At 39.1% G+C, this 144,179-nt stretch overlaps 3 protein-coding genes across 8 annotated transcripts; 2 read left to right on the top strand and 1 right to left on the bottom strand.

Moving 5' to 3' along the window:
- Positions 1–7,003: 7,003 nt before the first annotated feature.
- On the top strand, positions 7,004–10,249 carry cks2 (CDC28 protein kinase regulatory subunit 2). The gene is made up of 3 exons (NM_001016170.2): positions 7,004–7,090; positions 9,290–9,417; positions 9,936–10,249. The coding sequence occupies exons 1-3, from the start codon at positions 7,032–7,034 to the stop codon at positions 9,986–9,988; spliced, it is 240 nt and encodes a 79-aa protein (NP_001016170.1). The 5' UTR covers positions 7,004–7,031; the 3' UTR covers positions 9,989–10,249.
- Positions 10,250–11,993: 1,744 nt separating this feature from the next.
- secisbp2 (SECIS binding protein 2) lies at positions 11,994–30,489 on the top strand. 5 transcript variants are annotated; one of them, XM_031895029.1, is made up of 12 exons: positions 11,994–12,146; positions 14,030–14,184; positions 15,291–15,452; positions 16,801–16,899; positions 18,263–18,398; positions 20,126–20,289; positions 21,047–21,203; positions 21,787–21,931; positions 23,866–24,086; positions 25,002–25,156; positions 26,254–26,452; positions 27,841–30,489. In XM_031895029.1, exons 2-12 carry the CDS (start codon positions 14,041–14,043, stop codon positions 27,936–27,938), a joined length of 1,680 nt encoding a protein of 559 aa, XP_031750889.1. In that variant the 5' UTR covers positions 11,994–12,146; positions 14,030–14,040; the 3' UTR covers positions 27,939–30,489.
- A 436-nt stretch (positions 30,490–30,925) lies between these two features.
- On the bottom strand, positions 30,926–110,539 carry sema4d (semaphorin 4D). 2 transcript variants are annotated; one of them, NM_001167998.1, is given in 18 exon segments: positions 30,926–31,934; positions 33,093–33,187; positions 33,637–33,840; positions 39,499–39,705; positions 42,880–42,923; positions 43,445–43,617; positions 44,639–44,754; positions 44,970–45,192; positions 45,845–46,001; positions 47,324–47,499; positions 53,063–53,214; positions 54,176–54,289; positions 54,690–54,783; positions 56,779–56,877; positions 59,122–59,184; positions 59,890–60,035; positions 62,584–62,904; positions 73,903–73,975. In NM_001167998.1, coding segments are annotated over 17 exon segments (2,190 nt in total). In that variant the 5' UTR covers positions 62,687–62,904; positions 73,903–73,975; the 3' UTR covers positions 30,926–31,910.
- Between the last annotated feature and the right edge of the window lie 33,640 nt (positions 110,540–144,179).

Here is a 144,179-nt window from a genome sequence, read left to right on the forward strand (position 1 = left end):
TACACAATTTTATTTTAATGCTTAATTTATATAAAATGTGTAGGTGAGTCTGTTGGAGCCGTGAGTTAGCTGTATGGTTTATCTAGGGTTAAACTGCTGAGTCGTGACTGCTTGTAGCAGTCAAATTCTCTCCAAGGATAAATAATTAAAGCTTCAGGAAGAATAAGCACACAGGAAGCAGCAGAGATTGGATGTACGTAGGTGTTAAGGGCATTCATTTTTATCCAATCGCTGAATAAAGAGTGCAATATTCATGCAATCTTGTTCATTCACTAATACGTGACCTGCACCACAATAGGAGTCTGCAGTATACAGTTCTGCATTACAGGGAAAAAAGGCATTCACGCAGTATCAGTAGAATATTGGAAATGTCAAAAATACTGCTGTACTTCTAAATCCCAATATGTAACCAAAAGTTCTATGCATAGTTAATACATACATACATACACACCTTAAATAATACTTTTATTAACTTTGCAATGCATTAATTAATTAGGATATACTGTTATTTTTATGGATTTATTGAGCTCATCTGCAGAAAATTTGGATCAAATACAAAAACAACCCAAGAAACACATTATACTTTATATATACAGTATATATAATATATATATATTTATATAAAATAGGTACCAATCATTGAAGCCCCAGCTGTTACAGAGCCCCCCAAACTCTGAAGGCTATTGGTATTATTATTATTGACTGTATTAACAAAATTGTATGGAATATCAATTTCCAACCAAGTAACTGATCAATTAAAATAAGCACAGCAAACCAGGGGGTAATTATATGGTGAGAAGGCTACACGTTTACATTTTGTAGACAACATTTTAGATCACTGGCTTTTTACCTGTACCTGAGTTTGGTACAGTTCATTCAGATGAAGGTATGTTCATTTGAAATTAACTGCTACCATTTAAGCCTCTTGAACCCAGCAGTCAAGCTCCAGTTAAAGTACCTAAAGGTGGCCATACACCTTACATTTATGATCTTTCCTGCAACCATTGGTCGCAGGAAAGCTTGTTTCCACCCTCCACTGCTGTTCAGGCTGAATCGTCTGATATGGAGGTAGAAACTGTAGGGATTCTACCTCTACCAGACCATTCAGCCCTAAATGCATATTTTGCTTGGGCACCTTCAGCGGCATCCGTCTTTTGTACTGCCGATCGACAAGACGACCGATATCCAAAGCTTTTGCCATACACGAACAAAACCTTGTTTCATAAGATAATATCGGTATGTGTATGCAGGGCCAAATGGGTGCTCTAAGCAGATATTTACTTTTGTGCCCCCTCCCCCAAATATTACGGAAGTAAAAATAAAATAATTAAAAAAAACACCTACTATAGGGGCCCCACACACAGTGCCCCCAATAGCCCCCATAGTAAGTGCCCCCAATAGCCCCCATAGACAATGCCCCCATAGTAAGTGCCCCCAATTGCCCCCATAGACAGTAGCCCCATAAACAGTAGCCCCCATAAACAGTAGCCCCCCCTTACACAGTAACCCCCTCCATACACAGCCGCTCCTTCTTCTGCGGCTCTGCTCCTTTTGCGGCAGCAACAGGCCCCATGCGTATGACGTCACACATACCACGGGGCGCAAACTTATAAAAGGGCCTGTCAACGCCGCACAAGTTGCAGAGCAGCAGAAGAAGCCGATGGTAGGGCGAATCTCGCTGTGCTTGATAGTTCAATGAATGTCCCGGAAATGCGGGACATTGATTGAACTATCCAGGACAGCGGGATGTGTTATAAAAACCGGCAGGACAGTGTTGGTGCACTAATACCGATTACCTAAGTTAGTAAATGACACAGCAGGGCTAATTTACTAAGAAAATAAAGCAGCAGCAGCCTTGGCAGTAACAGGATCCTATGCTTCAAAGGTGAAATATTGACTGTGCAACACACTGCATATGTCAGGCAAACACGCTGTTTTTCAAGTGTACACCACCAAGTTCCTCTAGTAACTCTTTCTCCTATGGACTTTAATGAACCTATGAGTAAAGGAGAGGAGCTTTGCAAAATTGAAATGGCTTTATATACTAGTAAGGGAACTTGTGGTGTACATATGACAAAGGGCATGCTAGACCAAAACATGTAGTGTGGTGCACAGTAAATTAATTAACATGTGCAGTATAGTTCTGCTTCCTCTGCTTTATTTACTTTGACATTACAGCTTTGTAGTGCTAGGACAGGAGGACAGCTGTTACCATAGAGGACCCTGATACTGACAAGGCTGCTAGTGCTGATTACATCTTTGGTATGTTAGCAAATGAGCCCTGCTGTGCTTCACAGACTTTTGTAGATTAGGGCAGCGTTTTTCAACCACTGTTCCGCGGCACACTAGTGTGCCGCGAGATGTTGCCTGGTGTGCCGTAGGCAGGGCACCAATGTACTAGGGGGGCACTGCTCTTGGCACCAATGTACTAGGGGGGCACTGCTGCTGGGCACCAATGTACTAGGGGGGCACTGCTCTTGGCACCAATGTACTAGGGGGCACTGCTGCTGGGCACCAATGTACTAGGGAGGCACTGCTGCTGGGCACAGAGTTAAATTTTTTAACATTTTCTAATGGTGGTGTGCCTCGTGATTTTTTTCATGAAACAAGTGTGCCTTTGCCCAAAAAAGGTTGAAAAACACTGGATTAGGGGATGGTGCTTTGGCATAACTTACTAACTTAATTTTGTGAAAACCCTTCATGTAGAGAGACAATTTCTGATGTTTTTGAAAGAGTGAGCCCTAACACATCCTAGGCAAAAAGAGCACCCCCAAATGCTGTATTTTATCTGTCAATCAAAATCAGACATCTGGCACCAGAATGAAGAGAAAATGAATAGAGACAGATTACAGATGCAGAGAGGATATTAAAGAGTAACTTGATTATTTTAGAAACAGTACAACATTTTTAATTTTTAATTGTGTTTAATTTCTGTATGATAATACTATTAAATTTTCATTTTCACGTTGGTTTCCTTTTTAAACTTATGGCACACAGCATTCTATCACAGTCTGCTTGAAATAGCCTTATAAAAACCCCATGTATTGCTATATTGTATTAGGCTTTTGATATCTTATACTGTCTCTATAGATATCTCCCTGATACCTTTTTTTATGTTTTATTGATTGTATCACTCTTTCATGTGCCTTCACCAATTAGAATAAAAAACACACTGTAACAATAAATAAAAGGGACTGGAGGACAAATGCAGATTCACTGCTGTAGTGCAACTTTATTGCAATCCACATTTGTTTCAGGCATTACAGGCCCAAGTGTGGGAAAACAAAAAGAAAACACCCTGTATTGGTCATGCTTTTTGCAGTTCATGAAGAGTGAAAATTGATCTTATTCTATAGAAGGTTCCTTATAGCAAGTGTAAAACGTCATATTAGTTCTGTGAAGACCTGTCTTTGAGCCCAATCTGCTAAACAGGGTCCCCACATGCAAAGCTCCCAAGGTTCAAATCCTCATTGATTGTATTATCTGTGCAACAATCAGCATGACTTTGGCCAGATTCTAGCAGAAACAGATAAAAAATATCATGATAACTTTGGTTCCAGAAGGCAACCCTGTTGATTCACATGGCAATGCAAGTAAATTTTCTATTAGGTTAGTCAATCACAATAAACTTCACTTACGCTATATAAACTATTTAACTATCTTGTTTCCTTCAGTCTTGGAATTACATAACTACAGCAAGCAGGCAGGTGCCATTTCGTTCGTAAGGATCATCATGGCAAAATCTTGTTTATGTGCCAGAATGGTAGACCTAATGCCCATGCGCAGGATACACAATAAGATGGTGAGGAGGAAGGAGAAAAGTGAGGAGGGCAGTGATATCTACAAAGTTCTAAATGTAAATTGTCTGCCTCACCTCTATGCCTAAGGCATAGAGGTTGGGCAGGCAATATATGATTGACAGCTGTGATTTTTAAATGCCTTTATAATGGGTATGGATGTGTTAATAAAAAAGGATTTTGGATTTTTAATGTCTGTGTGACAGGTCCCCCTTAAAACTCTAAGGGGGTTTTGTAATAAAAGGCACTAAATTTAACTAGGAGCAGTTACCCATAGCAACCAATCAGCAAGTATCGTGTACTGGTCACCTCTTTAAAAAAAAGCAAACATCGTATTGGTTGCTATGGGTTACTGCTCCTTGACTTAGTGCCTTTAATTACATATGGGGGTTAGTAACTAAACTTACAGCTCTGTAGAGAGTCTTTACCTATTATTTTATTTTATATAACTGTAAATTTTAAGGAAGAATAAATGAAATGGCATTTAACTCATTACAACAGAATTGAAGTCAGATACAGATAAACCACTGATGCTTATTATTGAAAACTACCTAGTTGCATTGAAGTACAGAAAAATTCAGCTGCTAATTTTATAATTATGTATTATGTAAGTGTCAGCAAGCATAATTAACACAGAAAAACACACTCTGGGGCTTTTCAGAGAAACAAAAAGTGGTGGGAAGCCCAGAACCTCCAAGGAGGTAATTATACTGATAATCACTAGAATTACCTTATTGCGAGACGCTGTTATTGTGAGACAAAATGCAGTGTTCTTCCATTTTTACCTTTATTTGCTAAAAGAAAAGCCGCAGTGTGGTGCATCTACCTTTGCAAAGTTTTAGCTTGATTAACTTTCTTTCTACCATACTATGCAATTGAAAGTAGTTAAGTTTCCCTATTACAAAGACAGTTTTGGTTTTAAAAAGTGTCCCTGGTTTTTAAAACTGAACATCTGCGCAAAGTGATTTCAGTCATTTTATAGCCAAAAATCACTGTATTAAATGTAAACTTTTTAAAAAGTGTGGTGATGTTGAAGTTATTCTTTCTCTCTCACTCTCTCTGGCTAGACTTAATACTGAATATGTGAAACCCTCATTCTGTTGTACTTTTTAGGAGTCAGTTCAGATGTTACCTTAAAAATCAGCACAGTCTGCTCATTACTTATCTGCCATTCAAACTAGAAACCCATGAATTTTCATATCGTTGGTCTAGAAATGTTTTCTTTTTTCCTCAGAAATGGTCTGAACTTGAGTACAGACTGTTGGGATAAATGTGATCAATAACTGTACAGTAAAACATGCAGAAACAGCATGTACAATGATTCAATGTGTACTTGCCCAAACATATTATAATAATGCTTAATAATTAGCATCCTAGGAACCAATCAATTTTTTTGGAAACATTCAGCAAACATAAAAGTGTTATCTCATACAATGCTTACATAATGATTAAATCACATATGGTGATTGTTTTTTAATCGGTGTGTATTTTTATTACTTTTTGGCCTATGCTAAAATTAGGTTTCATTGTTTTCTATGTTGCCACTCACACTGACCTATCCACCCACACTGACCCACACTGATCTGTAGCTCATAGCAACTTTGTTTGCAAATGAAAGCAGTAGAATTTATTTCAGTCTTTTCTTAGCAATTATTCACAAAATATCTCTGTATAAATCATTTACATGTCGTCCTCGGGAAAACACTTAAAAGAAACTTACATTTTAAGAAAGCACCCATAATTACGACACAGAGATGCAAAAGTGAACATTAAGGGAGGTTTAGCCTACACAAAAAGATATTACCTTATACATTTTCATATAAAATTCCCAAATCTCCAGTAGGCTGCCACCTTTTCTGGAAAAAAATACCAGCCTTCCTATATTTGTTTCTTTTTTTCCCTATTAATAACATTGGCATCATCATCTTTGCCAGCCAGGCCGGTAAAATACCGGCCAGGTGGCAACCCTTATCTCCAGGGGATAAGCTGGTCACTAATGCTTTGCATAGTGTGAAAAATGTTCCATAAAAATCAAAAGATCTTTGCTTGGACCTGACTGGTAAGCATGACCCAAGATGTAACCAAGTACCATCTTTAGCGTTAATAATGCTGGCCATCCATACTAGCTGGTGCATATTGCAGTTATATCCACAATCATGTGTGAGCTGGAGTTCATGCAATTCTAGGTCAGCCAGTTTCTCTTTACAAAATCCAAAGGGGGACTATCAGATGGTCAAACTTGTTTTTCTCTTTTTGATAAACTACCTATTGTGAGCATTTGTTTATTTGTGTTCGGGGCCCACACACTAACAACCCCATCATAGCTGATATAAACGAATATATTATACAAAATAATTGTCTCCTGCACAGTAATAGTCAGAAGACATTCTGTGCATCCTGATATTAAAATATGTTACACCAGGTTCAGTCATGAGATAACACAGTGACCGCATGTTTTCTTGCTTTACTAATCTGATCAGTGAAACTGTTTGTACAACTATTTATTTCCCTTACAGAACCAGCTTTTTGAGTTGCCACTGGGCTGGTATTTTACCAGTCACGCAGGTAAAAATGGTGTTTTATGGCCTTGCTCTAATCTTATTAATAGGGAGATAAGATAAAAATAAAGAGAAGCCTTTATTTCATTTTTTAGAAACTGCGGCAAGCATGGGCAAAATATTTGTGCTTTCTGAGCAACAAAACTCTAAAATTCAAGTCTCCCTGGCAATAATAAATATGTATGCAAAACCTGTTAAACGTAAGAAAGACCCATATATGTTAGAATTGATTTTTTTCATTTACTTTATCATTGCATTAAAATTTGCGTAGAAAGTTTAATAAGCATTCTACAGCTACGTTATCACCTGTACTAGGCTACATTTTCCCTTAACCAAAATGGTGACTACGGCCAATCTAATTTATGCGAATTTAGCTCCGCCCTAGTGTCGTAGACGCCGCACGTCTTGGCTAAAGCCCTTTGGAAGCCCAGCAACTGGCCTTTGATTGGTTCATTTTATGATGCGCGCGCAGAAGATTAAAAACGTTCTTCTGATTGGACAAGAGCGGAACTTGTCGTAGCCAATTATCTGTAAGCGCAGCACAATTCAAAGCGCGACTTGCTAACTAGTGGCGGTTAGAGGGAGCAACCGATTCAGTAAAGCGTCACCTTTACCCGCCTGTAGTGGGGGATAGGAGAGCGAACTTGTCCGCGGCATAGCCGCTACTAACAGGAACATGTCATTCAAAAACATTTACTACTCGGACAAGTACTCGGATGAGAACTACGAGTACAGGTAAAACTTCGGTGGGATTTGTGACAGGAAGTCTCCTCATGCGGTCCTGCATGGGTTTGTGCTAAGCCTGGGCCAGCGTTGGCTGAAACGTAAAAAGAAACTGCGCCATTTTTGCTGGCATTAATTCTGCAGCAGCTGTGGAGTAGTGTGGGATGCCTAATTTTGCTTTACAGCCAGCTGTACGGGGCATTGGAGTTTAGCTATACATGGAGGGTAATTGGAGCCGAATGAAGTAAATCATAGTGTGTATTCATGTGTAGGGATCTGGCCATGTGTGCGGCACTGGGGCAAGAAGATTGCTATCATCTCTGCAAAGTGCTGCACAATGTCAGCGCTCATTAATACATTCTAATGTTTTTATGTATCTGTGGGCTATAATGCCACCTATTCGTGCCTAACATGGGGTTCTAGTTAAGAGCCACTTGTTTCTGTGTGAAAGACTGTAGCATTCTGCTGTAAATATTTCAACATGATTTAAGATGTGATGTTTTCAGGTGTAATTTCAGCCCAGTGTTTGCCTGCTAGAGAGTATGTGCTGGAAGTTGTACCAAGAGATCAAAGTCTTAAAGTGGCCACTGACTTTTGGATCATAGAAGCAATGTTTGGATTAGAGTTTTTCACAGAAAGGTGACTAGGCTTAAGGGTGAAGACACACAGAGCTACTTAGTAGCAGCTACTTTTTCATGGCTACTAAACTTCAGAAATTCTCCTGCCATAGACAATACGGAGAATTGTTCTGCTTAAACACATGTAGAGTTATCAGTAAATAATCGGCATTCGGTTTTTGTAGCTGCTACTAGTAGCTCTGTGTGTCTTCACCCTAACATGCCATAGAAGTTTCACTGCATGGCATTACTCAACCATCATACCCTTATGTGTACTACAGGAGAATATCTGCTAGTCTGTATTCATGGTATCTGTACCAGTTAAAAAAGAACCTAGGCAGCGGGCCTTGTTCATTTTATATCCATTACCAGGACCCCAGTGTCTTATACCCTGGACTCATCATGTAGCCCTCTGGACATCTCACAGGCTGATTGGTTAGGTTACTTGGAAGTTTGGCCTGTGCTTTTGTGTCCGTTGATGGCCTGATGTGGTCTTACAAGATTTCAATTGGCATTTAGTTGTCTTATGGGGCCACACAACATTTGCACATTATTTCCACTGTTTAGATATATGGACAAAATATGTAGTGTAAGCAGACTTAAAGGGATAGTGATGCTTAACCACATTTAATCCCCACAGTCCCATTTTCCAATTAACGTTTAGTATGTTGTAGTTTATTTTTCCAACTTTTTAATTGGTTTCTTTTTTGCCTCTTTCTATCTTTATTTCCAAACTATTGCCCTGTTTGACAACAGTTTTATTATTGTTACTTATCTTTCTTGCAAAAACAATTGTTTGAAATGTGTTACTTCAGTGGGTAAAAAATGTTATTCTGTTTGGGGATTAATTATGTATGCAAACTTTGAATACCTTGTTAAGCCACTTTTGCAGCAGTAACAGTTTTAATGCTTTTTATGGGTAAGCATGGGCCAGTATTACTCCCACATAACATGGGAGCTTGAGCATTCTTCTCTAAAGGTGTTTATGTTAAGCTGGCCATACAGCAACAAAGATATAATCATTTGGGGAGGTCACCTTGATATGGTCAAATCTTTTGCAAGTTAAAAGCAATTTGTGACTGATATCTAACACTGCTCACAACACAAAATATTTGCCATTTTACTAAACTATATCCTGCATTTATTATAAACCACTGAAACTGAAATAGGTTTTAATGTAACATTGGTTTATTAGTAGGAAAGGGAGAAAAGAGATGTTGATATCCAATCCCCATACATTTAGAAATAGTATGTATGTACCTGCACATGCCTAAACCATGAGCCATTCGATATTCATAGTACATTGACAAACGCCTAGTGAAAGTAATAAGTAACAAATGTAAGGGGATGCAGGCAGGGCACTCACCCCCCAGTGGAATAGACTTTGGTGATCTTTGCCATCACATGTAAAATCTATTTCACCGGGGGTGCCAAAATGTTAGATCACCAAACAAGTATATTTTTCAGTGCTTTGTAGTAACTGCCTGATTTAGATGTAAACGCCAATTTAGAGTAGTGTTTTTGGGTCACCAGTGTTTGCATTTTTACTAATTTTTTTTTACCTGTGGCTAAATGTATTTCGTTTTTAAAACAGGCATGTTATGTTACCTAAGGAGTTGGCCAAGCAAGTCCCAAAAACTCATTTAATGTCTGAAGAAGAGTGGCGAAGGCTTGGTGTCCAGCAAAGCCTTGGATGGGTCCATTATATGATACATGAACCTGGTAAGACTGCTTTTAAAATAATTCCAGTTCCATTCTTAATTCTTGTTCAGATACACTACAGGGGCAATTTATCTGTAATTGTGGTAAAAAATAAATTGCCACTGTCTCCCCCCCCCCCCCCCCCCCCCCCTTAAAGGGATCATATCTGTTCAGAATTGCTTCCCACTTGAGGTGGGGCTAACAGATCCCTCACTTCGGATGAGGGGAGGCTTTTCTGCCTGCAGTGGCAGGGGAGCCTCTCTTCAGATAGCAAGGATCTGGATGCAGGATACAACCTGTATTAGGGCTGTGACACATGGCTACAAAACGCCAGAAAATACCCTGTCGTAGATAATACTAAGAACTGTCTTTGCTAAAACAGACAATTATCAATATTGTGTATTTTGCAGTCTATGTGTAGTACTTCAACTACTGTAGTTGTGTTAGCCACTCTCTGTGTAGAAAAGAATCAAGAACTCATTTGATGTATAAATGCACCCTTGACTTTGTTAACAAGTGCATTGTTTTTGTTTTTACAGAGCCGCACATTCTACTTTTTAGAAGACCCCTTCCAAAAGAGCAACAGAAATGAAAAATGATTTGTGTTTATTCTTTTGGGACAATATGTACATATTGTAGTATTCAGTGAATACAAAGACTCTTGGTCATACAAGCACAACTGTGCAAGAGCTGTATAAACAGCAAAGAGCTCAGTTAGTGAACCTACAAATTGGAGCTGCTATTTTACGTTCTTTATGTGTATTTCCCCTCTTTTGTCATGGCTGTTGTAAATCACCACTTTTCTTGGTCTGTTTAATAAAGTTTACATGTTGCATGCATGTCTGATCTTAAATTTTGAGTTCTTGTATTTTGTCTGGATATATATAATATGGAAACATGGTGTGTACAACCCTTAGGTGCCTTTTGATCATCTATGTTGGCATAGTTTTCAGTTATCTGTATACAAGCAATAGACAAATAGGCTGAACCATAACATATCATGGTTAGGTGTGCTGTAATTGTTAATTTAAATTTGGGCAGCCAGACACGCAGGTCAATTTGACATATTAAAAAAAAAAAATAGAAATTTTTAGAACAAGCCAAATATTAAAAAAAAAAAAAAAACAACCTTCTCTTGAGTAGAAGATGCAGCTACTAAACACCCAAAACCTGGTCCAATGCACAAGGGGTATTACAGCTGACATTTTTGGGGCTGCACTGTAAGTACTTGGTCACTTTGGTCTAAGGCTCTTATTTGTGTGTGGTAGTTTAGGAGGATAATTCTAAGTACAATATATAAAATATATATATATGTGTGTGTGTGGTCAGCTGTAGATGTAAAGTTGAATTTATTTACAGGTAAGAGTTTAATTTTGAAGCTTAGGGGATAAGGGGAGTGGAATTCTGGCCTTGATAATCTCAGCAGGATTACCCTTGAATAGAAAGTCACATGAGCTATGACTTTATTTAAAAGTTAAAGTATGAGAGGAAAAGCAAGACTAGAAAGATAAACGTCTTTGTTAAGTGAAAAGGGGATGGTTAAAAGTTACACAGGTACAGAGAGAAAGTGCTAACACTGATCAATGGAACACGCAGATATGGAAAATTGTAAAAATCAAGTCTGATAACTTGAATAGCTCCATACAATGATCAGAGTAGCAGGAGTGTGCTAACTAGCTAAGAAGGCAGGCAATCTCATCCTATAATGCATTTATAATGTTTAACCTTTTTCTCAGGAGGCCCAAAATAAGTACATTTATCTGCTTTGCAATGCAAAATGGGTTTCAAACAAATCACACACATGCTAGCGTTTTGTCATAAATCGGGTGCAAGATTGTTTTTTTCGACTTTCCTCACTACATTCTACTACTGCAGAAGTGGTGCAGGTTTTGCACTCTATTTTTGGAGTTTATTGGTTGCATCATAGAGTGACCAGATCACTTGAAAATTAATGAATCGGAGCATTTCCTTTATTTGCTAGTTAAGCTGTGAATCTTCAATGTAAACACTAGGTGGCGCTATGTGCGTTACACCATGATTTTCATCCTTCCTGTTTCGTTTCCGGTTGGGACATTCAGGCGTGGGAGCGGAGAAAATTGCATCTTACGTCATAAATGCAGGTTAGGCTCCTTTCTACATGCGGTTTGTAATAAAGATGTCTGAGTCTGACAATAAACCTGTGCATTCATTCTCCCCATCTGCTTATTAATGAACGTGCATATTTGGACTTTCACCTTTAGCGCAATGATTTCAGCCTTCCGGCTCAGTATTGACCAATCGCCTTCCACCAAAACCCAAAACAATCGCGTCACAACCGTGGAATCTTGCCATATATGTTCCGTGAAATTACACAAATACTCTCCTCAATATAAAACACATTGAAACCAACAAACAAAAACCATAAAATGGAACGCAACGCGTGGAAATAAGGCAAAAGCTGTCCAACAGTAGCGTAAACATTAAATTCCCCTTACTGCAATACATTACATACAGTATACGCGTGATTGGTCGAAATGAAATAGCACAAGCAGCCCTCTATTGGCTGCCAGTCATTAGCCCGCCCTCTAGATAAAAATGATGGGTCGTTATGCTTGAAGCTAAGCAAAGATTGGTTAGTATGCTGTAGTGGGCGGGAAGAAATGAGGAAAAAGTTTGATCGTGTTGTAAGAAGAGTGAATATATACCTGTTTAATGGAGCACCGAGGAATCTGTCACTAGGCAGCAAAGGGGATGATAGACAGTGCTGAAAGGTACTTCTACATTATATTCGGGAGCTGGTGTTCTGAAAGCAGTGAGGCTATTGGAGCCTCAGCACTGATGCTGCACAGAGCAGGGAGTGGGATGGCATAGTGGGGATAAAGAGGGAGGAGAAAAATGCCAGCAGAACGGACAGGTGACATTAGAGAGGCAGGAAGATTTGAATATCTATGTATCACTTCCTGATCGCTGTGAGGAAAGAGAAGAGAAAACTTACAGGGGAGGACGCACGCCGCATATTCATATTGTGTGGAGGGATGTCCTAATTGGGACACCATAGCAATGGTTGTGTTTCCGGTTTCAGGAATGGCAGATGATGTGCTTCGTGTTCGTAGCTAATGTTATGAGCGGAGAAGGCTGGGAAGCTGGTTACTGAGACCTAACTGAGGCGCAGGCTTGTGCCTGTGGGGAGGTGCTCGGGGGGTAGGTGCTCGGGGGGTAGGTGCTCGGTGCCATTTGTGCTTTTGACAGGCGGCCGGTTCTTGAAGTTGCATGTAACTCTGGAGTGTTAGGGTGGGTATTAGACACTGTTTACTTCTAAGGCTCTTGTACAGTTCCCATATAATACACAAGAGACATGAAATTCTCTGATAAAAAAATAAATGTTACATGTACACATTGGCACTTCATGGGTTGTATAAAATCACTCTTAGGCCTTATGGTCATGGAACTCTTCAGTGTCCTCTGAATATTTGGCTATTTTACAGAATGTGTACATTATATTTTCTATATAAATACCACTACCTCTGTTGCTGCAAAGTTCTGGTAGTTGTTCTGTAGTTTATCACTGGGAGTAGCTTGATGCCTTTTGCAGGGTTTAAAGGAGAAATACCATATACAAATTAAGAATGTACCAAGATATAGAAGGATTGTGCTTAAAAAGTTGTTTTGGACTGATTTATTGAGAAATTCCACCAAAACCCCATTAGCCTCCCCATCTGTTCCACTTCCTGCTGGCTGAATTCTCTGCATGTGCAGGGGAGCCCTTGGCTCTCAGTAGAGGCACTGTAGGATAAGAACCAATCAGAAGCTTGGCTGACCTGATAGGGAACTGAAGCATGTCTTTGCTTGTGTCACTGCCAGGCTGTCATTGGCCATTCCTCTTTTACTGTGCTTCTGGCAGGGACCATTAGCACACACCCACCCTTCATTTCAAACAGGGACAGAGAAGTGATAGGATCTATAGGGAGCTACAATAAAGGGGCCATTTTTACAGATAGGATTCATTTTTAGCCCAAAGTGAGAAACCAGCACCATATATTATTCATAATTGCCTACAAAATTAGTTTTTTTTTTCAATTTATCCAATATGTCTCATTTAAGCATAGGAATGGCACTGGGGGCCAGAGTAAAGAAAAAGGGTTCACTCCCCTCCTGTAATCTCCACCTATTTTGCTGCAGTGCATAATTAGCATGTAATTGTTATTTTGGCCTCAACACTTTTCTTACATGGGAATATCCCAGTGTTTTCAAAAATGGCTACACAAACTGCACAGAAAGATTTTAGTGTTCCATTGACCAGAAAGTAGTTTACAATGCCTGCTCACAGATGCAACAGAGACATGCTTACATGTAGTAATAATTATTGGTATTGAAATAATACACAGTGGGTTATTTACAGTGTCCCTTCTAGAGTACATCATACATGTAGAAAATCATTGCTGGAATTCTTTTTTATTTAAAAAATGGTGTAGCTCAGGAGAAGCAACTTTTGGTATAAGCACCTAAGCTAACCTAACCTAACGCCTCTTATGGTATGTGACATTATATGTGATATTTTCTTATCCATTAGAGCATCTGTTCTTAATATAATATTAATGATAATGAGATTTCAGCTTTAAGAAGATTCTTAACATAATGATGTTTTTACTTCCAGGTTTGGTAGTCATGGAGTCTGCTGCAAACCCTGTAACATGGGTCAGCAAAGTGAAACAACCCCCTAAAAATGTGATGCTTTCATCTACCTCAGTATCTGTTCCAGGTGGTTTAACCCCTACTAACAAGGACATGACACATTGGGCTCAACGAATGGTAAGACTGTACAGGCAAGGTCATGTATATATGCAGTTATTACTTGTTAACTGCATTAGGATTGCTATTAACCTCCGTTGTTTGTGGGGTCTACTGTATGGTAGTTACACCACTACGTCCAGTCACAGGAAACAGGCAATACATCTATAGAACTGTCAGCTGACACCAATTTTCCCTGCAGCAAGAGTGCACCAATGAATGACATTTGGCTCTTGTTTATATTATTTGTAAGAACTAAAACCATTGTATTATACACAGTTTATCTGCTGTGTAAACATGATTTTTTTTGTCCTATTCAACCTGAGTGGCTGCCCCCATGGCTACAGAGTAGTTTAACTATAGTAGTGTTTCTGAAACATGCAATTTTTACCAGCGCATGGAATCTATAAATTATTACATTCATAAAAATCGCTTACGTTTTTTTTTGTGTTACTTTAAGATGTGTCAGATATATGATGGCAATGTATGTAATAAAATATCTTTGCGACACAATGTTACAAAATCCTAACAAGTGCTGATATTTAAAAGCAGCAAACAATCTATTTGTTAACATTGTTGACTCACGTAGCCTTTTCATTTACATGTGCTAGGCTTGTGTCTCAATATCTATTACCCATATGTCTGAGCATTGAATAGGACAAGTTAAGAGGGGCTATTTATACCTTACTGAAATTTTTTTTTTCTTTTACTTACCGGTAAGTCCATAATAAAGTTACACTTTATCTATTGTACATAATTCTCATGTCTTAAAACGGAAGGTGCAGTAAATGCTTTTAGGGGATTTTTTAGGGTTTTCTTCTGTGTATCCTTGCCCCCATGCCAATGTATTAATGCCAGCCTATTGCACTTTGTGAGTTAATTTTATCAAAATCCAACGTGGAAAAGTGCCTTGTTCTTTATATTACCCTCAGAGCTGATGGTAGGTACACACATTTCCAGCACTCTGATTTATCACTACACTTTTGTATTTCTAAGTTGCAAAATGCTCCAGGGTGCAAACTGAACTCCATGTTGGCTTCGCCAAAACAGTTGCAAAAAAAATCACTGAAGGGAGAAACACTCACATTGCAATCAAATATTAAATGTCTAACTTTCCTTCTCCACAGCCACATATGGCAGTAAATATACCTGCCAAGGCAGAGCCTGAACATCTGGTAGAGAAAAAAAAGAAAAAGAGAAAGAAGAAAAAAACAAGCCCAAATTCTGATGTGGGTACTGAAAATTCTCAGCACAAGAACATTGTTGTTCAGGAACCACCCAAATTTCAGGTTTGTTTTTGACTATATACATAACATAAAGCAGTGAAAAGTCATATTTTGTTTTATCAAACCATCTTTTGGTAGTATTAGAATATTTACTGCTTCTTCTCTGAAAGACAATTTACTAAGGGCCTGTAGTACTAATCCATTTCCAGTATCAAGAAAGGCTTTTGAAAAAATCAGTGATTGGATACTTTGAGTTACTGCCCATTTTTGATAAATGAGCCCTATAATGTTTTTTCCTTATTTAGTTAGAGCTTTTTTGCATGATTGGAAGCAAGTTTTTATTTAAGCCGTTTTACCCAGGTAATTACTAAAAAAACATTTACACATAACATTTGATTACAATTTGATCTATAAACATGTAAGGGTGGCCATACATGGGCAGATTTAAGCTGCTGATTTGGGTCCTTTAGACCGATTCAGCAGCTTATCTGCCTGTGTATGGGCATTCCTGATGGGGCTACCCGACCAAGATCTGGCAGGTTTGATTTTCCATCAGATTGGTGACCACATTGGATCGTTAATGCAGTCCTCGGTCTGGTGGTGCATATGCTTTAATTGGATCGTTTGGCCCTAGGGTGGGCATATTGGGTCTTCTCTGGACAAAAAGCTATATAACTGAAAAACCATAAAAAACGAAGACCAATTGCAAATTGTCTCAATGTTAATGTCTTCATCATACTAAAAGCTAATTTAAAGGGGAACTACCCCTTTAAGGGGGTCTCAGTTGAAATTCAAGGCATGGGTCAGGGCAGAGAGCAGTCGGAGTAGTCAGAATCAGACAGGAGGGTCAGGAACCTGAAAATTAACTAATATCAATTTAGAATGCACCCAGGTACTTCCAAGAAAATTCCAATAATTGGGCATTGAACCCATGTCCTTGGTGTCCTTTTATTTTGAATTTGGTGCTAAACTGTGCACCACATCAGCGCCACATCTCACAAGGCAAGCATTGGCACCACCATCTTGGATAATTAAATATTTTAAAATAAAGTTATCTTGTACAGACATTTAGTATCAAGTATATCATTATGTACTAGTGATGTGCAGGTCGAGTTTTACTCTACATGCACCCGACTATAACCTGCCCACTTCCAGCCTGGACCCTACCTGACTTGTTTATAGACCCTCACCTGACCTGCCCACCGATGACATATCAAAGGGGCGGGGGCAGGCATGCGCCTATAAATAAGAGAGCCGGAAAACTGGGGAGAGCAGGCAGAAGAGCGCAACCCGAAAATGTTGTGCAGAGGTTTGCCCAAACCCGCCCGAGTCATTTCGAAGTTTGTATGTGACAGAGCTTTCTCCATCCAACCATGAATGGTTTATGTATTGATTACATCTTTATTTTTAGGATGATGAAGAATTTCCTGATCTGTCGGCCGCTGTAAGTGGCTCTGGGAAAGGTTTCCGAAAGAGCGACAGCTATGTTCAGGGCCCTAGAGCTGAAAAGGTAAAAAAAAAAAAATTCCAGTTTTAAACTACTGCTTCAATTTAATAAAAAACTGACTGGTACAAAATGAAAATATACTTATATATGTATGGCTGGCAAGACATATATATGGTAGAATTTTGCCACAGGCAGAAGTTTAGCTTGTGCTGATCTGCTTTGCTCTGCGAAATGTGAGCAAGCTTTGCATACTTTAAACCCAGATGGTCTCCTTTTATTCCTTATCCCATTTTTCTAACCAGCATTTATAGAATCACCAGTTTCACTATCCTCCTTGCTGTCTAATTATTTTACATTTTATTGACCTACTTCAGATATTTTTTAGGTTTATGCCTCATATCAATAACACCAATGGCGTTCTCTGTGCCATATTTGGCTCTAAACTCTCTCTCTTTGCACCCCATACTCAATAACTGATTTGCTGTATATCTACAACATATTTAGAATTCAGCTGATAAAGTTCTAGCATGCATTCTACATACTGGTTAGTACATTTATATAAAATATCTTGTAAAAATATTTTTTGATAGGATAGTCAAGTAAATTTCAGCATCCACCAGGTCCGCTTTGGAAAAGCTGTTTTGAAGGAATTAAATACCGCAAAATAGGGGAATTAAACATTTTAGAACTAATATAAAGTTTTAAGAAGTTTTGTTTAAAATTTTATATTTAAATAGTATTATTTTATATATTTTAATCGACCCATAGGTGGAACATGTAGTGAAAAAAATATTGAGAAGTAGGTAAAACATTTTAGTATGCAGGCTTTTGTGCTTTAAGCAAGCTTTTTTTCTGGTTGTCACTTTTCTGAATGTAACTGATACAAAGGCTTCAGATATCAATAAAACCCAGCTTTACAAACATCTACATAGGTGTTTTTTTTTTGTTTTTTTTTTAAAAGCTGAATAAGTCAAGAGAAGGAGAATATACATAGAGAGTCCTAAATACTTTATGTACATACAGCTAGGCTACAGAAATGTTGTGGGCCACTGATGCCAGAGGCCATCAACAATACAACAGATAAAGTTCTAGATTCTTTGGTTTTACATTCACAGGGTTGCTATTTATGTGGTCTGGGCTGTAAGTTATATTTATAGACTTCAGTTTTACGGAAAAACAGGAGCACCAGTTGCTCTATATTTTTGGTTATCCATGAAATTTCAGTAGTCTGTTATCAAAAACTCTTAGTGATATCCATGATTTATTCATTTACTACTGCCACCTTTTGTACATAATGCTGAACATACAGCACAATGCTCTTTAGCAAACCTGTATGTATTTGAAAGAGCATAAAGTCATGTAGAGCTTTCTGTCCTTATTTATTGTTGTTTTTATTCAATATTTTGTTTCTTTTTGTCTTGGAAAGGCTGTCAATGCCAAGAGCACTGGAAAGAAGAGTAAAGCACTTGTTCAGCTGGATTTGGGTGGCATGCTGGCAGTATTGGAGGGGAAGCAGCATACAGACAAAACAAAGCAGAATACCAAGCCACTGGTATTGTCTGGTAATATCAATGTCTTAGTTTCTGTTAATGTTGAGTTCAGTAAATATCACTATCCTTGGTATACAAACTAAACTGCCAAAGGTATGCATCAGTGTAAATCAGTCCAAGACATACATCTCAGCTGACAGTTACCAGCAGCACAAAATTTTAATTAATGTGCCCCCATGTAGCTTCTTTGTGGACCTGAGAATTTATGTGCATTTTGTTTGCTTAAAAGAGAAAGAAAGGTAAAGACACTTGGGGGTGCCAAAATATTAGGCACCCCCAAGTGACTTTAATTGCTTACCCTGTACCCCGGGCTGGTGCCCCTGTACGGAGAAAACCGCACCAGCCCGGGGTAGCAGCGATCGCTTCCTCCTTCCGGGTTCCCTGCATGCGCAGTAGAGTGAAAAGCCGAACTTTTAACAGAAAAGTCGGCTTTTAACTCTACTGCGCATGCGCCAACCGCTGGCATTTTCAGAAAGGAAGGAGGGAGCGCTGCGCTCCAGGTACCCTGGGCTGATGCTGTTTACTCTGTACAGGGGCACCAGCCCGGGGTACAAGGTAAGCGATTAAAGTCACTTGGGGGTGCCTAACATTTTTGCACCCCCAAGTGACTTTGCCTTTCCTTCTCCTTTAAGGGGAAATCTGACACTCAACAAGAACTGTGACAAGCCTGATATAATCTAAAACTACTAATGCAGGTATGGATCCATCATCTGAATACCCATTATCCAGAAAGCCATCTCCCATAGACTCCATTTTAATAAAGTAATTCATTTTTTTAATCTATTTCCATTTTATGACCCCAGAACTACTCCCTTTTCAAATTTAGATAATAAAGAGAGACTAGTTTGTATTCCATGCGTGTTCAAACATTTGAAACCTTTAATAATTTTACTGAAACACAAAGGATCTTTTCAAAATTCTCTTGACAGATGAGTATGCAAAAAAATGAGTTTAGTGAAATCTTAAAAATCTTAAATGAGAACTAAAACTTTAAAATTATAAAAATACAGCTGTAACTGCTGTATTTTAAATCAAACTTACTGTATCTGTTGAGAGGGTAAGCAGCCCTGTATCAGTTATGATCCATTTCTATGAAAGTTGTCCACAGCTCTCCGTTTTGGATCTTGTTAGATCATCTTTTGGGTGTCCGTGACACTCACATGCTCAGTATGCTTTGGGCTGCTGTTAATAAACTAAGCTGGGGTTTGTTTAAATAATCAAGCAGAAAATAAGGCTCATCTGTGATAAAAGTGGAACCCCTGTGGGTTCCATTGATTCCATTACCACTCAGCTGCAATATGAATATGCCAGTGTAACTGCCCACATATCAGATTTTGTGGTGGTAGCATCATGCTGTGTGGCTGCTTTTTATTAACATGGAGTGGACATCTTGCTAAAACAAAAGGAAGAATGCATGGTGCAGAATACAGAGAGATAATGTTGTAGAACCCGTTTCAATCACAAGCCACTGGAGTTTCTCAAGAACAGAATGTTGAGCTGAATGTCCTACAGTGGCCCAGTCACAGCCCTCATCTTAGTAGTAATGCAGACGGCACATTTCTGTTCTTTTTCTTAATTTTTTTTATTCTCTTTTATTATATTTTCCCTCTTAGATGCTATGGAGCCTTTTGGATGGGTGGTGGGGAAACAATTGGAATCAATTCAGAATTTTTATGAAGTATGTTATAAATGATTTTGTGATGGCACCCCTTCAATATTCTTTTTTTTCTGTACATTAGTTGGCAGTGGTGCCCCTGTGCTAGCCAGAGAACCTGTTCCTGTATTAAAACAACCAAAACAAGGCCCAGCACCACACAACCCACTGGATTCTAGTGCCCCTCTTGTAAAAAAAGGAAAGCAGAGAGAGGTCCCCAAGGCCAAGAAACCAACCTCACTTAAAAAGGTAAATGTTCAGAATCATAATTGCCTAACAAAGAACATTTTTTTTAAAATATGTTATTAACGTGGACATAATTCTTTTCAAAAGTATGTAGGAAGTTATGTGCTATGTATTGACTACAAGAAAATGGACATTATGGCACAGCATAGCAAACAATATATAAAGTTGTTTGTGATACTTTGTAGCGAATGTTAACTAATTAACAGACCTATAAAGAAGGCATTGTGGGTATTGTAATATTTGCTGAAAGATAACTGATTGCAAATTATAAAGCAGAAAATGAGGGTTGTCTGTCCTATAAGCTGATGCTACAGGGCTGATTATTCAATCCTGCAAATGCCCTGGTTTTAGATCTGTTCAGTTCAATAACTGACAGCAGCACAGAGCATGTGTAGGGAAGGAGCAGAAAAGAAGATGGGGAGTTACTGGGGGCATATTTGGAGGCACAGATCTTTTGTGCTACAGGGCTGTGGTTGCCTTGGGCTGGTACAGAAACCCAAAACATAATGCACAACATTTTTGCCCTACTTCGTTAGTTAGGCTTTAGTTCTCCTTTAAAATACAATTATGAAAAATTTAATAACACAATTACAGGTTCTGTCCTTTCTCTTGCTTCTTTCTAATAGCTGGGAGACACATTTATATAGTATGAAAATTACGTGTTTTTAGATTTGTTAAGGCAATTTTCAATTGTTTTTGCCTTTATAGTCTTTATATGTGAGTGTGTGTATTTTTATTCATTTGTTTATTTTAATGAAAGATTATTTTGAAAGAAAGAGAAGAACGAAAACAGCGTCTTACTTCAGCGACACAAGAATTAACTCCGCAGGGCAGTCATATACTGTCAGATGGCGCAGGTCCTCCAGTACAGAGCATAAGTCCTTCTGAAGGGGATTGCCTTGGTCCCCTGGAAACAGGTATGTTTATCTGCAGCCCCTCTTACCTGCACATCTATTGGTGCCCTATTCATCTGTCAGAAAAGGTCATCTCAAATTAAAGATGAATAGTTATACTTATAGGAATGCATGAGTCACTGCATAACAAATATAAATCTAATATTTAGTGATGCACACCTTCACTAGAACAATCAATATGGTGGGTGCTCACTGCAGGTGTGTCCCCCCCCCCCCCAAGAGAAAATAAGGGTACTCCTAAGCAGTATAAATTCCCTTTGTGGAGTTGCATAAAGGCACAAACACTCGTTCCCCAATGCAAATAGGCGGAAGTGACATTATTATTAGGGAAGATATTGTTACTCACATGATACTGCACTGTGTGAGGTGTAATCCTCTAGATTCACTCTCAGTTTAGCCTATATAATATTGCTGTTGAGTTGATTCTAGTATACACATTTTATCTTGTGGACTTCTAGCTGTGTTTGCTATACAGTAGCCAGCAAGGGTGTTTTATTGGTAAAGTTACACTTCTGAAGGACTGCAGGTTTGGGTCAGCCTGATCTTTATTTTATCCTTAAAAATGCACTTTTTGTTTCAGCCTTAGCAGAAATACAAGAAGACTCTGTTGAAGACCTCATATTGGGAAACTCTGAAATATCAGCCATTCAGCCTGTCACTGAAAGCACTGTTAGTCTGCCTCAACAATCTACCTCTAATCTCCCGAAAATTCACAGCAGGCGATTTCGAGAGTATGTTACAGAATGTTTGGTTATATTTAATGAGTTGAGGGTGTCTGAGAGATTTATATAAAGCACCTAGGTGCTTATAGATTTGTATTAAATCCCTTTTTCAAATGTTGTATTCTCAGATTTTTTATCTAGCCATGGTAGCCAAAAAATTGGATTTCTGGGCCTGCCCAGATTACTTAATTCCTTGACCCTTGGTAACTGCATGGCTCTGTTTCTTTTTTTTTAATATGTATGTTTTTAAATGCAACCAAAACAATATATTTAGTACATAATTCTGATTTTGTTATCTATCTACTGTTTTATTATTCCAAGTTGCTGGGTGCTCCCTTACACTTCTTAAGAAAAAAAAACAAAGGACACTCTGCCAAGCCAGAGAAATGTGTTGTTATACATGAAGCATGAAAAAAAAGAGCTTGCATTGAGTCAGAGGTTCTTTTCCCAGTTAATACCATATTTGTGGTAGTTATGCTGTTTCGTCTTGTGCTGCCAAACATGCTTCATGTATAACAACACATTTCTCTGGCTTGGCAGAGTGTCCTTTGTTTTTTTTTCTTAAGAAGTGTAAGGGAGCACCCAGCAACTTGGAATAATAAAACAGTAGATAGATAACAAAATCAGAATTATGTACTAATTTGTAATGTGCCCATTATGGGCAGTAAACAAGAACTGAGGGATCATATATTTAAAAATGGCCATATTTAAGTTTACATAGCTTAGTGTTTAACACCGGTACCTTTAGGTTACTGGGCACTCCCAAAAGATGTGAAAAAAAAAAACTTCCATGCACTAGCATTTTGGAAACTGGAGTTATGTATTGTCATATAGCTTTGCCAAACAATTTGTATCCTTCTTTAAGAGGAGTGCTTATACTATTTATGAATACTACAAACCCCTAACCTGATTTTAACAACTCTCTGTCTGGCTTAAAGGGACAGTTGACCGTCACAAAACTTCCCATTGCTTTTTATTCTTTCATCTAAAGGAAACTAAACACCTCACCCCCAAAATAATGTAAAAAAACTCATTGCACTCTTCTGAGCGCTTGTGCAACTTACATTAAAGTTTTGCATTGTCATGATATTGGTGTGATATTGCTTTCTGATCTAGAATGTCAGAGGTCTAACTTTTTGAGCTGCTACTTGGAAATAAAAGAACAGGGAAGTTAATCTAATTTGTAAAATGGAATTTCTAGTATAATAGTAGAAAAATAAATAGTTATTACTTGTAATTAAACTGTCCCTTTAATGCTTAAAGGAGAACTCCACCCCCCTCCAAGCTGCCTTCTGTTCAGAAGTCTCCTTGCGTGCTAACCTGCCATAAATCTACAGAGTTCTACCCTGAGTTTAACAGCACCATCTTCTGATCCTCTTCTTGGTTGTCAGTATGGATCTTGCAGGATCATGCGCAGTAGAAGCTGATTTAGGACAATGCTTGAACTGCATATTCTCCTCCAAGATTCATGTCAGTGCTCTAACAGAAGAGGATCAGAAGACAGGAAAGATAGTCCTTTTGAACTCTGCTGCGCAAGTCTGCATATTTTTTTTTTTCTATGGAGTTACAATCTTATGTAAAGTCCTTTTTAATGAAATCAATGGTATAACAGACAACAGAATTATTATTCATTAAATTCTTAAGGACATAGTTAATGTGCTCATTAAGCAAAGAAATCAATGTAAAAAGAATCAGGCAAAGCTTTGGGTTTTTAAAAGGAGGCGGTAGAGAGTGGGGTTAGATATTGCATGGAAAAGAGATAGGGATTCTGGGAATTAAAGGAGGCTGGCTGCAGGGAAGGCGGGGAGCTAACATAATTTTTAGACTATCTCTAGCTGACTTTAATATGTGAATCCGATGTTGTGGATACACAAACACTATATATGTTCATAGTTCTACTATCCAGAAAAATAACCCTATTTATATGCCCTAACTTTTTATAGGTATTGCAGCCAGGTGCTGAGTAAAGATGTTGATAACTGTGTGATGGAACTTCTTAAGGAACTAGTTCGTTTTCAAGATCGACTGTTCCTGAAGGAACCAGCAAAAGCCAAGTCCAAGAGGCGCCTGGTGATGGGACTAAGAGAGGTTCTAAAACACCTAAAACTACAGAAACTGAAATGTATTATTATTTCCCCAAACTGTGAAAAGATCCAGTCAAAAGGTAATCATTTTCTATAGTGAAACTGTTTATTTTTGTTTGTCTTTTAAGGGATACTGATACATTCCTATAACTGTAAGGAACTTGTCAGTATTACTAATAATGCAGCTCTACCCCGGTGCTTCTGTTAAAGATTTACCATACGTCTCCCCCATCCTAGCTGCACTTACCCCAGGCGGAAGTGTGCCGGCTGCCTGGAGAGAAAGGCTTCCTGTAGACACACTGGGCGGTGGGTGGTGCGATTGTTTCATAGGTTGGAGTACAAATGTAAACTGTACTCCAGCCCATAGAATGATCATGTGGCTACCAGCGCTGTGTGGCTGACAGGCAACTCTAGTGTACAGGAAACATTTGGGCAGGGTTAAGCTTAGAGGAGGTATTTTACAAAATCAGTGGTGCAGTGATGCATTATTAGAAAATACTCACAACGTTCCCTTAACAGTTATAGGAACACATCGATATCCCTTGAAGCAGTTTAGGTGTTAAATAGTTACAACGTTAAGTTGGGTTGAAAAAAAACTAAAGTCCATAAATTTAAACCCCTCCAATCAAACTATATATACATACACATATATGTGCACTGTGGTTTGGTTGGAGGGGTTGAAATTTATGGACTTTGGTCTTTTTTCAGCCCAACTTAACTCTACAGAGTTAATACACATACTGAAATATCTATACACTCACATACATAAACCATAAATACCAACATCAATACTAACTGTAGATTGGTATCACAATAGCCTTGGATAATATCCTTGTTCAAGAAATCATCCAGGCCCCTCTTATAGGCAATAACAGACTATGCCATTACAACATCACTAGGAAAGGCATTCCCCAACCTCACTGCCCTCACCCTGAAAATCCACCTATGCCTTTGCAGCCTGCTAATGCTTTGGATTATATTTTTTCCCCTGCCAGGTGGCTTGGATGATACCCTCCAAACAATTATCAGCCATGCTTGTGAGCAGAATGTTCCGTTTGTGTTTGCACTGAATCGCAAAGCTCTAGGCCGCTGTCTAAATAAAGCTGTTCCGGTTAGCGTAGTTGGAGTTTTCAGCTATGACGGAGCCCAGGTAAGCAGATTTGCTATTTGTTTTAATGACTTCAAGCCTTACTATGCTATCCTATCACCGCTACTGAGTTTCCTATGCAAATAGCGCTTGGTGTAGAGTTTGTTGTTCTCTGGTTTCTCCTGGTGCTCTAGTTACCTTCTGTAGTCAGAAAGCATATTGCTTAAAATTAGAATGCCCCATTTCTCATAGCTTTAATGGGGTAGTTCACCTTTAAATTAAATTTTAGTATGATATTTTTTGAATATTTTAGTTATTTAGCTTTTTGGCTGCCGGGGTCAGTGACCCTAATTTTAATGCTGGAAAGAGGCAGAAGAATAAAGTAAATAATTCAAAAACTATAAAAAAGAAATAATGAAGACCAATTGAAAAGTTGCTAGGAATAGGGCATCCTATAACATACTAAAAGTTAATTAATTTAATTTGAGGGGAAGTTCACCTTTCAAATAGATTTTAATATGATGTAGACCAGTGATCCCCAACTAGTGGCACATGTTTGGCAACATGTTGCTCCCCAACGCCTTGGATGTGGCCCTCAGTGCCCCCAAACCAGGTGGTTATTTTTGAATTCCTGACTTGGTGGTAAGGTTTGGTTGCATAAAAACAAGTTTACTGCCAAATAAAGTTTATTCAAAAAATTTATCATAGCAACCAGCCATTAGTTTGAATGAGAGACTAGAAGAAGAAAGGGCCTGGATAACAAGATCATAAAAATAAACAATAAAATTGGATAGATTTTTGGTTGCGGGGGCTTTATAATAAAATGGCAAGTAAGATAAAGACCAGTTGAATTATTGCTGGGAATAGGACATTGTATAACATTTTTAAAGTGAACTTAAAGTGTACTACTCCTTTATGTACTTAAACAGGAAATGGGAACATGTGTTACGCATTTAAATGAGCTCCGCTGTGTTGTTTATGATTGTTGCATCTCTCCTCACATTACATATACTGTAATGACATGGCTTAAATGCCAGTGTTACTGCAAGTGAGTGTGTCATCTGTGGCAAGCACTAAGTCTGCTCAAGGTATACACTAACTTTAAGACAAAAGCAAGAGGAACCCTCTAACCAGATAACTTGGCATTTCTTACCGTGCAGGACCATTTTCACAAACTGTGTGAACTGACAGTGCAAGCTCGGCAGGCTTATAAGGATATGATTGCAGCAGCACAAGAACAGCAGTCCGAGACTGAGGCTGGCAAGAATGAAGAAGAGCCAGTGGCAGTAAATGGCCAAAATAAATCTGATGATATGAGGGAAGAGTCCAAAGCAGAGGAACCTGATGAACCGAACTACAGTGAGTACAATAGGTTATAAAGGATGTTTAAAATATTGTAACACTTAGCAGCATTCTGTTTTAAATATGACATTTGAATGGTTTTAGCAAAATCTAGGGACGGGGTGCATTGGAGCTTTTATTCTTCCAGAATGGAACATTCTTCCAGTGGTGGGTGCCTGCTCATTATTTATATTAACATTTATTTATAAAGCGCCAACATATTCCGCAGCGCTGTACAATAAGTGGGTTTCATACATTGGACATACAGAGTAACATATAAAGCAATCAATAACTGATACAAGAGGTGAAGAGGGCCCTGCCCAAAAGAGCTTACAATCTACAAGGAGAAAGGGTTGAGACACAAGGGGGCTGATTTACTAAGACACGAATTCGAATCCGAATTGGAAAAATTCCGATTGGAAAACGAACATTTTGCGTCTTTTTCGTATTTTTTGCGATTTTTTTCGGCGCCTTTACGACTTTTCGGAAATTGTCGCGACTTTTTCGTTACCAATACGGTTTCTGCGAAAAACACGAGTTTTTCGTAGCCATTACGATTAGCTCGTATCTTGTCGCGACTTTTTCGTATTGAGCACTTGTAAGCGGCGGGCGAAACTTTCAGACTTAGCATGATTTTGGAAGCCTCCCATAGGACTCAATGGCACCCTGCAGCTCCAACCTGGCCCAAGAAAAGTCACCATACTGAAGCTTGAATGAATCCGAACGCTACGAAAAAAATTGCAACATTTTGCGCAACTTTCGGAATGGCTACGAAAAAGGCGCGACTTTTCGCGCAAATTTTAACGCTACGAAAAAATCACCAGATTTTACGCAACATTTGGATGGCAACGAAAAAGTCGTGACAATTTTCCGAAAAAATCGCCAAATACCGATCATTACGAAAAAAACGCAATCGGACACATTCGGCCGGTTCGTGAGTAAGTAAATGGGCCCCAAGGTGTGGGAATCAGCAAGATCAGAGTTGTGAGAGGTGTGGCACAGGGTAATGCTTTTAGCAATAGAGGTTATGTTAAACTAAATGAGGGTAAGCTTCTCTAAATAAATGTGGTTTTAGAGATCTTTTGAAGGCAGAGAGATTGGGAGAAAGTCTGATATAGCAGCACTTTATTCTCTGTGTCTTGTTAAATAACATAAAGTGGAAAAACACATGATTGTTTTGTTTTTTTTTTTCCATTGGCTCTTTAGTAAATTTACACTGCATTCTGGTAACATATAATTTTTTTATGCACATAACATATTTGAGGGTGTGCTGCCATTTGCTAGGTTAGGGTATCCTCCGTTGACTACAAAAGTCCTGTAGTACTGTGTCGACTCAATTTCTAGGTGACAGATGTTGAAATCATTAATTCCAAAATGCATGCTTATTGGCTGGTATTCTGTTTCAGTTAAAGTGTGGAGAAAGATGCTGGAAGAAGACTATACTCCATACGCCTTGAGCCTGGAAGGAAAGGTTACAACAGATATGTTAAATCTGCAGTTATGATTGGAATGCCTTCTAATGGATAACTACAGAGCTCAGCAGCTCAGGGAATGGAATGCTTTGTGGGGAAATATCCTAGGTGGATCTGTGTCCTGAATGATTTGGAGGCTGAAGTTGCGTAGAGAAGGAAGGTTCCCATGCAAAGGAGCCCTGTTGTATATAGCCTTTATGGAAATAATTAACAATAAATCTTTAGCATAGCAAACTAAAACCACAAGAACAAATGATCTTTTTGACAGATGGAAGAAGAAGAAACCTCCAAACTGTTGTGTTCCCTGGACATATGTGACTGGGCTGCCCTCAGAACATGGACCTGCAGTTTAATTATAGACATTTTGTACTTTTCAGTGCCTTTACATTACAGACAACATCATACAAAGAGTTGTTGATCTTGAGTCACACAGTGATACAAAAATGTACAATCAACGAATCTAAGTGTCATCAGGGCTCACTACAGAAAATATATGGGACTTTTAGAAGTGTATCTATAAAAGGGTGAATTCTAATGTTCACCCATTGATAAACGCGCTTCTAAAAATCCCATAGGAATGAATAGAACGTTGGTGAGTTTTTCTGTGGTGAGCTCTAATTTACACTTAAATCTGCCTCTATATCTGTACACATATACATATTAGTTATTGTGTAGTGTTCCCATATCTTCTCTGTAAGGTCTTGGTCAGACATGGGGCAGAGGATCCTGTGGCTCGAGCTTTTCTGCTGGACAGACACCCCTTGCAAAGGAACACAACAGCACCCACTAGCATCTTGGAGAACAATGTGCCTCAACATCTAACGCAGTCATAGCCAGTATTAGACATCAATACAATTATAGACATCTATAAAATTAATTCAGCTAGCCTTATCTGTTGTTGTTGTTTTAGTTGCATTCTTAATTATTTGATTATATAAATGGTACAGAATAACTCTGTGTACAATAGTGTAATCTCAGTACGGGCACACTGAACATTGATGGAACAGCAGATGTAATTTATTGTAGTGTAGGCGACATCTTAGCTTGTTACAATAAATGATCACTGCTGCTGTTGCATCATTATCTGTCCAGTGTTTCCCTTATCCTGATATTTACTGTTTATCTGCTCTTTCAGCCGGTGTCCTGTATGATGCACCTTGCTTCCCTATCTTTATTAGTAGGCGATAGAATTGCGTAGCCTGACTGCACTGGGCTCATGTTATTTGTAACAAAGTTCTACCCATTAAAGGAGAAGGAAAGTTTCAATCAATGAAGGGGTGCCGAATGTTACCTGATACCCCAGGCTGGGGGTCCTGTTGGCAAAAACTGTACCTGCTGGGGTACGTACGATCGAGCGATCCTCTTCCTTCTTCTCACCACTTGTGCATGCGTGAAATGCTAAACATTAGCAAAAAGCTGACTTTTTCACTCTGCGCATGTAGCGCCCCCCTGATTTTGAAGAAAGAAGGGAAGAACAGCATTGCTTAATCGCAGGTACCCCAGGCTGGTGCAGTTTTCTGCTAACAGGAGCACCAACACGGGGTATCCGGTAAGTGATTACAATCACTGGTTAGGCACTCACCCCTCCCCTTTGATTTCCTCTAACAATTAAACACTACTAGGCAGGAGAACTGAATAGAAATGTCATGTTGCCTTATATAAAGGACTTAATAAGGGGCCAGTTTCAGCTACATGTTGTTAAGGGTATACTTGGCATAATGTCCATAGCTAGGGTGCACTTAAATTAATCATGCTCATACACTAGATACACAGAAATATCATTCCTACAAATACAAAATATATTATTTTACTGATATTCTACAGACACATATCTTGTAACATTTTCTTTGCAGATTATAATGTAGAAACATGGCTGAATGTTTTCACTATGAATGAGTTAAAGGGTTGGTTCACTTTAAGTTAACTTTTAGTATGTTATAGAATGTGCTATTCCTAAAAATTGTTTTATTATTTATTTATCACTGACCCCAGCAGCCAAAACAGTGCGCTGCGAGGCTACAATTTTATTGTTATTGTCACTTTATATTCCTTATCTTTTTATGCAGTCCCTCTCATATTCATATTCCAGTCTCTCATTCAAACCACTGCCAGGTTGCTAGAGTAAATAAAACCTTAGCAACCAGATATAGCTGCTGAAATTCCAATTTGGAGAGATGCTAAACAAAAAGCTAAAACATGAAGACCAATTGCAAATTGTCTAAGAATATGAATGTCTACACCATACTAAAACTTAACGGTGAACTATACATTTAAATAACAGCAGCTCGAGGAAAACTCAGGCCCTTGTTGAGAAGGACTTCATGTATCTGTGGTAATGTTTTTTTAGTATTGTTTTTAGCTGGTTAACCTCAGTAATGTTTTTCCAGTCCTGCATTTACACACCTTATACAGTGTATAGAATAAGCTGCTTTATATTATAATGCACATCCATTTGTATGTATATAAGCAAAGTGCTCAATGTACAGGAATAATGTGAAGAATAATCATTTTAAGTCTTTCCTTCTGAGAGTATTTTATTTGTCTTTTATTATTTCCATTGTTGTGTGTGTGGATCTGTATTCCGTATTGGTATCTAAGTATTTTGTTTGGAAGGCTGTGCCCAGACAGGAAGGCACAAAACCCTCCCAAGAAACGCATTCTTCAGTTGTGTAAGTTTTCATATAGGCTTATGCAGAATGCATTACTCCAAGATGAGAATTTCTAGGTGGTCCCGATTGAATTTCTCATAAAACCTGGTGTGCCCATTGGGTAGAATGGCTTTCGTCACCTCTGAGCTCCAGAGATTTGAAAACAGAAGTGAAACAATGCGAGAGGTGAGAATTCCCAGAATCCCTGCCTTTGCTAAATCTGCCTCTATGTACCAACCACACCAGAAATGGGGTATGTATGGGCCAATCATATACGCACCAAAGAAACACTATTTATGGCATTTAGTAAGGGTGTATAATATAGTATGTTCCCAATTAGTATAAATAAATGTCACAGTGTACCTTAAAAATGCAGTTAAATATCTTTAATTCATATATAAAATACCCTTTTAAATATTCACACAGACAGTATTACAATGGCTAAATATACTGCTTTTGTTTGATGAGATCCCGTCTCGTCCCTTGGGTCACCGTGGCTGTGCCGCAAGTAGGTTTGCTTTTTGATGTGACCTGTTCGTTGTATGTTGGCATTTCCTGCTAAGTTCCTTTCTTTGAAAATGAGAAATCTTTTGGTTTCACCCCAGTTTTCTTCTTCTCTCCCCAGCTTATTCCAGTGAAGGCTGAGGATGTGCTGCTGTTGGTACCAATATAATGTTGGTGTCTCTGAACCTCAAACTTTATGTAATGACTGTGCAATGCATTAACATTTCTTTCTTCTCATCCCTACTGTTATATTGGGCCAATGGGCTTGATAATCAATTTTCGAGTCTATAAATTTGAGTTTGATTTTCTAAATCGAATAAACTCGCATATTGAATGCTCGCTTATTTATCAATGTGGGAAACTTGTGCAGTTAAAAAAAATACCTAGAACTTTCGAGTTTACAAACTCGAAATCACAACTTGAATATATGGCTGGACTTTGCCTAGGACAACTCCCATTGACTGCTATAGAACTCGCAAGCTTTTAGATGGCAAAGTTTTACATTAGAGTTTTTGGGTTTTTCCTACTTAATAAATACCAGACATTGTGCAAGTTTTAGTGCTTAAGAACTCGTGAAAAAAAAACCTCATGTTGATCAGTCTCCCCCTTAATGTAGTAAAGCAGTTTGGGGTTGTTTGAGTGCGTGCATTGGAACTTCTGCAGCGTGAGCGTTAATAGCCACGTTGGCAGCAGTGCGTCTGTAGAAGGGAAAGTAATAAGTGCTCCATCCTTTGAGCTATAACAGTGAGTAGTATTTGAGGAACAGTTGATTTCAATGGTGGTGCTCATTCCCCAGTCTGATGGAGGCGTATCTTCCTTAAGACTAACAAGTTTTATTCCGTCTTCTCTCATTCAAGACTTTTTGTTGCAGCTCTCCTAAAACAGTTCAAAACAATTAGTTATTTTCATTTAAGTAAAAGCATGCCATCCTACTACTTGTACAAGCACACTACATCAACCAATGTGCCATTAGTCATGTGATCATGGGCACCTGGAAAAACTGAACCCTGTTTTTAATTAAATGAAAGGACTCTCGGCTTCTGGCCAGAAAGTGAATTAAAGACTCGGGCATATGTATTAACACTGTAGACAAACATCACCGTTGATGTTGCTCATGGCAACCAATTAGATCCTTGCTTTTCTTTTCTTGTAGGTGACTGTTCAAATCTAATTGCTGATTGGTTACAATGGGCAACGTTACTGGTGATAATATGGGCATATACATTAGCATTACTAAACCCCCGTTCCTGCTCCACACCAGGGCTTGTACATGTAACCAATGTGCCTTTGTAAAAGAATTATGGTTTTCTTGCAAAGTGGTTATTGGAAGATATATATTTCGCCTTGTAGTTTGTTTTTATGTAAAAAAGATAGGAAGGCCAGTCAGATATAAGTGCTGTAGGCTCAGCAAATGCTGATGTACCATGGTTTGTGCTGATGAACAGAACTGCCCATGGAAATATGAGATCTGCTCTGCCTGGGAATAAAATTACTCTCATAGAATAGATGATAATAACAGAGGCAAGGGAGGTGGAGAGATGAAAGGGGAAAGAGGATGACAACTGGGACAAGAAAGTCAAACAGCTGCCAATAGAGAAAAAGATGCTCTTCCAGGAACCAGGCAACATCAAGGTTATGTAAACTGTCCGGCATAAGATAACTTTCCAGGAGTCCATCAAGACATTAAAGTTAACTCATTCTATTAATGCTCCTGTTTTTTTCTGAGGGTTTGAGTCCCCCTATTGGTTACAGAGGTAAGTTATATTTAATGATCAGAAGTGCTTGAAATTGGCCATTTATTACTAAGGGAATTGCCTGGACCTGTAGGGGGCAATCTTGGAACAGGCAGTGATTATATTATAGGATATTAGAGAATGATATTGTTGACAAAAGAGCATAAGCCTTCTGCCATATAAACAGTTCCTTCCCCTTGATTTACTGTGCGAGAGTGGAAGTGAGTCACCAGCAATGTCACCTGAACTGTCGCCCCTTTACTTAGGTTCCCCATTACTTAGTGTAAAGCAGTCACTGTACCCATGTTTTCTTCCAGCCCTCCATTATGCTGCTGTGTTCACTAACTGCAGCTTTCCATTTTGCAAGCTCAGGGGTCCATCTTTGGCCTGATCCACCTATAATATTAAAACCACATGTTATAATTGTGCATAGAAGCATGTAGATGAAGCAATGTTATACACATGAGCTGTTTTATGATTATATATGATAATATACCCCTACTGTAAATTATAAAGATATTATAAGTCACCAATGATTGTATATGACATGTAGGCCATGGTATTCACCTGCCTCTATTTTGTTTTCCGCCTCTGCCCCTTCTCCTGACTCTATTCTGTACTTCTCAGATGACGCAGTTTATAAGGATATCATTTACAGTCAAATGGACAAACTGTAGATTATACCTTTATAGATATGCCTTTGGCCTTGTATCTTTATATGGTCATGGAACTCCTTGGCGACTTATACAGTAATATCCTTATATTCTTACATCATGGAAGCTTTTTTTTTTTTTGAGTGAATGACATATAGCCATAATGTGTCAATGTGTTTTCTAGTGTCTTACCTGCCACTTTAATAAAACCCTTTGATACTTTGAATCCCCGCTTTGATTTGACTGTACAAAAGTACTCTGCATCATGGGTGGCAATGTCTTTCACCCAGCTGAGGATATGCACAGTGCCATCAGCCAGTCCATGCTGCTCCTCCTTCCAACATCCTTCCATTATAACTCCATCTTTTTCCCAGGTAAAGTGGGCATCTTCGGGACCTAAATGCAATGTTAGTTAAAAAGCCTATAACGCTGTGATATTTAGAATAATTACCCATAATAATCCCCACTTACATACACACACATACGCACACACATACGCACACACACTGAAATTATTCATCCCCTTGGTTGATCCTCTCATTTTAATAAATATAAATCTAACACTAACATTGTGTATCTGATATTTGTATTTAGTGAGATATGTTAAGGTGACAGTTTCATGTTAGAAAAAAAAAAATGTATACAAGGTGTTTCCAAAACTATTCAACCCCCCACAGATTAATATTTTTAGAACCACCCTTACAGAAATAACTGTTTTAAGCACCTCCACATTTCATTGCAGCTAGAGGTTTGGTCAATGGTACAGTGTTACGCAGAACTGATGAGTATGGCAGTGGTAGGATGCTGCTGTGGGGCTGCTTTTCACTGGAAGAGATGGGGCATCATGTTAATATTTAAGGTAGAACGAATGGTCCCAAACACAAGGCTAAAGTAACATCAGAGGCTTAAGAACAAAAAGGTGAATCCTACCATGGCCCAGTCATTGGCCAGATCTCAGTCCATAAAATCTGTGGAATACTGAGGTGCACCTAGCTAACCTGAATGGTAGTCAAATACAACGCATTTCAGGCCATGTTTTGTGAGATGTGCAATTATACTTAGTCAATTTGTTTGCCAATGGCATCACTTCAAGGAGTAGGTGTTACAGAGTACCCTGGAAATAAGAAACTTCTCAGGATAAGTTTGAATTCAGGCGATACCCTGCATCTATGTGAAGAAAGGCTGGCCAAGTTGGGTCTGTTTACACTGGAGAAGAGGCGCTTAAGAGGTGACATGATAACTATGTATAAATAGATAAGGGGATCATATAATAACCTTTCTAATGTTTTATTTACCAGTAGGTCCTTCCAACGGACACGAGGGCACCCACTTCCTTCGGAAAGGATTTTTGTAGAGCTGTGAAGTTGTGGAATTCCCTCCCCGAATCAGTCGTGCTGGCTGATACATTATATAACTTTAAGAAGGGGTTGGATGGATTCTTAGCAAGTGAGGGAATACAGGGTTATGGGAGATAGCTCTCAGTACAAGTGAAGGAATACCGGGGTATGGGAGATAGCTCTTAGTACAAGTTGATCCAGGGACTGGTCCGATTGCCATCTTGGAAGTCAGGAAGGAATTTTTTCCCCTCTGAGGCAAATTAGAGAGGCTTCAGATGGGGTTTTTAAAAAATAGAAGCCTGTCCAACTATTTGTGGAGGGTGAAAACATAACTGCTGGAGCTTAGCGTTGCTCAGTCTTTCCTGCCCACTAATCAGGTGCTGCTGCACCTATTGATCCAAGAACCCTGGAGCTACCTCCACCTCTACACCAGATAACTGCAGGGTTTCCTTACTGCCCTGCGCTAAGAATGAGGCACATGTGTCACTTGAAAATATTCTGCAAAACTGCACTCAGTTTGAGATAAAGCACAAATATTATTGCATTAACTGCGCTTTAAACTGCACTTTGCTCACTGCACTTGCAGACATAAATGAGCCCTTTAGTCTTGCCTAGTGTGTGAATATCCTCATGACTTAACCTTGCAAGTGCAATGTGGAGTAACTTTTCAGTTAAAAGTCCTATCATTCTCACACTCCCCACAGTGTGTATTATGGAATCAGGAGCACTCGCATACCACTGTCACACTTTTCTTGTGTTCAGCCTTAAGCCAAATGTGCTACTTACCCAGGGCAGGCCAATATCGAAAGCTTGGATTATTGAAACGAAAGACAAATTCATTATCAATGAGAAATGTTAATTAAGTATCACTTCCAACAGATTGGAGCCTGGTTTAGCAAGATAACTGAAATTGTCCAGAATTATGTTAAAAGGGCAATTTGTACCAGAACATAGTTACCTGCGCCAAATGGAAACCAAGCAAAGAATATGCCCCCCCCCCCCCCCCATTTGCATGTTTGTGGGCAATTGGATTGGTACAGCCTTTATATGTGTGTTGCACAATTGTTCAAGTCATTATGGCTATGCCAGAAGTTGCCCTGTGTGTACAGCTTCCGCTGCTCAAAGAAAATGGATAATGTATAATTTGCCCAGAAACAGAAAAGCCAATCAGGACTAATCTGATCATTTGGTAACACAGCTGGAAGGTCTGACACCATTAAAAGACATTAATGAACCAGGTTTTCTGTCAATACTGGTCAACTGTAACCTGTAAACCCATCTGCCTACCAAGGGGTTCATTTGAGTATGAATGGTAAAGCAGTAAGGCTGAAATAAGCCAGTCTGCCTGACCAAATTGCTCCAGGCTTGTCTAATTTAAGGTGGCTATAGCAGGGATCCGAGTGATCAACCCACGGACTGGACAGACGGATACTGTACAAGTGGCCAGTGAAATTCTGTGAGGCCTTTGCAAGAAAATGATTGTACAAAAAAATACAATCAACATACCGGCAGATTTCATAATCATTTGCTGCTTTTGTCAAAATGTCCTTGTCTGTTGGGCACCAGGGGGCAGTGCAGGCCTACATTAAAATAGTCTTACTTGCTTCTTTTGAAAAAAAATAATTGCCCTTTACAAAAAACTTGTTTAAAAACATAAGCATAAACTTATCTAGAAAATCTAGATTTATACTTTATATTTTATACATTTTAGATGGTAATTATCCTGTCTCCCATGACACTCCCTTAATCCATCTTTTTGTCCCTGGATTTCAAGTGACAAAAAGCAGAGGAAAAACAAATAAAGAGCAATAACAGAGTCTTTGTGTTGTCTGTGTGTAATCTCTGCCATTGCTGCCATTGACTAAGTGCAGGAGTGTATATGAATTCATATATTACATTACAGGCTCGTCCAGCTGAATTGTAGCAAAGTGCAAAGACACGGAGGGCCATATACTACTGCACGTAGTGGGTACCTTTTTTGGGTACCAATACCCTCTTTTTATGTACCATCTGAGTTTGTTTTGAATCCCAGTATTCAGTATATTAGTATCTACAGCAGGCCCCCTCCATTTTGATGGCACAGTTTAAATTGTCACCCCACTTCTTTCTCCCATTCCACTTTCATCTGTTTTTCTAGTGCCTCCCACCTTCTTGCATTTTCTCTCTCTGTACCTATTGCTTTCTATTTTACTCAGTCTTTCTCTTCTTCCCAGGAACCCCCTCATTTCATTTATAGTCTATACCCATCACAGCACTAAATGATAACATTACAAGTGAAGAGGCGACAGCTCTGACAGCTTATTGCTCAGTCACTTGCGTATGTTTAGTTAATGGAAAATGGTTTAACAGCCACAGAGGTCGGAGCATCCCTGAGGACATTTAGGCAACTGACCTAGTTCCACAAAATCTGGCCTTGGGGTTAGTCATGATGTGATACAGATGGGTTGGCATATTTCTCATACATTGTAAGATCAGAGCTCCAGCCCTCATTGCCACCTGTTATTGTTATTTTCTGCCAATTGTTTTTCCCTTTTGCTTTAACTCCTTCACAAATTCTGCCAGACTTCTATACTCAGTCTGTAAAGTTGAACTGCTGTATCCACTACTAAAGCTTGTACATATAGAAACCATCCATGTAGTGTGTCACAAGCAAACATGCCCGAGTATATCATGATTTGCCCACTCTGTCCTATGCCCCTGCCAACAAACCTGTATGAGGGCACAGCCTGCTATTTTGTTTAGTATGTATACTCATAATGGAGCGATTTTTTTAAAAAAAATGTTTAATACACTGAGTGCTTCTGTTCTCTCTCTCTCATTATTTATAAGAGATATATGTATCTGAGGAAAATCACAATAATGTGATCAAAACATTGGAATTTATTTTGTTTATTAAAATCAGTAACTTCAACTGAGCCTGTTGAGTGGGTACTTTGTTGTTGCTATATATCAAAAATACCAGCAATTAATCTGTATTAAAAGGAGAAGGAAAAGCATTTTGGCATTTTACTGCCAATAGATTTGCCACATTAGTGCCACCTAGAATCCTATATTTATTCTACAGAAAGCATTACCATACTTGAGTAAGCAGCCTCTGATAAAGCTTACTTAGTTTTTACCTTTCCTTCTCCTTTAAGTGCATATTAGTTAGACCAACGTTTCAGGCCTCTTTGGGACCTCTACCTTGAAGTGTCAGATGGGGGGACAGGGATACCAGCAAGCAGAGATTTCTTCCATTTGATCTACTATACGGTCCAGATTAAACAAGGCTTAAAAGGAACAGTTCAGTGTAATAATATAAAATAAACACTGCGCAAAATAAAAAATATATGTTATATAGTTAGGCAAAAATGTAATCTATCTATAAAAGGCTCAGTCAGTAAAAGCGGTCAGTAACCAATCAGTGACTTTAGGAGGGGCCACATGCCCCCCCCCCCCCCCCCCCTCAAGTCACTGATTGGTTACTGTATGCTTTTACTGACTGAGCTAAAAGAGCTTAAAACAGGAAGTAAAGTTCTGGCTATTATGTTAGACATCTGTCCACTACAGCTTTTATAGATTACATTTTTGCCTAACTAACTATATGCCACAATCTAGCATTGCAAAGGCATTTGTGCAGCACATTAACTGGGATATTATTTCAGGGTTAAGCACGGAAGGAAAATGGAATGTCATTAAAATGCCACTTAAAGGAACAGTATCACCAAGAAATGACCCATTGTATTGTACAGGACTTATCTGCCATGTAACCTGTCTTTTCTCCTCTTTTCCAGCTTGAATGGCTGCCCCAGTGGTTACACAGCAGGGTATTTATATAAACTATAAGTAGGGTTTCTAAAGCAAACACACCAGTGTTACCAGTGCAGGGCAACAGTACATTATATTTTAATTACTTAGATACATTTTCATTTCTTGGGGTTATTGTTCCTTTAACAAAAATAACCAAAAGTAACCAAAAGCAAGGTTAAATGGGCACCCGGATTTGAAATGTGGCGCTGTCACTGTAGTTTGGCAGAAGCTTGGGAACACAAATCATTTCCTTTTCCTCCGTAACAATAAAACAGTACCTTGTACTTGAGCCTAACTCAGGGGTGGGAAAACTTTTTGGTTCACGGGCCACATTTACTCACCCCCGGGCCGGACCGGGCCAGGGCGGGCCCCCTTCTCTCTTTAATTCCGGCACGCCAATGACACCAAGTCTCGCGTGATGAGACTTGGCGTCGTCGGCGGGCCGGATTAAAAAGGGAAAGGGGCCGGATGTGGCCCGCGGGCCGTAGTTTGCCCACCCCTGGCCCACCACCTAACTCATATATAATTAAACCAATCCTATTGGGTTTATGAAACGTTTATTGGAAAACCCACAGGTCCTGAGCATTCTGGATAATAGGTTAATAGGTCCCATACCTGTACTAACTCTTGCCCTTGAGACATTTATATTACAATATATTTATTGTAGGGTCTGTTGGTTTGTAAAGCCTCTCTAACATGTCATGTATGGGAATGGCTGTCTGCTAGCATCTAGACACTGCTTTAATATAACTACTGGATAGGTGTTGTGTAAGTAAAGCAATACATGCATGCAGTAAAATAAACATGTATACAACCTCTAGGGTAAAATAAATGAAAAATGAATGCATGAAACACTGGGCATTGATCAGCAGTGGCTATTAGAAAGAATCCAAAGAAACAGAACATGCAGTGGAAAACCAATACTCACCAAGAGCATGGCAGAAGAGGTGAAAAGTTCCCTGTGCACTGACAATATGGCCCTGGTCTCTTAGGGAAGGAGGCAGTAGTCTGACTACATCACTTTCTGCACTAGATAAAACTTCAGGCTGCATGCTGGGTAGTGAAGGATGGAAATCAGGTCTCACAGAGGATAGAGAGGAGGTAGCAGAAGGAGGAAAAGGTATGGGAGCTGAGGCTGTATGGCAGAAACAGACAGAAAGAAAAAGAGAAAGAACTAAGGAAAATAAAAGTCATAAGGGAAAAAGCATACTCAAAAAGAGACAGCAACACGAGAAATGTAATGTGCATTCACAATGTAATCTTATGTAAAGCCTGCATCATTTGCTGGAAGCATTAATAATATCTTTATTTACAAATACTTTTACTTTATAGGGCTCTCGGGCTCAATAATAAATGTTTTATCTAAACTGCAAACATTGGTTCACAGATCAGCCCATCCGCAGTCGCAGGTCATTGGTGCTTTTCATAATGGCTATCGAGTAAAATGTGAGAAACAGATGAGTGTAATCCACGAATGCTTCAATAAATCAGGGCCCCGTTTCCTTCAACTTGTTTCATAAACCAATAAAATAATACTTTATTAAGACTTTATAGATTTTTACATCTATACAGAATTGACGATAGAAAAATAAAATTCGGTTCTTTTTTTTTTTTTTTTTTTCAGGAAGCATCCACAATTAAACATTACAGTGTTTTTTTTTTCTTCTTCTTTTAAAAACAAGGCTGTCACTTGCATAAATATTAGGGGCTAAGGAGTCTGTAATACAGCAAGCTGTGCCTTTAAACAAGAACTGCTGCGGGCGGGTTTGTCCTCCGCGGCTCCTGTCCCTGCAGGTTTCTTCCAGTGGTAAGACAAGCAGAATTCAAAACAGTACAATTAAGTTGATTTTTGCAGGGATATTATTGTTGCCTTGGCTCAGGTGATCATTCCAGTAACATGTTTCATGTGGCTCAATGTAGAAATCAGCTGTCGGATAGAGAGACAGCGTTCAAATAGAAATCTCTTCAGAATGGCAGGGAATGCATCCAGCATCAGTTTAGTCCCATTGTGCAAATAGTTCATAGTGACACAGTTTGGTGAAACTGGATATTATTTCCCATAAATTCCATTTTCAATAAACAATGAATATTTCTGTGCAACATAGAGTGTACCGTAAAACTTTTTAATAAGCCACTGCCCTTTTAACTCTAGTCTCTTTCCAGAAAAGGTCCCATATTCATTTTACTGTAGAAAAACAAAACTAGCCGGAGAAGTTGCCTTTCCCTGAGAAATGAACAGAAAGTAGCCAGAGCTGCACCCAAGCAGAAGGAAATGAATCCGTGGCAGGCTGTACAGAAGAATACCTAAGGCCCTAAAAACAAGAACAGAGCGGAAAGCATTTCTCCACCAGTTGGATAGTGCCGTGTTGCCCACTGGATAAAAGTGCACAGTTAAGCACTAAAAGAAAAGATCAGACCCTATTAGGGTTTTGTCTACAAGCTCCTTACCAATCTGATAAACTAAGATTTGTTTCCAATTTGGAATTAATTTTAAATTAAGTTGCAGCAAGTGTTGAAATGCGTTAATGCTGGATCAGCCCTTTGCATTCATTATCATCAACATAAAAACAAAACTGGAATAAAACTTGGGTAAGAAACAAATGGAACTAGCATGTCTGCTTGCAACCTATGCTACATTTAGATCCAGGGAAAATGCTGCTAAAAATTGTATATTTAAAAGAAAAAAGGATTGTTTCTTTCACAGAATGGATTGAAGCTTGACTGCATGGTCCCTCTTATAGGCAGTTCAGCAGGTTTACAGCATAAAAATATGTGTTCCCAATAACACCCCTCTCAGTCACCATCAGAATCTGCATATTTGAGATCACATTTTACATCAAATGGTTGATCCTCGTCTGTTTTCCCTGTGTGTGGGACAGTCCCATTTCCATAGTCCAGTTCTGTCTCATAGCCTGTGTCATGAGGAATCTTTTGAGTATCGTCATACTGACTGGGAGTAAGCTTTGACTCAACCAAGTTTTCCTTTACACCTTGCTCACAGTCGGGGAAATCAGGAGGGGCTTTTTGCTTGCCAGAGAACAGAAAAGTGCGGATGCGCAAGCACCAGTTGGGCAGGAACCCCTTGTAACAATTGTAAACCAACAGAATCATAAACAACAGCCCAAACAACAAGACCAGGAAGATAAGAAGGGAACAGTCACTTGGCTTTGTCAAGTACATTGCTTTCTCTATTTGAACCTCAGGAACTTTACTGTGCATTTCTGTTAATGGGGTAGTGCTTTCTTGTATTTTAGCACTCACACTTGTAAAGGCAACAGGGCTTGTTAAAATCTGAGCGGTAGTTTTCTTCCACGTAGAAAAATCAAGAACCTTGGCCGGAATTGTGGTAATTTGAGATTTAGCTTCAGTCTGTGTGTATGGATGGGCGGTGCTCTTCAAAGTGGTGGGCACTTTTTCTAGTTCTATCACATGTTTTATCAGCACTTGGGAAACCTTTATATTCCCCACCTCCTCTTGGGACACGCACTCGTAAATACCAGCGTCGTGATCTGTGATGTTGAAGATGACTAGAGCGTGTTCTAGGAGATGATATTTGGGCAGTTCAGCCTTCAGGGTTTTGTTACTGAATTGCCACACCAGATTGGCTAGCTTAGATTTTTGAGAGCACTTCAGTTCCACCGTGCTTCTCGACTTCACAGTGTGCTTCATACTTTTCTGGATTTCAGCAGAATCTACAAAAGTGGGGTTAAACATCAGCACCCTTGTTTGTCATTAATTTAGAAAAGATTGATTAGTTAAGAGGTGCAGCATAAACAGTTCTTGCATGCCCTTAGGGATATTCAGTTTAACAGGGAATATAGGCACAAAGAAAGCAGTGGCACAAGTGTTTAAAACTGCATTGTGTTCTTAAGGAGCAAATGTATTTTGTGTACCTAGCATTCTGTCCTATGTCCCATTTGCAATCATATGTTCAAATGGGAGAGGCTAGTTATTTAGCCATTTGCAAGATAACTTACTACTAACACTAACAATACACACTGTATTGATTTCTTGGATCAAAATAACCCCACAGAACTGCAATGACTTATGAACAAGGGAGTGTACAGGCCCAGACTGGCAATCTGTGAATTCTAGCAAATGCCAGAGTGGCTGCTGTAAGTCTGGACTTGGTGTACAATTGTCCAGGGGTCAGAAAAGTGACAGCAGATAACTGTGTGTCTAAAGAGACCTTACTATATAACATTAGCATCATATTTTGCATTCTGTGTGCCAAGTACAGTGAGTGCAATGTGTCATGTGCATGCCCAATACAGTGAAACAATCATGGGAAATATTAGGAAGGCAGTACCTGGACACTGAGAAGCATCTCCATTTAACTTTTGTATCAAGCTCCTGAAATAAACACATCATTTTAGAACCCAGCAAGAAAAAAATAAATACAATGTCATTAAAACCTTTAGTTATGTTCAACAAACTAAATAAAGATGTTTTGTATAAAACAAGAGTTATGTTTTGCTTCTATTGGGCAGTGAACTCCTGGTATTAACATAATGTCATCCTTTTTGTCACAATGGACCAAACAGTGATGTTTAAACCTGTATGTGCCACTTGGTTCTTTGTTCTGCCATGCTGTATGTTGCCATGTAAACACCAGCCTGACAGAGACAAAAAGATCTGTCCAGAAACAAAGAATCCATATGTGTTATAACAGGAACAAATGAAAAGAACAGGATCAATGCCATAAGAAGCAATTCATTACACAGAGGATAGGATAACCAAATGGTACAGAGACAGTGCTGCCAACAAGCAAACTAACAATGTTCTACACACATATTCACTACACGCCCTATTTAAAGGCCTTGTGTAGAAGGTGTTTTCTACCCTTTAAATAGAGAGGTGGCAAGAGGACTTACCCGTCAGCAGTGCTGTCCTGCAAAATGTTAACACAAGAGCGCTTCACTGGGTGCCAAGCACAATACGGATCCCTGGTCAGAATGCAGTCTTTACAGGAAGTGAATTTCTCACAGAAAGCAAGGGGAGACTGGACTACCCCAGTATTGGAGCCTGCGTAGATAAATCTTTTCCCCTAAAAGTAAAAAGTGCACTTGTCAGTACACCACCGGGGGGTGGGGGCAGTAAATGACAAAACACAAAGCAGTGACAAACGATGTGCCCAATTCATTTGTAATCTGTTTATGTAATATATTTTGCTGTATTAACAGCAGCACTGATTAGCATTAGCATTGATAAAGTGCAAGCATATTTTGGCACACGTGGGAATGGCCATTGCATGATGGGTGCAAACTGCTTAGGGAACCCTATCCATAAGAAAACTTAATATCTCTGTTACATCATGCATCCTGTACCTTGCAACCGGCACACAATTCATTAGAGCAGAACAAACAAGCACTTTGTCACTGTCTGCAAGGTGTTCAGGTGTGTGAGCAAGCACTGTACCTTGGTTAACTATGTATAAATATATAAGGGGATCATATAATAACCTCTATAATGCTTTATTTACCAGTAGGTCCTTCCAACGGACACGAGGGCACCCACTCCGTTTAGAAGAAGGGAGGTTCCGTTTAAATATTCGGAAAGGATTTTTTACTGTGAGAGCTGTGCAGTTGCGGAATTCCCTCCCCGAATCAGTTGTATTGGCTGATACATTATATAGCTTTAAGAAGGGGTTGGATGGCTTTTTAGCAAGCGAGGGAATACAGGGTTATGGGAGATAGCTTTTAGTACAAGTTGATCCAGGGACTGGTCAGATTGCCATCTTGGAGTCAGGAAGGAATTTTTTCCCCTCTGCAACAAATTAGAGAGGCTTCAAATGTTTTTTTTTGCTTTCCTCTGGAGGAACTAGAAGCTAGGCAGGTTATATATAGGCATTATGGTTGAACGTGATGGACATACATCTTTTTTCAACCTAACTTAGTATGTTACTATGTAATATCTTAGTGTGATTTGGCATACAATTTAGCAATTTGCCCATTGCATGATCCAATTGCCAATTGGCTGCTTTAAGTATTTACAAAACCTTGTGGTCATTGTGTCCAGGAGTTAAACATCAATTAACAAACTAGAAAACACTGCTATAATATATTTACCTCCTTGTTAGAAAGCAGCAAGGTCTGCACTGGTTGTAGATGAGGAAACAGCACAATTTCCTCTATAATTCGCATTTCCGCATCTTGACTGACAGCCTTGTGCAGTATGCCTTTATCTGTATTAAACAAAATGTATTCAGGTTAAGTTTCATATTACATAATGGAAGGCTGTGGTTTTAAGTTCAAATCAAAGCAATTTCTGTGCAGAGTGTAAACTTTTTAAACTCTTTGCAGAAATTCAGCAAACTACTGAACTACAACTCTCAGAATGATGCAGCAGTTATGTCCTGCAACAGCTACTCGAACATGGGAACATGAGATTTTGTCATACCTGTACTGAGAAACATGATGTCGTAGCTATTGCCATCTAGTGCTTTTACCCTGTCCACCACAATCTGGGTATAAATGACATCTCGAAGCACAAGCTTTGGTTTGTTGCCGACTGGGCTCACCGAGTCATCCATTAGGGGGTGATCCTTAACAAACTGGAGAGTCATGTCCGGCAGATTAAGGGAGCTCGTGTAATTCATTGCTCTGGCTTCATTGTTAATGCACTAAAAAGAACAAAAAGGAAGGCCTGTAACCTGTACTTAAGCTGGGAGAGGATCACAGTGTTCCTTTCATAACACGCACACTGTACACATTGTCCTGCCTTCAAAACAAACCCAAACTCGCCATTAAGTTCAGAATATACTAGCACATTATTGCAGCATACATACAGTAGGGTTATTATACAGCTGCATTATGTCTCTGTGCTGCTTAATAAATGTGTTTTATATAGGCAGCCAGTAAAACAGAGTAAAGCTATTCTTTATCATTATGTACAAAAATGTTTTTGTGATTAAAGGGAAATAATAAATTTAGAGGTAAATTAGGATACACAGTAAATATTTTGACTCTAATTGCTAGCCTGGGACATTGCAGGAAAAATATGGCTCTGTTGAAATATAATAAAAATTACCTCAGGCTGGTGCATTTTTAGAGCAGAGGAGCACTGGCCCTGGGGTAATCTTCATTGAAGTGCCATAATATTCTGTGCACCATACTATTCTATTTTTATTTAACAATCCTATATTTTGTATTACAGCTTTAGTACAGCTTCACTTGTCTGCTAACTTGCTCAGATAGCTTTTTGTAAGAAAACCGCCATTATCCCCTTACTGATGAGCACTCTGCCTTAATCTAGCGAAGGGGAAGGCAACTTACTGCTCCAGGTCGGGGCTTAGGGACCTCTCCATTATAGCGCACCCACTTGGTGTTGGACTGTTCCACAGTGGCACTGTGCATGTATTTTCCTTTGGCAAACACCTCTTCCACAGTAGACACATTGTAAGCGCAAACAGCAGATAAACCAACATTGTTTCTTTGGAAAAAAAAAAAACACAAAAGGAAAATGTCTGTTAACAATAGCTAAACAGAGAGACCGGATATGTTACTTGTAGCTAGATCTACAGTATTAATACATCTTGTGACTGACAGTTTTGAGGATTATCTGCACAAAAACTGCTGCTTTATTCACGTATGTACACTAACAGCAATGCCAATTGTTCTTCAATGCCCTTAAAGGAGAAGGAAAGGTAAAAACTAAGTAAGCTTTATCAGAAAGGTCTATGTAAATACAGCCATAAGCACTCACAGAAACGCTGCACTGAGTGCTCTGTCAAAAGATTTGTTGTCTCTTTGTTTTCCTGTGCCAGAGACAAGCAGCTCTCCTCTCCTGTTCCCCCTCTCCCTCGAGAAAGAACTCCCTCCCCCCCTTAGAAATGTGGATCTGAGACAATCAGCTGGAAGCTTCCTCATAGTCTTATCAACTGATCATGTACACCGGTCTTGGCCTTGGTGCAGGAGTGAGGCATTATGGGAACTTTCTTTACAGAGCTCAGTGGGTTTTTTTCCTATGAGGCTTCTGATCATCTGAACAGGAGAAATACAGGGAGACTTAAGGGCACTATTGAGAGAACTGAAGGTATGCCTGCAGCTTGAGATTAACTCTTTATTAGCCTTTCCTTCTTCTTTAAATGCTACAAATAGAGAGCCCTGGTGTTAGCGTTGTATTCAGTGTTGTACTCTGTGCTGGGGGGGGGGGGGGGGGGGGTCGGGGGCAGTGACCCCAATAAATACTACAGTTGCTTTTGTACTTCCATATATGATGTCATTCATAGTACTGGCAGCAGACTTAACTCCTATTGGCTGTGTTTCCTGTCAGTCTGACACAGGACAGAGTGCTGCAAATCTAACCTAACAGTATGTTAGATTTGTGATATGCTGAGTCTCTTTGGTCAAATAGGAGACAAGTAAGGGCAAAGGCTGGATGTGATGATGTAAGTGTACAGGAAGTTCTCAGTGTGTCAGGTTCAAAAGAGGCCACTCCCATCCCTTCAGAAAACTGATGAGAGACAGAAGGACTGATTTAACAGGTATAAAAAGATTTTACAGTGGTCTTTGTACTTTTTTGTAAAATGGATTTTCTGACACGCTGAGAGCATTGTTGTTGGTTAATATTATTGGTTTAATAAGATTTGGACACTGAAGGTGAACAACCCCTTTAATTCATGACCTTAACATGGCAGTTTCATTTCTGACAGTAAACACACCAGTATGTGTTGGGAATATCTGTGCTGGCAAATTACTTCTCAGCCATCTCATGTACTGCACACACAGAAAAGGTTCTTCAAAATAACTTACAAGTGAGAGGTAAAAACGCCATAGATCTTTGGTTCTGACGAGTCAGAATGTTTAAGGATAAATACATCACTGACAACATTAAAAATCAAATTATTTTCGGATGAATGACAAATGAGTTTGGCTTTAAGAAATGAAGTCCATTTCTTTTGCAACGTCCTCAGCCCACCTTGGTCCCCCTGGAAATAAAAACAAATACATCATTAAAGATCACATGAATGCAGAATACATCTTTATATGTCTCATTCATTTTCCCCATTCGGTAAGTTCTGCAGAGAAACCTAATAAGAATATTGACATTGGTGCCCGAGGCTAAGAGAGATACTGATTAATATCATACAGAGCTGGCACAACCTTGACTTTTACTTATTCCCAATCCACAGGCACTTGAGGTTTATGGGTACATACAGGCATTCACTTTATAACAGAATACTAAACTACATTTAACATGTATAAGGTTCTCTCAGGTTCAGTGTAGGGCCAATAATGTTTATAAGCCTGTTTCTGCTGCAGACACCTGGAAAATTAGCGGTTTTGCTGTAAGTCAGGTACAAACCTCTATCTAAACCCACTTTCCGCTTCATAAAAGGTGATTACGGATTTATCTGTTGGCAGATAAAAAGCACCATTCTGTGTCAGTTGCAAGCATTAGCTTTCTACTCAGGTATGAATTTGGCAGCATAACCCTGTCTCTGAAAAACCCAAGGTCCCAATTATTCCAGAAACTAGATCCCATACAGTTAGGTGAAAACGCCTAGCAGAAGACGGATAAAAGCTCATTAGAAGCCTTTGAATAGGTGATCTAATAAATAATTATGATAAATATTATTTTTTCAGATAAGCTAAAATTTCAGTTGGCTGAAAAGCAAGAATCATTCTCAAAAGTTCACAAGCGTTCCAAGTAGCTTAACCTCCCCCCCCCCAAACAAAAAGCATTTTTAAAAAAGGACACCCTTTTTCTGAACACACAGGCATTTTGGCACCCACATGATTTCTCACTTGCAGGCAGGTGACAAAACACTCACAAATACTCTTCCATAGGCTAACCTTGTATTCACTCTGACCCTGCCAGTGTAATCGCATCATCACTCAAAATTGCAACAGTCCCCAATTTTCAAGAAATGACAATGTAGTTCTAAACTATAAAAAAATACATAAGATGTTCCAAAAGCATAATTCTTTACATACTGTGTAACAAAACTAATTAACTAATTATGTAATGATGGTATTATTTTAAGTTACCCTTTTCTCCATTGATTTTCTGACTCAAGGCAGAAGGAAGTCACCCGTATGAAACAAAACATTGCATCATGAAGTCACTGTGCCAGTCACTGAGTTACCAGAATAAAGGTTGCATGCAATGCAGACGCCTTCCCACAAACCTACAGCTTAAAACATCCGCTTTGGAAATATGCGCATTTCAGCATCTTTACCAACATAGGAATCCACTGTGTCTGCCCTTCAGCAGAATGAATGTAGTCACGTAATGGTAAATCCCAAATTGCTTATCACAGACCTGCTAAGAATGCACGGGCTTATTCAGTAATGCATATCTCCTACAAGCACCAATTATGAATTTTCATAATTACAAGGTTAATTACAAGGTACTGTTTTATTACTACAGAGAAAAAGGAAATCAATTTTAAAAATCTGAATTATTTGGTTAAAATGGAGTCTATGAGAGAAAGGCTTTCCGTAATTCTGAGCTTTCTGGATAACGGGTTTCTGGATAACAGATTCCATACCTGTGGTACATCAAGTACTGAAATTCAGAACCCACTGTAGTAAAGCAATTTATCACTGCACCCCAAATACATATAGGTCAAAAAGACTAAGCACTGTATGTAGGTATTATAAACAATGCACATTGCTGTAGTCAGAGTATGCTACTGAGGCCTACCCTGTGCAGCACATTTGGTCACAAGCACCAGCCCATGACTGCTATTGCAGATGATAGATACCAGAAATCAAGAAGGAATGTAATAGAACAAGAGGTAGCTAAGGATTGGTACTGCAGCACAGATAATATACACACAATACATCTAACATATTTGCATTTATCCATATAAAATGGGAGGTAAAGGTTGTTTACCTCCGAAAAACACAGTAATATAATAATTGTAATAATGACTATTCTGCTGTGGTGATTATAACAAGAGTTTAGATATGATTTATAGCAAATCTACTTTTCCTCTTATCTTTTGAGTTAAAAGACAATGTTCACTCTATGTTTAGAAAAGGAGGCATACATTGGTCTGTAGCATGGGAAGCGATTGTGACATATTGCTATATTGTGGCAACAAAGAAGGAAGCAAAACTACTTGATTCAGCGGTGTTTTCACAACATATATGCAGTTTTATGAAGCTTAAACTTTTACACAGGTCCATCAGTTTCAAAACTATCAAGTTATGTAAAAAAGGCACTACGTTTGTCCATATTTCAGATCCTTGAAAAGGTGTCATTACTTCTAAACACTGGTGTAACAAAAAAGTAGCAGGGGTAAAAGGGGGAGGGGGAGTTGCAGGTGACTTGTGATTTTCCATGAAAAATAGTAAGAGACCTGTGAATTTTGTGTAAATTGTGATTTAGTGGGGGGTGGGATAAATAACATTTTGCGGGGGGGGGGGGGGCCTCAGGCCCATGAAGTTGCACAACTGCCTCTGAAGCACTACCAACATGCTATGAGACATCTCAATATTACATCACAAAAGGCAGCAAGAGAACTATTATCACTAAGGGGAAGTAGCACCAAGAAGCCAGACACTGGGGTGGTACATACTGGCAATTCTCATCTAGAAACTGAAATTAAGCACAGTTTCAGCAGCACAGCCACTGAAGGAAGCCTAAACAAAGTTTGTCAACCACAATTTGACCAGAAATCCCAGCACAGTTACATCTATCTTTAGTGTTAAAGCAGACTAGGAGCTAAAGTCCATCAAGATAGGGGTTGAATTTTTAAAGAAATATTGGTCAATAAAAAATGTTCCTTGCTCTCCAAAACCAGCAGTTCCATTAAGAAAAAAAATTCCTCCAATAAGAGTTCCAGCTGATTTGTGTGTATAGTGCTCAATGTTCTTTCTTCCTGCAAATTGAGTTGGAAACCATTAACAGTTTTCCTAGTAAAATTACACAATTTCTGTAAGTTAACACTAAGATAATAACAGTGCTTGTCTGTATCATTGCTACTGGTGAACTTGCTCTTACATTCACATTTACATTTTTGCCAAACTTTTTTTTGTAGTGGAGTTTAGTGGGTTTAGATGACCTTAAACCAAGGATGATGACTGCGGCCTGGGTAGGTGAGGCCCTCTTTCCCCTACCCTACCGTACCATACTGCTGTTCTACACCCAAATGGCCCCAAGCTTAACCGCCTTCCAAACTGCTATAGTCCCTGCGTTGCCCTTATGGTAACCTGCCACTGCATTATATAAGAATCCCACAGTTGATAGTTGAAGTTTCCCAAAGCTATAAAAGGAGTAAGGATTAATGGATACTGCATCCTTGACTACCTTACATGGGTACATTTAGAATATTTGAGAGGTACAAAATTGAAAAAGTGGAAACAAGTTATTTGCCATTAAGAAGGAGACCTGTAAATACCATGCCAGATTCCATACTGTGAGCAGTTTTTCAGCCTAATCTGCCCCTACCAACTCCCATTAACTTGAATGAGAAATGCCTAAGAGTACTGGTGTTTTTTAGGTTTAAAATACTAAGTAGAACTTATTCTGGCTAAGAGGCCCAGGTGTGGGCTAGTCAGCTGCCTCCCAATTCAAGTGAAGAGAATGTGGTAGTGGCATTTTCAGACCGCCTTAGAGTGCAATTATTACTAAAATAAAAGTTGTTTAATTTCCAACAAGTATGAAGTATACTTTCTCTTTTTTCCTACAAGAATCCGTGCAGAAATTAGAAAATGGGGTCAGCTTAACATTAATAAAGAGTGACAGAAGGAGGCAGCTGAGCTCATTTTTTTTGTAGAGTGATGACAGCCCACTATGAATTTCTACCTGTCAACACCAGTTAAGACAAAAAGCACACTGTCAGAAGAATCCAGTAACACTTAAAGGAAATATGTGGCTGGGAAGCATGAGAGGCTGTTTTATAATGTTACAGAATTTGAATAGTATTTCACAGGTACAGTCAGACTGCTTTGATAAGTAATTTGCCATCAATAACCATTTGCAGTCATTGAACATGCAAATATTTATTAATATATGAACTGCTCGAGTTTATCTTCTACAGTGACATTACAGTTCCTGAGTCTCTTTCTGCTGTACTTTCACCGACTATAACAACACTCTTTCTGGCAGTATTAAGTCATTATTAAATGATTATCTTTGTTCAGGTAGAATATGCAGAGGAAGAGCCAAAGGACTACCACCCACATTCCTAACAAACACACTTCATAATTAAGCCTCCCCCACCCTATCTAACTACAGTGTCAGTACATACGGATTTGTAGGGATCAATACTTAATCACATCCAACTACTTGCATTGTAAGTCGTTATTAGATAATATGGGCAGTAGGAGCAATGTTTCATTCTAATATAAAGATGACATTCTGTAGAGAAATCAAACAGGGCAGTTTCTGGGCAAATAAAGACCTCTAAATCATTAAAGACTTATTGTTAAGTAATGCCTGCATCTATCCACAAACTATTTTGTTTTGTACAACCACAATAATCTGTAAGTGTCTGCTGCTGTAGGAAGCTGCAACATCAGGCTTAAAAGCAAAACCTTACAGCATGAAAGAACTTATACCTGTCCTGTCTTTGTTCTAATGCACAGTAAAGAAAACATCTCCAAAGACCTAGAGGCAAATCACAGTAAATTTTTCAGGAACATGAATGACGCAAAACAATAAACCACACACCTCTGCAAAAAATTCATGGAACTAGAAAAATGTGTATTTGCCCCTCACTGGAGATGCAGAAAAGCAGAAACTATGAGAGAATAAAGGTATACCTGGAGATTTTTTTTTAAAATGCATTAAAAAAAAGAAAGAAAGAAAAAGCAAAATGTGTTCATGAATATAAAAGAGCTATATTTTAGTGGATACTTTGTAATGGTTATCTGTCTTAATCCCTAAGGTGCTTTGCCTTTGCCGACAGGTATATAAATAACCAACACCCAGGAATGCCTGCCTGACTACAACAGAACAACTGACTAAAAAGTCAGGGTCCAAATAATTGTACAGCAGGTGGATCTCATACATTAGCAGAAACACTCAAAATGTATGAATTATGCATGACACATAATTAAATCTTTAAAACAACACTGGTGGGACATAGAATTGCTTATACTGAGGGCTTTCTTGCACCCTTTCAGTAAGACAAGTTGTGCATATTGTAGCTTATTTAGGCATATGTTCTTATGTTCATATGATCAAAATAAACTTCAGTTACACTATTTAAATTATTTACACTTTGTTTCCTTCAGTCTTGGAAGTCACAATCACAACAAGCAGGCAGGTGCCATTTTGTGGACAATCTTAAGGCAAATTGTGTATAACCCTAAAATCTTGTGTTTTCATCATCTAGGCGTGGCAGGCTATATATGATTGACAGCTCATATTTTTAAATACATTTAATACAGATATGGATGATTAATTAAAAAAGAGAGTTTGGGTTTCATGTTTAAATTTGCAAAGGACTTTTATTATATTTCTTTTTATGTGTGAGTGACAGGTCCCCTTTAGTAACATCAATGATACAAGTATTGCCACAATAGGTCTCTTACCTTGCACACTCGGGCTACTCTTGGAATTAGAAGCTTACTAAAAAATTCATATTCAACTGACACTTCAGTGAAGAAAAAATACACTTTATCATCATCTCCCTCTGGATTGTTTGCAGGAGCTCTGATCACATCAGCATACACAAAGCTTGGCTCTGCATAAAGTAAAATAGAAAAGTACTTAGTACAGCACTCACGACAGGTCATAAGCACAAAGTCTTTTTGCAATGAAGCTCAGTCCAAGGGTATATTTGGTGGGCAAATATACAAATAAAGAAATATTTCTGAAAGGACTATTAGGGTGTTTCACCAGCTTAAATGTGGGTTTTATATACAGTACATTCATGTTTGCTTTACCAAGCAGCATTTATTTACATGGTTTATCGGTTTGTTCCTATAACCAGCTATACTACCCTTGCATAGTTCACAGAGTAAATCAGTTTATTGCAAGGTGTGTATTCCAGAATTTACCATTAGTTTTGACTTTGGAGTTTCATATCCAGTGTTGGCTCCTACTTCACAAACTAAGTCCAGAATTTTCCCTATACCTGATTACACCCTGCTTCAATTTGGCTTGTTTTTTTTTTTTTCTTTGTGACAATTTGTCACAACAACCTGCTTGTCACAACCTCAGTCTGTATGTCTTTGCCTGCCCATTTTTTCATTTGTCTGCTCCTGCCTTCTGGTCTCCTTGCTAATCTCGCCTGGTGTCAATCCATGACTGCTTCTCATTCCCGAAGTCGCCTGCTGTATCTCACCCACTTATCAAGCCCCACCTGTTCCCTTTTTTCTGTTTCTCTGGCATGTCTGTGGCTCACTATGCTTTGGCCTATCTTTGGCTTCTTTCCAGACTATATGTATTGCACCCAAGCTATACAAACAGTTAAGATCCAAGATATTCTCTAGTGTATTTACAGTCATGAATGATAGCCTGAGGGCTCACATGCAAGTTTGTTCTATGGCTGCTTCCCCTCACACATATGCACGCCATTCCCGGCAGCAGAGCCGTAACTCAGTCCAGATGTCTTGTGTAAGGTAGAGTACATGCATTCTATCATTTTAATTAGATCCCTCTGAAATGAAATCTTCCAGTTACATTCATTTTTAGTAACTTACCATTAAGCCAAGGCACAGCATATTCTGTTCTTAATTGACTTTGAGAAGAGTGTCGAAATATAATAGGCTCGCTTCCCAGGAAATTAAAGGAGGTCCCAGAATAAAGTTCTCCATCTAAGAAAGAGATATGCAAGTTTTATATTGGAGTGGGAATAAATAACTACATTTTTAACAATCTGGATAGCATCAACACTCATAACAGTATTTATGGCAGTACATAATGCAAACTTGCAACATTTATTAGCTACAAATTAATAGCAACCAATGCATTATTTAAAAGAAAGTAAAGTTTCAGGTGGAGAATTTCTGATACACAGGTTTCCAGAAATACCCTGCCCCTGGCACAAAGTTTATATTTAGGAAGGTAACACTGTGCAGACAGGGAGGAGAGCTACAAAACTATCACTGCCATCATAACCGAATAACTTGGCAGGCTCTCATCTGTTTCCATCTAAAAACACTTATCTTATAGATGTTAATACTGGAAACATTCACTGGTACAAGACCTACTTACCAACCATGACAGAAATGTAGCTTTGTGCAGGATCAAAGGGGCATCTGCCTTTACCATCTTCATTTCTACCCAACAACCGAAAGTCAGTTAAGTTCTACAAACAATATAATGCACCAGATCAATAAGGGAATATATGAAGACAAACAAAGCAGATAATGAGAGAAAATATACTCATGGCTATGCCATACTCATACAATGCAATTACACTGGTCCATGAACCAATTTGCTACTCAACCCATGGTCATGTACCTTACCTGGAAATATTCTTAGGTGTGTATGTATTAACATTGGAGACAAACATAAGCGGTTATCGGTTACCTATAGCAACCAATCAGATCTTTTCTTTTGTTTTCTAACTTGTAGGTGACTGTTCAAGTCTAATTGCTGATTGGTTGCTATGGGCAACATCACTGGTGATGTTTGTCACCAATGTTAATAAATATGCCCCTAAGTGTAATGGTCCACAAGGAGACTTCAGTCCATGGAAGGGGACAAATCACCCCCTGCTCAAAGTGTAAAGGAATTGTCGGATCTTTTTCAATAAATACTTTTTCTTTTTGCAAAGTCCCTGTGTGTGCAGCCCTCTGTTTCTTTATATTTTATTAAATATTATATATATATATATATATATATATATATATATATATATATATATATATATATATATATATATAGATAGATATTTAAAGCACGCAAGCAGGTGGCACTCCCCAACAACTCCTTTACACTTTGAGTAGGGGGTGATATTTTTCCATGAAGAAGAGCACCGTTAGTGCTCGAAGCGTCGGATCTTTTTCAATAAATACTTTTTCTTTTTGCAAAGTCCCTGTGTGTGCGGCCCTCTGTTTCTTTATAATTTCTTTAAAATATTAACGAAGTAAGTAGTGCCTATAGTGCAGTATAAAGTGAGCATACAAAACTAGAAAGAATATGCCACACACACAGGTCTTAGATGCAAAAAACAAAAACATTTTTAATTGGATCAAGGACTGACGTTTCGGCCGCACAAGCAGCCTTTATCAAAGTGCAGATGTGGCAATCAAACCCCCCTGATAAACCCAGCAGTGACTCTATGATGTCATCAAGACTTGCCACTGCTGGGTTTATCAGGGGGGTTTGATTGCCACATCTGCACTTTGAGAAAGGCTGCTTGTGCGGCCGAAACGTCAGTCCTTGATCCAATTAAATTTTTTGTTTTTTGCATCTAAGACCTGTGTGTGCGGCATATATATATATATATGCACACACTTATAGGGATTAAAACCTGGGTGCAAATCAGATAAACAATGTAAATATGTAAAAAATGCTGATGCACACCAGGAAAATGTAATAAAAAAAAGATACTTATTTTATTTAGATCGACGTTTCGGTCCTCGCCCTTGATACAGGTCCCGGGTGAGGAATAAAATAAGTATCTTTTTTTGATTACATTTTCCTGGTGTGCATCAGCATTTTTTACATATATATTTGTAAAAGAAGAAGAGTACAGTCAGTACTCGAAATTTTTTCACTAATCATTAAGTCCTTGTGCGTGCGGCTCTCTGTCCTTATATTTCCTCATTTTGCCAGCACCCAAGGCATTTGAGCCTTTGTAGGGTGTGCTCCACTCTTCCTTTTGTGACAATCTAAGCAAAGGAGCACATAACATTTTGGTAGCATGACGACCCCAAGTTCAGCAAAATTATATATTTTTTTTGCTCGAGGTTCTTATATTTATTAGTGTAAAATTGAATTTCAAATAATGTAATAAGAAAAAGACATAGCATTGTGCATTGTCTACACCATTGCAAATCTAGTAATGAAACACACCAGTGTTAGGGAAGGCCAGCGCTGAAGGAAAGAAAACTGAAAGGGTCCCATTGTATAACCACAGAGGAGATCATGTAGATGGCCTCTGGAGGGATGTACACAATTAGCAGAGCTATCATGATGCATAACAGCAGAGATATTTTGGATCCCTTTGCTCTTCATGCTACCTTATGTTACCCATGATCCCAGTTATGTACTGCCATCCTCCCATTAAGAGTAATTGTTTAATGAGCCCATAAAGAATGAGAAGTTGTGCAGAGCAAATATCAGTGCCACCAACCAAATAGTCGCAGGTAGGCTGGAAGGCATTGGTTCCGCAGACATACAGAGTCTTGTCATTTAGAGGCTGGATTACTCGAATGTAGTTGAGACACTCAGTCTGCAAGAGAGCATAAAACACATCAGCAATGCACTGCCCAAGGTATTTGTAAACTAGCCCTTAGAGATACAAGCAATCTGACCCCAAGAATATGAAGGAGTAAAATATATTATTTTTCATTATATTACATGAAATAGAAGACAAAAGCAAACACAAAAGGGACCAGAACTCCTGATAAAGAAGGTGCTAGCTGGTTGCTACAATTTATTAAATTAATATTAAATAAACCGAGTAGGCTTGTTTTGCCTCCAATAAGGATTAATTATATCTTAATTGGGATCAAGTACAAGGTGCTGTTTTATTATTACAGAGAAAAAAGAAAATTATTTTTAAAAATTAGAATTATTTGCTTATAATGGAGTCTATGGGAGATGGCCTTTCCATAATTCAGAACTTTCTGGATAATAGGTTTCCAGATAAGGGATCCCATACCTGTACTTAAAATGACGCAACAAATACATTTCCTGCACCTTTTCACCAAATATACAGCATGTAAAAGCCCTAGGGGCTCATTAAAGCATAGTTGGACTAAAACACGTCTGTACCACAGGTTTCAATAGTTCCCATTCCCATGTACAGAGATTATATGTTCTTGTTTTATCCTAAATATTAAAATACTGAATAGAAAAAAAATTAGCTACTTTAAATTGAAATCAGGGGAAATGTTTAGGATACCTAATTAAGGTATCAATTGTAATACTTAATAGAGATAAAGCCCTGGTTATAGATACTGGCTTCATTAACACTTAAGCACTAAGTACAAGAAACGTTTTTTAAATTATTAATCTGTTCCGTTCTTGACTGCTAAAGGGCTATGATTGCTTTGGGCTGGTACAGAAGCCCAAAACATAATTAACATTTCTTTCCTACTTCTTTAATTAAGCTTTAGTTCTCCTTTAAAGTTAGCATAAATCACTGCTGGTGGTGAAACAATCCTATTAGACTGTCTTCATGTTTAAATGTATTTTAGTAGCCTTAAATAGCATCTCTACACAAAAACAATTTTTGCAGTATTTGTCTGCCTTTTTCAGTTTCCAGTTTCTGACTTTTTAAATGACAGTATGCCACTTGTTCAACATGAGTTTAATGGATAGAGGTTGTGCAGAACATATTTTTTGACTATTGTTCAAGTATTATTCATTTAAATTTAAGTAGCAGGACAGCTAAACAGAGATAATGCAGCTACTCCATGTTTGATCCTTGCAAGGCAGACAGTCAGATTCCCAGTGTACAAATAATCTCCCTACATAATGGACTCCTTCTAAGGGCTCTGGCACTCGGGGAGATTAGTTGCCCGCGACAAATTTCCCTGTTCGCGGGCGACTAATCTGATGGCACACGCGGCGGCGCGATTTAGGCAAATCGCCGAAAATGCCTCGCGAGGCAACTTCGGCGATTTGCCTAAATCGCCTGCGCAGTGTGTGCCATCCCACCGGCAACTTATATTTTCGCCGGTGGGATGGCAATTCGGGGAGATTAGTCGCCCGCGAACAGGGAGATTTGTCGCGGGCGACTAATCTCCCCGTGTGCCAGAGCCCTAACAAAACAGTCACCAGAAAGGGGAAGGGACAGCATGGTATACTTGTAATCTAATTATCTACCTTTCAAGAACAAACATGGAGTAGCTTTAAATTTTCCTGTTTAGCTGAAGAAAAAAAATAGATATTTCCTAATTAAAACAATCATAAAAAGTATGTTCAGCACAAGTCCTATTCACTCAATTCAAAGTAGCGAAAGTCAATTTTCCTTCAGTTAATTACAAAGATCAGGTTATTACTCTTTGGGGCATATTTATAGTGTGTAAGCCAACATCACAAGTGATGTTGCCCACAGCAACAAATTAGCAATTAAATTTGAACAGTCACCTACAAGCTGGAAAACAAAATCAAAGATCTGATTGGTTGCTATAGGCAATATCACCAGTGATGCAAGCTTACACACTATAATAAATATATCCCTTAGTATTGATTACTTTTACAAATAAAGGCATTTATAATATTTAATTAATGTTGAACATTTCTTAGAACTGAGTTATTCCATTATGGAAGAAAGTTTTTGGGTTGAAGACTCATCTAAGGTATAGTGTTCCACATTACGGTAAGATTCCATACACTGAAAAACCAAGGTCCCAAGCCGGCATTGGCATTTATCTTTTTACAACAGCAGTTCCCAAAGGATAAAATAAATTACATTTGGACAGAAAGAATAAAAACCATTTACATTGATATTGAAATCATAAAGTACCTGCTTAGACTTGCCTTTCCATGCACACTCGTTATTTTTTTCGTCAGAGACTTTCCAGTAAGCCTAAAGGGGAGAAAAGTGGAAGTTATACAACAAATGGAAACAAGAGAGGGTAACTAGTGCTTAGGTGCCAGCTCCCTTGTGGAAAGCTTTTCATACTATTATTTATACTGTATAGATAATAAGAAATGTGAGGTATAGGGAAATGTGAGAGAGCGTATAGGAAATAAGATGCAGTCAAATAACTCCCAAACCAAAGAACTTGCAATATGCTACACTTGGCACAAGTCACGGCACCCTAAGAAGAGTATAAGCAAGGCTTATACACAACTGACTGTGTGTTTCCATGTTATTATCACAGCATGCATTTACCCATAGAGATACAAAAATAGAATCCATATTCATATGCAGAATAATTGTACATGATATTTGCTCACTTTAAAAGATAAACTTATAACCACTGTTACATGAGTGGGCAATTTTCCACAAAATGAGTGTAACCTGTAAAGCTGAAACATAATCTATGGTGCATGCATGCTGGTACTTAATTATCGGCACTGCAGGCTTTATGACATATAGCATGAACATGGTTAATTAGTAATATCATTTAACTCTAAACATCTCTCTCTTATCTTCTATGCTATGCATGTAAGCCCTCACTGATGCTAATGAGCTTAATTATAAAAATGACATATAAGTTTTAGAGTTTAATTGTTTGATAACAATTAATTATATTTAAATGGATATAGAGCTCCTTCCAGAACTGACCTCATGTAGCTTCTCTGCAACATTCAGTGAACTAACAGCAAAAATGGCTTCTCTGGCGCCAACATAAAGAACATCCTTTTCTTCACTAAGCAATAAAGTGGAATAATTGGAAATGCCCGACACATGAAAATGCATCAAATTGGTTTCTGGAGAAAAAGAAACAATGTATTTGTTAAAATAACTAGTTAATGCCATATTACTAGGCATGCAAAAGAAGTACAATTAAACACACCAAAAATGAATCATCTAGCCTAGTAAGATAACTCAGGTCAGCTCACTGCTTTTATGCTTGATATTGTTATCTCATATAGCTAATTATATTAGAGGATATAGGAGTGGAAGAGTTCATTTTAATTTTGCACTTTCTTGCTTCATTATATGTTACTATCAGCCAGTGTCCTATCAATATTGTCCAGATTGCAGAGGTGAGTATCAGATTGTCCAAAATGCAGAGGTGAAAACAAACCACACAGTTGGGAGATGGAGAGACTAATTTTTAGCTGTACCCACTATAAAAAAATTTGCTTAAAATTAACTTATATGCTAAGTTATACACATGAATAGAAAGTAATTAACCACATTAAGAAATTGGAAAATTGCCCTTTAAAGAATTAAGGGCCACCTCCTGGGGTCATAGTGCACAGAAACAAGCCAAGGCACACATACATGCTAGACAACATAAGACAATTAATGGACAGAGTTCTGCCTTTTGCTTCCACACTTCTTCCTGTTACAGCTAGGGGTATATTTATCATGCTCTGTAAAAAGTGGAGTTAAACATTACCGGAGATGTCGCTCAAAGAAGCCAATCCGATGCTTTGCTTTGGTTTTCGAACTGTTGAAAATCTAATTGCTGATTTGTTGCACAGTGCAACATCAGGGTAATGCTACACTCCACTTTTTACACAGCATGATAAATATACCCCTTAGAGTTGCATTATTTCTGGTCATGTGATCTCTGAGGCAGCACACAGTCCATCAAATCATGGATGAAGGGAAAGTATGTAAACGGGCAAAATTCAATGACATATATATTCCTGTTTGGTAAGATTCTTTAATAGGTCACTTAACATAATATAAACTGTTGGTTAAGTATTCATTCTGGGGGTAAAGTTTTCCTTTAAAGGGTCTATGCTTGCCACAGTACTTGTACTGCACTGGCAGTCAAGTCCAAGGGCAATGGGCAGGCGAGTCCCAGGGGCATGCCAGGAGACTCACAGAGGTGGATGAAGAGCTCATTGTCCTATTTTGGATACTTTCAGCCAGTATCTAATTGTTGCTAGCAAGATGTCCAGCAGCAGCACAAAGAAAATGTTGCTTGCCATGAAATAACACAACACTAAAAAGTCAACTCAAAACACTGTCATGTAATTATTATGAACTAACAGAACACTAAGTGTCAACGCAAATCACTGGCTGTCGTATAATTATTGCACAAAGGTGCTACTTACTCAACGACACTTAAGTTTGTTAGTCTTTAATTAGCACGGATGTGGGTGTCCCTATACAAATCTAAAGCTAAGTGTGCAGCTGTAAAACCACTAGAGAAAAAACAAGCTCATAAGGAAAATTAAATGTTAGACAATGTACTTTGCTTAAAAATAGATACGGTTTACAGATACAGCTTATTGAAAAGCAAAGGGAAATTAAACCATTGGGCATGATGTTTAGCAATAATGCAGTAGACACAGATGCGCAATTAGGAATTTTAAAAGCAGTGACATTTTTATAGTGTTTCTTACGTAGCACAAGTAGGTCTTATAATATATCTGAGAGGTACTACCATGAAGAATGATCTCTTGATTAAACAAAGCAAGTATTCTGTCATTTGTATCACTGGCCTTCCAGAAATTCGAAGCTTTCTGGATAATGGAATTCCGAATAAGGGATCCCATTCATCTCATAACAAAGATAGCTGGGTCATGAAAACTGCTCTTATTTTAAAAGGCAGATGCAAGTAACCGTAGTGTAGAATACATAGGGGACATGAAATTGCTTAGGGTATTATGTATATCCCACAACTAAATTGCTTCAAACGAAATGGCATTTATACCTGTATTCATGTTTTTTACCATGTGATGCAACGGAAACAGAGAGCACATGGCTTTACCTCATGCTGCTCAGAGTATTTTCTTGTGCGCTGCTCTGTTCTTGTGGGGCAAAAGGTAGAAATGCAAAATGCAAATGCTTTCCATGGTTTATTATACAGTTTCAACGATTTTGGAAATTTGCATTACCAAAGCTGAAACCCCCAGCTTTCCAGGACAGTGGATACTTTTAGTTCTAGCACTGTTTGTACGTATGGGGATATAGAATCTAGTGCATTACCATGGGAGTTTTAAATATCCACAATTAGATTTTAAACATAACTGCCACACATTAAAACACAGAGATAATGGAGGCTTTAATTATGCAGCATTCTCCACAGACACACTAAATTATTTTCTAAAAATGGACAACAACAACAACTCTGTCTGATGGAAAAAAAATTAATCTAGTGTGACTAAAACTTGTATTCCCATAATGCATTTGGTATTGTAATCTGTTGGTGTGCCATTTTTGGCTTTTCCCAAATTACCAGTTGTACTTAGACCGATATATACAAATGAATAGTGCAAATGGTGCAAACCAGGGGACACTATTTAAAACTTCTATAATTGCCATCTATATGGGCAAATAAAAAAAAGTTGTTACCTTTAAGGTGCCATGTGATCCTCGGTGCTGGTCCAAATTCTGCAGCCCCAAATGCAGTACACAAGACCAAATAGAGAGCATTAAAAGCCACATTAAAAGCCATGCCCAAAAAGCTTTGTTCACTAAAAGTAAACCTGCAGCTCCACTTCGCATCAGGCAAATGAAGAGGCAGCCCCCGGCAGATGTGCGACAGTTAAGAGATTAGACTTTGCTAGCATGTGAGAGCCATTAGCTCAGGGAAGACAAAATTATCTGGCAAATGTGAAGAAACTCTGGCGGGTAATGTCTTTTAGAGTTCAAGACTTGAGCAGAAATCAACATCTGAAAGGGGAAAGAAAATAAGGAAGAGGATGTGGTTAACAGAATACATTACATAGCTAGACACTTTTTTTACTTTTATTAACAAAGACACTGTAAGAACAGTCATGTACTTTTTTGACACACATAAAATTTCCATTGCATTTCACAGCAGTTCACAGAGAGATATTGCAAAGTTAAAGTTAGTAAGTAATCTCTTGCCTTAGCCATAACCACAGCCATATACCCAGCATACAGTCTGTCACAGAAGTAATCAGCTTGAAAAAGGAACTAAAATGTTCTGAAAGCTTGCTATGGTTATCTTAGTTAGCCAATAAAGGTATTACCTTTATACCACTTATTTCAAAAGGGTTACCCTGTAAACAAGAAGTATCTAACAAATATCTAGTATTTGAGTAATCTGAATGCAGCAATGCATTGTGTAATGCTGTACAAAACTGACAGGACCAGTCATTTTAAAAGAAACCACCAATTATCCTGGCCCAAGGTGTTCTACAATTCCTGCCTTATAATCAACCCTTGATCTTCTGAACCATCACTGAGCATTTATCATTGACAATGAAGTCTAGATTTTACCACTTCTCTACAAAGTGTATAGAATCTTAAAAGGAGATTATTTTTTCGTTGGGCACTGACATGAGTAATTGTTGCTCTCCAGATAAAGACTTGGCAATGCAGATATCTTGATTTTTAATAAAGGGGCGGTGTATACCTTTATTCCTCGTGATCAAAATAAATATAATTTGTACAGAAAATACATTAGGCGTATTCTTTTAATTTGAAGAAATGTAATATTTTGATAATGTAAATGCGGTTTTCCAAAACCAAGTCGGCAACCCTTTCCCTTACTTTATTTTAAGACCCCCATTTGTAAAATTATTGTAAACAGCTGGGCAGCTTGCTACTGCCATATAAAGGATGAGGCGGCTACACAAGTAAGTTGACACAGTTTTGCTTTTTCATTAGAAACATAAATTTAAAACTGTATCTAGGTTAATGGGGAGGGTGAATAGGTATTTCTATCAAATATTTTAAAGAAACACAATAAAGGTCTGCTAAAAATATTATTAGGACCAAGTTTCTATTGAGATGAGAAACTCTGCCACATACAGGACTATAGCTCCGTAAGGAATAAACCTCACCAACAACAAGTAGACATTTATTAAATTTTTATAGCCCTGCAAAACAAATGTAATTAAAGTACAGTGTTACAGTGGTTTGCTAAAGTATTCACACCCCTTGGCATTTTTCGTGTTTTGTTGCCTCACAACCTGGAATTCAAATGGATTGTTTTGAGAGTTGCCCCATTTCATTTACAGAACATGCCTACAACTTTGAAGATGTATTTTTTTTTATTGTGAAGCAAACAACAAATAGGACAAAATAACAGAAAACTTCAGCGTACATAACTAGTCACCCCCCCTAAAGTCAGTACTTTGTAGAGTCACCTTTTGCGACAATTACAGCTGCAAGTCACTTTGGATAAGTCTCTATGAGCTTGCCACATCTTGCCACTAGGATTTTTGCCCATTCCTCAAGGCAAAACTGCTCCAGCTCCTTCATGTTGGATGGTTTTTGCTTGTGAACAGCAATCTTCAAGTCAGACCACAGATTCTCAATTGGATTGAGGTCTGGCCTTTGACTACGCCATTCCAACACATTTAAATGTTTCCCCTTGAACCACTCGAGTGTTGCTTTAGCAATATGCTTCGGGTCATTGTCCCGCTGGAAGGTGAACCTCCGTCCCAGTCTCAAATCACAGGCAGACTGACAAAGGTTTGTTTAAGAATATCCCTGTATTTAGCACCACCCATCTTTCCCTTGACTCGGACCAGTTTCCCAGACCCTGCTGCTAAAATACATCCCCACAGCATGATGCTGCCACCACCATGTTTCACCGTGGCGATGGTGTTCTTGGAGTGATGAAATGTGTTGGGTTTGCGCCAGACAGAGCCAAAAAGTTAAATTTTAGTCTCATCTGACAATACATTCTTCCATACATTTGGGGAGTTGCCCACACGCCTTTTGGCAAACTCAAAACGTGGCTTCTTATTTTTAACGTTAAGTAATGGCTTTTTCTGGCCACTCTTCCATATAGCCCAGTTCTATGGAGTGTACAGCTTATTGTGGTCCTATAGACAGATACTCCAGTCTCTCCTGTGGAACTCTGCAACTCCTTCGGGGTTACCTTTGTTCTCTGTGCTGACTCTCTGATTAATGCCCTCCTTGCCTGGTCTGTGAGTTTTGGCCCTCTCTTGGCAGGTTTGCGGTGGTATCATGTTGTTTCCATTTGAAGATGATGAATTTGATGGTGCTCCAGGGGATCCTCAAAGATTTGTAAAAACAAATTTTTTTATAACCCAACCCTGACTTGTACTTCTCAACAACTTTGTCCCTGACTTCTTTGGAGAGCTCCTTGGTCTTCATGGTGTGATGCCTCTTGCTTAGTGGTGTTGAAGACTCTGGGGGCTTTCAGAAAGGGTGTGATTATAATGACAGATCATGTGACACTTAGATTGCACACAGGTGGACTTCATTTCACTAATTATGTGACTTTTGAAGGTAATTGGTTGCACCAGGACTTTTTAGGGGCTTCATAGCAAAGTGGATGAATATATATATATATATATGTACACGCCAATTTTTATTTTTAAATTCTTTTTTACATATATAATTTTTCTCATGTCACTTCAGCAACTTAGACTATTTTGTGCAGATCTATTACATAATAAGATTAAGAAACGTTTAAATTACAGGATAGAATGTAACGAAACATGAAAAATGCCATGGGGTTAATACTTTAGCAAAGCACTGTAAATGCACTGTAAATGCACTGCAAATGCAATTAAAGAATCATACAGTAAGTAGTGCTTATTTTAGGTCTCTGCGGCCTCAATTATAAATCACAAGAACAGAAATCAAGTTAGCTAACAGACTGAATGTGATGAGCAAAACAATATATAAACCATAAAAATTAAATAAATGAGAAATAAGATTCTTGTGTGACAAGAAAATGTTAGCAAACAATGTAAATGGGATAAATGCAAATGTTACCAGATGAAATATATTGTGGCTTCTTGTCTTATAAAGTACTTTATGTTAAACAAAGTCTTTTGTAAAAACAATGTATAGAATCTGCTCTACTACATCTGTTATGCTTCTGCAGAAACTGCTATACCTGACAAACAGGCTGAAAACCTGCCATGTTGAGCTTCAGGGTATTTCTTACTATATCCAATGATTGGGTTCAATACATTGTGTAGGTTTCCCTGCACAAGCCGGGGGGTTGGGTTGGAGAAAGTGTTATTTCTCTGCACACGGGTATTAGATTAAGGCTACCACAACAGTTATATATATCCTACAAAAAACTGAAGCATTTATGGGAGCTGTGTTTCACTGTGACCAATAATGCCATCCTTTACAAACAAGGAATGCTGATATGTATTATTGTGTGGATTAACACCTCAATAGAAGGTTGGCCTATTTGTATGCAAATTATTCTAATTTTATATACAAATCTCCTTTTGATCACATTGTAAACATTTTGGACACACTGATCCGATCACAGACCAGTACATATCTCCCTTCTAGTATGAAGGCTATACATTTCATCCTGTAGTACACCACAATTACCTATTTATGCTATGAAGCAAGTTCCATAAAACAGGGTCAGTACCGGTAATTTGAGGGGTTAATAAACACATTGGCCACATGAGCCATTCAGGAACTGCTTTAGTGAACAAGTGAGTTTTATAAATATTAATACTTTGTGCTCTTACACCACAAAATGTGGTTAATTGTATAGCAAGGTATGAAACACAGAAGTAGAAAATAAAAATGCAGAATACAAATTTAGAAACAGATATCTGACCAGACACATTCAGCCCACATACAAAGAAGCAGTCCAGCAAACAGAAATTTATTTGTGTTATTATGCAAAATTAAAGAGGCAGCATGCCTCCATTTTAACATTAACTGAATTAATAGGGCTTGTGATGAGTAAACTTAAACAATTGCAGAAAATATGGACAGGTATTGGACCCCTTATCTGAAAAACCATTATCCAGAAAGCTCCGAATTTCAGGAGGCCATCTCCCATAGACTATATTAAAATCAAATAATTCACATTTTAGAAAACAATTTGTTTTGTATTTGATCCCAACTATTGGGTTTTCACTATTCACTATTGGATTTTTTTTTTTAGTAGACTTAAGGTATGAAGATCCAAATTATGGAAAGACCCTCCTTATCCAGAAAACCACAGATCCTGAGCATTCTGGATGACAGGTCCAATACCTGTATTATTTATTTATTTATTTATTTATTTATATCTCTTGCACTAAACAGGGCAAAATCTAAAACTGAAACTAAAACTAAAGTTATATTCAATTTCCGGCATGTATCAGCACAATCAAAACAAATCACAACAAAGGTTGCAGCTGTGGGAAGGGAGGAACTTATTTATATAAAGACTTCTCAGTGGAACGCCGATTTATTTTGACTGTACTTATAATACCAACCAAAAGTAATGACTATACTATTTTTTTACAAACAAATCATAGATCACAAGCATTTGTTTAACGTGTAACAACAGTGTGTGCAGGCTTAAGGTGGCAATACACCTTAGGGCTGTGGCAGACGGGGAGGCTTGTGCCTTGAGAGGAAACTTTTGTGATTTCGGGGAAATCGCAGTGCCACATATGCCATCCCACCGGCGATTTACATACTCGTCGGTGGGATGGTATTTCGGGGAGATTAGTCGCCTGCGACAAAGGAGATTTGTCGCGGGCGACTAGTCTCCCTGTGTGCTACAGCCCTAACAATTATGTTCGTTCCCACCCTCCACTGACATTCAGAGCTGAATCGTCAGATATGGAGGTAGAAACAATAAGGCTTCTACCCCTATCTAACGAAAGCCTAAACTGGCTTTAATGGCACTGCATTATTCTGCATTAATCCCTTAAGAAACATATAAGATAGAAATCTGGAATCTATGTTGGCTGGCACTGGCAGGTTAAGGGCTTAAGTCCCATCGAGCTGCCTGAGGTGAGGTTCTCACTTCACCTAAGGGCTCTGGCACATGGGGAGATTAGTTGCCTATGACAAATCTCCCTGTTCGCGGGTGACTAATCTCCCCGAAATGCCTTCCCACCAGCGAAAATGTAAAATTTCCTCTCAAGGTAACTTCTGCGATTTTACTGAAATCGCGCCACCGCGTATGCCATCCCACTGGCGATTTATATGTTCGCCGGTGGGATGGCATTTCGGGGAGATTAGTCGCCTGCGAACAGGGAGATTTGTCACAGGTGACTAATCTCCCTGTGTGCCAGAGCCCTAATGGCAGGATTGCCTCTAGATAAGAAAAATGGCAGAAAGTATTTATCTCATTATCTCATGCATCAACAACAAGGGAAAGTGGTGAGTGATCTTCTGACATGTTGATATGTGAGATGCAAAAAAAGAGAAGAGGCAGAGACAGAAGAGGATCACAGTGCTCCTAAACCCACTCTCAAAGTGCTGGCCGTGTTTACAACAACACCATGTCCCTAGCTTCTTTCTGAATCTCCACCACAGTTAAACAAAATGTTGGTCCCCCATAATACAAAGATTAAACCTAAGATTGCACTAAGGGAATGGAAATAATGTAAAAAAAAAAAAACCTCAAAATAATATTTACAATCTGCTACAGAAAGACTGGATCCACCACACGAGTGAATCTTTAGCCCATATGCTTTGGCAACTCACATAGTGTGCCAAATTGGGTTATAATAGGGGCCTATGGAAACCAACTGAGAGAGAGCCAATGCGGTCCTCACCTGCCTGATCAATATCTAACTACACCTTGCAGGCTTTTGTAAGTCTCCATACACAGGCCAATACACTACTGACTTGATCTGGAGGGGCTGAATAGTCAGCTAATATTAATCCATGTATTAGGTTGAATTTTTAACAGATAAACGTAAAAGGATATAAGCCACTTGCCAGAAACGCTTTTGGGCCTGCTCCTGTCACAGGCAGCAGACCCGATGCCACCCGCTCACTTGAAACTGCATTATCTACAGCTGAAATTCCAGTGGCGCAGCAATGCTCTTCAAGCGCTAGCAGAGGCAGCCTTCTGGGCTAGTCAGCGTCACAAAACATATGTGCTTATTTGGGATGGATTTAATTCCCAGTATGTTTTGTTGGCAATTTAAAGAGTGGGTTTTTCTGTTACAGCTGCTTTCTTGCTAGCATAGCAACACTTTAACATGTTCAGGCTTATGCATAACATTTCTTTTTATCACAAATTCCTGTCTGTCAGCAGACTTGCCGAACCAGGATTGCTCGCTTGCAAGATATTACCTCAAATGTGCTGAGCTCTTAATTCATAATAACAGAATTGTTACCGGCTGATCCTACATAATTACAGTCATTAGACAGATCTTTAATTAAAGAGAACATACAGCAAGGACATCTTAAGTATTTCAAGTATGTGGCAGAATGCAATATATTACATGCATATTAAATACGAACTGGGAGAGCCTATCTTTGTTCTGTGGTACTGAGCAGGTCAGTTTCTCACAATTCCCCTGCATCCATTTGGCAGCACATTTATCATTCTATTTAGCGAACAATTGCACTCAGATACCAACAAGCACTAGCACACAAAGGCTGCCTAAATCTGGCTGCCATCTCTCATAGCGCTTGTTGCTAGGAAACCTTTCAGCTCCTAAGCAGCTTTTTGATGCTCATCACTTATTCAAATGCAAGCAGGGAACAAGAATGTAAAAATAAATGTTTTGTTGCAACTTCATCTATAAATATATAAAAATAGAAGCATCAAATACACAAGTGCCCTTCAAAAGGACTCTTTATTAAAACAAAAAGCATTCATTCCTAAATTTCCCACTAATAACCCCTAATTATTCTTTTAAAGTAAATTATGCTTTAAAATCCTACCACTGCAACCAAATGAATGCAATAAAGCCAGTCACTAGCTCTTTACAGATCTATTTGCTACCACAAAGAATGTCTCAGCCCCCCTTCTCTTTTAGGGCAATGGCACATGGGGCAATTGCAACTTTTTGCTTGCATAACTGCCAGCTTAGCAGGCAGCAAAGTGATTGGCATTGCACCTTCACTGCCCTGAATGGTAATTGACTGGACCCTGCCAGTGCACTTAAAGGTCAGGGTATTTCTGCTCACAAACATGACAGGGTGCCATTGCCTTTATATTACAACTTCTTAAAGCTCTGCAACTGCATTTGCTACAATCAGGTACTGCTGTGCAAACTGTTATATCAGGAGCGGGCTTGTAACCTCTCAACAGATTTTAGCACAAAAAAATGTATTTTATAATGTATGTAAAATGTCCATCTCCTTGCGTCAGACTCGGAGAGGTTAAACTTCATACTATCCACAGTGAATCTCTAATATCAATGGGAAGCACTTACAGTCACCCACTACAATCAATTACATCATGCATGGTGGCATTTATGGGCTATAATAATCTTGGAAGAAATATGTGCTGCTTGTTTCCCACTAAAGTCAAAGCACATGCCTTGATACTAATATTAAGGGCTTATTATTATAAATTATATGAATTTCCAATTTCTTGCCTGCACCACCAAACCTGGTGAAAAAAGTAGAAGACGTTTTTTTCACAACACACACTATTATTTTACCTCCTAAAACTGCCATTATATGAGAGCTGCATACACAAGCTCTCCAGTCTGAAGCCAGAGTGAAATGAAACATGGGAGCAGCAGCAGGGAAAACCCCTCCCTCCTTCTGTGTCTCTCTGCTTGTGCTGCTGCCAGGGGAGGGGAGGGGGGGGAGAGGAGCAGTAGAGCAGGAACAGACTGTCTGTGAGCTCGCTAAGCCCCGCCCACTCTATAAATATTCACTTCACTTTAAGTAGGTGAGGTGGTGTCATTGAAGTCTGTCTGGGCAGGTGGCTCTGAGCCATATACTGAAGAGTCTAAACCGGAAGCTGGCATAAGGTCTGGGTAGAGCACAGTTTTCAAGCAGTTATGGACATATTTGAAGCCAAAGGTATTTCTATTTTACATGGTTTAGTGCATTGTAAAATTTATGGTATATATCCCCTTTAAAGAAAGCCATAAAGTATCCAGACACCAGCATATGAAACACAATGCTATACTTCCAGCAGAGATCTTTTCAAATGGCAGTTCAGAGTACTTTGCAAGCTCAACTACTTAAAAACTAAATATAACCCATCTAAAATTAACTTTCTATTTTCCAGGATTCAACAGCCTTAAGCCTCACAAAAACCAACAAGCCGGACCTGCAGGTCTGGTTACAGTCAGCCTGTGGTATGGTATGGCATAGAAATATTGCATGGATGCACCCATGACACAAGAGCAAGACCCCACGAAAGCAGCAGATTCTTTCTCCTGTGCTTAATTGCATGCTTGGTTTGATACAGTATGGCTGGGAAAAATGCCTCTTCTTTTACATGAAGCCCACTGGGGCTTAGGACTTGAGATGTACTCACCTCTCATTAATTGTTCCTACTGTGTGCTAATGGATACACTGCCTGCTATACATATAAGGGCTCTGGCACACGGGGAGATTATTCGCCCGCGACAAATCTCCCGTGTCTCGGGCGACTAATCTCCCCGAAATGCCATCCCACCAGCGAAAACATAAATCGCCGTTGGGATGGTATACGCGGCGGCGCAATTTCACTGAAATCGCGCAAGTTTCCTCTCGAGGCAACTTGCGCAAATCGCGCCGCCGCATATGCCATCCCACCGGCGATTTACATTTTCACCGGTGGGATGGCAATCCGGGGAGATTAGTTGCCCGAGACACGGGAGATTTGTCGCAGGCGACTAATCTCCCCGTGTGCCAGAGCCCTAAAGGGTAACAGTTTATCTCTGACAGAAGGAAGTCATTAAAAACAAACATTTCTTTTCTAATGGTTCTTCTATCCTGTCATGTATCCCTACTTTTAATTTATTAATCGGGCTATGTCACACAAGGTAAAGTCACACAATGCCAGTGACCCATGTGTTGTGCTGTGTTAATGAATGATCAAGCACTTAACTTATATCCACACTAGAAGGCATGGCTTGTGATGAGTAAGAAGACAAGTACCTGGGATATCAATACAAATTAACTTGCAGGCTAATATAGAGATTTTAACACCAAACAGATAAAACGTTTTCAGGAAGGTATGACAGCTCCTTGAGCGTGTCATGCTAAACAGGAAACATCTGGTCATGCTTTAGGTGTCTTTTCTCCACCTTTTGGAGCTCTCATCTCCTGAGAAAGATGCAGCATTAATGGAAAAGTTTTTTTTTTTTTTTTACTGTGGGTTTTTATACAGTACATACTTTATTTATATCTCTGGCTTTTGGCCGTTTGAAAATACATACTGAAGAGGTGCAGGGTCAGTAGCCACAGCATAAAAGTATATAAAATAAAAAGGAAGTGCAGCAAAGCCCATAAAGGTTTCAAAAGATATTTGATCTCTACTAAATGCTACATTTAAACGGAACTGTAACACAACCCATCATTTACAGACAAACTGTTAATAGCAATGGAAATGAAACGCTATACATGTATATGATTTGTCATCCAGAAAACCCATTATCCAGAAAGATCCAAATTTTGGAAAGGCCAACTCCCATAGACCCCCATTTTAAGCAAATAGTTCAAATTTTACAAAAAAAGATTTCATTTGTAATAATAAAACAGTGCCTTATACCGGATTCCAAGATATAACTAATCCTTATTGAAAAAAAACCAATCCTGTTGGGTTTATTTAATGAATAAATTATTTTTAGTAGTCAAAGTATGGAGATCCACATGGATTACATAGAGCCCTTTTTAAAGAAAGAATTCGCCCAGCTAACTTATTCTCTCAAAAGCAGGGTCAGACCAGAGGCTGCAGGGCCCACCAGGGTTACTGCCTCAGGGGCTCCTGCACCGACCCAATGGGCCCCTACCGCGGCCTTCACACACACACTCCCCCCTGACCCCCCCAGTGTGCCTTGCGGGGATCGGGTCTGAGCAGCCGGGGCCCATCGGCTTTATTCCTGGTGCCCCGGCGGCCCAGTCTGACCCAGCTCAAAAAGACAGCACCTCTTGTGCCAGTCCTGCCACAAGGTAAGAGGAGGGGCTTAGGGGAGAACTTTGCCTTAGATGGCAGTGTGTAGCACTTTACCAGGGGCTGCAAACAGCCAGTCCTAGAAATTTAATGAGCCCAAACTGTGTGTTTCGTTTCCTTTTTTTCATAGATTAGTGGGCAGAACACAAATACAGAAATCAGAAAGCAAATCTTTGTCAGGTAACAGTCCTGCTGTTTTAAGAACCAAAAATCTAGTTTGGGTCAAGTTATTACTCATTTGAAGCACCCAGTGACTCACAAGAGTAGCTACCAATAGCGGCCCAACATGAACTCCTCTGGGACACGAAAGTTATCATTGCACTGGTAAATACCAGGGTTGCTACACTTTAGTTAAAAAAAGAGCAAGTGTTTTTGTAATGATCCCAGCATTTGGTCTAAAGACAGACACAAAATTGTATCCTCTATTTGAGTTGTAGTCATTGTAAAAGCTGACTGCAGCTGCAAACAGGTTTACTTAAAGGTCTACCTGTGCTGCAAAATGTTTATCAGCAACCATTATTTTTCTTTATTTAAACTGTAAGCTTGTAGCCTTTTAGATTGTAAACTCAGTTAAGAATGGCCCTCTTTACCTGCTCTATCAGACTGTATTTATATGTAATTTTTAAAACTGGACAGCATTTTGGAATATATTGGTGCTTCCTGCATGAAACACTTTCATGGAAATGGAAACTGTTGGCAGATGATGATGATGATGATGATGAGAGTTCAAGTTTTAACCACAAATGAAAACAGGCCTATCCTTTTAAGCCTAAAGATATACATGCTGAGAACAGCTCTGTAAGCTGCATGTATCAAATAACAGGACTGCAAAACCATGCTACTATTTTTGACAGTTTCAGAGAATACAATAATGGTTAACCAACCTGCTCAGTAACGTGATCAATTTGGTCTTCGCATGTTAGGATGGTACATTTTTTCCATGCCCCAGCAAACTCTAAAAATGAAGGAAAACAAAAACAAGTTAGTAACTCCCAACACTTCAGAACAGTCAGGCATATTTGTATGTTTGGTTTCATATTTGCTAATGGTCAGATGAAATTGACAGTCCCCTGCTACATGCCCTGGGGTGAAGCCAAAAAATAACTAGCAGCCTGAAAGTTCAATTTGGAATGGCAGCATGACATTCCTAAAAGCCTTCTGAAATAGCTGCACTTAACTACTTGTTTTCTTTGATCTAATGCTTTTATGGACAGAGGACATGTCAATACGTCTAGGACACGGAACTCACTCACATGGTATCTACAGGGAATAAACAACAACCTGTTTTTATTGATGTTCTGATGTATTTGTATCTGTTTACTTGGCAGACTTTAAAAGGATTCGTACAGACATGTAAGAAAATTTAGAAGCATTTTGTCTCTAAATGGCTTTGCCAAGGACAGTGGAAAAATATACTTTAAGTGAAACAAACAGCCCAGGTTGGCTGACTTGCCATGGAAAAGCCACATATGGGATGGCTACCCTCTGTATGTTAAGCTGGCCATACATTATAAGATTTGCTCATTTGGCAAGGTCGCCAAATGAGCAGAACTTTCCACTGATATGCCCTAAGGTGGGCAATCAAATCGTTTGGCCCAAGCGCCACATCAATGAGTCAATGTGGTTCCTGATCTGATGGGAAAATCAAACCTGCCTGATCAAGATCTGTCCAATTTTAGGTGGGCCCAAGCCAGGGGGTCCCATACACAGACAGCTAATCTTCCAAATCAGTTCTGAAGGACCTGAATTGGCAGCATAAAGCTGGCCATACACACACCGATAATATCGTACGAAACCTCTCAGGAAGCTGCTGATATCGGTCGACTCGCCGATCGGGCCAGTTAAAAGATTTTGATCGGGCGCTATAGAAGGCGCCTGACCAAAATCTGCCTTCAGCGCTGAATCGGCAGAAGGAGGTAGAAATCCTATTGTTTCTACCTCCTTATCTGCCGTTTCGGCCACCTTTACTCTGCCTCTGTATGGGACCCCTTTATACACAACACTAGGAAATGTGAGCTCCCATAATATAATATACCTTTGTCTTTGCTCCATTTTTTACATTTTATTTTTACATTGTAGTTTACAATGTTTTGCGTATGTATGTATGTATGTATGTATATCTATTTATAAAGTGCTACTTATGTACTGCACTTAGCACTGTACAGTAGAATAGATCAATACAAACAGGGGGTTATTAAAATACTAATAGATAAATACAAAGTATAACAAATACAAAGTACAGTTACAATAAATTAAGAGTCAAAGAGACAAGATGATGGAGGTCCCTGCACTGTAGAGCTTACAATCTAGATGGGAGGGTAACTTATAGACACAAATAGGAGAATAAAAGTGCTGTAGGTTACAGCGGGTGACACTGCAGAATTGCTAGTTCCCAGATCTGGGGCTGTGCGAGAAGTAGTCTTTAAGTTTAGTTTTAAAAAGACTAAGGGAGGATTTTCTCTGGAGGAAATCAGGGAGGGCATTTCAAATGTAAGGGGCAGCAAGGCAGAAAGGTATAAGGCGGAAATGGCAGTAGTAGTGGGGGGCACAACCAAGCGGTTGCTCTGTGAGGAACGAAGGAGTCGGCCAGGAACGTATCGAGACACAAGAGAAGAGATGTATTGAGGAGCAGAGTAATGGAGGGCTTTAAAGGTTAAGAGAAGGAGCTTGTAAGATATTCTTTGTTTAATAGGAAGCCACGATAAGGACTTTAGCAGTGGAAGGGGCCTAAATGAGAGGAGGAGAATTCTGGCAGTATTTAATACAGACTGTAGGGGTGTAGAGATGGAAGTTAGGGAGGTCGGTTAGTAGCAGGTTACAGTAGTCAAATCAGGATAGGATGAGAGAATGCATGAGTCAGGAGTCAAAAGATTACCCCCAAACAACGTGCCGAGTCAACAGGGTTGACAAGCATGCCATCGGTAGAGATAGTAAAGGGGGGGAGCAGAACTAGGCTTAGGCGGAAAGATCATTAGTTCAGTTTTTGTTGGGTTCAGTTTGAGGTGGCGTTGGTTCATCCAGTTGGAGATAGCTAACTGTTAATGAAGGGGTCAAAAAATACATTTGGATATCATCAGCATACAGATGATATTTAAAGCCAAATGAGTAGATAAGATCTCCCAAAGACAGTGTGTGGAGGGAGAACAACAACGCCCCAAGTACAGAGCCTTGGGGTAGCCCCACATCAAGTGGAACTGTAGATAAGGTTTTGTTTGCATAGGAGACAGTGAAGGATTGGTTAGAGGTAAGAAGAGATCCAGGATGCAGCCTGATTACGGATACCAATCGAATGCAGAATTTGCATCAGGAGGGAGTGGTCAACCGTATCAAATGTACCCAATAAATCGAGGAGGATTTGTAAACAAGTCAGTAAAAACTGAAGAACCAAGTATTATGACAGTTTCTGTATCTGCCATATTTCCTAGATCTTTCCTTAAACAAAAACTATACCACTATGCACAAAAAAGCACCCTTAACTATCATTGCCTAGAACTCCCTCACATCTCCCTTACTGCATAGTTTAAGTTTAAACTCTGTCCCAATCACTAACCGCTAGCTAAAAATGCAGAGTAGCGCAGCAGTGTACCTGGCTGACATCATGTTACCGTCTGAAGACTCTTCGGGTCTCTACCAATACGAACCTGCTTGTGCATGCGCAGGTTCAGGAAATCAGCTTCAACTGAGCATGCGCAAGCAGGGTCCGTGTCGGCGGTGAGACCCGAAGAGTCTTCAGTCGGTGCTTTCCACCACAGCCAGTTGTGTGTAGAACCACTTTTATTAAAAGGTACTTGTACAATTTCTTGTGCTTGGCGTTGCTTGGTTCTTTCCCAAACTGGGCACTGCTCCACCTATTGAACCCTTAAGCTACCTCCACCTCCTAACCAGGCAGTACCTCCAGAGTTCCCTTAGCACGCTATGTCAATAGGTGCAGCAAACTTTAGGCGAAAGAACAGGGTGCACATACCACTTGCATGCTAAACACCAGAAGTGGAGCCAGGAATATCTGACACAACTGTGTCTGATTTGCAACAAAGTGCAGACCAATCAATTGTATATCTATGTGTATTAGCCAGTACATTGTTACTTTAAGATTTCACATACAAAATTGATTCTAGGTGCAGTTCTAAGCTTTGCAGTCTTGTGGTGCTGAGGGCCCTAGGCTTTATACTGTATACTAGGTTGTATACTTTCCCTATGCTTGTGTGGTTTTTCTCCAGTTACTCAGGTTTCCTCCCACATTCTAAAAACATACAGGCACATTAAACAGCTCCTGATACAACTGACTATATAGTGTGTGTAAATATGATTGTTACCTCCTCTAGGGCAGGGGTTGATGTATAATATCTGTAAAGTGCAAAAAATGTTTATGCTATATAAATAAAGGATAATAGATATATAAATATTAAAAATACAGATCAGTTCCTGTAGTAACTTACTTGATTATTTTTTAATAACAAAGGCTGCTTGATGGAATTAAATGTTCTGCAGGCTAAGAATTGCATTCTAAATATCTAGCAAGAGTTTACACAGTGACTACTGCATGGGAGGTTATTTGCAGATTCTTATAGGGTAGTATTCTGCCTGACCAGTAGATACTGTTTGGTGAATCAAGCCCTTTAAACACATGAATCATAAGTGCAGTTGGAGATTTACTGAAGGTCTGAGACAGATCTGTTTAACGTCTGTATAAAAGCACCACATAGGAAAGTCTGTCCCCACAGAGCATGATCCTGCTTGTTCATCTATATATAATCTGCAAAATATGCACTTTGACTTTCATTACCGAAATGTTATACAGTCATGATATGATGTTGCCTTTCAAACCCATTACCCACTTACCATATCAGAAAACCTTGATATTTCAGCTTTGTGAGCATATGGAATTTAACATTTGCACAAGGATTTTAATAGGCAAAGGGTTGAGAAGCCAGACTGAACAGAACATGACTAGCAGATGTTTCTGGATTAACTCAAAATATAATCGTCTTTAGACCACTAGTCTGGATGAGCAGATTGAGACAAACAGGGCATTTCTGTTTACTTTTTAAGAATAACACAGCAACTGTGCATAGCCTTTGACTGAAAAACTTTTGTATTTCTATTCCAATTTATAATTTTAAATGAGAGTAAAATGTGATACAGGTAAGACGCAAATTACATTTTTACATTAAAGTGATATGGAAAAATGAATCTTCAAATCGGACTGTACATAAAAATGACATATAGGTCATGTTGATCATTTCTGGTGACAGGTCTGCTTTGGTGTTACTTGAAGTTCCTAAACTTGACGTTTTGATAACCTGACGGCCCCATCTCAGCCTGTAGGCTTTAGCTTCTAATGCTGCACGAGTATGGCAGCCCACTTAAAGAGGAACATGGGGAACAGGTTTATTTACTAATGCTGGGGCATTAATTATATGTAAATTAAAGGGCCCTCCACCAAAATTCTTTTTTCCATTTTGAAAAAAAATATAGTTTAAATCAGCTTGAACTTTGCAAAATTGTTTCAAGAGTTAAAGCCAGGAGTCTGATGCTGCTTTCAATGACAATTACATTTACAAATAACATGAAACCTTTTGTAACGGTTCATGTATATAATGTATGTAATGTATTGTAATTTCTTTGAATTTTCTATATATTATATTTTAGTTTTTGGGTGAAGGGCACCTTAAAGCACAAATTAAGCAATGTGCCCTTAAAGGGGCAGCAAAACCCCTTGCTCAAAACAAGTTAATTGAATAGAAATTTTAATTATTATACTAAATAAAATTCAAAAGTGTTCAATAACTGACATACTATTCATATCTATGAGATTTTTAGGAATGGATTTATCAGTGGGTGAAAGTTAGAGTTCACCATTTGATGAACAGGCATCTAAAAATCCCATAGGAATTAATAGAAAGTGGGTACATTTTCCTGTGTTCACATTTTGCTAAATCTGCTAAATCTGATGTGTACATATCCAATATACATAAAACAAATTTGAAAATCCTAATGCAAGAACTAACATTACAAGTAAAGACACTGTTTCTTAAGAAAGCATTCTGACAACAGATAACAGCCTAACAGTTTCATCCTAGGAATCTTTAGTGAGTAAATGGAGTATATTTATCCAGAACATTTGCTGGGTGTGTGAGGCATTTCCATGGTTACCAAGGAAGCAGAGAAAAATAAATTGCTCCTGAAATGCCTCTTTAACAAAGCCTAACAACCATGAAATCTGAATTGTCCAGAGTGAAAAGCATCACAAAAAGTGCAAGATGGTGAAAGGAACACTATTTTGCTTTTCTTTGAAAAACTTTTAGCACACAGGAGAGCAAAAAAAAAATAAAAAATAAGAGTATTCAGGTTTCCCCCAGGAACACCAGGATTATGAAAAATTTTAGCGTAAAGAAAGTAGCATAGTGGAAATCAGAACAAAAAAAGTATGAGATTTTATTGTAGATAATGAGTTTAAAAACACTATATATATATATATATATATATATATATATATATATATATATATATATATATATATATATATATATATGTCTGTGCGTGCATGTTTCAAAAACAGCTAGTAAAGACTTCTGGCAGACTCATATGTCAGACTGTGTTAAATAAGGAAACCATTTTGGATCACAATTAATTAGTTGAAACTGAAAATTTCATCTTCCGGTGACATCCCATTGCTTCCTTTGATCACATCATTCAGACGAAACAAACAATAACAATTTGCCGCTCGTGCAGTATCTCTGTTACCACATTATTGGTCTTTTCTTGGATATTCTACAGCCATGTGCAAACTAACTGCTTCATAAATAAAGATAATTCCTGGAGGGCATCTGTTGTACCACAGTGCTTAATGGCTCTAAGTCAATATTCTTGCCTTGGGCAACAGTTTGTCTCTTTGATCAGCCATATGACAAATACAAACAGAAATCCTTCCCTACTAGAACGAATTCTGGATAAGGCCAAACGCACCAATATCTCCTATGTAACTCAACTAACACAGCTACAGCTTTCCTTAGGGGCAGTATTCAGTTCAATGTGAAATAAAAAAAAAAAATATATGCTTTTGAAACTAATGGCATACAAAATGGTTTCTCTGCAGTTTAGTATGAGGTTTTCATTGGAGGTCTGGCCGTGTGTGTGTGTGTGTGTGTGTGTGTGTGTGTGTGTGTATATATATATATATATTTAACATTTTCTCTTCTTTGCTTCTTGGAACTGTGCATAATTAGTGGTTTCCCTTTTGGTTTACATAGCATTCTGTAACAATAAATTACATGATGCAGTTAAATGGATTCCTCCCAGAACAGCAAGCAAAGATATTGATCTGATTGTGCTTGCCAAACTCCATGAGCTCTATAGATGAAGAAAAGAACTCTATGTATATATGATTGTGTTGCATTAGCCAGCAGGAATGCCCTTCGAACCTGAATATCATAATATAAAATGTCAATACGGAGTCTGTTGGGAAAAAAAACACACAATTCTTAAAGATGTACCAATGATCAGTACAGTTTCATTCCCTCGTTACACAAGTTACATGTGACAATGTCATTTTGCAATGGCAGTACAATGAGTAACATCGTAACCATTGTAATCAGCAGTTTACGGTTTACTGGCATGTGATCTAGCAAGCCACCTCTTATTAATATCTTGGAATATGACACTTTTTTAATTTATAGCACATTTTGTGTACTTTTCCACTTGTGATACAGTGCTAGAAACCAGGTTTGTGCTTTATAAACGTAATTATTTAAACTTGGTGCCCTCATACCAATGCACAGGAAGGCTAGAATTTCGTAACCACTGCAGATGTTCCACAATAGGAAAAGGCACCACTAGCACCAGAATAAGAAAATTATCCACATGTGAGGTTTAGTCTCCTGACCTGAGACTTAAGCTGGCCATACACGCACCGATACTATCATACGAAACCTCGTTTCGTACGATATTCGGTGTGTGTATGGCATGTCGGCGAGTCGACCGATATCGCAGGAAGGCCAAGGTTAGAAAATTTTGATCGGGCGCCATAGAAGGCGCCTGACCAAAATCTGCCGTCAGGGCTGAATCGGCAGAAGGAGGTAGAAATCCTATTGTTTCTACCTCCTTATCTGCTGTTTCAGCCCTCACTGTGTGTGGCGGATCTGACGATGTTTCGTGCGACCGATGGTCGCACGAAACATCGTTAGATCACCACGTGTATGGCCAGCTTAAGAGCCTCGAAAGGGAATCTCCTCCAGAAAAAAAAATATTTTTTTTTTTAATAAAAAAAATGCAAACTTTCTAATATATACAGTAAACCCATGAAAATGTTTAATAATATTTCTAAATTATCTACCAGCAATTAACTACCAAAAGTAATATCTGGATGTCTATTTACATTCTCTGCACTCCTGGTTGTAACTTCTCAAACAATGTAGCAGTCCAGAAGCAGAACAGATTTGTCCTACCTTGTTTCAAAGAGTTAGAACAACTAGTGAAGAGCTAAAATGGTATACCCAGATACTGATACCAATTGCATTTACAAATTGTATAATATTATATATATATATATATATATATATATATATATATATATATATATATATATATATATACACATACACATATATACACATATATACACATACATATATATACACATACATACATACACACACACACAGGTAAGGGATCCCTTATCCAGAAACCCGAAATCCAGAAAGCTCCTAATTACGGAAAGCCTGTCTCCCATAGACTCCATTTTAATCAAATAATTCAGATTTTTAAAATTCATTTCCTTTTTCTCTGTAAAAATAAAACTAACCCTTACTGGATGCAAAATAATCCTATTGGGTTTAATTAATGTTTTATTGATTTTTTTTTTAGCAGACTTAAGGTATGAAGATCCAAATTATGAAAAGACCCCTTATTCGGAATACCCTTGGTCCAGAGCATTCTGGATAACAGGTCCTATACCTGTGTGTGTGTGTATATATATATATATATATATATATATATATATATATATATATATATATATATATATATATTTTTTTTTTTTTTTTTTTTATATACACACACACACAGATATATATTGGAAAGGTGCAGGTGATTGATGGATTGATTGGGCAGGTCAGAAAACCTTGTCAGGCAAGGACCACATCAATATGTTAATAAAGTCTTCTCCTGACAGACTCCACTGAACTGCAGCATGATCCGATTATTGGCACAAGGGCCTAACTACAGGATCAGCCTAATATGGCCCAACATGTGGGTGGGAAAACTTAACATGGTTGTCAACAAGTGGATCTTTGCCCAACAAGCAGATCTAACCATGTATTTTCCAGCTTAAGGGTGTCTGCACGTTGCAGTCTAGTTCAGCATGGTGTCATGGGCTCTGTTAACGAATGCATTCCTGTGTGGTGGAACACATAAAAGTCATCACAGGTAAACACATGATAGTAACAGCAATGTATAAGAGTCCTAAACATATATTAAGCTTACATTGATATGAAGCATATTTCATCATGTAATGTCAGCCCTTTTACCTTCTGTTGAATTAAATGAGACCATAATCAAGGTACTGCTATACAAATGCCTATTAATACTCCCAAATAAAAGCTAGAGAGCTATAGCGTTTAAACACAAGCAGCCCTTGGTTAATTTAATAAAAGGGCTAGATTTAATTTTACTTCAGCACCAAAAAATGGTGTGAAAAGGCTAAGCTAATGAATATCATAAACTGAGGAATGGTTAATGCACCATTTGCTAGCAGTATGGGCTGTCAAACTGTCATGTGGCCTTCACAGTAATGCATGTGATGGCGTAACAACTGCTCACAAAGGTTAATAGCAGCCAAGTCAGTGTAGAAGTAGGAGGCACTCACCCAGTGAAGGTTAATAACAGTCACAGACATATCTAGGGGCAAGGTGAATAACTGCTATGGCCCTGCAGGCTGGCTTATAAATATACAGTATACAAAAAAACCACACCATGCAAGAAATGAGCAGTTGGTTGGTGTCCTTGGTGTGAGTCCATTAGCTAGAGAAAAATATTAATGAACTTGGGTAATACCAAGCTCACAAGAAGTACAGTGCAAGAAGTAGTTTTTACAGTGGTTTTAACTCTTTCTGGGAGGAAACTACTAAGGGATCTTTCTCTAATTTGGATCTCCATACCTTAAGTCTAATAAAAATCATTTAAATATTGGCTACACCCGATAGGATTGTTTTGCTTCCAATAAGGATTAAGGATTAAGTTGGGATCAAGTACAAGGTTCTGTTTTATTATTACAGAGAAAAAGGAAATCATTTTCAAAAATTAGAATTATTTGCTTACAATGGAGTCTACGGGAGACAGCCTTTCCATAATTTGGAACTTTCTGGATAACGGGTTTCCGGAAAATGGATCCCATACCTGTAATATGATCATCTCATATTACTTCAAACTGTAAACACTTAGATGGTAAATTCTGCTATTCAGGGACCTTTACTCTTATTTATTAATATTAAATTATTGAATTGTTTCTGGTCTATTTATGAATTGCTTTAACATATAGTGCTGTTTATACAAATAGAAAATGTATATACATACATTCCAAGCCACACATTTATACCTTCCATCTTATATTTATTTATTTTTCCCCACAGAAACCCTCATGCTAAGGTAAATGTGGATCACAGAATCACAAAGGAAGTTAAAAAAGAAAAAAAATAATAACCATACTTGCTTTTTTCCCCTCTGTTAATGTGAGGCCTACCCTACAGGATTTTCCATTTAAAAATGTCCGTGGGAGGCAAAATACTGCAGATTCATGACACATCTTGCCAAGAAGTTTCAGTTCAGGTTAGTTAAGTGTATCATAACAAAACAGTTGGCTAAACGTGACATACATATGATAGCCTGTTATTCAGTTCTCCAACAAAACATCACGTCTGTCACTGCTTTCCATATAAGATCAAATTTATTAACAAACACAGGTTTCATTTTCAGAGTTTACTGTAGGTTCATGCTGTGAGCACAATCGGGGCAGTATTTCTGTCTGGTGCCCCCCTAACCTGTCTGCCAATCCCCGTTTAGCAACTGATTTATTGCACATGGCCTGTTCGTAGAAGAATCGCCAACCCCCTCCTTCTCACTCCCCCACCAGATCTGTTTTTAAATTATATATATTTGGTGAATACTGAGGGGTAACTGAAATCCTTAAAAAAGGCGCCGGTCATGGGTACAAATACAACTGCAATTAAAAGGTAAGAAGAAATGGGCCTTGTGGCTCATAACAAGTAGCATAATAAAGCGCTGGTTTCAGCAGTTTATCCTGCCTTATAGCCCTTTTCTTGTTACCTTTAATTGTATTTGGTAAATACATATTTCATATTATGAAGTGCCAGTGACCCAAACCACAATCAATCTGCGTGCATGTAGCGTTGATTTCTTTTCAAGCATAACACATGAGTTACTGAAAATTAACAATAGCAATATGTAAGTCAGACTGTCACAGCAATGTTGTGCTGAGTCAGTAGCAGCCCCCTGGTACCGTGCTTCCCTTTCAGTTCAGTGCAGCTAATAAAACTTTCATCCTAAAGAAATATACAGCATACATACCAGAGAAAGGTGAGAAAGTATAAGCTGTGCCACAGCATTTCAGTGGGGGACTGGCAGTCAACCCCAGAAACCTGGCACTCTTGCAGATATCTGTGAATAACCAATTTATTCTCCAAACATAAATCCACTACCCTATGTAAAATTAGAGAAGGGTATTGGAATGTTGTCCGTATTTTCTATATATTTCTGCATATTATATTATGCCGATACCTCTGCCAGTACATAAAACACTAAAGTAAGTGCAATTTTTATAGCACAATACTAGCAAGAGGCAATGGCACCGCTCCTTGGATCAACATCAAGATCATGTGACTCAGGCTTGTCATTACACATCTATGACTAATTATTAACCAATTTCAGGAGTTAGCCAGCAGAAAAGGTACACTCCGCTCCAAGAACCGACCAGCTAAGACTTGCTAACTTCTGAGGTGAACCTGAGACCATTCAGAGTCATGGGGTAATGACTAAGCTTTTTGCTTAGGCATGCCATATTTATAAACCAGCCGTTAGCAGCAGAACACATTAAAAAGATGCCTGTAAAATGGGATATATTGTGTCAAGAACAGTTATTTGCCTTTCTTTTATAGATCTCTAATATTAGGAGGAATGTCCCTTAAAAAGTCGCTTTTATACTATTTTAAAGGGGGCATAGAGCATTTTTATGTATCTAATGATAACATACTGTTGCCACCGGCTGGCATTCCACTAGGGAAGGCAGAGCCAATATCACAAGTTTTCCAGTAACTTTTAAATTTCCCACACTTTCACCCACCTAACTGCACAGCTACTGTCCCTTAATGCTGCCTAATTTCAATCTTGAATAAATGGGACAGTCACCTTTATTTGAGTTTCCCATAGATCCTGTCTGGTCCCTTTCTGTGTGGGCATGTACTAGTCGTCCTTTCCAAAAGTACAGTGGGCTGCAAGTAGCCAATCACAGCTGTTCTTTCACACAGGAAAAGATAAACTGCATTTCTCTGCCAAGTCTGCCTCACTGCAGTTTGTCTGGCATCCTACAAAGCAAAGTGCTGAGTGCCTCAGGATCTCCTGCACAGTCTGGGACAGCAGCCAGCAAGAAGTGAAAAGACTAGCTGGTGCAAGCAAGGATTTTGGGGACATTTTTAAAACGAAAGTAGTACAAGAAGCAAAAGGCACATTCCTTCTATTTCATACAGTTCTGCTGTGGCTCCTTTGCACATACAAAAAAATATATATATTATATTACATGCAAAGATTGCGGAGAGAGGGAGAGAAAAGGAAAACTTCAGATATGGTACAACATTATTATTAGAGTTTATTTCTAAAGTTTGTCAGATGAAGCTTGTACAGGTATAGGACCTGTTATCCAGAACACTTGGGACCTGTGGTTTTACAGATAAGGGATCTTTCTGTAATTTGGATCTCCATAACTTAAGTCTGCTATAAATTATATAAATATTGAATAAATCCAACAGGCTTGTTTTGCCTACAATAAGGATTTATTATATCTTAGTTGGGATCAAGTACAAGAAACGGTTTTATTTTTACAGAGAAAAAGGATATCATTTTTAAAAATTTGAATTATTTGCTATAATGGAGTCTGTGGGAGATGGCCTTTCCGTAATCCTGAACTTTCTGGATAACGAGTTTCCGGATAAGGGATCCCATACCTGTATTACATTGTTGTTTTCAAAGTACTTTCCTTTTAAGGGCTACTGCGTCTATGTCAGTAATTGTTCCTAGGGATGATCTGATCTGGGGGTGTGTGCTGCCCCGTGGCAGCCTTTATCGATGAAACCACCACCACATTGTGTGATTAGGCTGCCAAACGCAACCTTTGGTGTACTGGGCAAAATAGTTCATTGATTCATTGGGCCAACAAACAGATGACACTGTGGGAGTACAGGATCTGACCTCATCAACTCTTTCCCTTTCCCAAAGAGTAGGCTGTCCCAAGCATCTGTTCACAGACAGGCCAACTTTTATTGGCCTGTGCATGGCCAAGCTTGAGGGCTATGCCACAGAGCTACTTGTCTCCCCTACAAAATGCCAGAAAATACACAGCCATAGACACACAGAGACAATTATCAGTATTAAGTTTGTAGCCGCAACAAGTGGCTTGGCTACAAGTAGGTCCCGTGTGTCATTGCCCTTGGGGTAATGACATACGCCCATGCTGCGTCAAAACAGTAGCACTGTAAAAGAACCTATGGCAAAAACACCATAAAGCAAAATAACTATACAGATTTTTATTGCACAAAATCATACAAAAGTATGAGTACCACACTTCACATGACTTAAAGGGGAACTACCCCAAAAATGAAACTTTAATAAAATCTTTGTCATGCTGAAATAAGAAACCTTCTGAATATTAGGATTTCAAAATTCAGTACCGTTTCTGAAATAACCAAGTTATTCTTCACTACTCCTTCCTTTAACAGCATTCTCATTGCTATTCAGTAATATTGCTATTCTCTGTCCTACTTGCAATTTAGAGATAAAACAAAAAAGAACTATCAATCAACATTAGTAAGGCTTTTTTCAAGAAAGCATTAGGCTAATGGCACATGGGTCATCTTCGATCTGCTGCATCCAAAAAGGCAAGGGATCAGCACACACAGACACAGCAGATATAGTTGTAAAAATGCATACTTCGTGTTTCTGCACCGAAATCTGCTCTGTTTTTAATGGCTGGCTGTATATACCCGTTTGCCATTAGCCTTACTTATAGGTTACTAAAAATGAACACGCAGAGAGTAATTATAATATGCCCACATCCTCACCATAGACAATAACATCTGCATACCTAAGTACACTGACATTAGTTTGGAAAAAAAACATCAATGAATTAATATACATATGTTATTTGCAGTGCTACCAACTTATGGGCCCACATCTAGACACACTTCTTTTTGCTGCTCTTAATAATAAGACCCCCCAAACACATTGCCTTTTAACAGGAACTCAAAGCAGGTAAACTGTCTACTGCTGCACTATTTTATATAGGGGCCCCTGGTATTTGTTTTTTAAGCAAATAATATCTTGTAACCCAAAAGGTCACAAAGCTGTGCAGCACAGATGTATTTAACATGTAATATGATATTTAAATATTAAACATAATACCTACATACCAGACAACAAGCAGGTTAAGGATCTGCAACTGCTGTGTCTGTGAGCCCAGATCACCAGCAGTACAACAATTAACCTGAGCGAGTTGCACTTGTACTTGTGCTGTGTGCCTGGCTCTTGGATCGCCTCTGGTATGCTTTCACATTCTGAAATCGCACGAGATTTGCAGTCCAAAATCTCGTGATGATGACTAAATATATGAATTCTATAGCTTCTTTAAATGGTCTGGTTAGAAACATCTTTTCAGAGAATAACTTAATTGATGGATTCAATGATTAAGATTTCAAAATAAGCCAACAAAGACTAAATAAAGCTGGCCATTTGCTTGGCATGTGACAACATTGATGCCAACTAAAGTTGACCGTACTTGACCAAGTCAGGAGGTTATGTATAGGGCCACACATATAAGCTCCCAGACTGATCACGAATCCCAGCTTAAGAGAGTAAGTTAAATGTGTTGTGTTGAGCACTCAGCTCTGCAGAAAGTGAGGAACTTGAAATACTTCATAGACAGGAATCTTAAGGTTAAAGTAAGCACCACCAAAATGCTAGAACTGTAGAATAGTATTGAAAATCAGTCAACTTCAGCATCAGCTTTAATACTTAAACTGCGTCTGTGAGCCCAGATCACCAGCAGTAAGACAATTAACCTGGGTGAGTTGCGCTTGTACCTGTGCTGTGTGCCTGGCTCTTAGATCGCCTCTGGTATACTTTCCCATTCTGAAATCTTGCTGGATTTGAAGTCCGAAATCTCGTGATGATGTCATCATACACCGGAGTCACTGGCAAACTGACAGGTTGTTCCTACTTTATAGTAGCACTAAATTGCAGCACCCCCCACCCCAACAATTACATGTACGTAGGCAAAACATCGCTCAGAGGATTTTTATTTATTTTTAATGAAAATCCACCTATGCCGACACAGGTACTAGCAAGGGAGGAGGCAGTGGGGGCGATAGGGCGGGTAAATGGCCCTCGGGCCGTAGTTTGAGGACCCCTGACATAAGCCCTTTGCACCTGCTAAAGCTGGATTTACATGGTTAGATCAATTATGCAAACTTCATATTGAGCCAACAGTTTATCTGCCACATTGGCTTGTTTATGCAATAGTCTCTTGACAGCATGTAGTGACCGTTATGATCTTATCAGCCCATAGGGCCAAGTGATCGGATCAGCCTGTTACAGCCCAGCATATAGGGGGGCCATATCGGGCAAAGATCCACTCGTTTGCCAACCTTTAGGCCTACTTGTGAACAACAAGCCACTCACCAAGTTGTAGATCATATGTCCAACAATAGACAAGCACGGCCAATAATAGTCAAGTTGTGGGATTGTGGAATGTCAAACCCGTTAAGTGTGGTGTCCACTGAAAACCCTGAATGCCCCCAAGCCTGACGTGAAATCCCTTGCTCATAATAGCAGAGGAAGCCCTTTGTGGTCTAAAGGTGGCCACACACATTGATGAGGTCGCCAAATTTGCGGATCATCTCCCGATTTGGCCCTAGGGCCAGACAGTCAAATCAAAACAGCAGGTATATGGGCCGCTGGGCCGAGGACCGCATTAACGAGCCAATGCAGTCTACCGTCCGATGGAAAAATCAAACATTCCCAATTGGCATGTGGCCAACTTTAGTCCAGATATCCGGTAGGCCTGTCAGGGGGCACCCAGACACAGGCAGATAAGCTGCCGAATCAGTCTGAAGGACCTGAATCAGCAGCTGAAATCTGCCTGTGTATGGCCACCTTGAAATACAAGGAAGGGGTAAAGTCACTTGGGGGTGCCAAAATGTTAGGAACCCCCAAGTGACTTTAATCGCTTACCTTGTACCCAGGGCTAGTGCCCGTTAGGAGAAAACAGCACCAGCCGGGGTACCTGTAGCCAGCGCTTGCTCCTTCCTGCTTCGTTCTGCCGCAAATTCCCCAGACAATTGCATGCGCAGTAGAGTGAAAAGCCAACTTTATAGTTTAAGTTCAGCTTTTTCACTCTACTGCACATGCGCGCGAGCGAAGCTGGAAGGAGGAAGCACTGCAGCTACCCCGGGCTGGTGCTGTTCTCTCATAACAGGGGCACCAGCCTGGGGTAAAAGGTAAGCGATTTAAGTCACTTGGGGGTGCCTAACATTTCCTTCTCCTTTAATAGGGAGCCAGGGAGCTGTAATAACAGCCAAAAGTCCTATCGGTTAGTGCACACAAAGAGGAGTGACCTGCATAGAGCTGGCCATACCCTACAATAGTGATCCCCAACCAGTGGCTCGTGAGCAACATGTTGCTCACCAACCCCTTGTATGTTGCTCTCAGTGCCCCCAAACCAGGGAGTTATTTTTGATTTCCTTACTTGGTTGCAAGTTTTGGTTGGATAAAAACAAGATTTACTACCAAACAAGGCCTCCTGTATGTGGATAGTGTGTATAGAGGCTGCCTAATAGCCAGTCTTGGCCCTTATTTGGCACCTCCATGAACTTTTATGATGCTGTTGTTGCTCCCCAAGTCTTTTTACATTTGACTGTGGCTCACGAATAAGAAAGGTTGGGGATCCCTGCACTACAAGATTCAAGCACAGCTGAACCTCATTTAGCCACCCACACTGGCATGTGGGCCTTAATTAAATCATATGGAGGGGCCTACAAACATGTCAATGGAGGACCTCATTAATGTGTCAATGTGGTCCCTGTCTGAATGGAAAAAAAATTACATTAGATGTGGCTGGTTTTTAGACAGGTATCGGTCCAGCAGGCCCTTTTGTGGCCATGCACAAGCCCCTAAGCTGCCAAATCAGTCAGGAAGGACAGAGTCTGCAGATTTTATTGGCCCCTGTATGGCCACCTTTACTGTAAATCCAGCATCTGCCCGGACCTAGAAAGAACTCTGCTATGTACAATATACGCAATATAGTGTGCAATTGTAAAATATTCCAAATTGTACCCAGCTGCAAAAAATAAACTCAAGTTGCCTGAAGATAATACACAATGGGTAAAAATAGCTCTAAACAGAACAATACACATGGAAAGTGGAACATGCTGGTGCACCCCCCTCCTTAACACAGGTGAAAGAAAAGGGAGGCCAAGGTCTTGTGAAAGCTGCTGAAGTGTAGAAATTGAGATGCAAACTTGTATGAGTCAAGTAGGCTAATGGCCATGAAGGAAATAGGATCTCCATCTACCCTTTTACTCAGCTAACCTGCAAAAGGCATACAACACCTTTGTGGGTGTTAAGTGGTGAATAAAGCTGGCCATACACACACAGATATAATCCATTTTTTACAATTTTCGGACAGTGAGTGGGCTTCGAATAATTGTCCCAATAATTTTCGTACCATGGCGATAGCCTGTTTAGTTGATCAGACAGGTTAGAAAATTTTGGTCAGATAACGATAACATCTGGCTATGTAATGTTTATCTGATGATATCCTTGGAGGACCTAAATTGCATTTACAGGAATTCACTTTTGTACGGTTGGTGTGTGCCAACTATTTCATGTTAAAACATCCTCAGACTTTATCCTACAATTTCAGTCTGAATGTTAGTTTTAGATTGATGCATTTAAACGTACAATCAAATTTTCCTCAGAAGACTAAAATCTGAACGTGTATGGCCACCTTAAGTAAGTTACAAGTATGCTTTACCTGAGAAGGCAATACCTGGCTAGAACAAAGGCTGAACCAAAGCCCTTGTGCCAGCTCTAAATTATAAAGCAGGCCATGATATGGTATTACCCCCTCTTCCTTGGGGTTTATTTGAATCTGGGCACCAGAACTAGTCAGAACCAGCTATGGTGATTTGGCATATTATTGGTCGTGATAAAAACCTGGGAATAGATTGAGGGATGTTGTGTGTCCAAATTAATGATATGTGATAACATGGACTAACATTGTAGGCAGGTGGCACAAAAACTGGTTACTGACCTCATCCTGGATGAAAGAATAAACCCTGTTTAGTTTTGGTGCCTTTGACAATAATGCATCAAAATCCATTATCCTTCTTCATCACATGCATATTCCATATTTGGAATAGGTGATATGTCCACTTCAAAGTGATGACAGGCTCCATAGATTTCACACACACTTAACTAGTGAATCAGCAAAGGGAACATAAGTGCACGTCTTTCCTGGAATCTATCAGCAACTGCCCATTGTTGTACTGAAGAAGTGCTATCTCCACAGGCAGGCAGGTGAGCAATAACAACAAATTATTTCACTTTTTCCATGGCCCCATGTTTTTTTAAAACAAATCTCACTGTTGCATGTTAAACTTGCTCAACTCATGCTGTTCCTAATGAGCACCATTCATGCCCAGACTGCTCCCAGAAAGCTGTGGAATTCAACCTATAGTATTTCAAATATGACCAATGGGAGATGCCCTGTTATTTTATGCAGGCATTCTCACATAGACATAATATTCTGACTAAATAATGCTGGCAGAACACCAGACAATTGTAAAGCAAACTATTAAACTGCCCCACGTGTTGGTCAGTGTGATCACATGACATCTAGTGACAAACATGGACAACCAGATTGGACAGACACAAAAAGCCCCTTCCTACTCTAGATAAAGCAATAACAAATACCTAGAGGGGTAATCACACCGCCTCATGTTTACTTAGACTACTGGATTTTAAAGTAAACTCAGAGGTCTCACCCACAATTTATTGGATCAATTCAATTAAAGGAGAAGGAAAGGCTAAGTCACTTGGGGGTGCCAAAATGTCAGGCACCCCCAAGTGACTTTTTACCTTGTACCCCGGGCTGGTGCCCCTGTTAGGAGAAAACAGCACCAGCCCGGGGCACCTGCAGCAAGCCTTCCTCCTTCCGTCTTCGCGCTGCCGGCGAAATCCGTGGGCTGGCGCATGCGCAGTAGAGTGAAAAGCCGACTTCTATGTTTAAGTTCGGCTTTTTCACTCTACCCCGGGTTTGTGCTGTTCTCTCTGAACAGGGGCACCAGCCCGGGGTAAAAAGTATGCGAATTTAAGTCACTTGGGGGTGCCTAACATTTTGGCACCCCCAAGTGACTTAACCTTTCTTTCTCCTTTAAAGAGCAAGGAAAGGCTTCTACTATAGCCCCTAATATATTGTAGAGCCCCCTTGCCTGTAACAAATCGGCAACTTTATTTATAATGCTAACTTCTTCCAAAAATTGGATTTTAACTGTACAGTATTAGCAGTCTGTCACGGCCGCCATCTTGGATTTCCCCCGCTCGCACCCGCCACCACAAACACCCGTGCTCGCACCACAAAGACCCCCCAGCTCCCCCCCCCCCGGCCACCAAACAGCCCCGCTTGCACCAGTTCATATAGGGGATACTAAAGTAGCCAATTATAACTCATATTGGCATACCCAGAAACCTTTTTCATGCTTGTGTTGCTCCCCAACACTTAAACATCTAAATGTGGCTCACAGGTATAAAAGGCTGGGGATCCCTGCCTTAGTAAGACCATGCTAGTCACTGGGCTTATGTGAATAAGATCAGATATGCACAGGCACATATAAATTAAACATAAGTGCCTATTACATCATGTGTGAGTGAGTCAGTGCAGTATAATCTAACAGACTGATGAGTAAAATACATACGTGCAGAAACTTTTTCTCCAAAAGTCAAGGGGTCCTGTCTAAGCAAGTCTCTTCCATATACATGTTAACACAGGGATCCACAACTTTTTTATGTGTGAGCCACATTCAAATGTAAAAAAGTTAGGGAATCAGCAGCTGTGATTGGCTATTTGGTAGCCCCTATGTGGACTGGCAGCCTACAGGAGGGTCTGTTTCAAAACTAAGCACCTGCTTTGAGGCCACTGGGAGCAACATACAAGGGGTTAGGGAGCAGCATGTTGCTCCAGAGCCACTGGTTGGAGATCACTGTGTTAACACCATGACTGAAATTATAGGGTATATACAAGCTTGCATATTATAACCAGGAAGCTTGGTTTGTGGTGTAATTTCTTTACATGCAGATTTAATGTATACAACTCACTTGAATAATACAATACAATAATACTATAAATTAAAGTAGTATACCCCTTGTTCTATATGTGTTTAATACATAGGACTTGAACCAAACATACCTTTCAATCACAAAAAATCTATGATTCTTGAGCTAAACAGGGCATACATGGAAATTGCAACTCCGTGTTTAGTTTTTATAAACTCTATAAACCCACCTACTTTACCAAGCTCCTACTTTCCATGGATTTCTTTTAGTTTTCACTCCCCAATGTAAGTCCCTTAAAGGAAAACTAAAGGAATTCTTAACCAACAGATAGTTTAGATTATGTTAAGTGACCTCTTAAAGAATCTCACCAAACTGGAATGAATATATTATATATTCCTGACGACGATCCCCAGTGGATCGAAACGCGTAGATATGGAGGTCGAATAAAGGATTTATGGTTGGACTTGATGCCGTGAGTGCCATTTATTTTATATATATATATATATATATATATATATATATATATATATATATATATGTATCTCAGTAAATATTTCCCTTTTGCATCCATTCCCTTGACCCACTATTAAGTGATGGGCTGTGTGCTGTGTTATAGAATGGCCATTTCCAAGCAACGTCATCTTCATCTTTTACAGTTTTTAAATTATTTGCCGCCTTCTTCTGCCTCTTTCCAGCTTTCAAATAGGAGTCATTGACCCCAATAGCTAAAAAACTATTTCTCTGCTAGGCTATCATTTTCTAGTTATTGTTACTTTTTATTCCTTAACTTTCTATTTAGCCTCTCTACTATTCATATATCAGTCGAGTAGGGCTTGGGCGGGTTAGGGTCAGGTGTGGATCGAGAAAAACCACATTACATGATGTCATAATGAGAAGCAGGCAAGAACATATTTACAAACTAGTTCAGCATAATGTCCTTTTAATTGCTTAAAGGGGTTGCTCACCTTTGTACAACATTCACAAATCTAACATTTCACATTTACAGGACAACCTTTGCCATGTACATAGTTAAGAAAAAAATATACAGATGAAGAGATATTCACCTCAGGATAATTTGTAATATGCCGAGATATGTGATTTGCCGAGTCTGTTTGCCTATTGGTCCAAAAGGAAAAAAGTAAGGGCAAAGCTTGGACATGATGATGTAAGTATATAGGAAGTTCTCAGTGTGCCAGGTTCAAAACTGGGCACTTCCATCCCTTCAGAAAACTGATGAGAGACAGAAGGACTGATTTAACAGGTATAAAAAGTAGCTTTTAAAGTGGCCTTTTCACTAAGATTTATTCATTAAAGATGAAAAACCCCTTTAACTTTTTTTTTTTTAACAAAAGCAGATGTAATTCTGTTCATAAAATCCCATTTCAGGGTTTGTGTTTTCATACCCTTTCAAACTGTTCCCCATCCATGACTCCTTAACCTTGTGTATTGCCTTGATGTATCACTAAAGGTTTCCATTACTCAACCCCCTCTATTCTCTTATACTATACTTTGTAATATAAGATCCAAGTTTCAGAACACCAGGCGAGATCTCCAGAACTGAACAAAAGACGTGGTTGACAGGTCTGGGTTAAAGTCACAAAATGTGTACACACATTTATTACATAAAGGGGGAGTGGGTGATGTGAAGAACATATATTATAATGAAAGCCAATTTTAAGGTGCATTCCAACCTAATCATCATCTTTCATCACTGAATAAGTGGGGCTTTTTACAGTAGTGGTATAAACTTCTGGCCGGCAAGTCTAAGTCAAAAGTCTGATTAACATTAGAAGTAAAAGGATAGAAGCACAGATTAAAGTTAAGCTGTAAAAGGCATTTACCACAAATAGAACTGCTTACACAAGCACATCAAACACAGCAGTTACTGTAAAGCTTTATATAGTTCAGTAAATAAAAGATCAAGAGGCAAGAAGCATAATAGAAATCATTTTTGTATTGTAACTAAGCAAGTCCTTTTCTCTATCACAATGAAGACATTTACTTAAGCTTCCTATTGGTTTTATCTATGTTTACCACTGCCTGACAACAACCCCATATTGTGCTATACAAATTATGCTATATAATTTCTGGCAGTACATTTACTAAAGGGTAACTAGCAGGTGTCTGTAAGGCAGCATTTACATAATATTGCCTGATGCTTTCCAACTTCCAAACTTCTTGGAGAGATGGGCACCTCTGCCTACTGTACTGTACACACTAACTACCATTAAGCACACACTATCACAAACAGTTGGATAGAACAGGATTTTGTATTAGATATATATATATATATAAAGTTGGTTCTTGCATTGTTTGGAGTACAATATATTGTACAGACTACACCCACAAAACAGAGAATTGCTTTTTAATGTTATGACAACCCTTCCAAGCAACCTTAACTAGGCCAGTGGTTTTAAGGCAGGAGGAATAATTGATGCAATACCCCCAGGTCTGCAAGCTCAATCTAACTGAAATTACAATGGTAATGGCATTTGCAAGCAATGCAAAGGCCTCATGAGGCTAAAAGCCCTAACCTGGGCAAAAGACTCTCTTGGCTTGCCAAGCAATATTGGGTTTTAAAAAAAAAATTAGCTAGGGGAAATAAAACTATGAAATGAAGTAGCTCATCAGTTACAGAATTCTCCATTATGTTTTAGAAGTAAAAGCTTCTTACATTTACTTGCACAGGCTGATGAAAACTTCAGCTAACACTTCAGTTTCCGGTTATGTGTTTAATATATATACTTAAGCAAATTGGAAAGTTCAGATCCTGAAGTTTGCTTTAGCTATGCACACTCTTCCAAATGCACAGCATACATCACTTTTCCACAAACACTAAAAAAGACAGGACAGGCTTTCCCATTTGCAAAGATACACCAACAAGAGAACATGGAAAATTTCCTTAACTGTATTGTCGAGGCTCCAGTAAAAAACAAATGAGATAGGGATACCAGATAAAGGATAAAAATAAGCAGCAAAACCCAAGGTAAGCAATTGGGGGTGAATCAGGGTTCATGTCAGATCATGGACAGGATCTGAGGAGTTACATTCAAGAAGCTAATGGTGAAAAGGGGTCTATACTGTCCCTTTAAAAGGACTTGTTACTGCATAGAAATCCAGAGTCTATCAATTTTCTAATCTGAACACAGAGTTTGAAATAAAGCACAGTGATATTTTCCAGTCCCAACAGAGAGAGTGTGGAAAATCTCTGCATGACAAACAGAAATAAAATTACACATTTAATCATTTTGCTGCTTCTTTCTGTAGCCATTATCTAATAAAAGTCTCCCTCCAGCAAGTTCCATTGATTGTTCCCTTTTACCATGCAGACACTATGAAAAAACTGTTTTAATTAAATGTATGGGGGTGTGTCATTGGTTTGTCTGAAGATGCATGGGCCTGTGTTTCTAACAGATCAATCCACATGCAATATGATCAATGCATTTAGCGATCTATGTATATGGATATGGGTAAACCCGATATCCAACCATCATGGGGGTTGATAGGTCAGATTTCCAGGAAGTGGGCTCATGTGTTATGTAAGGGGAAAATTAAATACACATTACATATAGCTATCTATGCACACAATAGCGAACTTGCATGAGGGCGATGTTGGCTTTTGAATCGAGGAATGTTTTAGTTTTAATTTCAACTTTGTAACATCTATTAGCCACCATTCACTCTGTCTGCTGTAAATTGTTGTCAAGACTAAGCTTAATAGGACTCTCAGGGGAAGCCAAATTCTTTTCCTAAGAGAAAGGTTAGACACACTGTATACAGTGGTGTGAAAAACTATTTGCCCCCTTCCTGATTTCTTATTCTTTTGCATGTTTGTCACACTTAAATGTTTCTGCTCATTAAAAACCATTAACTATTAGTCAAACATAACAAAATTGAACACAAAATGCAGTTTTTAAATGAAGGTTTACGTTATTAAGGGAGAAAAAAAACTCCAAATCTACATGGCCCTGTGTGAAAAAGTGATTGCCCCCCCTTGTTAAAAAATAACTTAACTGTGGTTTATCACACCTGAGTTCAATTTCTGTAGTCACCCCCAGGCCTGATTACTGCCACACCTGTTTCAATCAAGAAATCACTTAAATAGGAGCTACCTGACACAGAGAAGTAGACCAAAAGCACCTCAAAAGCTAGACATCATGCCAAGATCCAAAGAAATTCAGGAACAAATGAGAACAAAAGTAATTGAGATCTATCAGTCTGGTAAAGGTTATAAAGCCATTTCTAAAGCTTTGAGACAGCGAACCACAGTGAGAGCCATTATCCACAAATGGCAAAAACATGGAACAGTGGTGAACCTTCCCAGGAGTGGCCGGCCGACCAAAATTACCCCAAAAGCGCAGAGACAACTCATTCGAGAGGCCACAAAAGACCCCAGGACAACATCTAAAGAACTGCAGGCCTCACTTGCCTCAATTAAGGTCAATGTTCACGACGCCACCATAAGAAAGAGACAGGGCAAAAACGGCCTGCATGGCAGATTTCCAAGGCACAAACCACTTTTAAGCAAAAAGAACATTAAGGCTCGTCTCAATTTTGCTAAAAAACATCTCAATGATTGCCAAGACTTTTGGGAAAATACCTTGTGGACCGACGAGACAAAAGTTGAACTTTTTGGAAGGTGCATGTCCCGTTACATCTGGCGTAAAAGTAACACAGCATTTCAGAAAAAGAACATCATACCAACAGTAAAATATGGTGGTGGTAGTGTGATGGTCTGGGGTTGTTTTGCTGCTTCAGGACCTGGAAGGCTTGCTGTGATAGATGGAACCATGAATTCTACTGTCTACCAAAAAATCCTGAAGGAGAATGTCCGGCCATCTGTTCGTCAACTCAAGCTGAAGCGATCTTGGGTGCTGCAGCAGGACAATGACCCAAAACACACCAGCAAATCCACCTCTGAATGGCTGAAGAAAAACAAAATGAAGACTTTGGAGTGGCCTAGTCAAAGTCCTGACCTGAATCCTATTGAGATGTTGTGGCATGACCTTAAAAAGGCGGTTCATGCTAGAAAACCCTCAAATAAAGCTGAATTACAACAATTCTGCAAAGATGAGTGGGCCAAAAATCCAATGGGCTCCTGCAACTTCCCCTCAAAAATGTTGAAATAATAAAAAATGTACAGATTAAAAAAAAAGTACATTATAGCAGCAGACTTCTGTGAAATCAAACACAACACAGATATAACATATCAGATCAAATTTCCAGCTAAGAATATACCAGTGTTGTTGAACAACTCAAAGTACCATTGGATATCATTGAGAGAGTTAGTGAAGCAAGTTATTGGTTTTAATTGCATTACATCTGCTTAAAATACATGTAAGCACTGGTGTTAAAAAGGTTTAAAACCCTCTCCAATTAACTAACTTGTACAGAAAAACAAACAAAATGCACCTAGAGCAGGTAATGAAAAAAGATGATTGTCATGTACCAAGCATCTTAGTGATACACCTAGCAAAAATCAGTCATCTATCCCTATTTTGAGCTATTAAAATAATATATGAGCCATTTATGGCCTTATTAGCAATAGAGCAGGGCTAATGTATGACCTTATTTTCTTTCAGCCTATGCAGTGCTTTGTAAATGCACACATGCATAATGGTAATGCATATTGGTGCCTGAAATAGCAGAACAGCTGTCCTGAGAAATATAAACTTGATATTTTTAAGCCTAAAAAAAATAAAGACAGCAAAACATTTGAGTAAATGTTGACACACAATTCCAGTTACAGAAAGATATCCATGTAAATGGCCTTTTCTTCTGCACACGAATAAATGAAAAGCAATGGACAGCTTAAGTACTAGTACAGGGGGTGGGGTTGTGGGGGACACTTGAAACGCGTAATTAGATTTCCTTGCCACATGCAAGATATTCGAGCCTGCAAACCAGAGCAAATCAGTTTTGTCTTGACATTTTCAGAATCAGCTACAGACTGACACCAATAAAGGACCATTAACATCAAAGTTTAAAAAAAAAAAAAAAAAAAATTAACATTTTATATTTACATTTGATATTGGTTAATCAAATACCTACAAATAAACACATTTTTGGCAATAAATATCCTATTTTATGAGTCTTTTTATTTATAGTCCTGTAAAGACCTGTGAATTGCATTTGAACCACTTTTTTCTTTATGTGTAAGGCTAATAAATAATGTTTCTGCCCTAACTGAAGTGAACTCTGTATAAACAAGCTCCTGCTTACCCCTAAGCAAAGGGCACAAATAGTGAGATTACCAACACTTTGCAACCCAAAACCATGTGAAAGGAAAAAATTAAAATGCAGGCTCCCACCTCACCTCAATTTTCACTAATGCATGTTTCATGTAATAAAAGAAAGTTATTTATTGATGATATACAGTTTTTTGTGCATATTCTTTTTATGTAAGATAGTAAGCAATTAACCTTTTCTTTAAAGAAACACTGTCCAGTAAAAACCATGACTTTACATTCACCAGGCAACTGTGTCAAAACAGTATAAATTCTGTGGAAGAAGTTTGGCGGGTAAGCCAGCCGCAGCAGCTAGGAAATGATCTTACATCATTGGCTTTCTATAACACCACAGCCAATTGCACTGTTGAAGAAAAAAAACTTCTGTTTTTCATATGGACTGACTGGAATTAATTACAAATAAAGAACAATGTGTATTAAATACCTCACAATATATACTTTCAGAAACACTATCTGGTACGTCACATAACTATTAATAAACAATCCCCTGGTCCAAGAAACATATTCATACATACAGCCCCCAGGAGTCACAAAACCAATCAATTTTTGCATTTAATCCAAGTTGATTCACCTTGAAATCAAAAATATTAGGTAATTCATCTAAGGAAACTGTAATAGGATTAATCGTAATTCAGAGTATTTATACAATTTCAAACATACTCAAAGTGTAAATATTGTCACCCATAAGAACATGTTTAATTTTTGTTATAATTTGTTAAGACTGTTAAACAACTAATGTAAAATCTTTTATGTATACCTATTTGTTACTGTAAAAATAAATAAAAACATCCTCTAAAAAAAATAAAAAATAATAATTCTGGGAAAATTTAAAATCCAGAAATGAAAGCACACAAATTGGCTGTGCATAACCACAAAAAAGTTAGTAAATAATTCTGGGAAAATGAATTTAAGTGGTTGCTTTAACAAACAACACATTCATATGAATTCACGAAGATATGCAGATAAACTGCATGGGAAGCTGGAGGAGGATGCATCCCATTCCCTTCAAAGTCAACCAATAATTTCTTAAAAATGTGTGCCTTTTGCCACACGGAGCCCATGCCTATCTGACCTATTTTTGTATGCCGAATGTTATTTGACATGACCTGCTCTTGGTATATACCTTGTCTTTATTCATGCCATATGTATAGATGGACCTATCTTTGCACCTGTTTAAAAACGCAAAGAGATTTCTTCTTTGCCTATGCTACATTAGGATTATTTTAACAGCGAGGTGCTGCCTATTCCTATGTGCAAGTTCGCCTAAACCAACACTTCAAATTTCAAATTCATCCTAAACTTGTAGGGGCAATGCAACTAATACCAGAAACCTTACCTCTGAGTAATCTGAGAAAATACCACTGTAAAATCCATTTGACACAGGCACCACATTATTAGTCATACTGAGATCAAGGCATTTTCCTCTCTTTGCCACTGTACCCGGGTGAATGAAAGCAAAACTAAAGTTTGTTTCTCTTTATGAACGAAAAAGCCTTTTGATGTTAATTGCAGCATATTTCAGTTAAACACATTAAAAATTGCTCAAAATTATATTTTTCAAAATAAAATCGAAATAATTATCTATAATTGTAATTTGACAATATGCTAGATGGATTTGCCATGTTATAGGTTCAAGTCAATGAATTAAAAACTATGTTATTTAGGCCAAAAAAAATGACAGTTCTCTAGACTAGGTAAATTCATTATCAGCAATATGAGATTATTGTGCTTTGACGTCTAAACCTTCTTTTTGTCTTAGAGACTTTAAAAATGCTAGGGAATACAGGTATGGGATCTGGAAACCGGTTATACGCTAAATAAAAAATGCGCAAACTTGTGTAGTATATAAAAAAAAAAGCAGGCTTCTGGTTATGGCACACAGGGCATTATTAAAAATTATGGATTATATACTAAAGGCATCAATTCTCTGTATGTGATAGAACTCTCCCTGGGATATAACACAAATATAAAGCTTATGATATGTTTCACATCGCCACATGTAAAAAAAAAAAAAAAAAAAAATGGCTTAATAGGGGAGAAAATGCCTTCCTCCTGTTGGTGACCAAACACCTAAGTAATCAAAGACAATTTCATAGGGGCACATTTACTAATCCACGAATGTCCGAAAAGCGTCCGAATGTGTTTTTTTCGTAATGATCGGTATTTTGCGTTTTTTTTTCATAAATTGTTACAACTTTTTCGTAGCGTTACGACTTGCGCGAATTTTTTGCGACTTTTTCGTAGCTGTCGCGCCGAGTACAAAAGTTTCATTCAAGCTTCAGTATCGTGACTTTCCTTGGGCCAGGTTGGAGCTGCAGAGTGCCATTGAGTCCTATGGGAGGCTTCCAAAATCATGCAAAGTCTGAAAGTTTTGCCCGCCGTTTACAAGCGCTCAATACGAAAAGGTCGCGACAATATACGAGCAAATCATAACGCCTACGAAAAAGTCGCAACTTTTTGCGCAAGTCGTAACGCTACGAAAAATTTACTAAAAAGTCGTAACGGGGACAAAAAAATCTAAAGTAATACGAAAAAGTCGCAAAATGTTCGTTTCCCATTCGGATTTGTGGATTAGTAAATGTGCCCCATAGTGTGCTTGTAATTTCTGTTAATACTATGTTCTGCTGAAACATCTGCAATTTTCTAACCTGATTATGCACAGTAATTAATCAGTGCCTATATGGACTCTAAAAATAAACACCATTCTGCTAGCAGAGTAGAATAAGTTATTAGAAAGATCAAGTCATTAAGTTAAAAGCTGTTGATTTGGCTTGCGATTGTGCGATGCTGACGGGTGCTCTTTGTGAAATAGGTTTAAATCCTTTAAATACGTTGATTTAAAGACAATAATACTGATTTGCCTCTGCAAGAAGCAGCCATTTAGTGCAGGGATGAAAAATAGGGAAAACAATTTACATTCAGAAACTGCCAATGTTTATAAAAAGTATTTACTTTCAGTGTATGTTTCTATAGATATTCAGTAAAGAATAGTTTCCCAAAGAACCTTAGTTATTTCTGTTGAGGTCTAAAGTGTCTCGTCATTTAACCTCAAGAAATGAGTATGGCAAGAAAATACATTTTTTGTGTGCTATACAATAACTCTCAATATGACTGGGTCACTGCTGCTAACATGGGGTTACCCACCCAGGTATACATACAATAAATAAGCCTACAATAGGGGAATGCTTATGCTACACGCTTTGAAGTTCTACATCTATACAGACGATGAGCAAACCTGCAGGTATTTGTCTTTCCTTTAGCTGATCCTTTCAGTCTTAACCACAGCAGTGATGATGCCATATCCTGGATGCTACACCATTAGTTATTGTAACTGGATTATCACACAAGGAATTTGTTTTTTTTAATGTCTTATCAAATTAAAATTTATTTCTAGCGAGCTACAAATAGTAGATACTAATGTCCCAGCGTCACAAAATGGCACAGTGATTTGGGGCTATTTCTTTCAGAGCATTTTTTCCTTGTAAGAAAGCGGCATCAATGCCCAATGTCGTACCCATCACTTCATGGAAATGCCTTTACTGTCTGTAAGACGAGTAGAATCAATAACAGGCCAAAACAGTTATAAGGTGGTTTCTTTTAAAAACTGGATTATGAACAGTATTTTTCCCCAAAACACTGTGCAATATTACTCTGCTACAGTTCCAGCAATATCCAGGACAGCAAAACTGCAAATTTACCTTAGCCTTCATGTTGCAACACCCTCCCCGCTGCTTTATGGGCAACCAAACGTCAGGAACCACCACAGAGCAGCACTTTCAGTTGGTAACAACAGGAAATGTAAAGTGATTCTAGTCTTCTTGTCACCATTTACCATTGACATAAAAACTTTAGAAATGTTGTGATCAGTTTAAAGGGGTTGTTCACCTATGGTTATCTTTAAATTAACTTTTAGTATGATGTTGAGAGCAATAATGAGAATTTGCAATTGGCCTTCATTTTTTTCTTCGTTTTTTTTTTTTATGCGGGTTTTAAATTAACTGCTAACAAAAAGTAAAAAGTTTTAACGTTTAAAAAGTTTAACGTTTTACTTTTAACTTTTTGTTACAGATCTCCAGTTTGGAATTTCAGTAGCTATCTGGTTGCTAGGACAGAAACAGCAAAGGGCATAAATAGAGAGATAAATTATGAATAATGACAATAACAATAATTGCAGTCTCACAGAGCTTATTAGCAAGCTGGAAAGGGTCATAAGAAAAAGGCAAAGAATTGGCCATTCTATAACATACTAAAAGTTAATTTGAAGGTGAACTAGCCCTTTAAAAAATAAAAGCAAATGCTGTAAATTCCTTACTAGCAAACGTCACTCAGGGTTGCACATAACCAACAAACTTTCCTTGTGTTTGATCATGACCCTCTAGGCCTGTTTTCCGGTAAAAAGTGCTTGTAATATGTTAGATGATAAAAAGTTGTTTTATGAAGCAGTTTAAATAAGTAAATGCATGACAGGTCGAATTACCCATGCTGAATTGCTTTTTATTGGTAAGCTTGCTTAACAGGAAATAGCAACTTTAAAACAAAAGTGGATGAAAATGCAATATTCTAAGAAATTCAACAGCGGAATTATTTTTAGCCTTTTTCCTTGCAAGGCTATATTCTAGGCAATGTCATACATATAACTGTGTTCTTTCTTGCAGAGCATGTACTGGTGAGCATTTCCCAGTCTTTTCATGCAAGTGTTAAGCAAACATCAGCTAAAAGGCCCCTTTCGTAGACTGTAAGTGCAGCCAACATTATCATGGATGCATATGTATGTGTCAGACACAAATAGACATCCTGTTGAGTGTTTGTGCATCGGACACATGTCCCTCTACTCACTATGTAGATAGCTGAGCTTAAGTTTTAGTACAGTGTATAAGAGTCTTCTTGCTGCTGGGCATCAAAATACTCTGCAGGACTGAAAGAAATGCTCATTCGTATCACAAGAACGTTTAGTGACTGGCCGAAGTAGATTAAAACACTATATTCAGCTGATATGAAATCATATGACTGTCAGATGTCTGCTTTTCATGGCAGATTTTTTTTACATCACTGTAAAGGATATCAGGTTAAAAAGAAAGGTTTTCAAATTAGCTCATATGAAATTTTCCTTATTTGAAAAGTATATGTAAAATAAATTAATTTTTTAAGTATCTAATCTTATATTTGGATCATCTTAGCAATGAGCAAAAGGGTGTATATTTTTGGTTTCTGATTCCCAGTAATCTTGTATTACTGTGATATTGCTGCTCCTGGTAACTACACTGATATAAACCAGCCCAGTGGAAGTAAATGTACCACAATAAAACATAGACCCTGGAAAGAGGAAATGTATTTGTATCTGACCCATCTACAGTTGGTTTTTATCATCATCCTTTATTTACCTGCTGCCAGCATTCTCCACAGTACTTTTTATTAATCATTTACATCTGTACCCTATCACATTTACAAACACATCATCAGTTTTATTAGAAATTAATTACAGTGGCAGTTAACCTTTAAATTATGATTTGCACTTTGTCTTATTTTGCTTATCTGCCCATGCAGCACCCCCAACAGGCCTACCCAACCATTATCTGTCCTAAAATCGTCCAGATCTTGATCAAACATGTTCGATTTTTCCATCAAATCAAGGACCACCCACCTTAGTTGGGCATATTGGGAGAATGTCCACTAGTTTGGCAACCTCACCAAAAGAGCAGATTTTAATGTGTATGGTCACCTTTTGTGGTGTGAATGAAAGACCTAAAGATGAATAGGAGATACTCTGAATAGGGAAATAAAGTAATAACAGTGCCCTGCATCAATAGAAGCAGCACACTTTGGTCTAAAGAATTGGGCACAGCTACACACCAGACACTGGAATGGACGAGACGAACACCAGAAATGGAGCCACACACACTGCAAAATTATTCAGCACAAGTGCTCTTCAATTTGTGACGAAGTGCACTTACAGAATGCGTCCGATTGCGTTTTTTTCGTAATGATCGGTATTTTGCGATTTTTTCGGAAAATTATCGCGACTTTTTCGTTACCAATACGATTTTGCGGAAAAACGCGAGTTTTTCGTAGCCATTCCGAAAGTTGCGATTTTTTCGTAGCATTAAAACTTGCACAAAAAGTTGCGATTTTTTCGTAGTGTTAAAACTTGCGCAAAACGTCGCGCCTTTTAAGTTTTAACGCTACGAAAAAAGCGCAACTTTTTGCGCAAGTTTTAACGCTACGAAAAAATCGCAACTTTCGGAATGGCTACGAAAAACTCGTGTTTTTTCGCGCAAATCGTATTGGTAACGAAAAAGTCGCGATAATTTCCGAAAAGTAGTAAAGGCGCCGAAAAAATCGCAAAAAATATGAAAAAGTCGCAAAATGTTCGTTTTCCAATCGGAATTTTTCCAATTCGGTCGGAATTCGTGTCTTAGTAAATCAGCCCCTTATAGGTGAACCACACTTTTATGCTCCCTATACATTTTTGAAGTGTGAGGATACCTGTAGGAAACCCATACATGCATGAAGAGCCCAGAGAAACTCCTTGCAGATCCAATACCTGGGAGGAAAAGCTATTCTTGGCTGAGTAGGGCAGTGGCACACGGGAAGATTAGTTGTCCCGCGACAAATCTCCCTTGTCGCAGGCGACTAATCTCCCCGCAATGCCATCCTACGGGCTAGAATGTAAATCGCTGGTAGGATGGCATATGCGTCGCTGCGATGTCCCGAAGTTTCCTCTAAAGGCAACTTCAGGCGACTTTGGGACATTGCAGCGATGCGCATGCCATCCCACCGGAGATTTACATTCTACAGACTAATCTCCCCATCTGCCACTGCCCTTAAAGGAACAGTAACACCAAAAAATGAAAGCTTTAAAGTAATAAAAATATAATGCACTGTTGCCCTGCACTGGTAAAACTGGTGTGTTTGCTACAGTAACCCTACTATAATTTATATAATAAGCTGCTGTGTAGCCACGGGGGCAGCCATTCAAGCTGGAAAAAAGGAGAAAAGGCACAGGTTACATAGCAGATAACAGATAAGCTCTGTAGAGCTTACAATAGTGTTTTATCTGTTATCTACTATGTGCCTGTGCCTTTTCTCATTCAAATGGCTGCCTCCATGGCTACATAGCAGCTTATTTATATAAATTATAGTAGACTTTTTAAAGTAAACACACAACTTTTACCAGTGCAGGTCAGCACCACATTATATTTTAGTTACTTTTATACACTTTCATTTTTTGGTGTTACTGTTCCTTTAAAGAACAAGGCAGATCAAACAATTCTGAAATGTTTACAATGGCCGGTCACCAAAAGGCAAAGTTCAGAAAAACAGGTACAGCTTTAGGTTTGCACAGGATCATTCTGGATAAATACATTAAATGTAAGCAAAGCATTCACTTTCTCTGCAGTGATCCATATTTTATATGGCAAGTAACTCAGCCATGTTTTATTTCATGTGCTACAGCACTTCAAGTTGACAAGTCAGTAAATAAAGAACCCACAGGGAATAAACCAGGCAAAACAAGTTTTACAATGTAAGCTACATAAGCATCATCATTATTATTATTATAATTATAAACACGTATTTTTAAAGCACCAACATATTCCACAATGTTGCAAAATAGAAGGTGTATCTCTTAAACATACAAAATAACCATCAATATCAGAAGTAATGAGAAGTAATGAGGGCCTGGCTCATTAGCGCTTACAATCTAAGAGAAGTACAATTTTAAATTTTTGGCCTATTTTTTTTTTTTCTAAACTGCTATACACAATGCCTAAAGTTGGGCATACATGGACAAATTTAAGCTGGCGATTTGAGTAATTTTAGACTGATTCGGCATCTTATCTGCCTGTATATGATGACTCCAATACTCATTGTAGTTAGCCCGATATTACCCACCTTAGTTGGGCATACCGGGAGAAGATCTGCACATTTGGTGACCTTGCCAAACAAGCAAATGTTAAGGTGCCCATTCACCTTAAGATCTGCTCGCTTGGCTATGTCGCCAAGCGAGCGGATCTTCTCCTGATATCCCCCACCTAAAGGGGGGCCAAATGAACGAATTATTACGGCGTGTATAGGCAAAGTCGCTCCGGGGAATGCATCAATGAGCCGATGCGGTCCCCGATCCAACTAGATTTTTTAACCTGCCCGATAGAGATCTGCCCGATTTCAGGCCAGATATCGGTCGGGCAGGCCCGTCGGTAGTGCCCATACACGGGCCGATATCGGAAGCTAGAATTGGCCTGTGTATAGGGACCTTTAGTATGTATGGCCACCTTAATTCCAGGGGGACTCTAAAAGGGATTGGCAAGAAAGAAAATCTTGAGAATTCCAGTGACTTAATAAATAACTTTTGAGACAACTGCTAGCAGGATAGTTTGTGTATACTTTTCTTTTGCTAACAAGTGATAGCCTCAAGATTACAGTCCAAACCTTTCAGTGAACTACCATAATAACTTATGCATTCGTCTTAAAAGGGGTTTGTATCTGCACATGAAAACAGCATACAAAATAAATTACAGAAAAGGGCATTTTATTTTCTGTACTTTCTCCACTTAAATTGCAAGTTGTACAAGGCAGGGACCTCCTTACTCATTTATTTCAATTATTGATCTCCATCTGTTTTAAACAACAGTTCTGCATATGTAACTATGTAATATTCTGTAACTAACTATATAAAAATATACAAAAATATATGCCTGTAGCAATCGCTATGTTGCTTGCACCAGGAGGGAGCCCTAGGTGTGGGCAGCTATGTTTCACGACTCAGTCTTACATCAAATGCACACTTATAAAGAGCGAACTGGGGCACTTTGTCATTCTGCGCATGGACATGGAGCTCCTGGTATGGGTGGCTTAGCACTCGTGAGGGGCATTTTTTGGGGGAAAAAAACAACTATTTCCCCCTAGGAATGCAGACTCTGTTAGCCATCACCTCCAGTGGGGGAAACAGTATTTAATGATAGGTGCCCTTTAGTTCTAACTTTGGAGCTACGCAGGGTAGTGCTTTGGGGACCCTAAACTTTAAAAAAAAATCACAGTGAGCTGTGCCCCCAAAAAGTATACTGGATTACTTTCTGCTGCAATTTAAAACATGACATGAAAGGATGCTTGCCCCTAAAAAGATATTTAGCAGTTTACCTTCTTGTGCCAGCAGTTTGCAAGAGAACCACCAATGCAGGAGCCACTGCTTTTAAAACTACCCCTTACAATTTATACCACGATCAGGCAAGGACCATTGTTGACCCTGTGTGCGATCCTGTGTGGTGGCTTTTTATACATTCCACCACACATAAATGCATAAGTTAACAACCCCCATTCTATCCTACAGTGACAGCACACACTGAACTGCTGAATGCACATGTAACAATGCATGTTGCTTCTCACCTGTATGAAGTGGTTTAGTGAGGTTCTGGGGGTACAGAATGGGGTTCATTAACTCATGCATTCCTGAGCCTAAACTTTCACACAGAGCTCCATGCTGCAGGAAGTGAACGGGAAAACCAATACACAGACACGGAAAACAAGGACAGCTGGGAAGAACCGCCTTTGCTTGATGTGCACACTGGCACTCCCATGATTGATTTTTATATATTTTGTTCAAAAACAATTGCTTGGTAAAGCATTCTACAACAGAAAATTATTTGTTTGGTGCTGGAGACACTGCAACATTGCATTCTATAGGAACATAATTTATTATAGCCAAACACAATATATTACAAAATATGTATAGAAAGACAGAATAGACCCAAAACTACACCTTAATATGGTATGTTTTCTCTTTAACAAAACGCTATAAAAGCCACAATAATGCAAATATCCCTTATACAGTATCTATTAGTGAGAAATCTAAAAACTGGACTTGCTGAGTAATCTTCAATGCCCCCCCCCCCCACTCCCCACTCCCCACTCCCCACTCCCCTCATCTGAGCAGCAGCGAGTCTATTTGCTTCAGACTGATTAATAAGAGATTGTGTATATCTCTCCTCATAGATAAGCTGAACTTTTAGCCATTTCACACAAATCCCCAATGGCTGCTGCATATAAAGGGCAAGAGAGCAGTAAATAGTGATGCACTGGCTGTGGGGGAGGAGACAGCAGCCTGGGACACAATACAAAGCTTTAGGGGAGGGTGGGGGACAGAAATACTGCATGAGAATAAAAGGCCAAATGGGCAGGTGGGGGCAGTTAGTAATGGAACAGCACTGGTTCATTTAAACGAGGGGGAGTGGGCGCTGAAAGTAACCAGGCAAGTGCACAATTATACACTAGCAACATACTAGTGCAAACACACACCTACCAACATGTCAGCGCCACATATATCACATGTAACAGTGCTAAGGAAAAAAATACCACGATACCACAATTAAAACAGTCCCGACAGCGTGTGTGTGGTTATGCTGAAAGTTGTAGTTTCACAACAAACCACGGTACAGGTTCAACATCCCCCGCTGAACTGCTTTCCTGCAGCGCGTCCCAGGTCCCTGCAGAGCAACCGGCTAAAGAAGGCTTTGCTGCTTACCTGTCCGGCAGTCTCCCAGCCCGGGCTCCCTGAGGCGTGTGTCCTGCTCCACTGCAGCTCCACCGGTGCTCTACTCACTAGCAGGTTTCCTACTGCTCAGAGCCGCACTGGCTGCTAGTGAGAGGGGGGGGGGGACTGCAAAACTGGGGGAGGGGATGTAACTGGAGCTGGAGAGAAGGAGGAGGAAAATAGGAAAAACTGGATCGCCTGTTAGAAAGTGCTAAATCGCCTACCTGCCCTGGCTGGGATTGCTGCTTCGCTGTCCAACTCCATTCGTGCTTGGTGTGTTTTATACATGGTATTAGCGGCGTGAGGTTTGCATTTTTATGAGAATTGTTTAGAAAGAAAAGGGTCGCGGGAATTGGGTTTTAGTTTAAATTATGTCTATTTTCTTTAGGGGCAAAGAAATGTTCTAGAACTGTCTGTGGGTGCTCGGAGAAAATTTTCGAGGTTGGGGGGCATCAGCCAAAAGCAAGCTGTGTGGAGCTGGGACTAAGCTGTATACAGGTGGGTGGGTTGTAACAATAATATTTAAAATTTGTAGAAAGGCTCAGTTCCTAAGTCCCAGTCCTGTTACTCATGGGGGCTTAGGTTCAATACCCATCAGGTACTTAGCAATTCTTCTAGTTTTCTGTGTAGCTGGTTACACTTCCCAGTCAACTCCCCCTATTTCCAGGAGTTACCTACCTGTTTTTGGACCCCATCCCCTGGACTCTAAGCATTCCCCCATTTGTTTCGATTTCCCTGGCTGAGTTACTTGTGCGCATGTGCCATTACGTGATGCCAAAACAAAAAAATGCAGATTTCATTCACCCTTTTTGATAGAGGAAAAAAATTTACAGTATAAAATAGTGCAGTGCTGTTGAACTTCTGTGATGCAGAGGGCCGGAATTTCTCTGGTATACATAGTGGAGGGCCACTAATGCTAGTTTTGACCACTGCCCTTTTTAAACCACACCCATGTTATCACAATGGTGGTAGCGCAGCAAAAACCCAAATGCGTGGTCCTCACTGTGGGGATATCAACCATCATTCATATGTGAAAGAATTATATTATGTCATAGTAAGACACACCCTTAAATCCATATGCCTCCTCCCCTGTGGATAGCACAGCCACTTCAGCAAATAATTACACACCTTAGGGACTAATTAATGGCTATTTCCAACTGCTAACAAACTCCCAAAACAAACCCCTGCCAGGTTCACCTCCCAAAGGCAACATAGGGCAGGCAGAGTATGGCACACACAGGCAGCATAGGGCAGACAGAGCATGGAACACACAAGCAGCTAAGTGCAAGCAGGGTATGGCACACACAGGCAGCATAGGACAAGCAGAGTATGGCACACAGGCAGCATAGGGCAGGCAGAGTATGGCACACACAGGCAGCATAGGGCAAGCAGAGTAAGGCACACACAAAAAGTACTCTGCTTGATTTCTCTCTAGGATTAAGGACCACATTGTCTTATTGATGTGGTCCTCCCTTCAACTTTTCATATTGCCTTCATTGTAACGTGATTGTTTGGCCCTTGGGCCAAATGCTTGCATTAGCACAATATTGCCTGCACAAGGTGGGCATTGTGGGGGGAAAGATTAAATTATTTGGCAACATCACCAAACGAGCAAATCTTACCATGTATGGCCACTTTGAGGGAGCATCGGTGGATGTGGGATGCTAAAAAACAGGTATTTTGCGGGATGTGGGTAGGAGTCTACAGGTTGGAGGTTGGGTTTGTCAGTCCCAATGTATGCTACGGCTTTTTCACCTCCCTGCCTTCTGATCATCCACTTGGTGATATCTATTCTGTTCAGTGGGTAGTGGATCAGGTTCAGAAACTGGACCCAAGCAGCACTCTAGGCCAACAGGACCAGCAAGTATGTACTAAGAAGAAAGTGATGCTCTGGAATAAAATACACACAAGAGTTTGCGTTCCAGAGCCAATATCTGCCATCTCTTTATTGGAGACAATCCCATTGGGTTTATTTAATGTTTAAGTAATCTTAAATTGTAGTCTTAAGGTATGAAGATCCAAATTATGAAAAGAACCCTTCTCCGGAAAACCCCAGGTCCTGAACAGTCTGGATAATCGGTCTTACCTGTACTACATGGAGGATATTTGGAAATTTGAGTTAACACATACTAATCCTTATAAAGCACTTAAAACACTGGACCACCTGGTGCCCCTGGTTGCAATTGCTCACATTGACCTAAATACTTTTATTCCTACCTGGTTTAGCAGTGAATGTTTCTTCCAGCCAAAGGCACAGTTTTCCTCCTTCAGAAAACTTCATGTGACTTTGGAAAAAAAGTAATACGTATGCTTTTCCACAGGCAATTTGCTTTATTGCCAGTGGTAGCCGAGATAACTGTGGGCGACTAATCTCCCTGTGGCCCATTGCCTTTACACACTCTTACTTGGTACTTACTATGTGTATGGGACCAGTTATCCAGAATGCTCGGGACCTGGGGTTTTCCAGATAAGGGATATTTCCCTAATTTGGATCTCTATAACTTAAGTCTGCTAAAAATAATTTAAATATTGAATAAACCCAATAGGCGTGTTTTGCCTCCAATAAAGATTAATTATATCTTAGTTGGGATCAAGTACAAGGTATTGTTTCATTATAACAGAGAAAAAGGAAATCATTTTTAAAAATTAGAAATATTTGCTTATAATGGAGTCTATGGGAGATGGGCTTTCCGTAATTCGGAACTTTCTGGATAACGGGTTTCCAGATAAGGTATCCCATACCTGTACTTGATTCCCCCCAGCTGGCAGTGTTTGTTGCTGCTCCTATTGTTACCCCTCCCCCCAAAAAATCGGTTCCAAACCTATCTTGGCATCTATCCACAAGCAGACTAGACAATACACTGTATTGTTATCTTGGTTTGAAAAATGATTGCTTTCGACACTTTTTAGATTGTTAAAAGCTCTGATAGAACCAAAATTAAAGGAATACTTTTACAGGAAAACATGATATGATATGCACCAGTTAATACAGCTTCTTCAGCAGAATTCTGCATTGAAAACAGTTTTTCAAAAACACAAGCAGATTTTTTTTTTTTATTTAGTTTTGAAATATCACATGGGGCTAGCCATATTGTTCATTTCCCAGTGCCACAACTATGTGACTTGTGCTCTGATAAACAGTCACAATTTACTGCTAAGCTGCAAGATGGAGTGATATCAACCCCCCCCCCCCCCCCCCCCCCCCCCAGTAGCCAATCAACAGAACAATGGGAAGGGAGCAAGAACATATCGGAATAGCACTCAATAGGAAGAAATCCAAGTCCGGATTGCGAGTCCTCCAGTTACACAGGAGTAGGAGAAACAATAGGTTATCAGAGAGCAGTTTTAAAGTGTAGTGCTGGCTTCTGAAAGCTCAGAATCAGGCACAATGCACTGAGATGCGCCTACACACCAATATTACAACTAAAAATAAGAAATACATTTGTTGGTTGAATTATTTGCTATGTTAACAGTGTAATTTAGAAATAAAAAGTACACCATAAAAATAGACAGAATCCCTTTAAGAATAACTTTCAAGACTTTAACAGCTTGATCACTTTTTGGATATAGAGTTCTGTATCTGTTTATTTGATGTACTGCCTACCATGTGGTTGGAACTGTTGTTCTGTTAATAAAAATGAAAAAAAAAATTACAAATCCATCCTAATGTAATTTACATTAATAACCTGCATTCAATCTGAGTAATGTAGAGACTGGATCAATTGGTATGCTGTACGCAGAGTTCTAATTATAATTGGAGAAGATGAGGTCATGATGGATGCGTATATAAAGATAAATATTCTGCCATCCCAGAACACAAAAAACACCAAAAGAAGATTAATGAAGGCACTGTAAAATGAGATATTTAGAAAATATAGGACAGTGGTCTGACCATTGGTGAAACTGATATGGAAAAACTGGCCACACAGAAAGCAACATTAAACTTAACGTCCAGTGCTGTTGCAATTTCAGTTAGAAGGTACAATGAAACCCATGCTTTCTGACTGGCAGCTGCTTACTAGACAGGGCCATCAAGGCACCACTAATGAAAGCCCAGGAATGCCTACTATGCTCTGCTCATGCAGCAACTGGATCTCCACTCCTAGCATTTATCTTGTGATTTGGCTGGCAGATGAAACTTAATACCAACAGAGTGATTATATATTTTGCTTGCATTTAATTATATTTGGTAACCGTAATAACTAGTATACAACTGTCATAAGGGTAGATGTCATCTTCTATTTATTTCCATTTAATTAGGTTATATAACATATAGGGCACTCACCACAAAATTGTATACTGTACATAGAGGCCCAAAATCCAATAATATTTACAAGAGTGAATCGAAAACTGTCAAGTCTCCTGAAATTGCAATTAACTATTCCATAAATACAAACAGTATACAAATATATTGCTAAGAGAATGAGCAGGCATGCCATTTACAATATTTATATACCAGTAGTTCAAGAAGATGACAAGAGGGCAATACATGGCAAAGACCCTGAAACTTGAGTTCCATGAGGAAATACCACACGTGCATGGTGATTAATACAAACGTTTAGAGAGAATGACTAGGTTAGAACTAGAGCTAAACTGGCTGTGGATTTTGGCAAATACAGTGGCTACTGTAAGATACCATAAAAATTCACTATTTAGTGGGCGGATGGGGACTGTTTTGGCCTCTGTGTACTTGAAATGTCAGGGTCTATTTTGAATCTCAGTCCTGACCTGGCTGAATCCAGAGGACTCCAGAGCCGCATGGCAGCAATGCTAACCATTTCATCTATGATTATATACATAATTATTAAATAGTAACCTTTTTACTGCATTGTTTTACAGAATTTCAATACAATAGTAGTGCCAGCAAAATAGTGCCGCAAGTTTGTATACAGATTAGTAAATCATACAGTATGCATGCATGAGTAGGTGCAAGTGACGGCTCCCTTGTGTCCAATCGCTTTCGTAATTACACAAAGTTTGTTGAAAAAGACTCAATTTGAGTTGAAAGTCGCTTACATTTGTGCTTGGATTTGTAACACCCTATTGTGTGAATATTTTTGTATATCTTCCCTTCCTTTCCTTAGCATTAAAGAGTTATGGTGGCCATACACGTTGAGATCCGCTCGCTTGGTGAGGTCGCCAAGCGAGCATATCTTCTCCCGATATCCCCACCTACGGGTGGGTGATATCGGGCAAATTTAAGCTAATGGGCGCAGTCGGTTCAGGGACTGCATCAACGAGCCGATGCGGTCCCCGATCCGACTAAATCTTTTAACCTGCCCGATTGATATCTGCCCAATTTCAATTTCGTTGCTGCCCTACACAGGCCGATAACCTGCCAAATCAGTCTAAGGGACAGATATCGGCAGGTACAATGCGGTGGCGTGAAGAGAAGGCAGTTGATGAAATTACACATCCCAGGTAAATCCCCTGTATAATAAACTTCTCTTTATCCATATACTGTATGTAAGACATAGTATAGTTTAGTGCAGCTAAAAGAAGGAACATACATTATTTTTATATAAAGCTCATTATATCTTATCAAACAGAAAATAAGAGATCCTCTGCACTCACCCATGTATATATATGTATAAAAGGATTTTAAGTCATTTTAAGGAAAAAAACAACATTGAGGGTTATGTTTATCATACTGTGTAAAAAGTGGAGTGAAGCATTACCGGTGATGTTGCCCAGGGAACCAATCAGCAATTAGATTTCAACAGTTAACAGAAAACCAAAGCAAAGCATCTGATTGGCTGCTTTGAGCATCACTGGTAAAGTTTTACTCCTCTTTTTACACAGCATGATAAATATACCCCTGAAATACAAATATCAGCAATAAGATTTGAACGGTCACCTACAAGTTAGAAAAAGATCTGATTGGTTGCTAACATCACCGGTGATGTTTGTTTCCAGTGTTAATAAATACTCCCCAGTTTGTTCATATACTGCATGATATTTTAGGTGGCCAACTATGGCAAAGTCAAATTTTAAAATCTAAATACTCCTGAGTGAGATGGAGGGTTGTGAATGGTTAATTAACCAATTATTTATTAGTGCTGTATAATAAAAACTGAAATAAAGAAATTATTAATCTTTTTTTTAGAATACATTTTTAATACACGTTCTAATTACTGGCCTTATATGGAACAAAGGTGTTTATAACTGTTAATTGTCCCTTCAAAAATACAAATGAAGCCTGTATTTTGCTTTGTACAGAAAAAGCCACTCTTTGTCTGATTGCCGGAAGGAAGACCCTGTAATGCAACATGTTATATGTAAGCTCTTAAATAATAATTACAGGGCAAGTGAATAAGATTTAGGAGACCAGCAAAATAATATAATAAGAGTGAACTGTTAATGGGACTTGAATGGGGCTTTATGGAAGTGGCCAGTCAACAATTTAATAGAGGTTTCCGGCTACAAAACCAGACATGAATAATGACTAATTATTAGCAAGCTGGAAGCAATTTATACTTTAGCACATCAAGGAGAAGTAGAAGGAAGAAAATAATACAGTTTTTGTTTTTAGTCAAATTGGGGGATGTTTCAAAACATGTTTTTTTCACAAATTCTGAAAACCTATAAAAGCACATTTCTACTGAGACAGAATGAGCAAAGTACAGTCTTGAGCACACTTGCCATGTGTTTTACCACAATACCACATTTTTCCACAATTCCATTGTGGGCACAAATGGCCGATTCTCTTTATACAAGTGCGCTTCACTTACAGAAGTTGTGTCCGATTCACCAAAATGGACGTATTTGCACATACACTTTGTTGCAAATAGGGCACAATTTTGCTGAGTATTTCTGCTCATTTCTGGTGTTTGGTGTGTGAGTGACATGTGCGCCCTATTCTTCAGGCACAAGTGTGCTGCTCCTATTAACACAGAGCGCTGTGGGAACCCAGGGTTCCTCTGTGTTAGACACAGCAGTGCCCAATTTGGAACAGAAGACAGGAATGACTGGTGCTGATCACTACCATACGTTAATGCAAGGAGTGCATTTTGATGCAAGTACCTTTGATGAAAGTCGTTTTTATGAGTGGCACTGATCGGTACAATACGTTAGTACAAGGAGTGCATTTTGATGCAAGTACCTTTGTTGAAAGTTGTTTTATGCACAACTCACTGCAAGCAAAAGCACAAGTTGCCCACTATACTGGTGGCTGTAATTGAGCTTTCTTGTGTTCTTATCTTGGACTTTAAGCCATTTCATAGTGCTCTTTGGTCAAACATAATCACAATCAAAATGATAACAGTAGATTTTTCAAGCCTTGTACAGAAATTCATATTTATAATAAACACCGAAATCACCTACTTTGTAAAAGTCCCAGGTTTTGATGATTAGTGACAAGAATGAATCTTTTCTTCCTATTCCAAATGAAAATACTCACATTTTGTGGTTGCCAGGCCCGGATTTGTGGCGAGGCCACAAAGGCCCGGGCCTAGGGCGGCAGAAATTTAGGGGCGGCATGCCGCCCCGCCGCAACAAGATTGTGACATTTCTCTCCCATACAGAGCAATGGGGACTTCTCCCTACCAGGGGCGGGCCAAGCCGTCCGGGCGCCCTAGGCAACCCAGTCGGCAACCTCGCCCGCCCCGCCCCCTCCGTTGGCGCGCATGCGCAGTTCGGGGGGGGTGCGATGCCGTGGGTCATTGCCCCCGCCGCTTGTCATTAGCGGCGGGGGCAATGGCAAAGTAGGGGAACTAGTGGTAGGCAGCAGAGGCTTCTGCCTGGCGCCCCCTAATCATTGCGCCCTAGGCAGGTGCCTCTTCTGCCTACCCCTAGTTCCGGCCCTGCTCCCCACTGCTCCGTATGGGAGTTTAAATGCCCGTGCATGCACGATTGCGTCGACGTGGCACGGGGGAGGTGGGTTTGTTAGCACATGCGTGGGGGGGCGGGGCGCGAATGGGGGCGGCCTAGGGGCGCCCAGATTTGAAATCCGGCGCTGGTGGTTGCTATACCTAATTGCTACTATTAGGTACTGCTATTACTACCTCCTTCAACAGTCCAACCATTCTTCATAACTCTCCATATGAGGAAGAAAACATTCCCGACAATATTCTACAGTGTATATTTCAAGCCAAAATCTGTGCGTGACAGTCAGTACATGCTAAAGTTGGGGCAGAAGTGGATTGGTGTTTTCTCCAGGGCTGTGGAGTCGGAGTCGAGGAGTTGGAGGCAATTTTGGGTACCTGGAGTCGGAGTCGGAGTCGGCAAAAAATGAACCGACTACTTCTCTGCTATAAGAATAAAGCCCAATGCACACAGTGCATAAACGAACACGTTGAGTGACCATGAAGCATGCTTTTCATTGACTGTATGAATGTATAAAATACATTAGCATATTAAAAACAGAGGAGTCGGAGTCGTGGAGTCGGAAGTATCAGAAACTGAGGAGTCGGAGTCGGAGAATTTATCTACCGATTCCACAGCCCTGGTTTTCTCTACCAGTTCCTTACTGCTTAGATATATGAAATTGCACATTATCAAACATTAATTAGGCATTATTTTTGACTGGTTATGTTTTCCATAAAAATGAGGAGGTGACATACTGCTACAAATGTTTTGATTACTGCAACAAGTAGCGCCAATCAACTCATGAGCACACAAGTTAAAACCACTTGTGCTGGTCAGTTTTTTATGGAAGCAGCAATGGCTGAAAATCTCTGTTTTATACATTTCTAAAACACCAACTATTCTGCAGTGCTGAATAGAACTACTACATGTCCTTGTTTTGTCTGATAGGATTTTTTAGTTATTTAAAAATCCATACAACCTTGCTTTATTTGACACATTTTTATATTATTCTTTGCCTTTCTTGTATTAGAGAGAGTGGGATGAAGAACCCTTTGGTAACAAATGACAATGTCTGTGCATTGCATTACATATATGTACTTAACTGTAGAACTGAATATTAATGTGCTTGGTTACAGGCTCATGGCCCAGATTTCTCTGGAAACCTAGCAACACCCCTGGTGTCAAATACGAAAAGCCGAAGGAAAAAGAATGCAACACTCCCCTCTCTCTGCCCTTTTTCTGTATTCGCATAAACAGCTGAAAAGCTGTTTCTTATTTAGATAAGCATCAGAAAGGTAGAGATTGGGTCTCTGTTTGTGCTTTCCCCTTATTTTACTAATCAAAGTTTCCAATCAGATGCTAAAGTCACACAGAAGCATGTCTTGTGGTTGTTTTTAAACTGGGTTTATTATAGGCTATGAATTAAAAGCTATGTTATAACACATTTAGGAATCAAAATTTACAGTAATAAGAGAGGAAACAGAAAACTGGGTTTATGAAATCAGAAAAATCTTTTTATCATACTATCATGCTATTTAGATTTTTTTTAACTGAAATGGTATGCCATACTCTGCCGCATAAACACTTCCAGTGCACCTATTGAGTTCTTAAACAATAGGGTCTAGTACAGACCTGTTAACTCTCGCTATTTTCCCAGGAGTTACCTGTGTTTAGGTTCCCTTTGCCGATCTCTTGTCACTTTTCATGATGATATTCTTCAATATAAGGGCATAATCCGATGTGCCCATGCGCAGAACCCTTTAGTGACGTCAGTGGAGCAATGTGCATGCACGGTACATAATCTGTGGCTTCGTAAGCGCATGATGTCACTTCCGAGTCTGAAAATGTTGTATATCTCCTGAGAGGTAACTACGGTAAGTTGACAGCTCTGTTAGTCACAAAAGCAGTGTGTCAAAAATGGACGCAATTGCATTTGTGTTTTGAAACAAATTGCATGTAGGTTGCATCTAGCATTTTCAGAGTGGGGGTGGTATCAGATCTAAAACATGTGTTCAAAAGTCCATTTAAATTTGGGCACAATTCTGTTGCACCTATTGATGCTACTGCCAGGTCCAAGTGGTGGAGCTTCATGGTTACCCTTTGTCAATAATGCAGTTGCACACCATACCTCAAAAGGAGCAGGATGGATGAATAGGTAACCATGCCTTTATAATGGCAAAATATTGATTTTATTTTAAACAATAGGCAGAATGTATTTCAGTTCTATTTACAGAGTTTATTTTTAGCAAAGGAGTTTTTAGGGGTATACCATCACTTTAAAGTGAGTTACTGTATGTGATCCACAGAAAGCTTCTATTCATCACAAAATACTCTCCCACCTTGATTTAAAATTTGCAAGAAGAGGATGTTTTTCTTTGCTCTAACATACACTTTTGTTGCTGTAGCAAATTTAATGGACTACTGTATTACACACTAAAAAGTATTATAAAATAAAACAATAACAGTATTGCACAAACTGAGTTTTTATTGTATTTCAGTAATAAAAATGGGCTCAAACTTATTGTACTTTATAATATATTCCAGAATGGAAGAAATGTTATGATTCTTGAAAAAGATACTGAGAGTAGTGATGCCATCGCACTGCCTAAATTATGCAATGATTTTGAACCAGTCGGTACTTGCTTATACTAACAAATATGGGAAAAATGCAGTGTGTATCATAATGCTTGTTCTTGTACAGAACTGAAACTTGGAAGAAATGAAATACTGTTTGCAAGGCTGGTTTCCTTATATTTTACTTCCATAGTCTGGATCCTGAATTTGTGACGAGTTGTTCATATTAGTGCAATTCAAAGATTCATGGGCTTTTTTTACATTAAGAAATAACAATGGCATGCTGGAGATGTAACAATGCAGAGGGGATCTATAGCCATATTTGTATCTATGTGGAAAAAATTAAACTCTATTGCGAAGAAGTGGTTGACACAATAAAAAAAAATAAGAACAAAGGTGTGTTCCTAACTATTTGAAGTCAGTAGGGGTGGAAAAGGTAACAAGACCCCTTACGAGTTGGGAAGTACTATTACAACAGCATAGAATACCCCACCTCATTGCACAGTTCTATAGAAAGTTAACAACAGAGAACCAATGGGAAAAATTTAGATATATGGTTCAATGGGAAAAGGAACTAAACATAAATTACAAATAGAAACCTGTAGAAAAATCCAACAGGATTCAGGAAGCAAATTTTAAACTAATTAGCAGATGGTATAGGACACCCCACTTCTTACATAAGATATATAACAAGTACCCCAGGCAATGTGGAGGGGACCTATAGCCATATTTGGTATCTATACGAAAAAATTAAACCCTATTGGAAAGAAGTGTTTGACACAATAGAAAAAAGACCAAAGGTATGTGCCAGCTGCATAGAAACAATTCTATTTAGCCTAGATAAAAACAACCAAAAATTAATATAAGATAAGTTAATTATTCATCTTCTACAGGCGGCATAAGTAGTACAGGTATGGGATCCCTTATCCGGAAACCCATTATCCAGAAAGTTCCGAATTACGGAATGGCCATCTCCCATAGACTCCATTATAAGCAAATAATTCTAATTTTTAAAAATGATTTCCTTTTTCCCTGCAATAATAAAACAGTGCCTTGTACTTGATCACAACTAAGATATAATTAATCCTTATTGGAGGCAGAACAGTCCTATTGGGTTTATTCAATATTTAAATGATTTTTAGCAGACTTAAGTTATGGAGATCCAAATTACGGAAAGATCCCTTATGTATGTATATCTTTATTTATAAAGCGCTACTTATGTACACAGCGCTGTAAAGTAAATTACAAACAGGGGGTTAAAGATAATGGATAAATACAAAGTACAACAATAAATACAAATAAATACAAGGTACAGTTGCAATAAGAGTCAGAAACAAGATGAAGGAGGTCCCTGCCCCGTAGAGCTTACAATCTATATGGGAGGGGTAACTAACAGACACAAATGGGCAAATGTAAGTGCTGTAGGTCACAGTGGGTGACACTACAATATAAGTGCCAGTTCCCAGATCAGGTGCTGGGTGAGTGCTCCAAAAGGTAGTCTTTAAGTTTAGATTTAAAAAGACTGAGGGAGGATTCTCTCCGGAGGAAATCGGGGAGGGCATTCCAAATGTAAGGGGCAGCAAGGCAGAAAGGTTTAAAGGAACAGTAACACCAAAAAATGAAAGAGCTTTAAAGTAATAAAAATATAATGCACTGTTGCCCTGCACTGGTAAAACCGGTGTGTTTGCTACAGTAACACTACTATAATTTATATAATAAGCTGCTGTGTAGCCCAGGGGCAGCCATTCAAGCTGGAAAAAAGGAGAAAAGGCACAGGTTACATAGCAGATAACAGATAAGTTCTGTAGAATACAATAGTGTTTTATCTGTTATCTGCTACGTGCCTGTGCCTTTTCTCCTTTGAATGGCTGCCTCCATGGCTACATAGCAGCTTATTTATATAAGTTATAGTAGACTTTCTGAAGTAAACACACAACTTTTACCAGTGCAGGGCAGCAGCACATTATATTTTAGTTACTTTTATACACTTTCATTTTTTGGTGTTACTGATCCTTTAAGGCGGGAAACAGCAGTAGTAGTGGGGGGTGCAACCAAACGGATGCTCTGCGAGGAACGAAGGAGTTGGCCAGGAACGTACGGAGACACAAGGGAAGAGATGTAGTGAGGAGCAGAGGAATGGAGGGCTTTGAAGGTTAAGAGAAGGAGCTTGTACACTTTTCTTTGTTTAATAGGAAGCCACGATAAGGACTTTAGCAGGGGAAGGGCCTGAACTCTCCTGGATGAGAGGAGGAGAATTCTGGCAGCAGTGTTTAATATAGACTGTAGGGGGGAAAGATGGGAGTTAGGGAGGCCGGTTAGCAGCAGGTTATAGTAGTCAAGTCGGGATAGGATGAGCGCGTGCCTGAGCAGCCTAGCTGTTACAGTAGAAAGAAAGGGACGGATTTTGGCAATATTGCGTAAGAAAAAGTGACAGGTTTTGACAGTGGTGTTAGTATGGTCAGAGAAGGAGAGACTGGAGTCAAAGATCACCCCCAAGCAACGCATGGAATTGACAGGGTTGATGAGGGTGCCTTCAATAGAGATAGAAAAGGGGGGAGTAGGACCAGGCTTCGGCGGAAAGATCATTAGTTCAGTTTTTGTTAGGTTCAATTTGAGGTGACGTTGGTTCATCCAATTAGAGATAGCCAGGAGGCAGTTAGAGATGAGTCTCAGTTTCAACTGTTAATGAAGGGGTCGAAAAGTAAATTTGGGTATCATCAGCATACAGATGATATTTAAAGCCAAATGAACGGATAAGATCTCCCAAAGACAGCGTGTAGAGGGAGAACAACAACGGCCCAAGTACAGAGCCTTGGGGTACCCCCACATTAAGAGGAACTGGAGATGAGATTTTGTTAGCATAGGAGACAGTGAATGAACGGTTAGAGAGGTAGGAAGAGATCCAGGATGCAGCCTGACTACGGAGATCAATCGAATGCAGAATTTGCATCAGGAGGGAGTGGTCAACCGTATCAAACGCAGCTGATAGATCTAGGAGGATTAGTACGGAAAAGTGACCATTGGCTTTGGCAACCTGGAGATCATTCATAACTCTGCACAGTGCTGTCTCAGTAGAGTGCGCAGGCTGAAAGCCAGATTGCAGCGGGTCCAGTAAATTATGTGCATTTAGAAAGTTAGTTATACGGGAGAAGACAATGCGCTCTAAGATTTTGGAGGCGAGCGGTAAAAGCGAGACAGGACGGTAGTTAGAGAGACAGGCCGGGTCCAGCGTGGCCTTTTTAAGGATGGGCTTGACACAGGCCTGTTTGAATGAAGAGGGGAAACTTCCAGAAGACAGAGAAGAGTTGAAGATGTGAGTAAGAGCCGGAGTAAGCTCAGCAGCACAGTGTTTGAGCAGAGAAGAAGGCATGGGGTCTAGAGAGCATTCCTTATCCGGAAAAGCCCAGGTCCCGAGCATTCTGGATAATAGGTCCCATACCTGTAATAACAAAACACTGGAGGAATCCCGATACACCATAAAAAATAGCATGGATAAAAGAAATAGAAGTCTATGAACAAGTTTATAAACAACAGCAATAGCACAGCATAACATAACAGTACACTGGTACAGATATAGAAAAGTTCTCTAGAGAAATTAACAAAAGGCACCAAATTAAAGCTGATGAAACTTAATAATTGAAGTATAGGGAAAACAGGGACAAGAAGCTATTATTTATTTTTGATTGGATTTGGACAAAACTGCAGTAAATCACAATAAACATTTTTTTTAAAACTCTTAAAAATGTGAGATTAGGTATTTTCTGGAAATTTCTACAAAAAATCCAATCTCAAATTTTTTTGCATTCCTGCTCTCTAAACTAGAGATTTAGAAACATTTTTTTCCCTGGTTGTACTCCATATCAGCACTATCTGGGATATCCCCGCCCCCATGCCCCATCAGAAGGATCCTCCCCAAAGCTTTAAAAGCCACCCCCACCCCCTCTATGGCGTCTTTTTTTCCTTGCTCCATTGGAAGCAACATTTTTGCTTTTTAGCCTTGGGAAAGCATTAGGTGACCGGAAATGGCACCTAGGGACTGGGGTTTTTTGGTCCATGAGATCTTTTCTCCTGCACATTACCTCATATCCTGGGATCTTCGGCTCTGTTCTGCTTGATAAGGTAGGACAATGCTGTTTGGTATATTTGATCCCATGTGCCTTTCTGGTTTGTCATAATGGCATCCAATGGCAAGTGCTAGTCCCCCCATCCGTATGCCCTCCCAGGCCGTGAGTGTCTGGTGGCAATGGTGTGTGGCCCGACACACTTAATATTTTTGCGGATGGGCGAGGGAGGTGGAAGTTAGCAGTCCCCTCAACATTTAGTTAGTGGCCTGAGTCTGGCGATCTCCATATTCCTTTTTGTTCTACTGTGTGGAGAGATTTTTTTTTTTTAATAGAGCCAGAGTTCAAAGCCTACTGCCTCCCTCACAAAGTCTTTCCTAAGGTTTTGTATTAAGAGGTGTTTAAAAAAAAAAAAAAAAAAAAAGGGCCTGACACCCCACTGTCTTTAAACATTGGGCTGCATTATGTACTACAAATGGGTTAGTTTGCCTGCTAGTTGCTACATACCTGGATAGCTTTAGCTGAATGTAACCAGTCAAATATTATGGTTACTTGCAGACAGATTGGATGATTCATTGAACCTTTCAGTTGCTCTGGATTGTGTTACAGTTGCTAGGGCAGAGCCATGTAGTAACCTTGGGAACTGCCTAATGAAATGCATTCCTGAGTAGCCTCAGGTGAATGTGATTATGTGCTAAGCTACACTCTACCTGAGCTTTCCAGAGATTGCAGCAGTCCTGTGTCATGGCTACTTGCTGATACATGGGGTAATGCGTCAACTCCTTTCAGCTGCCCGCATTGTGTTATGGTTGCTAGGGCACTGTAGTGTAGTTACTACTAAGAACTGGCTAATTAGATGCATTCCTGAGTAGCCTCAGGTGAATGTGATTACGTGATCAGCTACACTCCAGCTGAGCTTCCCAGAGAGTTGCACCAGTTCTGTGTTATGGCTACTGCTACTACACCAGGTAATGCACTAATATTTCACTTACTATGGAAGGTGTTTATAGTAGTCAGGGCATTATAGAGTTGAAGTACCTCTGAGATCTGTATCTGCATTAGCTGGGTATAATTATGTGTATGCACATGGATCCAGTACTTTGCCATCACGATTGTAGCCAGATTGTATTGCTGCATTAGGGCTGAAGTTGTTCAGGTGCCTCGCTAGTAGTAGCCTGGCTAATTATGTTTAAAACTCTGTATAAGGGTCTGTAGTATAACCCTACTGGCTAATAGGGGTGTAACCAGAGTACCTCTGCTGAAGGTAATTATGTAATTAGCCAAAGGTGTTGTGGCTCTCATTCCAATCCTGAGTTCCCAGAGTATAGCACCATGGGCTGGGAAGGTAAGGTTCTGTATACTGATTTTGTTTGCTGGTTTCCTATAATCAGTCCTCCTTTAGGAACCTCTTTCCAGTTTTTGATGCCTAAGGTAGGCCATAACTATTGGCTTAGAGAGCTATAGTATTATAGAAATCGAGAGCCCTTTATTCTGATCACTTAAAGGTGTTTTGTAGCACACTGCAGAGGGCTGTAATCCTACCTTGTCAGCTAGCAGCAATTATTGGCCGTGCTTTGGGGTCCCCAGGCCAGGCTTGTGTTGCTACCAGTAAACTAACACAATTATTGATTTGTGATTAGCATTATCTGCATATGTGTTAATAGTGTATTGCCATGTAGTTTTCTTTCAGGCTATGCATGGGCACATTGCCATTAAGTGTTCCTATACTTATGCTGTATGTTTCTCTGTACAATAATCACCAGCAGATTTTTTTTTTTTTCACTTTTCTAAGGTTTAGAACCCTGTATTATGTATGCTTAAACTGCAAATGTCTGGGTACCAGATAATATTCATTAGTTCTTCAGCAACCCTGTAGAACCCTGTATTATGCATGCTTAAACTGCAAATGTCTGGGTACCAGATAATATTCATTAGTTTTTCAGCAACCATTGGCTGGTAACAATTTGGGCAGTAAGCATACCTAAAGCTTTAGCTGACTGAATGTTTGCTGTACTGGGCAATGTGCATGTTCATGAATCTGCAGCCCAAACAGAGTGCATCTCTAGCATCTCCAAATATGTGCTATTAGCATGCCTAAAGCTGCAGCACAAATCATGGATCCTGTATTATGCATGCTTAAACTGCAAATGCCGGGGTACAAAATAATATTCATTAGTTTCTGCAGCAACCAGAGTCTGGTACCAGTTTGGGCAGTAAGCATACCTAGAGCTTTAGCTGACAATGTTTGCTGTACTGGGCAATGTGCATGTTTATGAATCTGCAGCCCAAACAGAGTACTATCTCCAGCATTTCTTTTATCTGTGCTATTAGCATGCCTAAAGCTGCAGCACAATTCATGGTTCACTGTGTCCTATTATTGATAAGCTTCATAAGCTGTTGCCAGTTCTGGGTTTTGTAGGCCTTTTTTGCAGTACTTCTAAGACCAGGTAGTATGTATGGGCCAAGCTGCAGGTTTCATTGGGCCCTGTGGGTATGCAAGCGGAATGCATTACGGTTATAACTACATCTGAACCAAAAGGGTTATGCTCACATGCTGTAGTTCAACTGTGGGGCCATTGGGCCTGTAGTAATTATTGAGCCTGGCATAAAACCATGATCCATAATATGCTGCAAAACAAACATTCCTCTGAGTTTGCAGTTATTCTAGAGCCCAGCAACATGCGTTCCTTTGTGCTGCAGGGAGGCATCACTTTAGTAGTATATACACTTGGTGAACAGCATCTGACTTGCATGTTCTACAGGGCTCTCATGAGTTTGATCTACATGGTAAGTCAGTCCAAAAACATTAAATAGTTAAATAGGGGCTGGCTCCATGACCGGTTTGAAGCAAACCCATCAGTGTGTTCATGAATCTCCACATTGCTAGTGTATAACACTAGCCTTTTTTGAAAGGTGCCAGTACACTTGTTGGTATTGCCTCTTGGGAGCTAAAGGCTGGCAGGTTGCAGCCAATCTCATGGCATCTGCGGGATCGCAGTAGCTCAAGCAGAGTAATAAGATGGCATGTACATTACATCTTAATTATGTTGCTGGGTATCTTCTCTGCCTTGAATAGCTTCACAGCTAAACGCTTGTTTTCGAAGCTGTTTTTTTGTTGACAGGGGTTAGGTGTTTTTTGCCCAGCAAGCAGCCGTTAAATAGACTATGCATTACCTTGCTAAGCTATCATTGTCACTTCTGTTGGGTTCGGAGGGTCTAACCCTTGCATTGAATTGGCTGTGGGATTACAGCTGTTTAGGCATATTGTATACATTCTACAGGGCTTGAGAATATATAAAGGTTCACCTGGCTTCCAATTACATGCTGTAAGTAAATGTTTTGGGGTAGCTGCCATTCCATACCTAGTTCCCCCAAGAGGACACGTGTTTGCTCTTTGGGTTTTCTGTTATACACTGTTCTGATTGCAGGGCATATGGCAGGGAATGACCTGGTCTCTCAAGGGATGTGTCACATTTGCACTGCTTGGGATGACCTATGCTTTCCAATTTATGGACTGTGCCATCATAGTCTCTAGAGGTAAGTTCTACCTACATCTCCCTGCCTAGGGCCCAGTTATCTGGCCCATAGTATTGCCTGCGCAACAGTTAATTACTTGCCCTGAAGTATTCTCCCTTGGGTGAGGGTGCCTCCAGCTGGGAAGCTTGAAACAGGGTGTTTTTGACTTCCATCAAATTAGTCCGGATACAGGGCATACACACTGGTTAGGTCTAGAAGCTCTAACCTTAACTCATACTTGAAAGACATTCCTTATTCCTACCCAGTTGTCTACATTGGCTGGGATTGTCTTCCTGTTCCTATGCTATATATTAGTTTAGCGGCATGGTGGCTATGAGTATGCCTTCCCGTCCAGGGTATATCATATGTAGTGGCATTGCCGTTCATGTCTTCTGTCATGGGTTGCCCTGCTTGTCTCATTTTATGCTAGTCCCCATAAAGGGACAGCATATAGCCCAAAAATTAGGGACTGTTTTGTCATTGCAGTACCTGAGATTCCTGGAATTAGGTTACTCTTGTGGAGGGTTATCATTCTAGTATGTGACCTCAGCATGAGAGCAACCTTTAAAGATTGTTATGGGATAGAGTGCTACTAGCGGTCAAGAGGTCAGCATAAGCACATATAGGACTCATAAAGGTCTGACAGGGCTCACATGGTTTCTGCCTATAGTACTTCCTTCATGATGCATATCTTCTACCTTGTAATGTTCATGTTGCATTAGTTCCAGATACTGATATGTATAGAGACCGGATTCTCTGCTATGGTTTAGCAGGTATTTTCCACTTGCGGTGAATTTCACAGCTGTCAAATGGTATGTCTCTAAATAGTTTTGTGAAATTCTGGGAGTTTGTTCTTATGGTGTGTCAGGCACTGTCCACCTCTAACCAAGTGGCGATGAGATGGTCAGTTTGGGGTCACACTCACTGTGTGTTTCTCTGTGTAGGTCTGGGTCCTAGCAGGATCTTCTTTCCTTAGTATCACTGTTCATTCTTTCTCCTGGTTTGGTTTGAGATCAGCCAATCCTATTAGAAGTCTTCAATACATTGCTAGGTTCTTTTCCTGAAGTTGTTAGCATGACAATGGATAGGTTACTATGACGTTCAGCAAAGTTATTGCAGTACCATCCAGAAGTCTGCCAGAGCCTAGTTTCCCTCCCAACTGGGTATTCGCTTGCTATGTCCCAGATAGTGCTGATATGGAGTACGACCAGGGAAAAGGGAAAATTGTATCATACTTACCGTGATTTTCCTTTCCTGGGAGTACTCCATATCAGCACTATCTGGGATATCCCCGCCCCCATGCCCCATCAGAAGGATCCTCCCCAAAGCTTTAAAAGCCACCCCCACCCCCTCTATGGCGTCTTTGTTACGAGCTTTAAGACTACCATTGCATAAGGGATGGGAACATGCTGATATGGAGTACTCCCAGGAAAGGAAAATCACGGTAAGTATGATACAATTTTCCCTTTTCAAGAATTCAAACGAACAAAATTAGCAGCTCTAACCTGGCAAGTTTCTGTTAATAATTTAATTGGTAATTCTAACATTCCCGCTATTTTATCTTTAGAGTTTTTTTTTGTTTTGTTTTTTTAACAGTCAGTTTTTAAAAATGAATGGAAAAATTTGGGTTTTTTTTTTATTTTTTTCCTAAAATTAATGCAACTGGAGAGTTCCCTTTCTAGTTTTTCATACATTTGCTAGCAACTGAATTTAATTGTGTTTTTCTGCAAATATATTTGAAACAAAAAAATGATAAATCTGCCTGTCCTTGTTTCTAGCTAAACTGCTGCTATGCTGAATTATTACAAGGAATGATGAATGTGTACGCCACCTTGTTTCACAACTTCCATAAGTTTATTTACATTTAGTCGCTGCTCTTAGAATTGTTTTATGGGCCCAGTAGGGTTATAATAATCTGACAAGTATATTACTTATTATATGACTTCAAAAGTTATATTACTCTAATATCATATTAGGAAAAAGAAAATGTATGCATTTATTTCAATTAAACATTGCACCCAGGGGCAAAGTAGCAAAAATGTCAGAATGTTTAGCTTTATAAAGTATAAATTACTGTCAGTCAATAATACTGAACTATAATAAATTGGTCCCATAACTTATTTATGTTCTTGTTATGCTGCCCCCACAGGCAAAGAGAAAAACTGACCATTATATGCAGCTGACTATCTAGTCCAGTGCTGTCCAACTTCTGTAGTACCGAGAGCCGGAATTTTTCTTGGCCTACATGGTGGAGGGCCATTTAAAGTTTACACAAAAGTAAGCAGTCACAGCAGCCAAACAGGTGGGGGGCCACACAGAGAGGGACAGCAGGCCGCCAGTTAGACAGCACTGATCTAGTCAATTGGCTGGATCACTGGATGGCTTTATCAGGCCCCCTATGACCACAAGCAACCACTGGCTGAGTTTTCCAGCATGGCCAAATGTCCATCTGTCCATACTGGCGCATGGGTCACTCGGGAGGAAATTCAAAAGAGACTTGAACATGTAAAGGTAAACAAAGGTCCAGGGCCGGATGGGATTCATCCCAGGGTATTAAATGAGCTGAGCGCTGTGATTGCCAAACCTCTTCACTTAATTTTTCAGGATTCATTGAGGTCTGGCATGGTGCCAAGAGACTGGCGGATTGCTAATGTGGTGCCGTTATTTAAAAAGGGATCCCGTTCTCAGCCTGAAAACTATAGGCCTGTTAGTCTGACATCAGTAGTAGGAAAACTTTTGGAAGGGGTAATAAGGGATAGGGTACTTGAATACATTGCAGTTCACAATACTATTAGTTTGTGCCAGCATGGTTTTATGCGTAACAGATCTTGCCAGTCTAATTTAGTCGCCTTTTATGAGGAGGTGAGCAGGAACCTTGATGCTGGAATGGCAGTTGATGTCATCTACTTGGACTTTGCTAAAGCGTTTGATACAGTACCTCACAGAAGGTTAATGATCAAATTAAGGAATATTGGCCTAGAACATAATATTTGTAATTGGATAGAGAACTGGCTGAAGGATAGAGTACAAAGAGTGGTTGTAAATGGAACATTTTCTAATTGGGCCAGTGTGGTTAGTGGAGTACCGCAGGGGTCAGTCCTTGGTCCTTTGCTTTTTAACTTGTTTATTAATGACCTGGAGGTGGGCATAGACAGTACTGTTTCTATTTTTGCTGATGACACTAAATTGTGCAAAACTATAAGTTCCATGCAGGATGCTGCCGCTTTGCAGAGCGATTTGACAAAATTAGATAACTGGGCAGCAAACTGGAAAATGAGGTTCAATGTTGATAAGTGCAAAGTTATGCACTTTGGTAGAAATAATATAAACGCAAACTATCTACTGAATGGTAGTGTGTTGGGGGTTTCCTTAATGGAGAAGGATCTAGGGGTTTTTGTTGATAACAAGTTGTCTAATGCCAGGCAGTGTCATTCTGTGGCTACTAAAGCAAATAAAGTGCTGTCTTGTATAAAAAAGGGCATTGACTCAAGGGATGAGAACATAATTTTGCCCCTTTATAGGTCCCTGGTAAGGCCTCACCTTGAGTATGCAGTGCAGTTTTGGGCTCCAGTCCTTAAGAAGGATATTAATGAGCTGGAGAGAGTGCAGAGACGTGCAACTAAACTGGTTAAGGGGATGGAAGATTTAAACTATGAGGTGAGACTGTCGAGGTTGGGGTTGTTTTCTCTGGAAAAGAGGCGCTTGCGAGGGGACATGATTACTCTGTACAAGTACATTAGAGGGGATTATAGGCAGTTGGGGGATGTTCTTTTTTCCCATAAAAACAATCAGTGCACCAGAGGTCACCCCTTTAGATTAGAGGAAAGGAGCTTCCATTTGAAGCAGCGTAGGTGGTTTTTCACGGTGAGGGCAGTGAGGTTGGGGAATGCCCTTCCTAGTGATGTGGTAATGGCAGATTCTGTTAATGCCTTTAAGAGGGGCCTGGATGAGTTCTTGATCAATCAGAATATCCAAGGCTATTGTGATACTAATATCTACAGTTAGTACTAGTGGTTGTATATATAGTGTATGTATGTGAGTGTATAGATTGGTAGGTGTGGGTTAAGTGTGCTGGGTTTACTTGGATGGGTTGAACTTGATGGACACTGGTCTTTTTTCAACCCTATGTAACTATGTAACTAACTATATCATGTTGGGCCCACACACAGATATTTTCTGTCAAACTTCATCAAAATCGTCTTATTATTTTAGCCTTTAAATAATTATGAAAGAGTGTAGTGGAAGTTGTATACTACATTTAGGTGGAACAAGGAAGTGAAAAGGCAATGTGTGTTTGATATGAGACTCGGTATACCATAGCGTGGAAGTTAGAGTGAAAAATGACAGTTTCTTATAGGTGTTACTTCTGTCAGAGGTAACGCTCCCACCGCCACTAATGTGTTAGAAAAAAAACATATTTACTGAGGTCAACGCTTGTGTCAATATTAAAAGGAAGTGGAGCAAGTTTGTAGTTTACTGTCATGGTCACAATCTATAAACTGCAGTTTAAAATTAGAATGTATCTAACCATTTTTGGCTAAATGTCAGAAAGTTTAATAAAGGAAAAGGAAACTCTTTGGATCAAGGTATCTTTGAATCATGTAACTAGTTATTTTGGTTGTACAAACATGGCATACACATTTTCCACAAAAGATACCATGCTAGGATTTTGAAATTGTTTCATATTGATCCTTAAAATGCAAAAGCAGGTTCAGGGGGATTCCAAGTGAATATAGCAGAATCATGGACCCATAACTCTAGAGATTTATGGTTTATTTACATCTAAACAGTAATTGTATATTGTCATCATGTAATAAAAATCCTAATAATGTAATTTTATCAAAAATATAATTTTTTTAATCTTTAAAGGAGAATGCAAGTCAAAATTTAAAAAGCATACTGCCCAATAGTCCTCCTATTGTTTAGTAAAAACACCACACTTTTGGCTCACCTAATCAAATATTTACTCAGTCAAACTTACTTCACATTTTCTATCTGTTTTCTTGAACTGGCAGCCATCTTTAAAAAGGTATTCTCCCTTCCTTTCCCTCCTTGCTTCATACTGCACAAGTGTTTCATTCCCTCCCCCTCCCCATCTTGTTATTAGTTGCAGATCCAATGTACCAATGCACTTGAAATACTAAGGTCTCTCAAGGATTACTCCAATCCAAGCGTCATAATAAGAAAGTATATACTGAAGCACAGGTATGAGCTCAGCCTTTACGTGTTTCATGCTATTTTCAGCACTTCATCATAGGCCTACAACGCCTGGACTGGAGTGACCTTTAAGAATAAGTGCTATGTCAAGTATAATGCTGTAAGTTTAGGGCAGTGCTTTTGGGCCATCCATTTTACTGGTGACTTGAGCAACCTTCACAGCTATAGCCTAGAACAGTGCTGTCCAACTGGCGGGCTGCGGGCTGCCCCCCTCTGTGTGGCCCCCCACCTGTCTGTCTGATGGCTCTGATGCATTGTTCACACCCCAGGCTCAGACTGTAAGTCCCCACATTGTTCACCTCTTCACAACTCAGACAGACTGTAGAAGCAGTGCCAGCATTGTGTCACTGTATGGACTGCCTGCCTAGGCAGCATAGGGCAGGCAGAGTACTGGGAGTTTGTTAGCAGTTGGAAATAGCCATTAAATGGTCCCTAAGGTGTGTAATTATATGCTGGGGATTGCTGTGCTATTCACAGGGGAGGAGGAGGCATATGGATTTAAGGGTATGTCTTAATATGACATTATATAATTCTTTCACATATGAATGATGGTTGATATCCCTGCAGTGAGCACCAAGCATTTGGGTTTCTGCTTTTGCTGGGCTACCACCATTAATTAAAAAAGGGGGAGTGGTCAAAACTGGCTTCCATTATTGGCCCTCCACTATGTATGCTAGAGAAATTCCGTCCCTCTGCACCACAGAAGTTGGACAGCACTGGCCTAGAATATTTGTTGAGTATCAGGTCCAATTTACCCTAGCAACCAAGCTTTGACTAGAATATAAGGCTGCAAGATAAACAGGAGAGGGCCAAGATAGGAAAATAAGTGTTAAAAAGTAACAATAACATTGTAGCATCAAATAGCAACAGTTTTTTTGGTTGCTGGGGTCAGTGACCCTCAATTTGAAAGCAAGAAAAGGCAGAAGAGGTAAGCAAATTATTACAAAACTTTAAATATTAAGAAATTAAGACCAATGTACTTACTGTCCTCCATATGTTATAAAAGGTACTAGATTTGCCCAGATGCAGTGACCCATAACAAATAATAAGATATTTAGGGTGTATGAGTGCATTCACTCCACCCATGAAAGATTACAAACAGGCACTGGCTCCCTAGAATGAGACTGGAGCACCACTGAGTTGTACACCTTATAGTGCAGGGATCCCCAGCCTTTTTTATTCGTGAGCTACATGTAAAAAGTGTTGGTGAGCCAAATACGGAATGTGACTATTTGGCAGTCCCATGCGGATTGCTAGCCTTCAGAAGTCTCTGCTTGGAGTGCTTCCAAAACTTGCCATTTATAAAAGGCCACCTACTTTAAGGCCACTGAGGGGTGGTTAGCAACATGTTGCTCACAAGCCTCTGGTCGGGATCTCTGTTATAGTGCATGGTTAAAAAGGATTGGTCAATGACCTACTGTCATTTCTTACCATGGCTGTTTCTTACTCATTTGGCCTACATAGCATCTTCTGTCTGGCAGAATCAGCAACTTGCCTGAATCAGGTTGTGCACAAGCCCTGCTTGACAACTGTCAATTTTGATCCTACTAACATATTCAGGCTTGTGATAATTTACCTAGAAAGTGTAATACTATCTGCTTTATCTTTTCACAGAAATCACAGTCCCACTGTGATACTTACCCATCTTTGGTATGGAAGGAATGCTGTCATACCGTTGTACTTTCATGCTATCTGTAACAAACATTGTCAGGTGCTCATGCTGTGAATATATACTCGTAAAGATGAAACATTTTGCTAAAATTCCAACATAGGTTTTTAGGTATGTGTCAGATAAATCATGTTGACACGTAAATGGGTCAGTGGGTTAATATGTCTACAAGCAACAGTCCTGAGGCTGAGGAGTTCCAGCCAGCCAGTAGGAAAAGAGCACTGCAAGTGTGAAAATGTCAAATAAAGATTTAATATTAAGAAAATATAAAAGAAGAAATAAATGTGCTGTTATGGCAGGATGACATAAAAAATGTATAGAGCATAGTTAAGTCAGAGCACAGTATTGTGCTGCATCCCGTTAATATGCTGTAATTAGAGGAAAATGCTACATTGCGGGTAAACAAGTTATTTTGTTTTTGTGCTTTGAACATAGGTAAATGTACCCTACTGTATGCTCTATTTTAAAACACACAAATCATCTTCTAAAGCAGTGCCATCCAACGTATTACTTGTAGTGGGCTGATTATTTCTCATATAGCATGTCTGAGGGCCAAATTAAATTAAAATAGTAATGCCATACAATGAAGTCTAGGGAGTCTGGGGGCCACAAGTTGGGCGGCCCTGTTTTAAAGTTTACAATTGTGTTTCTCAGAATGGCATCAGCTAAGGGGTTTTACTGTCATTTTACTGACATTATATGGATCCACACTGACAAGTTACTCCTACTTTACTGCTTAAAATAACTTCTTCTGCATTTCGTATTAACTGTAGTAGGCACTGGGGTGTCCCCCCTGTTGCTCTGATTGCCTTTTTTCCATATAATGTAAATGTATATATACAAATTAGGAGTACCGTGTCAGTTCAGCATTCAGAAGAATGCAATGCACACAATGGCATTGCTACTGCCTAGTCCTTTATCCTCTCAATTGAAACAATCAGAATCAGATACATAAAACCTTGGCTCTTAAAATCCCTCCTAATCCTCATATTTCCTTACATAGCTGCTCTTAATGTGTAAATGATTTTATCAAACATGCATATGTTCCCAGCTGCTTCTCTGCTCTGGTGCAGCTGCCTGTGTAAAAGGAAAAAGTAGGCCAGAGCAGCTTTCTGTTATGTTATCGCTACATAAATTAGTAAATTCACCCTTTATATTAACCATATATTTTAGAGCAGATTCACAATGGCGTAACTAGGGGACCATGAGCCCTGGTGCAACCCCCCCCCAGTGTGCCCCCCTGAGGGACACTTGCCAAACACTCTTACCATTGGATCTTCCCGTAGCACTAGAATTTGTATTTTGTTGAAGGGGCACCGTCACCATTTTTAATAACTTGTTTTTAAAGCTAAATTAAGTGCTGCCATTTAGTGCTGCTTCATTTTTTTCTTTACATTGAAAGTTTCAAAAATTAAAAAAAATATATATTTATCTGGTCTATTTTAAATAACTTTACATGCAGTTGTTCTCTTATCCTTAATTTTGTTTGGCCTTTTCCAGACTACAGTAGTGTAAACAATCACTAGCACCCTCTAAATATCAGTGAACTCCATCCACCACCATGGAAAACTCCAGCAACACAATAAAGCTTACAATTCTGGTTACACATTAGCCTGTCCTCCTTGAAATAGAGTTCACTACATGTTTACAGCTATGGCAGACATATGGATACTGAGTATACATTACTCCATGCATGCAGAAAGTAAATGCATCTTATCGTTATTTTTAGAAATAATTAGCATGCAGCAGTTTTACATTCTAAATCATTTTCACGTGAAAGTGGTTTCATGACTTTTAAACATTGTATAGAACCTTGAGGTTATACATTGTGGCAGCATTTTGGAAGTAAGAGTCGAGTACAAACTAGATGTATCAAGATAAACACGTGTCTGTATATATTGTTTTTGTAAAGTACCCCTTATATGTGGTTCCATGATGTAATATATACATAATTAAAAAATAATTATGAAGGGGCAAATTTATCAAAGAGTAATAATGAATAAAATTCACTTTTTAATAAATATATGCCTAAAAGAAATTTACCAATTTGCAAGTGAATAGAAGTCATTGGAGGTTTAGAGCAAAAAATACACGAATTGTGAGAGAAAAAAGAATCATGAACATTAGTAAATGCCCGTCTAAGTGTTCAAAATTATCCCAAATCCCTAATGTTTCCAGTGACTGCAATAACAACAAAAAAAAAAATAATGAATTGCTTGTAATGCTACTTTTTTTCTACATTTAGTTGAAACCCATTCAGAGGCAGTCATCACAGAGCTTTCTAAGGTTACTGACCTAGATAGTAAATGTCAGTGCACAGATCATTCATATCAAGGGATCCTTTCTTCTGCTTTCTGTACAAGAATTCTTTGCTTCTATCTATGAACAGTTTAAGGTCAGTACATTACCAATGTTTTTAAGAAGAGGAGCCAATGCTAATTTATTTCCTATGTGATTGTGTACTAGTTCCTCTATGCTTAAAGGACAATTAAAGCCTAACTAAAAAAAGTAAGGCTGAAATGTGGTACTTTATTTTTTGGGCTTCTGTGCCAGCCCAAGGCAACCACAGCCGTTTAGTAGGGAGGATCTGTGCCTCTAAAGATGCCCCAGTAGCTCCCCATCTTCTCTTCTGATTCACTGCACATGCTCTGTGCTGCTGTCAGTTACTGAGCTTAGGGATAATTACTTCACTGGAGCTCATAAACCATTGCAATTAGTATCATAATGTAATAATCAGCCCTCTAGCATCAGCTGATATAACAGACCAACCTCATTTTTTGCTTGATAATTTGCGACAACCCCCAAGCTCAGCTTCTCAGAGCACACTGAGCATGTGAGTGTCACAGACACTTTCAAAGATGGGGAGCTCCTGTGACAAGTTTGAAGTCCTGGATGATTGCTGCTATTGAAATGCTGTAACTTTAGGCTGCAGCAGTAAGTTTAGTATATAAAATATGGCATATAGCCATATTGATTTTTAGGGTTTAGTTCTCCTTTAAATAAATATGGAGGAAACAACCTTCAGATAATGCTCTATCTCTATGACTAAGCTTTTAAGCACCTGTGTTTAAGCTTTTCTTTTTCCCAGTAGTACACAATAGTGTATTAATTTAAACAGCTTGATGACATTTATAACCAATGATCACTGCAACATTTCATTCTAAACACCTAATAAGAAGTGCATTGTTCTCATATCCATTCCCTGTATAATTTTATTTGTTGGCATTTGTTTTTCTCAACCCTCTAGCTCATTCTTTGCTAATTCTATGGTAGTTTTGTTCAGCCAAATATTCCCATACATTCTTTAGAAACATTTTCCTTAGCATGTCAGACTTTGTTATTTTTCCCAACAGAAATATAAAGAAATCTTAAGTGAGGCTGTTGTTTGCAATTCAAATAAGAGACATTTGATCCCAAGTATCCAGCCAAGCATTCATTCAGAGGGCTGATTGATTTACTGCACAGAGAGGGGAGAAATATTGTGTATAGTTAGAACCACATCCGAGTCATTTGTGTAGGACATTACCTTGGTTTACCAGTGCATGGTAATGGGGTGGGCAAAAAGATAGTTCAGTCGCCTAAAAATGAATCTGCAATGTCAGCAGCAGATGAGATGGAAGACAGGACTCCACTATGCATTAATTCAGTCAGTGACAGAGCAGAGTTGTGACTATAAGATGAAGCAACAATGGATCGTAAATGTTGTACAGTAATATAAACGTCCACTGAGGTTCCAAGAAAAAGTATCAATAAATAATAGACACTCTACAGTAGAATATGCATTCAATATTAATTTACAATAAATGTAAAGGGAACTATTAGTATCATATTAGCCAATATAATAAAAATTTTACTATTAAGGAGCAAAAAGCCTTTATGATGTAAAGATGGATAGATATACATACATTTGTGTCAAAAAGGGGACAGTTGGGGTACATGCTCTAAAATGGGCTGAGAAAAAAGCAGCTGGACAAGTGAAATTGTATTTTAAAATTTGGTTGATGTAGGGGAACCGAGAGGTTGGGGTTGGTAACCATTTTGTTGGTGGGTTGGACCATATATAATAACAATTTGCAACTCAGTGCAGACACAGCAAAAGTAATAAAGTAATTTTGTAGTAACAATAGCCTAAAAACAATACTTAATTAAGATTTCGATTACTGAGCTTTATTCGGCAGTCAGGTTTACACAGCAGCTGCAATATACACATGGAAATAGATCAGCAATTACATTGATATGTCTGTCCAGCTGATGGCCAAGTCGCTGAATGTATGTCTTGAAGGGATTTTTTTAATGGTCCCCAGCCGGTCTAAGGGCCCCATTTATTTCTTTTATGATGTCATCATTTCAATATTATTTGGTATATCAAAGTATGGTATAGAAGGTGATCAGTTCATTATATGGATAGAACTTCCAGACTGATATGTTCAGGTATGCTCTTAAAACTCCAGACTGGAGCAGATAAAAAAAGCAAGAGTCAGTTGTACTTTTTATCTAGATGTTATTGTGTTTCCAGTGCCCAAATTTACCATGCCTTTATTCCCCTTTTTAGTTGCCCTTTAATGCTATAATGAATATTAAATAATTAGACAGCATACTTACTAAAGTTACATTTTTCTGGTTTGGGTTTTTTGATGCCAAAACCTGTTTTTGTTGTAGAAAGACCACCCTGCAATTTTGTTGCAAGTGTGCAGGACATACACGTTTGTATGGCATTTTTCCAGTTCTGACCACATACTCCTTGCTAAACTGTCCCCTTAATTTATTCCTGTTCCTGGGTACAGGTATCAGTTATGTGCTATACTGAGCACTTGTTTTTGAACATGCACCTTTCATTTTTCAGAAACAGTTAGTGGCAGATTTTCTAAAACTTTTCAATTTCTTTGTTTTTAAAATTTGAATAGACTAATTTTCACAAATGTCTGACATTTACTAAAAAGTCTAAACGGAAAAAGTATGTTGCACTGAAACAATCTTTTTTGAATTGTCACACAAAAAAAACAGCGTCAAAAATCCAAAAGTTTTAAAGCAAAGAAAGATCTTCTAGGGAAGGAAAGAAACATCTGCCATTGATTTCTACATGATCTCAACAAGTTTTAGATGGCAAATTTTTGGATCTGGAATTTTCCCAATATTGACACATAGTAAATCTTGGGAAAGTCACACCTTTTTTTTTTAGCGCCAAAAAATTCTAAATCGGAAACAATAAAATCTGACCGTTAGTAAATGGCCCCCTTAGGCTTACAGGTGTCTGTCAACATTACTGGTACAGATTTTTACATTGCCTCCACCTAAAAATGAATATGAAGAACTAAAGGAATCCAATATTTTGGCACAACAGACAGGCTTTTGTAGCACCTGAAGCCATACATGAGAACCAACCAGTCTACTTGGGTCTCGGCAGATCTGAAAGTGAACCTCACAGTTTGATGATAATATGGATACATGATACACTACAGTAATAGCATGTTTATTGTAATCATAAGTTTTTTTTGGCACACTAATCAATAGACCTGAGGGCTCAGCAGTTGTGATCACTCTATAACTGCTGCAGTTGTTGCACATATTAAAACTCTGTGAGCTTGTGTATTTGGCAAAAAATAGGGCTCCGTAAATTTGTTTGCCATGGGTCTTGTCTCAACTACAGCCCTACAGAGTGGCAACAGTTCCTGCATTATACTAAAGCAACAATTAGTACTATTGGTATTATTAGCTCAAGAGTGTGCTCTTTAGTGCTTATATATTTAGGACTTGTGCCCAAGTGTGTGCAGGGCCGGATTTCACTTCTGGGCACCCCGAGGCCACCCCCGCCCCCCCGCGAGTGTGCGCATGCGCGATCGTGCGATACCCTCTCCCCCCCCCCCGCGAACGTGCATGTGCGATCATGCGACACCCTCTCTGCCCCCCCCCCCCGCGAGTGCGCATGCGCTATCGTGCGTTACCAGTGCGCATGCGCAATCGCACATTTGAACTCCCATACGGAGCAGTGGGGAGAGGTCCTGACTGTTCCGTATGGGAGCCAAATTTAAAAATTCTGTGCCGCCCTAGGCCCGGGGGTTTGTGGCCTCTCCACAAATCCGGGCCTGAGTGTGTGCTGCTCTTTGCATGGAGCACTTGTCAAAAATTTGTGCAAAAGCAGCACCAGGATGTGCACCCCACCCCCAGTACAAGGGCCTGTAGATATTGACCTTTCTTTACATTTTGCACACTGCGTGGGGCATTGTAAATAGGCCCTATGATCTCTAGAAAGGCAACATTTGTCTGTGTAAGTCTAGCATGTGCCAATCAGCTGCACTTGAAGCTTAATACAGCTAAATGTTAAATCCATGAAATCTAATGCCAATTTCATGCTTAATGTTCTGCTCGAGCATTGAATCTGCGTATTCATCCAAATTGGATTTTCATCCTGCTTTATCAGCACTTTCTGCATTGCATTAGCAGCCGTTACTGAGGTGGGGTAATCTCTTCCTCTATGGAAGTTGATTGAATTTCATGTAATATCTCTGTGCTATTTTAGTTAAATGGAAGTGAAAGGACTGGCAATCCTGTAATCCTTAGGGATGAAAATGTGACCAAATACATAAAAAAATATATAAATATTCTGCATTTTTAAAATCTGCATCATTTCTTTGTCCAAACACATACATATATCAGTTATCAAAAGCACTGTTGAAACAGCATAGTTGAGACTGAATGGGTCCTGCAACAGATAAAAAAAAAAAAACAATTTGAAAATTTTGTACGTCCACATTTAGTCATTTGTAGTGCCCACCATCAAAATGGCATTTATGTCCCAGAGGGAGATGTGCCCAGTGCATTCAAATTGATGCAGCTGCACTTGTACTTTGACATCAATCAGATGCAATTGTGCTGAAATGTATCAAAGTCTCTTTGACATTGTTTCCAACGTTTGGCGTGAGAGCGTGCCTGATTATTTTGGTGTACCTATGCTGTGGAAATTGATGCAGGCCATTGTGACCTGCATCAATAGTAGCAAGTGTGCTCAATTAGGAACAGGAAGCCAGAGGCAAGCAACAGCCTTGAATGGCAAACTATAAAGCACATGTTGACATGTACCATAAATAAATAGGATTTTTAGCGCCAATGACTGTAGGGAAATTTACGATCCCACAACTGCAGTGTGATAAGTAAATGATGCCCCCTGAATGTGCAAAATTCATCGTCACATTCCACATGCGGCAGCTATAAATATGTAATAAATCAGATAAGCATCAACATAGTTCATATATATAGCAGCAATAAATCACAGTTCATGTAAAGCTGTAATGATTCAATTTATAATTATCATAAAATTTATAACATAACATTTATAAAAATGTATGTAAAAAGAGTCATAACCTGTTCATATAGAGCAAAGTCATAACCTGTTCATTTAGAGCAAATTCATAACCTGTTCATATAGAGCAAATAGGAGTAAATCCATTATACATCCATATATAGCCTGGCTTGTGGCTGAGGCCGCAAGTAGATAAATCAGCACAAAGTACAAAGTAAGATTTCATTTGAGAAAAGTGAACCACATTTCAGTGCTCCAGGACATTGAGATAAGCCTGAGATTCCTTCTATTAGTGCTGCCCATTTCTTTCAGGGTATGGTAGTTACATTAATCCAAAAACGTTTAGACACGCACTCTTCGTACACAAGGACAGTGGTTGAGAGTTCAAATAGCTTTATTAATGAATGCATTCTGACGCGTTTCATGTGTATACACACGTAGTCATAGGCAATTCTAGTTATTAATGTAGCGAGTCTATGGTGGTTACATTACTAGGGATTGTCCAACCAGCTGGGACTAGCAGGTTCAATTTACAGGTTCATTTATTTTATGCATTCATATGCTAGGAGGTCATTAAATCAGTAGCAGTTTATTTAGGTAATGTTTCCACTAATTACATTTTACATAATTATTAATAGATAGACATTAAATAAAGCATGTATTTCTGACAGATTGGTTGCTGAATTATCTTACCATGATTGAGGACTTTTTCCTTGAGGTTAAAGTCTTGATGTCTGACACCTACATTATATACACCTATATACATTGTATATATAAATATGTATCTGCATGCCCTTCTTAAATCACAAGCCATAAAACACTCACCAGCATGTTTCAAACTACCTGAATCTCTGTAAGCTATGTCAGCACAAGAACTAGTCAGGTGGAACATAGGTTTTTTTTCATGGAAAAAGAAACCGCACAATATAATACTCTCCTTGAGCACACATTCACTATGAAGCACTGGTGTTCACTACACCCAAAAGCTGTTTAATTTGTTTTGTAGCATGGTGGACAAGTCTGCACTGTAGTGTAATGGTGTAATGCGATGTTTGTTGCATGCCAGGAAAACACTATCTGTTAATGTGCAATGATGACTGGGATTCATGGGGCTCACAGATAAGTGGCTCCACTAGCTGATGCACACCTCCATTATGTATATTTATAATGTAGAAGTTGTAACAAATATAGCGCCTAAGGTAAAAGTGAATCTTTTAGACCAATAAATGCACAGAGCATAGCACAGTTACAACTTTTTAGGCCCTTTGCCACTGCATTTGGCTGTACATTACCCAGACATGCCAATAAGCTCACTTCAAAAAAATGGTAATCAGCATATTAACCCCAGACCTGTCAGTATGAACAGTGCATAAAATGGGTAATATAAGCACAATAACCAAAAATCACCAACTTCTGCTTCTCCCCCCCAACCCCCACCTCTATGTTACTGAAGTTCCGGCAAAAAATTAAAGATGGCTGTGAATTTCACAGTGGCTCTGTTAAATTGGAAATTCCTGTTGGGCACAAAATAAATGATGGCCTTTTTTCAGTTCTCATGTTGGCTGCTATGGTCTCAGGTGCTGGTTTCATTTCATCAGTGGCAAGTGCCTTGTGGCAGCAGCAGGGGCCAACAGGACT

The sequence above is a fragment of the Xenopus tropicalis genome, chromosome 1 (assembly GCF_000004195.4).
Source record: "Xenopus tropicalis strain Nigerian chromosome 1, UCB_Xtro_10.0, whole genome shotgun sequence".
NCBI classification, from domain to species: domain Eukaryota; kingdom Metazoa; phylum Chordata; class Amphibia; order Anura; family Pipidae; genus Xenopus; species Xenopus tropicalis.

Excerpts from the sequence above, each read along its gene's own strand:
- cks2 (NM_001016170.2), top strand. The coding sequence starts at position 7,032 with ATGTCATTCAAAAACATTTACTACTCGGACAAGTACTCGGATGAGAAC. Across the intron at positions 7,091-9,289 it reads GATGAGAACTACGAGTACAG|GCATGTTATGTTACCTAAGG; the intron begins GTAAAACTTCGG and ends TTTTTAAAACAG. Across the intron at positions 9,418-9,935 it reads TTATATGATACATGAACCTG|AGCCGCACATTCTACTTTTT; the intron begins GTAAGACTGCTT and ends TTGTTTTTACAG.
- secisbp2 (XM_031894968.1), top strand. The coding sequence starts at position 14,041 with ATGGAGTCTGCTGCAAACCCTGTAACATGGGTCAGCAAAGTGAAACAA. Across the intron at positions 20,290-21,046 it reads AACCAACCTCACTTAAAAAG|ATTATTTTGAAAGAAAGAGA; the intron begins GTAAATGTTCAG and ends TTTTAATGAAAG. Across the intron at positions 25,157-26,253 it reads TCAGCTATGACGGAGCCCAG|GACCATTTTCACAAACTGTG; the intron begins GTAAGCAGATTT and ends CTTACCGTGCAG.
- sema4d (XM_012958827.3), bottom strand. The coding sequence starts at position 62,686 with ATGGCTTTTAATGTGGCTTTTAATGCTCTCTATTTGGTCTTGTGTACT. Across the intron at positions 46,002-47,323 it reads GGCGTTTTTACCTCTCACTT|AAACAATGTTGGTTTATCTG; the intron begins GTAAGTTATTTT and ends TTTTTTCCAAAG. Across the intron at positions 42,263-42,879 it reads AGATGCTTCTCAGTGTCCAG|ATTCTGCTGAAATCCAGAAA; the intron begins GTACTGCCTTCC and ends CCACTTTTGTAG.